Genomic DNA, 120405 nt, shown 5'->3' with positions numbered 1-120405 from the left:
TACACATCAGGAAACGTTTTCCTTTAATTTCATGAGGCGCAATGTATAAGAACAGAGATATGTTATTACAAATGCGCTTGGCTCGCTTCAGCTTCGATTGAAACGCTCGTCGCAGCTTTCGACAACGCATAAATGTGCTGAAGAGTCTCAACAGCCTGTTCCTGAATGGAAAGTTTCATAATAGGGACACACAGAAAGATTCAATATCACACGTATCCGGATGTACCATGGCTTGGTACGGCATCTGAACACAGAAAACTGGAGAATTGTGGAACCATATCAGCTCGGTAAAGCAGCCACCATAATGAAAGGCCGATCACGCCATTAATTCTCTTTCCCCTACCATTCTGACCGCCGCCATCCTTCGGACCGATGATACAAAAGCCTGAAAGCCCCTGGCACCAGGTTCAGTAAAAAAAAATATCTGTCATTTCTGATAAGACAACTAAATGGTTCCATAGACCGATCAGATTAAATCTTTGCCACACAATCTCCCTCGTTATGATCTTGCACCTATTTGTTTACATGCACATTACCTGCTCTGTAAATGTTACAATTTATTATTGTTATTTATTACTGCGTCCGGTACTCCCGATGTGGCCTTTTGTATATTGGCGAGACCCGACGCAGACTGGGAGACCGCTTTGCTGAACACCTACGCTCTGTCCGCCAGAGAAAGCAGGATCTCCCAGTGGCCGCACATTTTAATTCCACATCCCATTCCCATTCTGACATGTCCATCCACGGCCTCCTCTACTGTAAAGATGAAGCCACACTCAGGTTGGAGGAACAACACCTTATATTCCGTCTGGGTAGCCTCCAACCTGATGGCATGAACATCGACTTCTCTAACTTCCGCTAAGGCCCCACCTCCCCCTTGTACCCCATCTTTTACTTATTTTTTATGCACACATTCTTTCTTTCACTCTCCTTTTTCTCCCTCTGAGTATATTTCTTGCCCATCCTCTGGGTCCCGACCCCCTTGTCTTTCTTCCCGGACCTCCTGTCCCATGATCCTCTCGTATCCCCTTTTGCCTATCACCTGTCCAGCTCTTGGCTCTATCCCTCCCCCTCCTGTCTTCTCCTATCATTTTGGATCTCCCCCTCCCCCTCCAACTTTCAAATCCCTTACTCACTCTTCCTTCAGTTAGTCCTGACGAAGGGTCTCGGCCTGAAACGTCGACTGCACCTCTTCCTACAGATGCTGCCTGGCCTGTTGCGTTCACCAGACACTTTGATGTGTGTTGCTTGAATTTCCAGCATCTGCAGAATTCCTGTTGTTTATTGTTATTTATTGATCTTATTTTAACCAATAACCGACAAGATTCGGCTGTTATTAACATTGGATTAAACCTGATAACGGTCACGCTTGAAATTCAGCTTATGCAAGGCACGGGAGTGAGGCCGGGGGAACTATAGCTGGAAAAGATAGATAATGGTGAAACAACTGTCAAAACACCTCTTCCTTTACCCATTTGCAGGCCTTTGAAATAGTCGTGCCGGGTGCGACACTCTGTCACATGCAAATCTCGCGATTTATCGGTCCTCGGAGTCCCCTTCTGGCCAAGTGGAGGCAAAACATGCGAGAGCAACTGCACCCTGTATTCTGGATTGGCATTCTCATCTCCGCAACACAAACATCGAATTTGCAAACTTCCGTCCAAACTGGGATTGCAAGGTGCTTCTGGAATTCTTATTAGTCACTGCGATAACCGGGACAAGAGCTTATTTCCGGTTTTCATCAATGAACCAGTTAGCAGTGAATAACTCAGATAAAGATCACTGTTGATTAGGTAATTTCGTAAGTGGTGCGGGAAAAGTGCTCGGTGGGGCATCAAGTACAAACACCGCAGAACTTCCATTAAATGTCAGAATCAGAATCCGGTTAATTTGCACCGGCATGTGCCCTGCAATCTGTTACCTTAGCAGCAGCAGTTCAATAATAGAGAGGGAAAAAAATATACACAGCAGTTCAATAATACAGAAGAAAAAGTAAAATAAAAATCAATAAGTAAATCAATTACAGTATATGGGTATTGAATAGATTAATAAAGTACAAAAACAGATATTTAAGAAGTGAGGCAGTTTCATGGGTTTAATGTCCATTGAGGAATCGGACGGCAGAGGGGGAGACGTGTCCGCAATAGTGACCCATTGAAACGGGCGGGAGCAAAGGATTCTGGGAATGCCTAGGGTGGAGCACCGCGGGAGGAGTGTGGGACTGACGTCACAGAAGGAGAGTCAGGGGCGGAGCGTGCAGCGGCTACGTATTACCCAGACATGTGTTTTTTATTTTGAGCAATGGAGAGCATGTCGGTAGGGTTAGTATTTTGCTCTGGATGTCGGATGCAGGAATCCTGGGAATCTTCCAGTCCCCCAGAAGGCCACTTCTGCGCCAGGTGCACTGAGATGCAGCTCCTGAGAGGCAATGTTAGGGATGATGACCTACAGCTTATTAGACAGAGTGACCAGGAGATAGAGAGGAGCTACAGGGAATTAGTCACCCCGAGGCTGCGGGAGTTAGATAAGTGGGTAACGGTTAGCGGAGCGAGGGAAAGAGCTCAGATAGTCGAGAGAACCCTTGTGACCATTCTCCTCACTAATCATTATCTCGTTTTTGGATGCGGTTCCGGGGAATGACTGACAGAGCACGATCACAGCGATCGGGTCTGTGTTACTGAGCGCGGTTCCGTGGTGCAGAAGGGAAAGAGGAAGATGAGGAATGCGGTAGTCATAGTGAGGGAACAGACAGGAGTTTCTGTCAGCCTGATAGAGACACCCGCATGGTGTGTTGACTCCCAGGTGCCAGGGTACGGGATGTCTCGGATCGCGTGCAGAGCATTCAGAAGGGAGGGGGTAAACTGCCAGAAGTCTTGGTACACGTTGGTACCAATGACAGAGGGAGAAAAAGGGAGGAGGTCCTGAAGAGGGAATTCAGAAGTTGGTTAGGAAGCTGAAAAGCAGGAGCTGCACGTTAGTAAACTCGAGATTGCTGCCTGTGCCTGGTGCTAACGAGCGCAAGAATAGCAGATCAGGCATATTAACGAGTAGCTGAGACTGATGTAGGGAGCAGGGCTTCGGGTTCCTGGAACACCGGGCCATCTTCTGCGGGAGGTACAACCTGTACGAAAAGGAAAAATTACAGCTGAACCCAAAGGGGTTCAACACCCGAGCCGGCACATTTAATATAGCTGGGTTGGAACTAATTTGGCAGGTGGATGGGAACCGGAGTGATCGGCCTTAGGAAGGGGAAAACAGAAATAAATCACAGATAGCGTGCAACAGAGATGATAGAAAGGAAAGACAGCAGATGAGACATAATCACAGCCAGTGGGATGAGTTACAGGGCAATGGAGGCGTGGTGCAGTTGAAACAGAAAGCAACAAATACTGGACTGAAAGTGTTGCAGTTGAATACACTCAGCATAAGAAATAAAACGGACGATACTTAAATTCAACTGCAGATTGTCAAGTACGTCGTTGTGGCCACCTCTGAAACTTGGCTGAAGGATGCCTGCCATTGGGAGATGAAAGTCCAAGGATATACGGTGTATCGGAAAGATAGGTCAGTAGGCAGAATGGGTGGTGTGGCTCTGTGTATAGGGAAGGATGACACAGGAGCAGAAGGTTTAGAATCTCTATGGGTTGAGTTAAGAAATGGCAGGGCTAAAGGAACCCGAATTGCAGTTCCATACATCCTCCAAACAGCAGCCCGGATGTGGATTACAAATTACAGCAGGAGATAGAAAAGGCGTATCAAGAGGGCAATGTCATGATAATCGTTGGGGATTTTAACATGAAAGTGGATTGGGAAAACCAGGCCATTACTGGATCTCAGGAAAGAGAAATTGAAGAATGTCTACAAGATGGCTTTTTAGAACAGCTTGTTGTTGAACCCAATACGAGGTCGGCAGTGCTGGATTGGGTGTCGTGCAATGGAGGCAATAAAAATCTTAAAGTTAAGGAACCATAAAGGAACAGTGGTCACCATATGATCGCGTTCACTTTGAAATTTGGCATGAGAGGGGAACTGGCCAAGGTTGACTGGAGAGGGGCACTAGCAGGAAGGACAGCAGAGCACCAATGGCTGGAGTTTCTGCGAAAAATGAGGGAAGTGCAAGTCAGATATATTCGAAATAAGAAGAAATTTTCGAATGGAAGAAGGACACTACCGTTGCTGACAAGTAAATTCAGAGATAAAACAAAAGCAAAAGAGAGGGCATAAAAGGAAGCCAAATCTAGTGGAAAATAGATGATTGGGAAGCTTTTAAAAACTTGCAGAAGAAAACTAAGGAGGTCATTAGGACGGAAAAGATGAAATATGAAAGGAAGCTGGCGACTTATATCAAAGAAGATACTTAAACATTTTTAACTGTTTAAAAAGGAAAGGAAAATTGAGGGTAGATAGAGGACGAATAGAAAATGACGCTGGAGATATTGTAATGAGAGACACAGAGTCGGCAGAGGACCTGAATGCGAATTTTGTATCAGTCTTCACAGTGGAAGACATATGCTGTATACTGGACATTGAAGAGTATCAGGGAGGTGAAGTATCTGCAGTGACAATTATGACTGAGAAGGTGCTCAGGAAGCTTAATCGTCTGAGGATGGATAAATCTCCTGGACCTGATGGAATGCACCCTCGGGTTCTGAAGGAAATAGCTGGAGAGATTGCGGAGGCATTAACAATGATCTTTCAAAAATCGGATAACTGGAAAATTGCAAATGTTACTCTGCTATTTACCAAGGGTAGGAGGCAGCAGAAATGAAACTATAGACCTTTTAGCCTGACATCAGTGGTTGGGAAGTTGTTAGAATCGATTGTTAGGGATCAGATTACTGAATACATGGGGGCACATGACAAGACAGACCAAAGTTAGCATGGTTTGGAATGGAATGGAAATCCTGCCCCACTAACCTAATGCAATTCCTTGAGGAAATTACATGTAGGGCAGACAAAGGAGATGCAGTAGATGTGGTGTCCTTGGATTTTTACAAGACCTTTGGCAAGGAGCCGTACATGAGGCTGCTTAGCAAGATAAGAGCTCATGGAATTACAGAGGAGTTAGTAACATGGGTGGAGCATTGGCTGGTTGACAGAAAACAGAGAGTGGGAATAAAGGGATCCTATTCTGGCTGGCTGCCGGTTACCAGTGGAGTTCCACAGGGGTCGGTGTTGGGACGGTAACTTTTTATTATGTATGTCAATGATTTGGACTACATTATTAATGGATCTGCGGCTAAATTTACCTATGATACAAAGATAGGTGGAGGTGCGTGCAGTGTTGAGGAAACAGAGAGACTGCCGAGAGACTCAAGTAGTTTAGGGGAATGGGCAAAGAAGTGGCAAATGAAATACAATGTTGGAAAATGTATGGTCAAGCACTTTGGTGGAAGAAATAAACGGTCAAACTATTATTTAGATGGGGTAAGGATTCAAAATGAGACTTGGGTGTCCTTGTGCAAGATACGCTAAAGGTTCATCTCCAGGTTGAGTCGGTAGTGAAGAAGGGGAATGAAATTTATGAGGAAATTCTGGCAGCTCTTGCGCTGTATTCCCCGGAGTTCAGGAGAATGAGGGGGATCTCAGAGAAACATTCCAAATCTTAGAAGGTCTGAACAGATTATATATGGCAAAGTTATATTTCATGGTAGGAGATTCTAGGACCAGAGGGCACGACTTCAGGATTGAAGGGCATCCATTTAGAAAAGAGATGCGGAGAAATTACTTCAGTCAGCGGGTGGTATATCTGTGGAATTTGTTGCCACGAGCGGCTGTGGAGTCCAAGTCATTGGGTGTATTTAAGGCAGAGATAGATAGGTTCTTGATTAAGCACAGCGTCAGTGGGCAGGGGAGTGACGATGACGGGAAGAATTGAATCAGCCCATGATTGAATGGCGGAGCAGACTCGATGGGTTGAATAGCCTACTACTGCTCCTATATCTTATGGTCTTATGACTTTCTACCTCACTGTTAACAATGCTACCAATTCAGTGCTTCTGCAAAACAATTGTCATTGTTGGTACAAATATAATGAATGCAGATACTCTGTCAATTCAAGCAGTTGCACCAATTGAATTATTTGCTTCATATCGATGCAAACTTTGAGTATAGCTGGTTTACCACGTGACGGACTGCAATCAATTTTATGCTCACACAAAATGCTGGAGGAATTCACCGGGTCAGGTAGCATGAATCAAAATGAATAAACAGTTGACTTTTTGGGCTGCCACCCAGTTTCGGGATGGAGTGAAACGGGGGAAGATGCCAAAATAAGAAAGTTGGGAGGAGCTGGAAAGAACACAAGCTGGAAGGTAGTAGGTGAAACCACATTCGTAGGATAGCGGGCGAAATGTGTCTGGGGTGATAATGGGAAATAAAGAACAAAGAGCTAGAGAAGAGGGAATCTCATAGGAGAGAGTTGATCATGGGAGAGAGGGAAGTAGGAGAGGACCGGAGGGAGGTGACTGGCAGGTGAGGAGAAGAGTAGGAGGCCAGAGTGGTGAAATGAAGAAGAGGGACATGGGAGAGGCTAAACACTGGAAGTTTCAGTTATCTGTGTTCATGCCATAAAATTGGAGGTTCCATAGGGAGAATACGTTTGCAGGTTACTCCTCCAACCTGAGAGTCGGTTAATGTGGCAGAAAAGGGGGCAATGGGGCGACATTTCGGACTGGGAATGGGGATTAGAATTGAAATGGTTGGCCAGTGGGAAATTCCGCTTTTTGATGTTGGAGCTAAGGTGCTCGACGAACCGTTAATTAATTTGAAGATGGCGTCCTGGCATGAAACGTCGACACTTTATTCATCTCCATAGATGCTGCCTTATCTATTGAGTTCTTCCAACTTTCTGAATGTGTTGTGATTATTGTGAATAACGGATTGCGTGCGTTCCCTACCTCGTAAGCCTGGATGCGATATCAGCTTATGGCTGTTCACTATATTACAGGAACGTACAACAACTTTTTTTATATATTTCTATTGAAAGATCTGTAACAGAGACAATTTCCAGAGTGAAACAGAGCAGCCCCGTCACAATACCGAATTGGTCTATGATGACAAAGTCTGTGGAGACTGGGAGTGGACAAGATCAACAATAAGAATCATGAAACGGAGAGGTGAGCCTGAGAGTGTTTCACAACAACATTTACTGACTTCCCGAATCGTCGTTTCTTCATCTGTGAGATTTTGCAATTTCGTGTGAAGCTCTCCATACCTCATCACGTTTGGGATTTTACTTGAATGATATAATGCTTATTTTCACCCCACTGTTGGAAGACACGTCAGTCTTGTGTAGTATTGAATATTCAGTGTGCCGGAGCGAGTATAAATGAATGAGCGTGGAGATTCATCAGCTCAGAGTTTCTTCAGCGAGATCGCGGGCAGCTGGAAGACAGGCTGAATCTCACACAGAATGCTTGAAACGCTTTACCGCGTGATAAAGATATATTACTTGATTGTTGCCGTTATCGGTGTCCCTGGTAAGAACAGACGCGAACTAACATTTGCTGTTCAATGTGCGCGGCTTTTGGACTCGTTCAGTTACCGACAGCGGTGAGATGCCGGTGTATCAGTGAGTGCGGTGCAGACATTGTGACAAAACCCTTGTGACCGGTCAGAAGTTCCCTTGCAGTTTAATCAGTAGATTCGGCTGGAAAAAAAATGAAAAAGATGTAGAGTGGAAGATCGGGGAGATGGATATATATTGTGGATCCATAGCAAGCTGTTTTGATTTATCAATACAAAGTAAACTCCGATAATCCTGCGCGCTCGGCACCTTTAAGGGCTACTTGGTGTTTTTCCCCCGCATTAATAGTTCAAGATGCTTTAATTTCAAATTTAAGGGAATTGTTAGGAAAAAAATACTGCGAGATTGAAGGGAACGCGGTAAGCGAAACCCCGGTGAGATTCACTTGTGTGTTCGATCTCAGACCATCGGGAGTTTCAAAAATTCAAATAAGCGTCGGTGTGCGTTTAGTTTACAAGGGTTTGTTTCCACGCCATATTATCCGTGAAGTGAGGGTTAGCCAACCCAGCGATGTCCGTTAGTTGCCTGACGGTGAAGACTACATGGGATACTCCTCTCCGGAACAATAAAGATCGATCCATTTAGAATAATACTTTTGTAATTTGGAGCAGGTCAGGAAGAATGTGCAAAGCAAAAAAAAAAAAAGAAAAATGGGAACTTCCAGATCCGATCTCATCACATAGTGTGAAGGAACCGCGGCCAAGGGCAGTTGCAGAATTTAAAAGCAGCGAGCCCAGCTGAGCCCGTGTGGCCGGCTGACAAAGGGGAAGTCGGGGGGGAGATGAACGCTTGCGAACAGAAGAAGTAAATCTGCCTGGAACTTTGAACATTGTAAATGGACAAGGTCCGAGGCAGCGGGGCTGGGCGACATGCGAAGAGAGCCGGAAGATAGCTGATGGGATCGCGGGAATCACAATCGCGGTGAAAGTTGCCGAGGCATTCAAACTTTACACATCGGCCGAAAAGTGCCCTTTGCGATCAGTTGACAATGCCTCCTTCCCAAATCCCGCTTCTCTTTCGGCACCGAGGGCCGTAACCTTTCTCCCTGCTTGCGCGCCTTTGAGGCGTCTGCGAAACCCGATTTACACCTTCCAAACCTCCAGTAATGAGCGCCCGCAAAGTTTGATTGTCCTCTCTTTACAGCTTATCTCGGCACAGAGACACACAGAGCGGTGAGAGAGTAATTCATTCAATCTTTCTGCTTTCCTCCCCCCCCCCCCCCAGTGAATTTACTGGCGATTGTGATCCTGTCCCGGGGAAAGTGCGGCCTCTCCACCTGCACCACTCGCTACCTGGTGGCCATGGCGACGGCCGATCTACTAACCATCGTGTTTGCTGTGATATTGTGGCGGGTCAGTTATTATTACTTCCCTCGGACTTTCCTCGACATCACCCCCGTGTGCAGTGTGATCGCTGTCCTGGGAGAGGCAGCCACAGACTGTTCTGTCTGGTTCACCGTCAGCTTCACGTTTGATCGGTTTGTCGCCATCTGTTGTCAGAAATGGAGAGCAAAGTATTGCACCGGGAAAACTGCGTCTGTGGTTCTGATAACAACCGGCGTTCTGTTCTGTTTGAATAATGTTCCCTACTTCTTCATATTGCAGCCTGTGACAGTGATTGACAATACACCCTGGGACTGCGTTCCAAAGCCGAGCTACAACACGGATCCCGGGTGGCTGGGATATGACTGTTTCACTACCGCTCTAAATCCATTACTCCCGTTCGTGTTAATACTACTGCTCAACGCTCTGACAGTCAGGCACATTTTGGTGACTAGTCGCGTCCGTAAGGGGCTGAGGGGTCAGAGCAAGGCGGAGAACCGCAGTGACCCGGAGATGAAGAGCAGGAGGAGGTCTGTGATCTTACTTCTCACCATCTCCGGAAGCTTCATCACTCTGTGGTCAGTAAAAGTTTCTGAAGTCCTTTCCGGATTGGGTAAAAATAATTACAATGATTCGGAATACATTTTCCAACACACCGGATACATGCTGATGATATTAAGTTGCTGCACAAACACTTTAATTTATGGGGTAACTCAGTTCAAGTTCAGAGAGCAGTTCATCAGCGCAGCGAAATATCCGCTCACGTCAATTATTCAAATAATTAATAAACACAATATCTAAGCTCTTCTCAGAGGGGGTTGTGGTGATTTCCATCTTAACACTGCAGAACTGACACCGGAGAACATGGCAGCGGGGAGAATAAAACTGGTTTAGAGCCGGAGAGAGGCCCAACACGGGAAAATACACATTCACACCTTCAGCCCGCGACATCCGCCTCCTATCAATTATTGAACTCACCCGACCTTTTATGTTTATTCACCCACCATATTCCGGCTCCTGTCACCGCCACACCCCTTTCGGTAATGATAAAGCGGGAGAGGATCCGGGGACAATCAAGTCCTAATCGGCAAAATTGCATCTCATTTGTTACGTTAGTCTTTTGCATCAGAATGAAATGGAAAAGAAAGTCAACAGTCTGCAAGAATTTACAGTAAACCTCGCACTTGTCCTTCATGTTAGATACACCTGTCATAGGGAAATGATTAACACCGCAGAGCTCCGCGATTTGGTTCATAATTGTGCAAATTTCCATGGAGTAAGCAAATGTTTACTCTGCCGCAAGGAGAAGAAAATGTCACCTCGCTTCCTGATTTTTCTCTTCATAAATTTCCATCCGTACAAACTGCATGTTGAATCTCCCCTGTATTCTCCGCAGTACAGTCGCATGTTTAACGTTAATTTTAGCTTTTCTCAGTTAAAACTGGTATAACGTGAGGTATGGACACAGACAAAAAAATCATTTCTCAATTGTGATGAATTTTCGGCCTATTCTAGCGGTGTTATTATTGTTCTGCAGCTCTAACTGTCTAATGTTTCAGTGTACTGATTTTGGGATGATACCAGTCGTATATATTACAACTGGGAGGATTGTTCATGTATCGCAGACTTCCATTTTCCTGTTTCAAGTCGGCATATTTCAGGTGTTTTTCACTGACTGATTCCTGTGTGTTGTAAATGTCGGAATGGCTGCACCAATCAGGTAAATTGTCTTTGCATGTTTATCCTGTGATATTATATCCGGACGGGTATCATGTATCGACCTATCTCTAATAATGGATCGGTCGTGATATAATTGTCAGACGTCGACTGAAAAACTGGATTAGGCGTATATTTATAGTAACCTGTCATGAGTTTACATCTTCAAGCGAGATCCTGGTGAATGATGCTTGCCACTAGATGGCGCCTGTGTAAGTGAACAGATTGAAGCAAATTGTTGCTGCATCCTGCAATGTGTTGGATAGTTTCAAACAGCATATTCTGCTTTACAGCCCGAGAGAGGCACAACACGGGAAAATACACTTCATCTTTAATTTGTTAGTTTTTTTTTAGTGTGCTTTTCTGTTATTTTTGTGTCAGCCACCTGGTCCTATATTGCCACAAGGAACCACTCAGTTTCTGGGAAGAGATCTCCACCTTTTATCCTGGCATCGGACGCTTCAGTGCTCCGGGTTGAGACCCGTTGCGTTTGTCAGCTGGAATCTGTCGCCCTCCGAGAGAAACTATCCCACGCACGTTTAAATTTCTGGCGTTGAAAAGGGCGGTGGTGGATAAGCTGAGTGACTACCTCTACGGGGCCAAGTCTGGGGTGAGGACGGACAACAGCCTCTAACTTATATCCTGACCTCGGCGAAATTAGATGCCACAGTTCGTTGGCGGCGTTGTCTGCCTATGATTTCAGCCTGAAGTACCGGCCGGGAAGCAGGGACATTGATGCTGATGCTTTGTCCCGTCGGGCGTATGAGGGACTGGTCGGGGACAAGGAGTGGGAGAGTGTTCCTGTCCCGGGGGTGGCAGTTACATATGTTCACATGAAATGTTTCGATTGGTGTCGTTCAGCACAGACAAGGTGGGACAAAAGGCATTTTCCTGTCTGTACTCTTCTATGTTCAGTGGTACTGACGAATTAAGTTAATACATATCTTCATCGTTGTTTATAATGAAGTTTTAAATATTCGAGCAGAAAAAATGAATTATGTTACATTCATGGAAATATATTAAAGTTCGCACATGGTGCGAAGTATTATCTCGTCAGGTGTGGGAATACAATCTCTTTGGAGTCGCAGTAGTGGAGACGCACCCGCAAAATTGGGTGAGTCTAAGACCAGAGAATGCAGGCTCGGGATAGAGGAGCGTCCTTTTAGAAAGGAGATGAGGAGTGAATTCTTTAGGTAGAGAGTCTTTTAGTATATTTAAGGTTGAGGCTGATCGATTCCCGATTGATCCGGGCATGAACGGATACAGGGAGAAGGCAGAAGAATTGGGCTGAGAGGAAAACTTCGTCATCCACGATGAAATGGCGAAGCAACCCGATGCGCCAAAGAGCCTAATTCTGAAGCAGGCGGATGTAGGTGAAACATAAACAGCAGGTTAATAAACACGATATGTTACAATAAATGCTATACTTATAGTAAGACAAATTCTAATTCCTTGACCGGGAATCGAACCCGGGTGCCAGCAGAGAGAACGCCGAATCTTAACCACTAAACCACCAGGAAAGCTGCTGAAACACTGCACACAAAGAATGACTAACGAATGAGCAAATATAAAATAACATATATACATAATAATAATAATAATCAATAAACAAGTGATAAAAATTAGTGGCAGAAAACGACAGCAGTGCAGAGACAATCAACCAACACGAGACATTCAGTCAGATAATATGAGACTGTTGGTTTAAATTTCTACTTGATTGTCGCCAGTAAAATGTTGAAGGATGGTTCCGTTTGTAGCCACCTGTCTCTGGTGCAATGTGAGAGTGCGGGGTTCATGTTGTGGACATCAGTCCCTGGTTCAGATTGAGTGTGTGGGCTTCTGTGTGTGTCACTCTCTGGTTCGGTGTGAGAGTGTGGGTTTCATACTGTATCTGTCAGTCTCTGTTACAGTGTGAGAATGTGGGTTTCTGTCTGTATCTGTCAGTCTCTGTTACACTGTGAGATTTTTGGGGTCATTCTTTATCTGTCAGTCTCTGCTCGAGCATTACGTGTGTCGTCTCGGTCCTGTACCCTTGAGCCTCTGATTCAGTGTGAGTGGGTCTATATTCCTCCTCCTTTCTCTCTGTTGCTCTAATTCAGTAAATACTCCTAAAATAGATTCTGCATTCCCTGAGATACTTTTAGAACAAGAGTCTCCTGCAGTTGGTTTATGTTAAAATTGTGAGAGAGACAGTGCACCGATGAATGATGACGGTTGTATGGAGCAGTACATCCTGTGTAATAGAGTCATATGCCAAACAGACCATTCGGCCCGTCATCATTCTGCATGCGATTCGTTCCTAAACCAAATAGAGCCAATCGAACAGCACCTGATCCGTAAATTTCTACGCTTTGGCAAAACAGTCTCTGAAATGTTGAATGAAAATAAGGAAAATAAATAATTCAGTTAATTTAATTAAGTAAGAGCATAATTAAATTGATGAATTTATCAAAATAAAACGCACAGAGGCAGTGAGTTTCATGTTCGAGCGGCATTTCTCTCAGCAGTTCTGAATTGCGTCCTTCACCGTGTTTTCCGCACTCTTTGCTGATTCTGTCACCTATTTCTCAATGTGCACAAGCTCAGGAATTAACTGAAGTGATTTCCCACTCATAAATAATATAATATTCATTTCGATTTTCTTATGACAGCTTCGGACTGCTCTGCAATATGCCATGCATTTTTCATTGATAAAATTGTGACGGCCTTCTCCTGTGCAGCACAGAAAGAGTTTGTGAGCGGGAATGCGAGGGAGGCTCAAGTTTCACATTTGGGATCATCCAGAGCTACACACCGCAGCACGCGCTTGACCGAAGAATCCTGAGAGTGTGACGTCACTGATCACGTCACTGCACAGCTGGGAGTGTTCCCCTCGTCAGGGACAGGGTGTGCGGAAGTGTTACTCCTGTGCTACAGGATGCAGGGTCCTATATTACACCCATCAGTGCAGAAGAACGAGATCAATGGGTGTGAGTGGACAGAAGATGATGAATGGACTCATATTATAATGTGAATACAATACCTGGACATGTTGGGATCGTGGGAATAGCGGAGTACAGGAACAAGCCCTTTGACTCATTACTTCTGCGCTCAACAAGATACCTAATGAGACTAAACTCTGTTGACTGTACATGATCCATCTCCATTCATTCACTGCATGCTCATGTGCGAAACCAACAACATCGTAAACAACAATATATTACCCACTGCCACACTTCAAATCAAGTCAAGTCAAGTCACTTTTTATTGTCATTTCAACCATAACTGCTGGTACAGAACATAGTAAAAATGAGACAACGTTTTCCAGGACCATGGTGGTACACGAAACAATACAAAAACTACACTGAACTACATATGAAAAAACACAAAAACTACACTAGACTATAGACTTATCCAGGACTGCACAAAACAGTGCAGAACCTACAATAAATAACAATAAATAATAAACAGGACACTTGACAGATTATCCAGGCACACACCATTATCTGTGCAAAGAAAAAAAACAAAGTTGTCCCGCGCATCTCCTCTAAGTTACTCTCCTCTCGCGTTAAATACAGACCATCACGAACTTGATATTTCTATCTTGGCCGCAACAATTCACCTTCTAGGCCTCTCATAACTCTATCACCTACTGCCAGGCCTCCCCTCAGCCTCTGTGCTCAGGAACGGGAGGTCGAGGGACCATCCAACAGTCCTCTTGTTGACGGACCAGAAGTGGAAAGAGTGATCAGTTTGAATTTCATTGGTGTTAACCTCTTTGAGGATCGATCCCGGGCCCAAATATATTGATGCAATCTCAAAGAGAGCACGACTACAGCTATATTTCATTCAGTTTGAGGGGAATTGGTATGTCATCGTTCATTTCGACAGATATACCGTGGGGAGCATTCTAACTGAAGACATCACCGTCCGCTATGAAGTGGCCACTGCACAGGATCAGAATAGACTGCTGAAAGATGTGGACTCGTAAGGCTGCACCATAGGCCCCAGACTCCCGAACACCTAAGACACCTTCAAATGATGATGCCTCAAAAAGCTGTATCCGTCAGTAAAGAGCTCACCCCCCCCCCTCGCTTGGAGGGTACAGGGGCCAGATTACACCCCTCCCTCGCCTAGAGGGTACAGTGGCCCGACGACACACACTTAACGTTTCAGGAGCAGCTTCTTCCAATCTGCAATCAGATTTTGGAATGGACATCGATCCGTTGATAAAATCTTCCTCTGTATTTTTCTCTTTCATTCTGCACTGTATATTTAATTTATTTCTGTATATACTGTAGTTATTGCGTTGGACAGCTTCACTACTCCGTTAAGAGAGTGGGGAGTGAGGGACATCGATCACTTCGAAGGCCAGAGGCCGAAGATGTTGGAGCAGAGCCGGGCACAGTTGGACTGTGGCTCCCAATTCTGGTCCCATCAAGTTAGGATAGATGTAGACGTCTCCGTCATGTAGCCGAGAATATTCCTGGGAATATTTCCACCGGTAAGGAACCTCAGACCCAGGTTAGACTGGAAAAGCTGTTATGACTCGTCCTGGAGCAGAGAAGCCGAAGAAGTGTACAAAGGCTGTTGTAAATCTAGTCAAGAATAAAAGAAGAGCTTACAAAAGGTTGAAAAAGCTAGGAAATGATAGAGAGCTAGAAGATTATAAGGCTAGCAGGAAGGAGCTCAAGAAAGAAATTAGGAGAGCCAGAAGGGGCCATGAGAGGTCCTTGACGGACAGGATTAAGGAAAACCCCAAGGCATTCCAGAAGTTTGTGAAGAGCAAGAGGATAAGGAGTGAGAGAATAGGACCAATCAAGTGTGACAGTGGAAAAGAGTGTATGGAACCGGAGGAGGGAGCAGGGGCAGTTAATGGATACTTTGCTTCAGTATTCACTACGGAAAAATGATCCTGACGATTGTAGGGATGACTTACAGCGGACTGGAAAGCTTGAGCATGTAGATATTAAGGAAGAGGATGTGCTGGAGGTTTTGGAAAGCGTTAAGTTGGATAAGTCACCAGGTCTTGTATAAAGCCTACAGAAGCAACGTTCCCCAAATCATCAACGCTAAATCGAAGATTGCATTGTTGCTGCTTCCTGCACTCGTGCTGAGCTCGTCGATTTATTCAACTTTGGCTCCAGCTTCCACTCTGCCCTCAAATTCACTTTCGACACCTCTCTTCTCTTTCTGTATCTCTATTTCCATCTCCGGAGACAGTCTATCGACTGGTATATTTAACAAACCTACAGACTCACAGCAATCCGGACAGTACCTCTTTCCACCCTGTCATTTGTAAATAATGTCACCCCTTCTTTCAGCTCCTCCGTCCCCGCTGTATCTGCTCTCAGGATGAGGCTTTTCATTCCAGAGCAACTGAGATGTCCTCCTTCTTCAAAGAAAGGGGCTTCCTCTCCTCCAACATCAACAGTGCCTCACTCGCATCTCTCCCATTTCACGCACATCTGCCCTTACACCACCGTACCACCGCCCCATCACGGATAGAGTTCCTCTTGTCCTCACTTACCGCACCACAAGCCTCATTCAGCGCATAATTGCACTTCACTTCCACCACCTCCAACGGGATCCCGCCGCCGAGCAAATCTTTCTATCCTCATACGACTACCGACCATTTCTGCTTCCTGCAGGGATAACTCCTTCGCTGACCCCCTTGTCCGTCCCCACTGATCTTCCTCCTGGCACTTGTCATTGCAATTGGAACAAGCGCAGCATCTGCCCTTACACCTCCTCCCTCAGGGCCCCAAACAGTCCTTCCAGGTGTGGCGACACTTCACCTGCGAGTCTGTTGGGGTCATCTACTGTATCGGTCGTTGAGAGCTCCTAGATATCAGTGAGACCCAACGTAGATCGGAAACCTCTCCCCCTCGTTGAGCACCTGCCACGAAAAGCGGTGGTCTCCCATTTCAATTCTACTTCCCATTCCCATTCTGACACGCCAGTCCGTGGCCTCCTCTACTGCCAAGGCGGTGACACACAGGTTCGAGCACTGACACCTTGTAATCCGTCAGAGTAGCCTCCAATATTATGGCATGAACATCGATTTCTCTAACGTCTGGTCATTGCCCACCCCCACCCCGACAAACTCTTCACCATTCCGCATTCATGTCTCCCTTTCACAACGTTTCCTCTAACCTGATCATCCCCACCCTCTGGTGCTCTCCCCTACCCACCCCACGTCCCTTTTTTTCCATGGACTTCTCTCTGCTCGATTCAGATTCCTCCTTCTCCAGACCTTTATTTCTTTCTCCAATCAACTTCCCAGCTCTTTATTTCACCCCTCCCTCTCTCCCGGTTACATCTATGAACTGCCACCTTAACTATTCCCCACCCAGCCACAGCTTTTTAATCTGACTTTTCCCCTTCCATTCCAGTACCGATGAAAGGTCTCAGCCCGAAATAAATGGCTGTTTACTCTTTTCCACAGATGCTGCCTGACCTGCTTAGCTTCTCTGGCATTTTGTGTGCGTTGCTTTGGATTTCCAGCATCTGCAGACTCTGTGGTGTTTGGTATATCCGTTTGAATTTATTGACCTGCGTCTCCACGGAGCCGACGAAAAAGCCGGCATAGCTCGGACCCATGCGAGTGCTCATGGCCACACCTTTTGTTTGCAGGAAGTGGGAGGATCTAAAGGAGAAATTATTGAGCGTGAGGACACGCTCCGCCAGACGGAGGAAAGTGATGGTGGAATGGAAGTCGTTGGGTTTGGTGTCCAGATAGAAATGGGGGAGCTTTGGGAACATCATGGTCGGGATGATGTGTATAGGGACTGGACATGGGTCAGGGCACCTGAAAACATTGAAAAGATCCAAAGCGTGTGAGCTATCATGGATGTGTATAGGAAGGGAATGAACCATGGGGGATAAAACTGAGTCAGGTTATACAGGTATGAGTTCAGTGGGGCGGAACAAGCTGTAAGAGGCATGTTTGAGGCTATTGGGTACGAGGTAGAAGCGGGAGACGCCGGGGGCAGGAACTGTGAGGGTGTTACAGTGGAAGTTGATCCCCAGAGCTAATAAGGTCAGCGATGGTATGGAGACAATGGCCTGGTGCTCCGTGGTGGGGTCTCGTTGGAGGAGTAAGTGAGAGACGCTGTCTGAGAGATGTCGCTGGGCTTCCGTAAGATAGATCGGTCTGAAAGCAAATTAATCTGTCTGAATTTTAAAGCAATAATCAAGCACCTGAAATTAGAAGTGAATTCCGGATTTTGTTACAGGTCAAGTTATAAATATTCTCATAGCAATAACTAAACTGAAATGACTGCTAACCTAACCTTTCTGCAACCTTGTTTTTGGAGGGCAACGTGAAGCAAAGTGGCAGAACATATTGAGGGATTCCGTCTGGGTAGCCTCCAACCTGATGGCATGAACATTGACTTCTCTAACTTCCGCTAATGCCCACCTCCCCCTCGTACCCCATCCGTTATTTATTTATATACACACGTTCTTTCTCTCACTCTCCTTTTTCTCCCTCTGTCCCTCTGACTATACCCCTTGCCCATCCTCTGGGTTTCCCCCCTCCCCCTTTTCTTTCTCCCTGGTCCTGCCGTTCCATGATCCTCTCATATCCCTTTTGCGAATCAACTGTCCAACTCTTGGCTCCATCCCTCCCCCTCCTGTCTTCTCCTATCATTTCGGATCTCCTCCCTCCCCCTCCCACTTTCAAATCTCTTCCTAGCTCTTCCTTCAGTTAGTCCTGACGAAGGGTCTCGGCCTGAAACGTCGACTGTACCTCTTCCTAGAGATGCTGCCTGGCCTGCTGCGTTCACCAGCAACTTTGATGTGTGTTGCTAGAATTTCCAGCATCTGCAGAATTCCTCGTGTTTACGTTGTTACTAGTTCGACGTTTTTGTAGTGAGATATCAATTCTGGATTGCACAATATGTTTCCAGACATTCCGAATTACACCAAGGGGCAATTTTAACCTTGGGGCTCGATCATAATATGTTGCTCTAGTTATTGGGACGTTTGTGTAAAGTGATTTGGAATGGCATTAAATTGTCCGTTTAAGGGGGCATAGTTCACTGTCAGCACGTCACTTTTATTTTGAGTTAATACTGGGTAGATAGACTTAAGAAAAATAACTGAATTGAATTGGCTATATTTCTGACGTCCTTCACATAAAGAGCAGCAAAAATCTTTACGTTTTTTCCGTCTAAATTTGCAATGTGTAATTATGGTAATTTATAATAAATGGTGTGTAGTACTACTTATTAGACAATCTGTACTGCTCTTGCTTATTTTAATATAACGCCAGTCAATGTTTTCCGAGAACAAGGACAGACGTCCGGATTTCCAGACGCGTCACGCTCTTTTCACGATAGCCTGATGACACATGCAGCGTGACAGAGAGTGACCAGAGTGATTGTGATCGAGTAAGAGAGAAGCATCGAGCTTTTGGAAATACTGTACAATGTGAATTTCGCGTCACAGACGAGCACACAGAAATATTTAAATATCTTGTCAAAGAAAATTCGGTTAAGAAAAAAAAATTGGGGAATGACGTTTTTGATCCGAGGTTTACAGTTTAAAATCAAAGAACAGGTTTTGAAGACTTGAGAAACTGACGGGATGTGATGTGGAATCAAAACAAGTTCCAGTAGATCATGAGACTACAGCAGCAGAATTAGCCGTTCAGGGAATCGATTCAATTATATTGTGGGTTTCGACGTTTGCTGAAACTGGAAAGTTTCAGCCAGACAGAGAAAAGAGTAATAAATCTCACGTTTACATGCTGGTATAGTAGGCAAACTGGAACATTAAATAAAGGGAAAATTCCGAACAAGATGGAAAGAGAATGATGTTGAGATGGCAGACACGGCCGAGTCACTCCAAAGGTTCGGATAATGCACACTTTCAGACTAAATCTCTTTGTTTTCAATACCGGATGTTACAGTGATATAATGTGCAAGGTAAAACGCATTTTTTCAGAAGGAAAATATCCAAGCAATCTAATCTATATTAAAAAATAGTTTTTTTTTCTCTGAAATGACGGAAAGGCGGAGCTGCTGGGAACAACAATGTTTTCCGGAAGTTCAACTTATATTTGTTGAAATGGGAAAATTATTTCACCCTTTCAACTGAGTGGTACAGACTTCTAAAATGTTTCCAAACTAAAACAGCGGGGTAGAGTAGAACAACTTTCAACTGCTCTCTGAATTTTGTCTGGGTCACTCCGTAAATAAATGTATTCGTGCAGCTGCTGAAATTCTGGATCACAGAACCCCAAAACTGTGCCTGGAAAAGCCGAATAGACATTTCCAGGTCTGTGTAGAGGCATCGCATGAGAATGAAGACCAGAGTGCTTGTCGCCCAACAGAGAAGGAAACTCGCCGACAGGCTGAAGAGCAGAATGATGGATTGTCTCCGACTCTCCATCTCCGGATCTCGCTGTTTCCCGCAATTTCCCCGTCCCTTGAGTCCCCTGCGGACTCTGCTCGCCGCCAGTATCTGTCTGACGGTCAGAGCATTGAGGGTCAAAATGAGGAAGAAAGGAAGTAGCGGATTTAACAGACGGTCCACCCAATAAAACCCTTCAAACCCTTCGGTGAAAGCAAGTGCGGGTCTACCGAAACAGACCCAGTTACCGTTCAAAAAACCTGTTGTTTCCATATACAGGAAGTAAAATGGGATGTTTTTTAAACAAAGACCGACAAATATTGCGCCAATCACCAAACCCGCGATTTTGGGGATGCAGTATTTCGTTTTAAGTTTAGCAGAACAAATGGCCACAAAGCGATCGAAAGTGAAGGCGACAGTGAACCAGACGGAGCAATCAACGGCCACGTGACACATGACGTAGTGGACAAGGCAGAACGGAGCGTTGTCCAGGACTGTGTCAAATCCGTATGCTCGACCCATCCGGTAGAACAGGACTTCGATCATCACCACCATTAGATCCGCCGCAGCCATCGCCACCAGGTAGTGCGTGATACATTTGGAGAGACCGCATTTTCCTCGGCAGAGAATGATGATTGCCACAAGGTTAACTGCAGTGAAACAAAAAAGACCAAAAAAAAGAGTAAGGAAAATCAAACGGATTTTGCGTACAAATAAAGCCATGATTTGTTCGCTTGAAATAAAATCCATCGTTTATCCTTGCTGGACATTATCAGTGGAAGTAAAGAACACCTGTGTTTATGCGGTTTGTTTGAAAACCTGACCGCAGCATAAAGCGCTTTACAGTAAGTAGCACATGCTCACATTATCTCCTCACGATCACAGATGCAGCAGCGATGAGTAGAGGCCAGGAATGAGAGAGCACAGAAACGCGCCCTTCGGCTCAATATCTCCTTGCCGACCGACATGGCCATCTGAGCCGGTCCCGTTTGATCGCGTTTGGAACACCTCTCTCTAAGGCTTTCACATTTGTCAAAATATCCAACTGTATTTTAAATATTGTTAATGACTCTGCATCGCCCATTTCCTTTGTCAGGCTCTTCAATACACAGAGCAACTTCTGTGTAGGAAAACGTGGCTCGAAATCCAACTACATTTCTGTCCTCTGATTTTAAATATACCCACTTTTGCTCACGATTACCCAACCCCACGGAGACGAATGACTGGCTCTATACATTATCGTGGTTTTATGCACCTCTATTAACCCATCGGCCAATCACCTGCCTTAAGGAATAAAATGCCACTCGGCCGAACCTCTCCCTGTAACTCAGGCCCGAGAGTCTCTGCAGCTTCTTTGTAAATACTGTCTGCTCTCCTTTCAGCGCACTCCTGCCTTTCCGATAACAGGGCGACCAAAACTGTTCACAGAACTCCAAGCGCGGCATCTCCAAGCAGAGAGGTGGTGTAATTAAAGTGCGCTCCTAAGCTTCTTTCCGAAGTCTTAGTTACTATTCGATTGCAAGGTCAGATTCTGAAACCAAGAACCTGCACCCCAGCAAAGTTCCCTTTATTTTTTTTACTGCTTCGGGGACAAACTATTGCTCTGAGCAGAACATTTTTACACGGCACTTTAAATGTGAGTTTTTTTTAAAAAATCTGTAATATGCATGTCGAACAATGACAAGACATAACACACAACACGAGTAACGTTGTTAGGCAGTCACATCTGACAGCGAGTGTGCCAAAGTAGACTGTTTTGACTGAACGGCGTTGGTGGTTTCTGTCTCTATTGTTACCATTTTTGACAGTGTTGTAGCTTGAAACAATGACAATGCAAATACGCTGAAGCTCTAAAACTTTCCAATGTAAATGCGGTATGTTCAGTATTTAGCACATTTATGGATTATATTCAGTAATACAGTTAATTTCACAGTATCTAATAATGATATTAACAAAGATTATAAAAATATATTTACCGAGTGACCCATTTCAGTTATGGCGCAGCTGCGTGCACGCGCATCTTAGGGGGAACAGAGCTGACACCAAGAAACATAGATAAGAATTTGGTGACTGAAAAAACTTGGGAATTGTCAAAGAACAGAAAATGGAACGTCCTTTAATTGAACAGTGCTGGGAGGGAAAAGTAGAAGGGGAAAAGTTGAGTTTACCTTCCAGAAAGAGGGAAGAGAATTTTTTGGTGGAAATTGGTAAATTTGCAATTGGGCGCTCAGCCGCTGGAAGTTGCGTGTGTGTTTGTGGAGCGACAGGAGTTTCCGGATCACAGCTGTGGTGGCGCATCGTTTACGGTGAAATGGAACCCTACCGCCCGATTTGAATTCCTGTCTTTAGCCGAGTCTCTTTCACCCTTCCCCAACAAACTGGCCTCGGTGACGAAGCACACGACACTACCAAGTTGTTGTAAAGCCGTATTTGTTTCACAAATGTCCTTTAGGGAAGGAGAATATTGGCCTTTATCTGGTTCTTATGTGACTGTAGAGACAAGAATCCTGTGGATTGTTACGTTAATCCTCTGATCGGGGAAATTAGAGAGGTGCTAATAACATCAGAATTGCCTGTGATGCTCACTGCCCGTGAACCGGAACAGGAAAAGGGAACAGAATTTCACAAGTTGAAATCAAAGCTATTTACTGTGAGTTTAAGCGTTAATCGACTGCTCACGAGACAGGGTTGGAAGGAATGAGATTCGCTGATGACAGGAGGTTTTGATCGACATGGATTGTGTGTGTTGTGTCTGTACAGTTAGAAGCCTCACGTCACAAATGAGAAGACTACAGGCAGTTCCAGTGACAAGTCTGCATGACCCAGGTTAACATATCAACAGGGCAGGAGACGGAGAGGTACGAGACAGCATTTTAGGGATGTTTAATAAACAGCGATTAAAACAACATCAGCAGTAGCTGAGACTACGTCCACACTACACCGGATAATTTTGAAAACGCCGCTTTCGAGTAAAAAATGACAGGCGTCCACACTACGCGTTTTTCAAAATATCTCCGTCCACATTAGACGGATATTTGGGCGAATCTCCTCCCACTGGGCATGCGCAGGACACACAGAAAACAAGTGAAGAGAAAACGGTGTACTTGGTGCGCGTTTGTCCAGTTAGAGTCGAAAAACTTAAAAGGACTTAAAACTAAAAAAAAAACAAATACTGGAGCGTATGGAGGCAACCGACAGGGAGTTCACGGACAGTATGACCCGGCTGACGACGAGCATTGAAAAACTGACTAACTCTGTTGCATTAATAAAGCACCTTGTTAAATATATAAAACGTCTGCATCGGTGTTATCTTTTATTTCCATACAATGTCACATTAGGCTGTTACACATCTATTGTCGGAGAAGTACTTGCATAAGTAGGTGAAGCACCTTCATACAAGCAAGGTCAGAAAACAGGGCAAAGTGAATATACTTATTTATTCAGTAAGCTATGGGTTACTTACGTAAGTAAGGTATTTGGTGAGTACATTTCTAACCCTTCTGGCTTCAGTCTCGTTACCGTCTGTTCTGAAATTGATAGGTGGTTGAGTTCAAGAAAACAACGAAATGCCGCGCTGCGGCGATCTGTTCCGGCGCGTCATGACAGCGTTTTTCAATAGTCAAAAAAGTTCACTTTACAAATTAACTCTCACGCCGTTCACACCGACTGCCCGTTATAACAGCCGTCCGGCAGTGCTTGCGCAGCACCAAGCAGAAGCAGAAAAAGTATTGCTGTTGTGGTGTTGTCATTACAGCGTTTTTAAATCTCCCCATTTACCCCGTACACACTACAACGGGTATTAGGCGTTTTCAGATTTATTCACTCTGGAGATCGTTGCTGAAAATCTCCGTTTTCGGGGGATGAAAATGCCGTTTCAGTATGGAGAGAAGGTCAAAACGAAGAGAAAAAGTTTCGTTTTCAAAATTATCCGGCGTAGTGTGGACGTACCCTAGAGACGCGTGAGGTCTCTGCTTCCGTATAAGTAACAGAAAGGTACTTACCTGGGATACCGACAATTATAATCACTGTGTAACAAATAGTCCTCTCATCAAGCATTGTTAATCCAGACTGTTAGTATTTACAGTTCTGTTCCGAATGTTCCCAATTTCTAAATGTTATAAAAGTTGTAAATAGCCAGTAAATAAACTTAAACGGTTATATCAAAGCCCAAATAGCAGATTTCTTTTGCGCCTACTAGGTAAAACTCTTCACCGATCACACGTTGTTCAGAGTCCACCGTGTCTGAATGTTTCCGTCCTAAATGTAGCTGAAGCACAGAATGACATTCTTTTATAAAATAATCGGTTACAAAATGATGAAAACAACTCGTACATGGACTGGTGCTAATTACTGCTAATTAGCAATTATTTCTCTACTTTAACGAACCGTAATGCCAATGGGGAAATAACACGCCTTATTTCATTGAACTGGACGCAACACCAGTCTTAAAGCCTCAAGAGACGGCCGATGCTGGGATTGCAACACCAAGTACGATGTTGTCAAACTACTCCGGCAATGACAGGACATTATCTGAGCATCGCTGGTGGCGACAGTAGTCTGTAATCCTGTTGTTGAGTCCACCTCATCAGGGCTGATTCCACTGGAACATTGCGAGTGGATTCTCTGCCTTGTTATTTCTCTGTGATGGCGCACCTTTAATGTCATTCACTTACTCTGCTCCGGTGATTTATTTCTGGAGATGATACATAAACATCGTTTTTTTTTTCTGGAGCAAACCCTCACTGTTTGCACTTTTACCGAGTCAGTAGCAAACATAGATGTTGGGAAATATGCAGAGCGAAATGCAAACCAATGACCCCAGCATTACAGACATTATCGGCTGCTGTCCCAGAGACAGAGAAAAATAGAAAGCATTGTATCAACAGCAGTTTAAATGCAAATAAGTACTAGTAACAATATTACAGACTCACCAGAGGATTTTCGAAGTTGGATTTCAGAAAGAAATTGACTCAGAGAAAAAGTGCGTATGAAGCTGCTGAACAGAGATGAACTGCGCTGTGGAACATCAATACACGCGCACAGCGAAACATCAGGATATATAAAGCGAGCTATTCCTGAAACTCGCTGTTCTCGGGTTTAGATAGAGAAACATACAGAAGTAGGGGACCTGGGTTGTTTGACATTTCATGAAACATCAGATTACAACACGAATTCTTCGTCAATTGCGGACACTGGGAAAAGAGAGTTGGTCCAAAGAGAGACGAATTCGAAAGAACGCAGCATTCTGAAACCAGCATCAATAACTGAGGTTTCGGCTGTGCAGTGGCTTAAAATTACAGCTGCGCAAATATCTGCGTGTCAGGGAAAGGGGATTAATGGTATATCAGGGGTTCTCGCACTAATTCTCGAAGATTTTTGTGTGCGCTTGAGAATAAAATGGTTAATTATGTCGAGGATCTGGATTCTTTGAAGGGTCAACATAAGTTGTCTCGACCGCAAAAAAAAAAAAACAACTGTCCATATTCGTCCGCAGATGCTGCCTGATATTAAAAGTTCCGCCAGCATCGTGCCTGTAGCTTATAGATTCATTCACAGGGGTTTCTGAGCTTACTCAAGGCCAAATCAAGTGCTGCCAACTTCAGAAGTTAATTCCAAATTGATTTTTAGAATATATTATGTTGTTTTGGCAACTTATTGCTTAACTCACTGGCTAGATTTGCACACAAAGCGCGGTATATATTTCTGCCTACAACAGACTATGAGAGGAATGGGAAGTGGTCCCATATTGATGCCACGCCACATCCAGGCTGATGGAGGTACATTTCCCCCCGCTGGAGATCATGCCGCAGTTGCATTTGGTAACAGAGTCACAGAGCAGAGAATCATAGAGCAGTACGGTACTGAAACAGGCCCTTCTGCTCATCCGGCAGTGCCGAACTTACACTCTCCCTAGTCCCATGGGCATTGAATCCGGATCATGCCGTCCATAACTCTCCCATTGCTCTTTAATGTTGAAATCGGTCCCGCATCCACCATTTCCGTTGGAAGCTCGTTCCACAGTCTCATTGCCTTGAGAAGATGTTCCACCGCATATTGCCCTGAAATATTTCACTTTTCACCCGTAACTTATGAGCTCTCGTCTACTCTAGTCAAACCTCAGTGTAAAACGCCTGTTTGTATTTGCCCTATCTCTGCCCTTCACAAATTTGTACATCTCTTTACAAAAGTTCCCGCTGACTCCAACGCTTGGGGGAACCGGAACCTATTCCTAACCTACTCGATCTTTTCCTCTAACAGCGGCCCTCAAGTCCCTGCATCATCCTCGCAATTTCTCTCTGCACTCTGTCAAAATAATTGGTATCGCTCATGCAAGTAGGCGACCAGAACACATACAATGCTCCCTATCAGGCATTACCAACATCTTATACAACCTCTACAGAGCATCGCAACTCCTGTACACATCACTCTGATGTCTGAAAGCCAATGCACCAATAGTTCTCCTTCCGACCCGATCTGCCTGTGAAGCCGCTTTCTAGGAATTATGAACCGGTCTTACAAGGTCCCCCTGTTATACCGCAGTACAGACTGCCCTGTCTTTTACAGTGTAAGTCCTGCCACGGTTTGCCCTCCCAAAGCGATACACCACATGCTTACCTGTATTCAAGACCATTAGCAACTCCTGCTGTCAACTTCTCATCCAATATTGGTATCATTCGCAAATCTGCAGATTCAATTTATCAGATTATCACTCAGATCGTTGATATATATGACAAACAACAATGGACCCAGAGCAACACCTGCTTTACACCAGTAACTACAAGCCTCCAGTTAGAGAGACCACCATCTACCAGAATCCCTGGATTCTGCCTGTAAGACAAGGGTTTCCAAATGATTTATGCCATGGAGCCCGACTATTTACCGAGGTGTCCGTTCACACCAGGAAGCGAAACCCTGCTGTAAACCAATGTTGAATCCAATTTACTACTTCATCCACAGTGCCAAATGACTGAACACACCGGACCAACCTCTCATGCCGGATATTGACAAAGCTTTTGCTGAAGTTAACCGGGCAAAAGCCTTCATCAGCTTTCCTGCTAACCTCCCTGAAAAACTTGGTAATATTACTGAGGCACGCTATAACACGCACAGACCTACATCGACGAGCAATCTCGGATCAGGCTGTGTGCTGTGTACACACTTTGATGATAAATGTACTCTGAACTGTGAACAAGTTGGGAGCTTTATTAGGAAGGCGTGCTGGCCTTCATTTGTCGGGAACCGAGCTCAAACGTGGTGTGAAAATGTTTGCAGATCTATAACGCACAGGTTAGACCACACTTGAGATGTTGTGTTTAGGAAAACGGTGGAAACGTGAAAGTGGGTGAAGAGAAGATTTACCGGGATACCACCTGGGCTACACACGCTGTGGTTTACAAACAAGAAGTGTTTGTGCATTGGATGACGCTGTCTGATCCTGTGATGGAAATGGGTTCACCAGGAGTCTTCAAAGGTAACTGCATACACAGATGACGGGCAATTTATGTGTAGATATCGATCTCAAAGTTAACGAGACGGCTCCAATAATACTGAGCACAAAGAAGGTAAGACCATAAGGCCATCAGGAGTAGGAGCAGAATCAATCCAGGTCGCCCATCGAGTCTGCTCCACCATTTTATCATGGCTGATCCAATTTTCCTTTCAGCCCCAGTGTCCCGCTTTCTCTCTCCCTAACCAGCACAATGAAAAGTCTGTCACTTTCCCTCTTAAATATACATAAAGACTTGGTCTCCGCAGGTGCCCGTGGCAAAGAACTACAGAGATTCACCACTCTCTGGCTAACGAAATTAATTCTGTTCGCCGTTCTACAAAGACGCCCCTCTACCCTGGGACAGCGTCGTCTGGTCCTAGCCTCTCTCGTCATAGAAATTATCCATCCCAATTCCATTCATAGAAATTATCCACCCCACATCATTTCATAGAAATTATCTACCCCACATCCATTCATAGATATTATTCACCCCACATCCATTCATAGAAATTATCCACCCCATATCCAATCATAGAAATTATCCACCCCACATCCATTCTTAGAAAGTATCCACCCCACATCCATTCTGTCAAGACCTTTCACCGTTCGGTATGTTCCAACGACGTCACAGCTCATGTTTCTGAATTCCGGTGAACACCGGGCCAGAGCCAACAGACCCTCTTCATATGACGAGCCATTAATGCCTGGAATCATTTTCGTAAACCAGGATTGAGCCCTCTCTAGTTTCGGCAAATCCTTTCTAAGCGAAGGAGCGCAGATCTGCTCACAACACTCAAAGTGCAGCCCTAACAGTGATATACAAAGTCTGAACCTTATATTAGATAGGGCGAGTGACCTCTTTCTAGAGCGTTCACTGGGTTATTTCTGTGGTGGCCAGCGAAACTGATTTCCCAAAGAATGGCCCTCCCTCTTTCCTCCCTTTCCCCGTTCGGAATCAGATGAATCTCGCCCTTATCGCTTTGTTAAACCTGGCTTGTACTGATACAATCAACGTAGACTTTCACTGCCCACGGGAAACTGCAGAATGACGCGCGAAGCAGCACCGGGTCAAAATGCCGAAAGGCATCCTCCCGGGGATTCACTGATATCGGACCCGAGGGAGCGGTGTGCGGTCAGTTAGATGAGTGAGAGTGGGGAGTGAGTGTGTGGATTCACAGATACCGGAGCCCGAGGGAGCGGTGTGCGGTCGGTTAGATGAGTGAGTGTGTGGATTCACAGATATCGGACCTGAGGGAGCGGTGTGCGGTCAGTTAGATGAGTGAGTGTGTGGATTCACAGATATCGGACCTGAGGGAGCGGTGTGCGGTCGGTTAAATGAGTGAGTGTGTGGATTCACAGATATCGGACCCGAGGGAGCGGTGTGCGGTCAGTTAGATGAGTGAGTGTGTGGATTCACAGATATCGGACCCGAGGGAGCGGTGTGCGGTCAGTTAGATGAGTGAGTGCTGGGGTGTGCTCTGAGTTGCTACTCATGTGGATGTTTCTGGTGGGGTTCTGTGGTCGTTGAGCAATGGGCGTCTGCTGAGCGTGAGGGGTCAGTAGGGGGCTGCGGGAGCGGCTGACGTGCAGTTATGGGCCCACAGGATCAAGATTAGGTACCCTGGTCTTGTGTTGCTGCTCAAGCCAGTGCGGGAGCGGAGATGCAGCTTCAGTGAAGGTGGGGTGGTATGAGAACGGCTTCAGGGTCTGACGGGTGAGATATGGGCAGGGTGGTGTTCGACAGAGGTCTGCGGTCAGACCATGGAGGGGATTTTCATGTAGTGCTAGAGTCGAGGGCCAGCGGGCACAACCTCAGATAATGACGTCCCTTTAGAAAAGGACGAGAAGCAATTCCTGTAGACAGAAAGTTATGGATTTGTGGAATTTATTGCCACAGATAGCCGTAAAAGGCAAGTAACTGGGTATATTTAAAGCGGCGTTGGAGGAGGTGGACAGGTAGTAAGGATGTCAAATGTGACGAGGAGAAGGCAGGCGAATGGAGTTGAGAGGAATGATATGTATGACCATGAGGCCATAAGACATAGGAGCAGAATTAGGCCGTCTGGCCCATCCAGTCTGCTTCGCCATTCAATCACGGCTGATCCTTTTTTTTAACTCCTCATGAACTCCAGTTCCTAGCCCTCTCCCCGTAACTTTGGTGCCATCTCCAATCAAAAACCTACCAATCTCTGCCTTAAATACGCCCAACGACATGGCCTCCACAACTGGATGTGGCAATAAATTCCACAAATTTGCCACCCTTTGGCCAAAGAAATCTTTTTTTGAAAAGGCGCACTTCTATCCTGACTCTGTGCTCTCTCGTTCTAGACTCTCCCACCATGGTAATCACCCTTTCCACATCTACTCCGGCTAGTCCTTTCAACGTTCAAATAGCTTCAATGAGATCCCCTTCTCATCCTTCTGAATTCCAGCTAGTAGAGCCCCAGAGCCATCAATTATCCTTGTGAACGTCCTCTAGACTCTCTCCAATGCCAGCACATATTTCTAAAGATGAGGGACTCAAAACTGTTCACAAAACTGAAGGTGAGGCGTCAGCCGTGATCGAATGGCGGAGATCGGTCAGCCGAATAGCCTAATTTTGTTCCTATATCTTGTGGTATTGAGGCCAAATTTAGTGATAAATTAATGATGAATATTGCTTTTCATGACTCACATAACGAATTGTCTGGCGTCCCTGTGACAAAATTTGGAGGCTTGGATGTTTTAAAGTGACAGTTTCAAAGGTGTTCCCCCGTTTCACATGTCGCGACGAGGATGGGATTCGAACCCACGCGTGCAGAGCACAATGGATTAGCAGTCCATCGCCTTCACCTCTCGGCCACCTCGTCTGCTCTTCCCTCTCTTGTGTTCCGAAGTTCTGAATTTTTTCACAGCATTTAAAACTTCTGCTTAAGGTTCACACACGTGTGTTCAGATTCTATGCCGATTTACCTTGCTCGTTGTGCTTACCAGAATTCATGGAGGTGGATAAAGACAGTTTAGAGAGATTTGTTCATACCACAGGAAACACGGAATTAGTTATTTTATGCACTTTAGACGCTATGGACGCGTGGCATCAGTATCGATTCCGTGCTCTGTAACTCGGAGAAACTGTGAATGTTTTGAGTTGTAAAATGAGATAAATTTATGTTGAATTAAATAAGATTTCAATAGCTTTGTTAGCATGTTGCTCGATTTCAAGTAAACAGATATTATTGGAATTTGCCATTTGGTTCGAGAATGACGACTTTCCGTGTATTGGGCAAATGCAATAACCCGATAGTTTCCACATTACAGACACGATGACACGCTCTGCGCAGCCGCAGATCCGAACAACCTGACGCTGATCCGACACAAACACATGGCTGCTCGGCTCTGGAATACCAAACCAACGGCTGAAATACCTAAAAAGAGATCGAGCTCACTCTATCAATGATGTATTGAATATGGTCGACCATTTTCTCTTATTCTAATCCCAGAATAAAACGCCGCTGCAAGAGACAGTGGGATGTGCCTTTGAGAATTCCTTTCTGTGTGATAGAAACAGAATATTGAACAGCCCAGAGCAGGAATGAATGGAGAGATATTGACAACAGTGATCGAATGTTCACCTGGAATGAAATCACTGCATGCGAGTACTTTTAGCTCGGCGAGGAAATCATTCTACACGGGGAAACTCCTTGCAGCATTCAGCATGTTCCCCATTCTCACAGAATACGGCCGTGTGGCCTAATGGATAAGGCGTCTGACTTCGGTGCTTGGTTAGAAGTCATCAGAAGATTGCAGGTTCGAGTCCTGCCGCGGTCGTTTTGACAAACTGGCGGATTCGGTTCCATTCTGTCTCTCACTCTCTGCAGCATGGTTGTCTCAATTCCGCGTGGGGATTAATGGGAGTACTACACCCTCGGGGAAAACGTAACGCCTCGTATTCGTTGTATTCAACATATAATATTATTTGTCTATTCCGTGTGTATTTCTGCAGACACTTTCATAAACAATTGGTTGGAGCTTCTCAGACGCTCAGGAGGAGCTGCTGCTGGGAAGGTGAAGTTTATTTCACATTTACCTCCGTCTCCGAGCCCGCCTTATTGGCAAGAATTCATCACTCAGCGCTGACGGTACATTCTCCTGTCTCCAACCCCCCTCCTCTTCCTGGTTCTCTCCCTGCTCTGGGATATCTTCATCACTAATTGCCAACTAGACATCAACCACCTCAACATCAGGAATCCTCACTTCTCGAACTTTACCCCCTCTGAATACACTGCACCTCCAATCTCTCAGCACCAGTCCAAACCTTACCAACAATCCCGCAGACAGGGTGCTGCTGTTGTAGAGTGGCGGACTGACCTCTACCTTGCTGAGACACGGCGGTACCTCTCAGACACATCCTCATGCCTACACCTTGAATAATCCCGACTCCGGACGATCAGAGAACTGTCTCCGACATTATCACTGACATCACCAACTCTGGAGTACCTCCATTCCCTGTGGAAAACCCGTGGTTCCATTGCCCTGAACTGCTCTCTTCTACCTCCTACTCGATTCACAAGTCTGCATGTCTGGGTAGGCTCATTGTCTCTGCCTGCTCCTGCCCCACTGATCCTGTGTTCTCATCGCTCCAGTCCATCCTATGCCCCATTCTTCAGTCCCTTCCCACCGGCATTCCCAAACCTTCCCGTGCTCTCGATCTACTCACTAACTTTCAATTCCCTGGCCCTGACCGTCTCATTTTCTCTATGGATGTCCAGTGCCCCTATTAAAAGGGCCCTAAAACTTTCCACATTTCTCAAGGAAAGAACCAGCCAGTTCCCCTCCATCATCACCATCCTCCGTCTGACAGAACCGGTCCTCACAGCAACAGTTTCTCCTTCAGTTCCTCCCACTTACTCCAGATTCAGTGTGTAGCCATGGACACTGGCATAGGTCTCGGATATGTCTCCCTTTTCGTTGGCTTAGATAAGAGAGTCCACTAAATCAGGGTTTTAATTACAAATGAATGTTCTGTCCAATCCTTATCAGTTATTCTCTTTTGTTAGACATAGGAGGGAACTTAGTTCAATTTGTGTCTCATGAGAACTCAACTCCACATAATGTTCCCAAGAGACATCTGTGAGTCGTTAATCTAAACAAGCTGCAAGCAGATTCCTCAGTAAAGGACAAAACAGAAATGTGCACACTATCCAGAACAGAGCACACATAATTTCGCACTTAAATTTTAACCTGTTATTTACAAGAGTCCAAGAATCATTTCTTATGTCACCCAATCCCCTTAAAACTTCATCACCAGAGTATGGAAGCAGATGGATCTTCCTCTCTGACTGGAAGCCTGTGACTAGTTGTTTGTCATCTATATCAGTTATCTGGATGATATGGTGGTTAACTGGATCAGCAATTTTGAAGGTGACACCAAGATTAGTGGTGTAGTGGACAGCGAGGAAGACTATCATGTCTTGCAGTGCAATCTGGACCCGCTGGAAAAGTGGGTTGAGAAATGGAAAATGGAATTTAATGCAGACAAGTGTGAAGTGTTGCACTTTGGTGGGACCTACCAGGGTTGGTCTTACACAGTGACTGGTCGGGCACTGAGAAGTGTTGTAGAAGAAATGAATCTGAGAATGCAGGTCTATATTTCACCGAAAGTGGTGACTCAGTTCGATACGGATGGAAAGAAAGATTTTGGCACATTGGCCTTCATAAACCAAATTACTGAGTACAGGAGATGGATGTTATGTTGACTTTGTACAAGACATTGGTGAGGCCTAATTTTGAGTGTTGTGTGCAGTTTTGGTCACTAACCCACAGGAAGATGTAAAGGAGGTTGAAAGAGTTCAGGAAAAATTCGCAAAGATGTTGCCAGGTCTGGAGGACCTGGGTTATAAGGAGAGATTGAACAGGACAGGACGTTATTCCTTGGAATGTAGAAGATTGAGGGGAGATTTGATGGAGGTGTACCAGAATTATGAGGGTTATAGATGGGGTAAATGCAAGCTGGCTTTTTCCACTGAGATGGGTGGGTCTACAACCAGAGGCCATGGGTTAAGGGTGAACAGTGAAACATGAAGGGAAAATATTTCACACAGACGGTCGTCCAGGTGTGGAATGAGCAGACAGCCCAACTGGTGCATGCGAGCTCATTTTCAACATTTAAGAGGTTCGTATAGGTACCTGGATGGTAGGGGTACAGGGGTAGACAGTTTAAATAGTTCAACATAAACTAGATGGGCCAAAGGGCCTGTTTCTGTGTTGTACTTTTCTATGACTCTGTGATAAGAACATGAAATAATACTAATACTTATTTAATTCATTTTAACAGCTGTGCAGACCAACCATTCATCTGGGCAGAAGATGTTTTCATGGCTTTAAGACTGTGGCACTTTAAATTGACAGTAGATGAAAGAAAATCCCAGCTGTACGTCAACAAAGGGAGGAACCCATTCATCTGCTCAGACAGTTGGAATGGATTCAGTCGGTCATCTCAACTGAAGGTACATCAGCAAGTTCACATTGGGACAAGGCCATTCACCTGTTCTGTGTGTGAAAAAGGATTCAGTCGGTCTTCCCACCTGTGGACACACCAGTCAGTTCACACCAAGCAGAGGCTGGTCATCTGCTGAATTTGTGGGGAAGGTTTCACTCGGTTATCTGACCTAATGGCTCACCAGCGAGTTCACACCAGGGAGCGGCCGTTCACCTGCTCAGACTGTGGGAAAGGATTCACTCGGTCATCTGACCTAATGGCTCACCAGCCAGTTCACACCGGGGAATGGCCGTTCACCTGCTTGGACTGTGGGAAGGGATTCACTCAGCCATCTCATCTGATGGTACATCAGAGAGTTCACACTGGGGAGAGGCCGTTCACCTGCTCAGACTGTGGGAAGGGATTTGCTCTGTCATCTGCACTGAAGGTACATCAGCGAGTTCACACCAGGGATCGGCTGTTCACCTGCTCAGACTCTGGGAAGGGATTCACTAAATCATGTAAACTGAAGGTACATCAGCGAGTTCACACTGAGGAGAGGCCGTTCACCTGCTCAGACTGTGGGAAGGGATTTACTGTGTCATCTGCACTGAAGGTACATCAGTGATTTCACACTGGGAAGAGGCCATTCACCTGAGAAAATGTTGATACTTTATAAGACACCACTTAGGCTCCATTTAGAATATTGGGGACCTAGATCTCAGAAAAGGTGTGTTGTCATTGGAGAGAGTCTGGAGGATATTCAAGAAGATGATTCTGTGAAAGAAGCGGTTGAGATATGAGGAGCGTTTGCCAGCCTTGGGCCCGTACTGCTGCACTGACCTATGTTGAATAGATGGGGGTGGTGGGGGGGAGTTAAATCTCACTGAAACCCACCAAATGTGGATAGATCTAGATAGGGTGGATGAGGAGAGGACTTTTCATATGGTGGGGGTAGCCATAACAGAGGTCACAGCCTCAAAACTGAGGAGCGACCTTTTAGAGGATTTTATTCAGTCAGAGAGCAGTGAATCTGTGGAATTCTCTGACACAGACAGCGGTGGGGGCCAAGTCTGTGGCTACATTCAAGGCAGAAGCTAATAGTTTGCTGATCAGTCAGGGCATTACAGGACATGCCGAGGAGGCAGGTGTATGGGGTTGAGTGAGAACCGGGATCAGCCATGATAGAACGGCGGAGCAGACTCGATGGGGCTGAATGGCCTAATTCTGCTCCTATGTCTTATGGTCTTATACTGCCAGTGTCTTACACAGTGAAGATTGACACAAAACACTTATAATAACATATGGCCACTATTCCTTTGCTCTGTTACTAACTCGCCAGCATCATCTTCCAGCGTTATATCAACTCTTGCCTCTCTTTTACTCTTTATAAATCTGAACAACTTTTGATGCTTGATATTATTGGCTCACTTACCTTAATTTTTCATCTTGTATCTCCTGTGTGTTTTTTTTTTTAGTTGTCTCCTGTTGGTTATGTAAAAGCTTTCCAATCCTCTAACTTCCCATTAATTTCTTGTTATATTATACGACCCCGCTTTTGGTTTTATCAAAAACAGGAGAAAATCTGTGGATGCTGGAAATCCAAGCAACACATACACAAAATGCTGGAGGAACCTAGGAGGCCAGGCAGCATATATGGGAAATAGTAAACAGTCAACGTTTCAGGATGAGACCCTTCATCACGACTGGGGAAAAGAATGATGAGACGTCAGAGAAAGAAGAGTGGGGGTGAAAAGCGTGGAGGAAGTGGCAGGTGGTAGGTGAAACCGGGAGAGGGAGAGTAGTGAAGGAAAAAAACTTGTTAGGATATAATTTCCTTAACGAATCTCGAAAGATCATTGCTACTGCCTCCACATCTCTTCAGCCACCTCTTTCAGATCTCTGGGGTGTACACCATCTGGTCAGGTGACCTATTTACCTCCAGACCATCTCTGTTTCCCAAGAACCTTCTCCCGAGTAACATGACTTTACGCATTCTGACCACTGATATGTGGGAATTCCATATTCTCGTCAGGGTCTTTGACAGATGAGAGTGAGTGCAATACTTATTCAGTTGATCTGCCATCACCTTGCATCCCACCCCATTACTCCCTCTCCAGCATCATTTTTCAGTGGTCCGATATCCACTTCCGCCTCTCTTTTACATGTTTATATGTACCTGAACAAACATTTGGTATCCTCTTTAATATTACTGGCTAGCTCACCTATGTATTCTATCTTTCCCTTCTTAATTACTTCAGTTGCATTCTGGTTTTTAAAAGCTTCTGAATCCTCTAACTTCCTAGTAGTTTTTGCTCCATGTCCTCTCTTTGTTTTTTTATGTTGTCTTTCGTTTCTCTTGTCAGCCACGGTTTTGTCACCTTACATTTAGAATACTACTTCCTCTTTGTAATGTATACAGGGGAGATTGATAAGTTCGTGGCCAAAAGTAGAATGAGTCAATTTTAGAAAACCTTGCACATTTATTTTTCAACATAGTCCCCTCCAGCATTTACACACTTAGTCCAGTGGTCGTGGAGAAAACGGATCTTGGACCTCCAGAAAGTGTCCACAGCAGGGGTGATTGATAAGTTTGTGGCCTAAGGTAGAAGGAGATGAGTTATACAGCTCTCCTTACATCCACATGCAGGTCAACTCTGAGTGATTATGCAGGAAGTTTGAAGTTAATAACTCATCTCCTTCTACCTTAGGCTATGAACTTCTAAATCACCCCTGATGAGAACTACACACAAATTGCTGGAAGAGCACGGCATGTGAGGCAGCATCTATGGATGGGAATCAACATTTCGGGACAAGACGCTTCATCGGGACTCTTGATACCCACGTATCTGGAATATCAACAAGCAAAGACAATAAAAAGTAGTGCAAAGTAAGGAAAACCTTTGACAAAATTTAGTTGAAGGCTTAAACAAGAACCTGCCAAACAGAGCTCAATAGTTAACAAATACAACAAAGGTAATAAACACTTCCATCAATCCCGACATTGACTTTTTTTTATAAAAATATCTTGGTCCCATTTCAATCAATAAAATTTACAGAGATAAATAAGAACTTTAGAAAAGACTACTTACACTCAAACCCACTTAGATTAACACTACCATGGACAGAAGGAGGAAGAGAAATAACACACATGAAAAAAAAGGCAACCACACAACAGTCAGATAACACTTCTAAGTATATATTCTCATCAAAACTGAACTGGATTCAGCACTCCATGTGTGTATCTGCAACCGTGGTAAGAAATACAGACCAGAAAACTTAAATGAGAGCCCAACTCAGAAAAATGAATCATCACAAGGGAAGAAAACATTAACCAGTGGAATGAGTATGACCCTCCATGGGAGACATCCCAACGATCTGAGCAGACGAGATGTTGACAAGGAAGCATCGAGCACCTGACAGAGTTGGAGACCTCTTCCCAGAAACAGAGGGGTTCCTTGCAGAAATACAGGACAAGGTGGTTAACGAAAGGAAAGGGGAAAAAAAATCAAAAATACTTGAGATACAAAGTAGTAAGTGCAGAAAACGCTAGAGAAACCAGAAACAATCCTGTTGCAATTTAACTCAATCTGATTACTTACAAAGGTACAATCAAGTGGCATATATCATTCACCAAAATCTTGCTTTAAAATACAAACTCATGAATGCCCTCTATCACATCATAAAGGCACCAGAAATTCAAGCCTGATCTAGTTTTACAGTCAAAATATTAACAATTATGTGATAATCAATACAAGCAGGAACAACTCCCTCGATAGATAAAACCATTCCCAACCAACAGATGTTCCTCAATCAGTGGAGCACATCACCACGGGTATTGTTTGTGTCATCAGTCAGAAAACCGAAAGACTTTCTCTGCCAGTCAGCTTCCAAATGTTGCTACTCTGTCATCCGTTGACCCACCCCGCTGCTGATTCCCTTCTCCTCATCATATGTTCTTGCCCCTACCATCGTCCAGAGCCCCAAACTCTGCCCTGTGCAGACGTGCCTCTGGTTTCTGACCCTGCTCCATCTGCAGAGAATTCAAGGGAAACCTCTTCAATTAGAGTGGGACAGAGTGATATAGTGACAGCAGGCCTGAATAGGGATCTTGACGGGATGAAAGCCTGGGCAGACAACTGGAATGTCACCTTTGAGCCTACTGAGTGCAAGGCAATGGTGATGTCTAGGAAGAGGAATCCATCTAACCCCGACCTGTATTTTGGGAACTGCAAAATCCTTGGTATTAATATTGACAGCAAGTTGGTATGGGATAAACTCCTTTCCACTATTTCATACATGGCTGGACAAAGGCTTGGAGCTCTGTGGAAAATAGCATCCAAATTAGACAAAGAGGGCAGAGCCACGGTTTACAAAGCCCAGGTACGAAGTATCATGGGTGAATGCCTCACAGAGTGTCCTCAGCCAGCTTGATTCCATCAAAGAAAGGCTCTCAGGATTATAGGTGTAGATGAAATTGCACAATGCAGAATATACAAAATGCACACCAGCCACAGCCCTGCAGACCTTCGCACCATGCTGCCTTCATCTCATGAGAGACGGCGTACCAGACGATCAAGATTGTCTATGCCTGCTCAGGCTGTTTCTATGCCTGATGCGAGAACCCACACACCGGATAGAAGCTTCCTTCACTGTGCTATCAGAATTTGGAACAGCCTTCCAGATGCTGTGGTTGGAAACATCTGCGACGATGGGGTGCAAGCCTTCAAGAGTCGAGTGCACAAACACCTATCATCTCTGGGAGGGAAGTCACATGCTTCTTAAGCTATCATGAAGGGGACCAGGACGGCAATGCTTGGTTGTTGGCAAGTAGGGTTAATACCTGACTTTCAAGAGCACTTGTGAGTTATGTTCCGTCTGGACTTAGTCCTTAAACTGCTGGGGAACAGTGCGGAAAGAGCAGGTGCTGTTTCCTCCCGGTAGGGATTAGTTTTTAGTTCCAAGTGTTCCTGCCACGTTCTGTCACCCTGCAACCTTATCCTTCAAACTCTTTAAATTATGGAGGGCAGCCTGTGTATAAATGTCTCTCTCCAGCAGATTTCATCATGACTCCAGTATTTCTACTATGTTTTAATGTTTCTTACCTGTACATATGATTTTTTTTTTGTATTCTATCGCTGAGCAGCAGTGAACCTTCTAATTGGCCTATCAGAGTTCTCTTTGGGAACTAGTTGACTTGATCAGCATTTCTGATCTGGCTATTGTTCACGATTGCACTTAATAAAAAAAAACAAAAAAATCCCTCAGAGTGGTGACTGTTTGGAACCAATCCCACAAGGGGGGAGAGAGAGTTGAACAACAGGGGAGGATTTAAAAGGGCTGTCATGGAACTGAATCACTGGCAGGGTCCAGCCGGCCTGAGTTGACTCTCTGCAGTACACTAATTGTGTTATAAATTCACTAAGTACCCAAGACAGAGTTTAAAACAGAACTGATTTATTTGTCTAAGATCCAGAATATTAAATTCCAGTCCCATTAAAGGTGATTGTGCAGCAGAAGAAACTCCTCCCATGCCCAGTGACCAGGGTGCAGACTGGGTGTGGTGAGCAGCAGCAATAATTGCAGTGTTCAGCACCGACAGTCACTCTCAAAACTGCATTCAGCAACGGTGATGGACAAATATCCAGCATGCAGCTTATTGAAACATTCTCCCCAGTGTGAACCCGGTAGGGTGTCACAAGTGTAACATGCTGTAAGGTTTCACTGCTCATGGAATGGCCTCTCTGCAATGTTTCACTGCTGAGGTAATGGTTTCTCTGTAGCAGCAATGATTAGGTTACGAATAGACATAATAGGGTTTTGGAGCGCGGGGTTATCCAATGGCAGAAATGTTGTTCTTTCTTGTGAGTCTGGAAGGGAGATTTTCGCTGTATTTTGCCGGTGAGAGATGAGAAGACGCAAATGGAGAGAGTGGGCCCTTTTTCTTTTTTTTGTTTTCTTTACTAACCCTATAGTCAAAATAAGAATTATAATTCTCAATTATTTAATCACATATTGTGTACTGCTTGTTATTTTGGGGTACTGATTTGTAACAGAGGACACATCGTGCAGCATCCACCCAAACGAGATTTCTTAAGTTTGGCCGGGCTGGGGGGCTACCACCCCCTATATTAAGCTGCTAGCCGAAGCGAAAGTTTCATAAAGTTAGATAAGTGAGTGAATCGCTTCCCACATTCACAGCAGGTGAACGGCCTCTCCCCAGTGTGAACTCAGTGATGCACATTTGGTTGATGTAGCTGACAGAATCTCTTTCCAAAGTCTGAGCAGGTTGAATGGCCTCTCCCTAGTGTGAATTGACCGGTGTGTCAGTGGGCAAGATGACCGAGTGAATCCCTTCCCACAATCTGAGAAGGTGATCGGCCTCTACCTGATGTGAACTTGCTGGTGTCTCTGCAGATGAGATGACTGAGTGAATCCCTTCCCACACACTGAGCAGGTGAATGGCCTCTCCCCAGTGTGAACTGACTGGTGTCTCTGTAGTTGAGATGACCGAGTGAATTCCTTCCCACAGACTGAGCAGGTGAACGGCCTCTCCCCAGTGTGAACTGACTGGTGTCTCAGTAGGTGAGATGACAAAGTGAATCCCTTCCCACAGTCTGAACAGGTGAACGGCCTCTCCCCCGTGTGAACTCGCTGATGTACCTTCAGTTGGGATGAGCAAGTGAATCCCTTCCCACAGTCTGAGCAGGTGAATGGTCTCACCCTAGTGTGAACTTGCTGGTGTATCTGTAGAAGAGATGACCAAGTGAATCCCTTCCCACAGACTGAGCAAGTGAATGGTTTCTCCCCAGTGTGAACTCGCTGGTATATCTGTAGATCAGATGAACGAGTGAATCGCTTCCCACACACTGCGCAGGTGAACGGCCGCTTCCCAGTGTGAACTGACCGGTGTTCTTGTAGGTTAGCTAACTGTGTGAATCCCTTCCCACACTCTGAACAGGCGAATGGCCTCTCCCCAGTGTGAACTCGCTGATGTACCTTCAGTTGGGATGAACGAGTGAATCCCTTCCCGCAGTCTGAGCAGGTGAACGGCCTCTCTCCAGTGTGAACTCGCTGATGTACCAGTAGGTCGGTTGACCGAGTGAATCCCTTCCTGCAGTCTGAGCAGGTGAATGGCCTCTCCCCAGTGTGAACTCGATAATGTACCTTCAGTTGGGATGAGCAAGTGAATCCCTTCCCACAGTCTGAGCAGGTGAACGGCCTCTCCCCAGTGTGAACTCGCTGATGTACTTTCAGTTGGGATGACTGAGTGAATCCCTTCCTGCAGTCTGAGCAGGTGAATGGCTTCTCCCCAGTGTGAACTCTCTGATGTACCTTCAGTTTAGATGAGCAAGTGAATCCCTTCCCACAGTCTGAGCAGATGAATGGCTTCTCCCCTGTGTGAACTCGCTGATCTGTCATTACATTAGATGACCGTGTGAATCCTTCCCCACAAATTCAGCAGATGACCAGCCTCTGCCCAGTGTGAATTGCCTTGTCCGGTGTGAACTTGCTGATGTACCTTCAGTTGAGATGACCGACTGAATCCATTCCCACTGTCTGAGCAGATCAATCGGTTCCCCCCTGTGTAAAATGATGGGCATGCCAGTCGGTCAGGTAATTGAGTGAATCCCTCCCCACAGTCTGAGCAGGAAGGATGATCGAGTGAATCCCTTGCTCCACTTCTTAAGTACATGGACAGAGACAGCAAAACTGGTGTGTTGTGTTCAAGATTCCCATCGACAAATTCCTTGTCATTTTTAACCTGTAAAAAGATATACAAAATCTATCAATGGGTGTCAGACAACATTTCAGATGAGATTACTTGAGTTGTCAAGGTGTGATCTGGCATCACACTGTTACAGTGAAGTTCAACCCAAGTTGGAGAGAGAAATCATCTTCTAACTGGGCACAATGCTGGTAACAGGAATGACCATCAGACTCTCTGATGCTCTTCCTCTCTCTATAAGAATGGGGCATTTCTGCCATCTCCAATCTGTGACCTGGCTCAGTTTGACTCTCTCCATTGGTATTATTCCCTGTTCCCACTGAGCTGCATGGGTTCCTGACCCCACAGTAACTGAAACACTCTCATGCAAATAGCCGGCAGTGCATTCCACGCACCCACCACTCTCTGTGTAAAAAACTTACCCCTGACATCCCCTCAGTATCTATTTCCAAGCACCTTAAAACTATGTCCTCTTGTGTTAGCCATTTCAGCCCTGGAAAAGAATCCTCTGGCTATCCACATGATCAATGCCCCTCATCATTTCATACAGCTAAAAAAGGCTCTAAACATAAACAAGAAAATTATACATTATTTTGAGGATTTGTTAGAAGTATACAAAATTATGAGGGTATACATAGAGTAAATGCAAGCAGCTTTTTCCACTGAGGTTGAGTGAGATGACAACCAGAGGTCATGGGTAAGTGGGGAAGGTGAAAATTCAACGGGGACATGTGGAAAAGTTCTTTACTGAAATGATCATCAGAGTGTGTAATGAGATGCCAGCAGAAGTGGTGAATATGACCTCAGTTTCACCATTTAGAAGAAGTTTGGATGGGAGCCTGGATGGTGGGGTATGGAGGGCGATGGTCCCAGTGCAGGAGGTTGCATTAGACAGCTTAAATGTTTTTTCAGCATTGACCAGATGGGCCAAATACCCTGTTTCTGTACTGAACTTCTCCGTGTTTCTATGACAGAGAAGCTGGCCAAACTTGTTTGGAAGGGAAAAGGTAGGAGTGACAATGGAGCAGCAATGGCTGGAGCTTCTGGGAGCAATTCGGGAGCTGAGTGATCGATACATCCCAAAGAAGTGAAAGCATTGAAAACGCAGGAGGACACAACCATGGCTGATATGAGAAGCCAAAGCCAACATAAAAGACAAAGAGAGGGCAAACAAAAGAGCAAAAACTATTGGGAAGCTTTTAGAAACCAACAGAAGATGACTGAAAACAAAGTCAGATGAGCTGAGGGTGTGGAATTATGATATTGTAGTCATTAATGAGTCTTGGTAGCATCCAAAAGTCTGAGGCATTTAGAAGAACAAATTATCCGGGGCGTCAATATCTGTTGAAGACCAAGGTTCCCTGCACCAGTTACCTTTCAACTTTTATTTTGGCAGGCACATACAAACTCTACACATTCAAAATTCCACTTCTGAAGGCCTCCCACTTACCAAGTACTCCTTTGCCAGAAAACAGCCTGTCCAGATCCTTTCTGACACCATCAAAATTGACCTTTCTCCAATTTAGAATCTCAACCCATGGTCCAGACCTCTCTTTTTCTATCAACAACACACATCAAAGTTGCTGGTGAACACAGCAGGCCAGGCAGCATCTGTAGGAAGAGGTGCAGTCGACATTTCAGGCCGAGACCCTTCGTCAGGATTAACTGAAGGAAGAGTGAGTAAGGGATTTGAAAGTTGGAGGGGGAGGGGGAGATCCAAAATGATAGGAGAAGACAGGAGGGGGAGGGATAGAGCCAAGAGCTGGACAGGTGATAGGCAAAAGGGGATATGAGACGATCATGGGACAGGAGGTCCGGGAAGAAAGACAAGGGGGGGGGGGGAAGATCCAGAGGATAGGCAAGAGGGACAGAGGGAGAAAAAGGAGAGTGAGAGAAAGAATGTGTGCATAAAAATGAGTAACAGATGGGGTACGAGGGGGAGGTGGGACCTTAGCGGAAGTTAGAGAAGTCGATGTTCATGCCTTTTTCTATATGCTCTCTTTTTCTATACTTACTTTGAATTTCATGGTATTATGATCACTAATTTCTGTCACCAGCCCTGGATCATTTCCTAACAGCGTATTGCACACTTCTACATCAGGAATTTTATGTACTGATTAAGGGCACATTTGACAAACTGTACCTCATCTACTTCTTTTACAGTATGGGAGTCCCAGTCAATATATGGAAAGTTAAAATCACTTACTGAATCAACCTTTGTTTCTTGGAATAGTCTGTGATCTCTCTACAAATTTGTTCCTCTAAATCCCTCAGACTGTTGGGTGCAACCAAATCCCAGTAATGGTTACAATATCATAATTCCCTGTCCTGAGCTCATCTGGCTTTCCTACGATGCTTCTTGCATCGTGATATACACAGCTCAGCACATTCACACCATGCTCAACCATTTGATTGCTGACTCTGTCTGAGGTCTGAACAACATCTGGCTGGTGTCAAGAAAACAAACTCTCCCTCATTATCACAAAAACAAAGCTGATTGTGGATGACAGGAGGAATGGAGACAGGCTAACCCCTATTGACATCAATGGATCTGGGGTTGAGAGGGTGAACAGCTTTAAGCTCCTCGGCATAAACATCACCGAGGATCTCACATGGTCTGTACATACCGGCTGTGTTGTGAAAAGAGCACAACAGCACCTCTTTCAACTCACACAGTTGAAGAAGTTTGGGATGGGGCCCCAAGTCCTAAGAACTTTCTACAGGGACACACAATTGAGAGCATCCTGACTGGCTGCATCACTGCCTGGTATGGGAACTGTACTTCCCTTAATCACAGGAACCTGCAGAGAGTGGTGCAGACAGCCCAGCACATCTGTAGATGTGAACTTCCCACTATTCAGGACATTAACAGAGACAGAGGTGTAAAAAGGGCCCAAAGGATATTGGGGACCAAATTCACCACAAACACAAACTGTTCCTGCTGTTATCATCCAGGAAACGGTACAACAGCAAAAGGACCAACAGGCTCCGGGACATCATCTCCCAGCAGGCCATCAGACTGATTAATTCAGGCTGATACAACTAAATTTCTATGTTCTATTGACTGTCCTATGTACAAACTATTTATTATAAATTACTATAAATTAAACATTGCACATTGTTGCGCGATAGCAACAATAGTACTCTGTGATGGCTATTTAACCTCATTCTCCTTCCTGACTCTCACCCAGTTTCCTGTGTCCTGCACCTTGGGTGTAACTCACCTCTCTTCATGTCATATCTATCACCTCCTCCAACTCCTGGATGATCCGGAATTCATCTGTTTCAAGTTCCAACTCCGTAAAGTGCAGGGTTACAAGCTGCAGCTGGATGCACATCTTGTAGGTGAGGGCATCAGGGACACTGGAGGTCTCCCCACCTTCTCACCAATGTCTCCTCTTATTAGTAATATCCAATGTGCACATAAATCTCATACTGTGCATTTTGTTTTACCCGGTAACAACATATGCACACCGAATTTTATTTAGAGAGGTATTAATTTTAACAGTTAGCAAATCACTGTCAATAAGAACTTTGATCCCCTCTGGGTTTGATCCAGTTCATCTGCACTCTCACACAGAATATGTAGCAGGCCTGTAAAGGTTAATGGAGGATTTTCTTACCAGAGCTTTTGCACATTATTTATATATGGTTTACTTGCTAAATTACACTTTAAAAAGTCAGATTTCCAACTATCACTCCCCACTTGTAAATTCTCCAGCAACTTTTGCATCGTCACAATACACACAGGTAACACCAGTTTCTGTATTGTACATAAATATTTCCCCTGAACCCTCCCCCAGCTGACTGACGGTGGTGAACTCAGTGATGGCAATGCCAATGAATATGAAGGGTAGGGCAGTAGTCTGTCTCATTGGAGTCTGGCACATTTGTGATGTGAAAGCTACTTGTTGCCCAGGACAAAGGTGTTTGATATCATTATGTACCCAGAGAGAGTGGGACAAAACATGTTCTCACAGGTAGAAAAGTCCAGAACAAGAGGGGGTAGAACAAGCAACAGACACAAAATGCTGGGGGAACTCAGCAGGCCAGGCAGCATCTATGGAAAAGAGTACTAATGCTGAGTTCCTCCAGCAATTTGTGTGTGTTGCTCGGATTTCCAGCATCTGCAGATTTTCTCTTGTTTGTGACTGGAGGCAGAATAAAGGTGATTTTCTCAACAGCTGATGTAAAAGATTTTGTTCCCTTTCTCCGAGTTCCCGATCCTTGCATTTAGACAGCTGGAGCTCAGCTCTGTCTGAGAGACCCATCGGTTCCCATTCCCTCATCAGCCGGAAGCTCCCCGGGGCCCGTGTACGGATGGTGGGGCTGAGAGAGAGGGAAGAGAGCAGGACTGTCCCGGGATTGCGGGTCACGGAGTCCGGAGTCACAGCAACTACCCGAAGTCGGTGTTGGAAACGCCGCCCGGTGAGACCCCCAACCCGGAGACCCCTTCTCACCTCAACCGATCATCCGGGGCCTTTTGTGCCCCGCGCGCTGGTGAGCTCGAGCTTGGTCGGTTTAACGGCCGGGCTACTAATCACGTGACCATCCCCTCCCCCACCGCTGTCAACGGAGGAGTCACGCGATGCGCTGTTCCCATTGGTCCGAAGTGATGTCAATCATTGCTTTCAGCCAATAGCGGAGGCAGAGCAGCCGAGAGGGCGTTACCCCCACTGACTCCGTCTCCCGAACTTCCCGTCACGGCGGGACAACCGTCAAAGTAAATGTCCGCTTTCTGATTTATTTCCATTTCCCTCCGAGGGAAGTTGGGGCGTTTGTGAAGCGTCTCCTGCGGCCGGAGTCTGATGTGTCGCTGAGAGGTAGGAGGAGACCGCTCGGCCCGTCGGTTTGATGCCGGTTCCCCGGGGAGGGAGAGGATGAAGACGGTGAGAGAGGGGGCGGACAGGATGTTTGTCCCGGTGGGGACAGGAGGGGCTCATCTGTGGAAATGTCTGAGCCCACGGTGGTGGCGATTCACCACATTGGGGGGCAAACACCGGCAGACTGTTGCCCTGCCAGCGGGGCCAATGGTCCGGGCAAAGTGACAATTATTTGTGTTTTGTTGAGACTGTACCGGGAATATGGTGTAAAATCCCGCTCCCCACACTAACACGGGTCACACAGACCAAAGAACAAACTGCCGGAGGAACTCAGTGGGTCGGGCAGCATCTGTGGAGGGAAATGGACCGTCAACATTTCGGGCCGAGACCCTCCCTCTGGACTGAGAGTGGATGGGAAATAGTCCGAGAAAAGAGGTGAGGGGTGGGGATGGGGCAAGAGCTGGGGAGTGAGAGGTGGATCCAGGTGAGGGGGAGGTGGGAAGGTGGAAATAGTGACGGGGGTGGGAGGTGAGTGGTTGGGGCAACACGGGGCTGCAGAAGATGGAAATTAATTCCATAGAGGATTAACAAAGAGGTTAGAGAGTATTTGTTATGGAGAGTGCAATGAAGATTCACCAGACTGATCCCTGGAGTGGTGGGGTCATCATATGAAGAAAGATCAAATGTGATAACCCTTTCATTTAGAGAATCGAGGACTGAGAGGTGAACACATTGAAATGCACAACATCATTACCGGCTGAACCAGGGATCCCAGTCTCTGAAAAAGGGGGTGGACTGTCCGGGACTGAGATGAGGGGAAATGTCTCCACTCCGAGGGTGGTGAATGTCTGTAAATCCCCACCACAGAGGGTGGTGAAGACTCAGTGATCGTCTTCACATAAAATAGAGGCCGGCAGATGTGTGGAGACCAAAGGGATCGAGGAAATGAGGATCGGGCAGAAACATGTGGCTGAGATGGGAGAGCAGCCACCATCTTGTTGATGGTTAGAGGGGCTGAATGGCCACCTCCTGCTGTTTCTCACTTGATGTTTCAGTGTTCCTGTCCAGTGAAGCTGGAGGAATGTGAATAGAAATTAATGTAAATACACATGGACGGATTTAAATAAAACCTGCACATTTCTGTTTTGGGTCTGAATTGTGTGTTGGAGCCTGTGACTCTGTGACCTGGGGGTGGAGGGAAAGAGACAGGGAAGATATGGAGGAAAAAGTGAAAATGTATCTGGTGTAAATATGGAATAATGTGGGAAATGCAGCAGATGGGTCGGACAGCGTGTGAGGGGCAAGGAGCAGAGTCACCGGTTCAGGTGGGAGACCCTCCACCAGTCACGTGATCCCATTTCCTGTTCACGTTTTTCCACAGATCTGCATCATCTGCCGGTCACTGCTCTACATGTACGTGTAGCTTCATCTTTCACCCGTTCAGACAAGTCAGTGAGATCCGGATCTATCACGTCCTCTCGTTGTGGGTGGACAATGATTTACTCTGCAATATTTTCAGCATGTTTCCATATAACCACATAACAATTACAGCACAGAAACAGGCCATCTCGGCCCTTCTAGTCCATGCCGGTGTAAATATGGAATGATGTGGGAAACGCGGCAGATGGGTCGGGCAGCGTGTGAGGGGCGAGGAGCAGAGCCACCGGTTCAGATGGGAGACCCTCCACCAGTCATGTGATCCCATTTCCTGTTCACGTTTTTCCTGCTCAGAATGTGGGAAGAGATTCACTGATTCATTCACCCTACTGGTACATCAGCGAGTTCACACTGGGGAGAAGCCGTTCACCTGCTCAGTCTGTGGGAAGGGATTCACTCAGTCATCCAACCTACAGAGTCATCAGCGAGTTCACACTGGGGAGAAGCCGTTCACCTGCTCAGAATGTGGTAAGCGATTCACTAGGTTATCCGGACTACTGGCACACCAGTCAGTTCACACAGAGGAGAGGCCATTCACCTGCACAGTCTGTGGGAAGAGATTCACTCGGTCATCCGACCTACAGAGTCATCAGCGAGTTCACACTGGGGAGAAGCCGTTCACCTGCTCGGAATGTGGGAAAGGATTCACTCAGTCATCCCACCTACTGGCACACCAGTCAGTTCACAATGGGGAGTGGCCATTGTTGTGAATCCCTAGGTTTCGTTTACTGTGGACTGTCATTTTAAGAGAGAGAGAGAGATTAAGAATGGAAATCAGTCTGACTTGCAGCTTGTCATGGCTCGCAGCTTGTTTAGTTTTAACCGAGGACACAGACACTCAGAGTCAGACGGAGATGAAGGAGGATAAATGGAAGGATCGGAACAAAGGAACTGGTGGCCAAGGGTCACTGTTTAGAACTTTCCTGTGCCCACAAGGGTGGGTTAATTATCGATTCAGCGAACATCGAATGTGTGGTTGTCACCTCGTTTGATCCATAGAAGTGGATCGGATTTGGGGTATCCTGTGAAGACCACTTATGTGTTAACCCTTTCCTGGGTGTGGTGTGGTAATTCACTTGAAGACAATACCCCTTGTGACAAGTCACTTTCGGTGATAATTTGTATGTGGATTTGGAACAACGATGGATAAAATCTACAGCGACTGTTCTTTCATTTTACCACCGTGGAAACTGTGGAATTCACGTTATTGCCTTCTCTCGACATTTACCCTGGATTACAAATATCTCTCTCTCTCTCCTCAACTACTCTGTGGTTGAACTGAACTTTCATAGTTCACCATCTCAAAACTCCAAGCCTTGTTTCCCCCGAGCTCAATAGTTTGGGAGTTATATTTACACAGACGTACACATACCACTGCTAACTATTGTTTATCTTGCTTAAGTTTCTATATTATAAGTAGATACTAATAAAGATAGTGGCTTTAACATCAAAACCAGACTCCAGGTGTAGTCTATTGCTGCTGGTTCATTTCTAAAGTGTTATGGTTCGTAACAAAATTAGGGCCTGCATCCTGGATAGGAACAGACTTGGGGGCGTATTGATTAATTATTGATTTCATTGGGGAAATCCCTTTTGATTTATTTGTGTCTGGAAAATCAGCAGCAATGGATGTTGATAGATTTCTGGATATGCCAACCTCTGAGGCACTAAAGGACACCAGGAGGATTGAGTTGTTGAGTATTGCTAAAAGGTTAAAACTTGCTAAGGTGAAATTGACAACCAGGAGGTCACAGATGCAGAGGATAATAGCTGAACATTATGCATCTGAGGATGTGTTTAAAGTGGAGGAGTAAGAGGTGTTTCCTGGAAGTAAACATAGTGAGCTTGAGCTCCTGTACAAGTTAGAAAAATTAAAAATGGAGGCTGTGGAAAGGCAGAGGCAGTTTGAGGCTAGAGAGGCAGAAAAACAGAGAGAAGAGGCAGAACAGGGAGGAAGCAGAAAGACAAAGGATGTTCGAGCTGAAAAAGTTAGAGAGATTGCAGCAAAGGGGTCTAGCGTTAGACTCTGGTGATAAGTTTGAGGCTAGTTGGGAATTTAAATTGGTACCTCCATTTGATGAAGCAGAGGTTGATAAGTACTTCCAGCATTTTGAGAAGGTTGCTCAGAGTTTAATGTGGCCAAAAGAGGGTTGCCTATTCTCTTACAAAGTGTAATTAAGGGGAAGGCTCAGCAAGCCTATTTTGCTTTTACAGTTGATGAAGCAGCTGATTATGACACAGTGAAACAGGCTGTGCCCAAAGCTTACGAGTTGGTCCCAGAAGCATACAGGCAAAAGTCTAGACATTTGAGGAAATCTGTGAACCAGACTTGTATGGAATTTGCTTATGAGAAGTTTGTGTGTTTTGACCGCTGGTGCACATATAAAAGTATAAATGAAGATGTAAACAACTTCAAAGAGTTGGTTTTACTTGAAGTATTCAAAAGGTGCGTCCCTGATGACAAAAGACGTATTTAGATAAAAAGGATGCTGCCACTTTGCAGGAGTCTGCTAGATTAGCAGATAAGTTTGCTTTAACTCATCAGGTTAAGTTTACCCCGAATAAGAACTTCCAAAAGAGTAGCAGGGATAACCAGGGTAAACCAGAAATTAAAGCTGGGACTCGTGACAAGAGTGAGGATGAAGGGAAGCAGTTGAAGGAGAAATATTCTGGTCTTTACTTGTTACTATTGTAAGAAAGCTGGTCATATGATGGCTAATTGTTCCATCCTGAAGGAGAAAAAGGAAAAGGAGGCAGTCCCAAGTGCCTGTAATCAGTATGTTGAAGCACCTATAAACCACAGGTTTTGTTGAGGCTCAGTTAAGGACTGAGAGGTCTGACCGAGTTAAGAAGGGAGTTGATCCTTTTATGTCAGATGGGTTTGTATTAGTAAAGGAAGGGTCAACCCTGGTACCAGTGAAAATTCTTTGAGATACTGGGGCTTCTCAGTCACTTATATTAGACAGTGTTCTAAAGTTTGGTGATGAGACTGACATTGGTGAGGTAAATCTTATTAAAGGCATTGGGGGTGGCATGGTTTCTGTGCCATTGCACAAGGTCACTTTACAGTCAGGGTTGGTTTCGGGACCTGTTAGGATCGGATTATGCTCCAGTTTACCAGTGGAAGATGTTACTTTGCTGTCAGGGAATGACCTGGCAGATGGTAAAGTTGTTCCTGCAGTGCAGTTGACAACTAAGCCAACCACTGACGACCCACAGATGGATTTTAACATTTATCGCAATAACTCAAAGTATGGCTAAAAAGCCTGCCAATGCAGACCGGTCTGCGCAGCATGATTCTGATACCCATGATAGCCAAAGTTGGGATTCAGGTTATGATGACTTAAAACAGAGATCATCTTCCTCTTTCCGTTCTGCTCCACGGAACCAGACCCAGTGCTAGAGACCGGATCGCCGTGGTCGTCCTGTGTCAGGTCATCCCCCTCAACAGCATCCAAAACAAGATAACGATTACTGAGGAGGATGGCCACAGGGGTGCTCTCTACTATCTGAGCTCTTCCCATCCCTTCCCTGACAGTCACCCACTTATCGATCTCCTGCTCATGTTCCATTATAAGCTGTAGGTCATCAAGCTGCAGCTCCAGATCCCTAACACGTTCTCTCATCAGCTGCATCTCGCACACCGGGCGCAGATATGGCCGTCTGGGAGACGGGTAGATTCCCGGGATTCCCACATCTTACACCCAGAGCAAAGTACTAACCCTGCAGACATGCTCTTGTACATGCCTATATGCTCAGTAAACATGTTCACTGCTTAATCCCCAGAGGAGAGAATGAGATGGGAAATGTCCAAATATGCTGATAACACAGAAGCAAAGGAAGGAAATTTAATGATAACATTCTGGTTTTGCATCAAGTAATTCAAAAGGCAGATTGTATTTTGGCCTTCACTGCACAGGGAGTGGAGATTATGTAATGGGCCGGTGTAGCTACCATTGTACAGGGTATTAGTGAGGCCACACCTGGAATTCTATGCACAGTTTTAATCCCCAAGCAGAAAGAAATCTTAAGAGTAGCTATGGAGCCAGCAGTGCAGTTTGACCAGTGTAATACATGGGATGCTTTACCAGCAGAGGTGAGATGATTTGGCCCTGAATTTAGAACATATTCACAAATGATAGGGTATTTGTGGAGCATCTTGATAGAGTATCTCTTCTCATCAGTCAGAGAGCGTTCAATAAGGGATGCTCATTTCAAATGGAAATGTGTGAAAATTCCTGGAAATTTATATTTTCTATTTAATTTCGCATTGTGATCAATGAGGTATCTATGTATTTGAATGTACAATCTTTGGGTTTCACTGCCCCGAAGGTGGGAAGGCCGGTTGGCTGAGTTATTCTGAGTTGCAGATAGATAATTAATTAAGGGGAGCGAGGGGAATGGACACAGGAGCTTAGATCATGCACGGTCGTCCGATCATAAGACACAGTAGGAAAAATTTTTCCTCTTCTCCGTTGTAATTGATAAGTCCCACTATTCTGAGGACGTGTTCCCCTGGTCCCCGACTGCAGGAAAAATCCTCTCCACATACTCTCTTTCTCGGCTTTTCGGTGTTCGAGAGCCTCCCTCATTTTTTTCTAAACACTACAGGATACAGGCCCAGAGACATCAAATGCTCCTCATGTGTTTAACCTGTCAGCCTTGAATCATTTTTATGAACCTCCACTGGACTCTGTCCAATTCCAGCACATTTTTCCTACACTGCTCATAATTGTCCGTGTGGTTTAACCATTGCCTTATAACATCTCAACAATATATCCTTATGGATAGACCTCTCGTAATGAATGGTAGCATCATATTTACATAACTGTAAGGTGAATGGCCAGGGTGAAGAGTAGAAGGAAAGGCTATGGGCAGTGTTTTTTTTTAACTGGAAGGAGAAATTGATATTCATGCCTTCAGGTTGGAGCTGTGCAGGTGGAGTATGATGTGTTTCTCTTCAACCCTGAGGCTGTCAAGTTGAGCAACTCCAGCCATTACTATTCTGCCATCATCCATGCTAGTGTCCCCTTTCAATCAACTTTGGTGAGCTCTTCTCGCATGCCTCCGTAGTTCCCCTCACTGCACTAATAATGATGCATCGTGTTGTACCTTTCCCCTCTCAAAGTGCAGGGTGAATTCTAACATGTTATGATCACTGGGTCCACATGGTTCCTTTACCATAAGCTCCCTAATCAAATTTGGTTCATTACACAACACCCAATCCAGAATTAACTTTTCCTAGTGGGCACAATTGCAAGCTGTTCTAAAAGGCATCTCATTGGTATTTTCCAAATTCCCTCTTTTGAGATCAAACACCAGCCTGATTTTCATAATCTCCCTCCACCCATCCCACTCGTGGACTGTTTGTTCCACTCCCATTTGGGTAGACTGCGCAGCATCCTCACCAGGACTGCCAGCCTCTGGGACAGCTACTTTCCCCAAGCAGTTAGGCTGATAAATATCTCTACCCAACTAACCCACCCTTCCACACACCAAACACCTCTATTTTATAATTTCCTGTCTGTCATCTTATGTGCAGGCACTTTATGGACATACAATCAATCCGTGCACAGTTTATAAGCTGTGGATATATGTTTTTACTGTTGTGTTTTCCTGCTGCATTGGAGCCGGAGTAATAACTATTTCGATCTCAGTTACACTTGTCTGCTGGAAATGGAATTAAACAACCTTGAATAAACATTTCAGCAGACTGCAGCGTCACATTTCTGTCTCTCAGTGTTCCTGCGGCAGAGCGCCACCTAGTGACAATGGAATCCACAAATCAGGGGCTCCTGTTATTATGGCAAATCACCACCAAGTGGCAGTGTTGTCCACAAAAGGGAGAGGTTTGCAGGGTGTAGGGGGCTGGAAGCCAACTCTGCAAGTGGATGAAGTGCCAGTCCTGCCCCAAACCACTCTCCCCACCACTAGTCAGGGTCCCAAACAGTCCTTCCACATGAGGCAACTTTTCAACATCGTGCCTGTTGGGGTCATCTGCAGTTTCCAGTTTTCCAGGTGTGGCCTCCTCGACATTAGTGAGACTCGATGTAGTCTCTGCATTCTGCACTCTGTCCTGATGAGATTCTGCAGATATTGGAGATGCAGAGTAACATACACAAAATGTTGGAGGAAGTCAGGAGGTCAGGTAGCTTCTACAGAGGGGGATAAATCAAAACAGAGATTTCCTGCCGAGACCCTTCATCGGGACTGGAACTGGGAGAAGCTGGAACAAGATGGTGTGAGGAGTGGAGAGTCCAAGCTGGTAGATGACATGTGAAGCCAGGTAAGAGTGAAGGTGAGTGGGTGGGGGAGGTGGGAGGTGGAAAATGCAAAGGAATGAAAAGAAGGAATCTGATAGGATAGAAGAACGGACCATGGGGAAAAAAGGAAGTAAAAGAGGAACCAGAGGGAGACGATCCACAGTGGAGAAGAGAGAAATGGGGAGACAGAATGGAGGAGACAGGCGTGTGGGTTTGATGAAAAGGAAGAGGTAGAAGTTAAAGATGTCGATGTTCATGCCATCGGGTTGTAAACTAACCGGATGTAATATGAGGTGTTGCTCCTTTAACCTGAGAGTGGACTCATCGAGTTAGTTAAACAATAAACCGTAAGGGAGAGTGGATTAATAATTTTCCCCTGGCATCCCTATTAAATCAATCCTCTCTCACCTTGAACCAGTGCCGTCTGGTTGTTGGTTCCACAAAAGTGGGGAAAAGGACTGCGCACGTTCCCCATTTCTGTACACTCAGGGTTTGGAACACTTGCATCATGTCAGCCTCAATCTCCTGCACTTCAAGGTGTGAAGTCCCAACCTGCCCAGCCTCTCTCCAGAACTCAGTCCCTCGAGTACCGGCACCATTCTCGTAAATCTCTCCTGCACTCATTCCAGATTGACGTCCTCTCTCCTACAGCAGAACGACCAAAACTGGATACAATAATCCAGGTGCGGATACCCTAACAATACCCTAACCCTAATGCAACCTCACTAGACTCTTCTTGAGCCATGAGATATGAGACAGAGGCTGCTCAGCCAATCGAGTCTGTTCCACCATTCCTTCGTGTCCAATTGATTCTCTCTCTCAACTCCATTCTCCTGCCTTCTCCCCATAATCCTTGAACATCCTTTTTAAATATACTCAATGACTTGGCATCTACTCCGTCCATGGCAATGAATTCCAAAGATTTACCACTCCCTGACTCAAGAAATTCCTCCTCATCTCTGCTGTCAGTGGATGCTCTATACATTGAGGCCGTGGCCTCTGGTCCCAGACCCACACAGCGTAGGGTGCATCTTCTTCATAGCCACTCTGCCGAGGCCTTTCAATATTTGATAGGTTTCAATGAGATCCCCTCTCTTTCTTCTGAACCAGTGAGTACAGGGTCAAAGATCTTAAGTTAACGCTTTCATTCCTGGAATCATTCTCGTGAACCTTCTCCGAACCCGCTCCGATATGAGCATATCTTTTTCTCAGATGGGAGGTCGGAAACTGCGTGATCTGACCAATGTGTTATAAAGCTCCAGTACCACATCCTTGCTCTTATATGCGAACATTACAGCTGTCATCCTTAATCAACTCAATCTGCAAGCAAACCTTCAGGGGCTCCTGCTCACCGACTCCCAAGTACCTATTTCTGATTTTTGTATTTTCTCCCATTTATTTTTTTCTCTCCGTCTTTATTCTTTCTACCAATTGTACATGACTGGACACTTGCATACACTGTATTTCATCTGCTACTTCGTTGTCTGTTCTCCAAACCTATCAAAGTCCTTCTGCAGACTCCAGCTTTGCTCTAAACTACCTGTCCCGTACCTATCTTTGTATCAACTGCAAAGTTCATCACCCAGGTATCAATTCCGTCATCCATATCATTCAGATTTAATGTGAAAAGATGTGGTCTCAATACTGACCCCTACGGAACACCATTAGTTAGCGACAGCAAAACAGAATTCTCCACATTATTCTGACTCTTTCTGCCTTGTCAGTCAATCTTCGACCCATACAAGCATCTTTCCTGTAATTCCATGAGCTGTGATCTTGTTCAGCAGCCTCACATGCAGCGACTTAGAGACATAGAAAACCTACAACACAGTATACAGGCCCTTCGGCCCACAAAGCTGTGCTGAACATGTCCTTGCCCTAGAATTACCTAGGCTTACCCATACTCCTCTATTTTTCTAAGCACCATGTACCTGTCCAGGAGACTCTTAAAAGACCCTATCAATTCCACCTCAACCACCGCCACTGGCAGCCCATTCCACGCATTTACTACTCTCTGCATAAATTTACCCTTGATATCTCTTCTATACCTACATCCACGCACCTTAAAACAATGCCCTCTTGTGTTAGCCATTTCAGCCCTGGGGAAAAAACCTGTCTGTCCACATGATCAATGCCTCTCCTCATCTTATACACCTCTATCAGGTCACCTCTCATCCTCTGTCACTCCAAGGAGAAAAGGCCGACTATTTACACTCAACCCCACTTAGATTAACACTACCTTGGATGGAAGGAGGAAGAGAAATAACACACATGAAAAAAAAATCACAACCTGTCAGATAAAACTTACAAGTATATATTTTCATCAAAACTGAACTGGATTCAGCACTCCATGTGTGTATCTGCAATCATGGTAAGAAATACAGACTAGAAAACTTAGATGAGAGGCAAACTGAGAAAAATGAATCATCACAATGGAAGAAAAGATTAACCAGTGGAATGAGTATGACCCTCAATGGGAGACAGCCCAATGATCTGAGCAGACGAGATGGTGACAAGGAAGCATCGAACACCTGACAGAGAGTTGGAGACCTCTTCCCTGAAACAGAGGGGTTCCTTGCAGAAATACAGGACAAGGTGGTTCACAGAAAGAAAAAAAAATCAAAAATACATATAATACAAACAAACGAGGCAATAAATGCAGCAAATGCCGAGAAACCAGACACAATCTAACACATTCCAGGATCCTCTAGCAGTTTAACTCAATCTGATTACATATGAAGGCACAATCAAGAGGCAAACATCATTCACCAAAATCTTGCTTTAAAATACAAACTCATGAATGAGCACCATAACTTCATTAAGGCACCATAAATTCAAGCCTGATCCAGTTAGGGACAGAATCTCACAATTTATAAGATAATCAATACATTATTACAGATAGGATAATCTAAAATAAACATCTGGATATAATATTACAGGTTAAACACGCAGGAACAACTCCCTCAATAGATAAAACCATTCCCACCACACACATGTTCCTCGACCAGTGGAGCACCTCACCACAGGTATTGTTTGTGTCATCAGTCAGACAAATTATTTTCTCTGTCAATCAGCTTCCAACGTTTCCACTCTGTCATTCGCTGCCACACCCCACTGCTGATTCCCTTCTCCTCATCATACGTTCTTACCCCAACCATCGTCCAGAGCCCCAAACTCGGCCCTGTGCAGACCCGCCTCTGGTTTCTGACCCTGCTCCGTTGAACATCCAACTAATGGTTTCCCATTCTGCTTTCAGTCTTTAGAGGACAGTGGTGTTTTCTAACAACCCTTTAGAAGCAGGAAAATGACCCATAATGTGGAAATGAGCCCTGAATAAGGAGGTTAACACAGCCCAGAGATGAGAGGGGTGAAGAACATCTCAGACAAAACTGCAGTCAGCTCGACTTCTTCAGTCCGCAGAAAATTCAACGGAAACCTCCTCACCCACAGAGTGGTGACTGTTTGGAACTCATCACCCTAGGGAGAGCGAGAGATGAACAACAGGGGAGGATTTAAAAGGACTGTCATGGGACAGAATCACTGGCCGGGTCCAGCCAGCCGGAGTTAACTCTCTACTGTACACTAGGTGTGTTATAAATTCACAAGGTACCGGAGACAGAGTTAAAATAGAACTGATTTATTTGTCACAGATCCAGAATATTAAACTCCAGTCCCACTAAAGGTGAATATGTAGAAGAAACTCCTCCCATGCCCAGTGACCAGGGTGCAGAACTGGGTGTGGTGAGCAACAGCAATAATTGCAGAGTTCAGCACCTACAGTCACTCTCGAAATTGCATTCAGCAACAGTGATGGACAAATATCCAGCATTCAGCTTATTGAAACTTTCTCCCCATTGTGAACCCGGTCATGTGTCAAAAGGTTAGATAACGGAGTGAATCCCTTCCCACATTCACAGCAGGTGAACGGCCTCTCCCCAGTGTGAACTCAATGATGCACATTTGTTGGAGATGGCTGAGAGAATCTCTTCCCAATGCCTGAGCAGGTGATCAGCCTCTACCCAGTGTGAACTCGCTGGTGTCTCAGTAGATTAGATGACTGAGTGAATCCCCTCCCACAGTCTGAGCAGATGAATGGCCTCTCCCCAGTGTGAACTGTCTGGTGTGCCAGTAGTTTGGATGACTCTGTGAATCCCTTCCCACATTCCGAGCAGGTGAACGGCTTCTCCCCAGTGTGAACTCGCTGATGTACCTTCAGACTGGATGAGCAAGTGAATCCCTTCCCACAGTCTGTGCAGGTGAATGGCCTCTCCCCGGTGTGAATTCGCTGGTGTCTCTGTAGGTCAGATGACCGAGTGAATCCCTTCCCACAGTCTGAGCAGGTGAACGGCCTCTCCCCCGTGTGAACTGACTGGTGTGTCAGTAGTTGAGATGCCTGAGTGAATCCCTTCCCACAGTCCAAGCAGGTGAATGGTCTCTCTCCAGTGTGAACCCTCTGATGTACCTTCAATTGGGATGACAAAGTGAATCCCTTCCCACAGTCTGAGCAGGTGAACGGCCTCTCCCCAGTGTGAAATCGCTGATGTACCTTCAGATTGGATGAGCGAACGAATCCCTTCCCGCAGTCTGAGCAGGTGAACGGCCTCTCCCCAGTGTGAACTCGTTGGTGACTCTGTAGATGGGATGACTGAGTGAATCCCTTCCCACAGTCTGGGCAGGTGAATGGCCTCTCCCCAGTGTGAAATGACCGGTGTGTCAGTAGGTGAGATGCCTGAGTGAATCCCTTCCCACAGTCTGAGCAGGTGAATGGCCTTTCTCCGGTGTGAACTCTCTGATGTACCTTCAGCTTGGATGCCTGAGAGAATCCCTTCCCACAGTCTGAGCAGGTGAATGGCCTCCCCCCAGTGTAAACTGATTGGTGTCTCAGTAGGTGAGATGCCTGAGTGAATCCCTTCCCACAGTCTGAGCAGGTGAACGGCCTCTCCCCAGTGTGAACCCTCTGATGTACCTTCAGATTGGATGAACAAGCGAATCCCTTCCTACAGACTGAGCAGGTGAACGGCTTCTCCCCAGTATGAACTCGTTGGTGACTCTGTAGGTGAGATGACCGAGTGAATCCCTTCCCACAGTCTGGGCAGGTAAATGGCCTCTCTCCAGTGTGAAATGACCAGTGTGTCTGTAGGTGAGATGACTGAGTGAATCCCTTCCCACAGTCCGAGCAGGTGAACGGCCTCTCTCCAGTGTGAACCCTCTGATGTACTTTCAGTTGGGATGACAGAGTGAATCCCTTCCCACAGTCTGAGCAGGTGAACGGCCTCTCCCCAGTGTGAACTCGCTGATGAACTTTCAGATTGGATGACTGGGTAAATCCCCTCCCACAGTCTGAGCAGGTGAACGGCCTCTCTCCAGTGTGAACACGTTGGTGACTCTGTAGATGAGATGACTGAGCGAATCCCTTCCTACAGTCTGAGCAGGTGAACGGCCTCTCCCCAGTGTGAACTCGCTGGTGAGCCATTAGGTCAGATAACCGAGTGAAACCTTCCCCACAAATTCAGCAGATGACCAGCCTCTGCTCGATGTGAACTGACCGGTGTGTCCACAGGTTGGCAGACTGACTCAATCCCTTCTCACACACAGAACAGGTGAATGGCCTTGTCCCAGTGTGAGCTTGCTGATGTACCCAAAGTTGAGATGATCGAGTGAATCCCTCCCCACAGTCTGAGCAGGAAGGATGATCGAGTGAATCCCTTGCTCCACTTCTTAAATATCTGGACAGAGACAGCAAAACTGTCGTGTTGTGTTCGAGATTCCCGTAGACAAATTCCTTGCCATTTTTAACCTGTAAAAAGATTTACAAAATCCATCAATGGGTGTAGGACAACATTTCAGATGAGATCACTTTAGTTGCCAAGGTGTGATCTGGTATCACACTGTTGCAGTGTAGTTCCTCCCAAGTTGGAGAGAGAAATCATCTTCTAACTGGGCACAGTGCTGGTATCTGGAATGACCATCAAATTCTCTGATGCTCTTCCTGTCTCTCTAAGAATGGGGCATTTCTGCCATCTCCAATCTGTGACCTGGCTCAGTTTGACTCTCTCTATTGGTATTATTCCCTGTTCCCACTGAGCTGCATGGGTTCCTGGCCCCACAGTAACTGAAACACTCTCACACAAATAGCCTTGGTTAACATGCAGCTGGGATTTTCTTGTATGTACTGTTAATTTAAAGTGCCACAGTTTTAACGCCATGTAAATATCTCCAACTCAGATGTATGGTTGGTCTGCTCAGCTGTTAGAAGGAATTAGAGTAAACATTAGTATTATTTCATGTTCTTGACACAGAGTCATAGTAAATTACAACACAGAAACAGGCCCTTTGGCCCATCTAGTTGGTGCTGAGGCTTTTCAACTCCCTACTCCCGTACCCCTAACATGCAGGTACCTATACAAACATCTTAAATGTTGAAATTCAGCTCACATGCACCATTTGTGCTCATTCCACACCCGGATGACCATCTGTGTGAAGAAGTTTCCCCTCATGTTCCCCTTAATGTCTCACCTTTCACACTTAATCCACGGCCTCTGGTTGTAGTCCCACTCAATCTCAGTGGAAGAAGCCAGCTTGCATTTACCTCACCAATAACCCTCAAAATAGTGGTATACCTCCATCAAATCTCCACTCAATCTTCTATGTTCCAAGGAATAAAGTCCTGACCTGTTCAATCTTTCCTAATAACCCAAGTCCTCCAGACCTGGCAACATCCTTGTGAATTTTCTCTAAACTCTTTCAACCTCTTTTACATCTTTCCTGTAGGTAGGTGATAAAACTGCACACAACACTCCAAATCAGGCCTCACCAATGTCTTGTACAATGTCAACAAAACATCCATCTCCTGTACTCAGTACTTTGGTTCATGAAGGCCAATATGCTAAAATCTTTCCTTCTGTCCCTATTTAACTGTGACACCACTTTCAGTGAATTATGGACATGTATTCCCAGATCCCTTTCTTCTGCAGCACTCCTCAGTGCCCTAACATTCACTGTGTAAGACCCAGGTCCTATCAAAATGCAACACCTCGCACTTGTCTCCATTAAATTCCATTTTGCATTTCTCCAGCTGGTCCAGATCAGACTGCAAGACATTATATTCTTCCTCACTGTCCACTACACCCCCAATCTTAGTGTCATCCAGAAATCTGCTGATCCAGTTAACCACACTATCATCCAGATTACTGATCTAGATGACAAACCACAACAGATCCAGCACCGATCCCTGTGGCACACCACTAGTCACAGGCCTCCAGTCAAAGAGGCAACCATCTGCTACCACACTCTGGCTTCTCCCAAAGACAGTGTCTCATCCAGTATGCTGCCTATCCTCAACCAATCTACATCTATCCAAATACTTGTATATCCATTTCCTGCAGACACATTCCAATAACTTTCCCACTACTGATGTCAGGCTCACCAACGTATAAATTCCTAGTTTATTTTTAGAGCCTTTCTTGAACAGCGGAGCATCATTGGCTGTCCTCCAATCCTCCAATCCATCACCTGTCACTAAGGACGATTTAAATATCTGTGCTTGGGCCCCGACAATTTCTGCACTTGTCTGCCGCAGGGTCCCAGGGAACAACTTGTCAGGCCCTGGGGATTTATCCACACTAATTTGCCTTAAGACAGCAAGCACCTCCACCTCTGTAATCTGTACAGGGTCCATGAAGTTGATGCTGCTTTGCCTCACTTCTATAGACTCTGTGTCCATCTCCTGTGTAAATACAGATGCAAAAAAAAATCTCTCCCATCTATTTTGTCTCCTCATGTGGATTACCATTCTGATCTTGCAGAGGATTAATTTTTTCCCTTGCAATCTTTTTGCACTTAACACACCTGCAGAATCCTTGAGGATTCTCCTTCACCATGTCTGCTGGGCAACCTCATGCTTTCTTTTATTTCTTTCATAAGTGTTCACTTGAATTTCCTGTACTTCATAGTGTCATGTGTGACGCCAAGCAGAGGTACCGGACGGATGATGCTAATGAGAGAGATAAGAAAGACAATGGAGAAACATTCAAAATGCTAATAAGAGAGAAGAGAGGAATTAACAGGAAAAAAACACAATTCAGATATTGACAGACCAGTTGCTTTGAACCTGAACTGTTTGAAGTTTGATAGACAGGTGATACCCCAGCAGGGGGATAAAAGGAACAGGTTTGCTAAGGCATGACACACCAGAAACCCTGGAAAGAGCAGTGTGCCCCCACAAGTTGGTGAGTGTTTGGAGGGCCGGTTCACGGGAACTGACCAGAGGCTCACAGGGTGTAAAGGTACGATAGGTGGGAACCTGGGGTGTGTGTCCACCCTTGCCTGGGTGCCGGGTTCACCGCGGAAGAATGATCATATCCGGAACGGAGGGGTCACAGTCGGTGACCACAGTGGGATTAGAAGACATCAAAAGGTCTGCCCGAAACCAACTGCGAGACATCAAAAGGTCTGCCTGAAACCAAATTGCATCTCTCTCTCTCTCCAACGGTACTGCGAACTGCACTAAACTGAACTGAACTCTGCTTCACTTAAGACTGATCATTTTACCTCTAGACTGCGATAGAGCTTGTTTGATTCCTATTACCCTAGTTCTGTGTATGTGTGTATTATCATTGCTAACCTGTTGCATTTATATCCTTACGATTAGTGTACTGTATTACTTATTTCTTTAATAAAACTTTATTAGTTCCTAGTAATCCAGACTCCAACGAGTGTTCCATTTCTGCTGGTTTGGCAACCCAGTTACGGGGTACGTAACAATAAGTACCCCATTTGTTCCGATCTGCCTGTACCTGGTATGCGCCTCCTTTTTATTGATCTGGGAGAGGAAAGCCAAAGGGGTGATAGAGCTGCATGGTGGATGTGGGGGTAAGGGAGGGTTAAACTAAAGTTGCAGACGGAATGGGAGCCTGAATAATAGAGCAGATTGTGGAAAGGATGGAAAGCCAGGAATGAAAACGTTGAGCATGGTGCAGTGAATATGCTGAGCCCTGTATATTTCAATACAAAGAGCAGTGTAGGAAAGGCGGATGTGTTCAGGGCATGGATCAACACCTGGAATTTAGATACTAGGATCAGGCAAAGGTGTGCTTGGTAAATTGAGGCCTTCAAACAAAATTTTGTAAGTACAAAGTGGGTATGTGCTTTTCAGAATAAAAGGTAAAGATAGAAACTGTATCTCTTGGTTTTCAAGAGATATTGAGAACCTGGTGAAGCACAAAATGGAGTTGCATAACAGGGATAGGCAGGTAGGTTTTTATGGAGTATAAGAAATGCAAGAGAACACATAAGAAATAAATCAGGATGGCTAAAAGAAAGCATGAGATTCCCCTCGCAGAAAAAATGAAGGATGATCTTCAGGGATTCTGGAGATAGATTAAGAGCAAAAGAATTGCAAGGCACAAAATTGGTCCTCTGGAAGACCGGAATGGCAATCCACGTGTGGAAGCAAAGCAGATGGGGGAGATCTTAAATATTTTTTTCCATGTCATTTACTCAAGAGATGGACACAGTATCAATGAGAGTGTGGAAAAGCGGCATTAAAATCATGGACCCCGCACATATTAAAGAAGAGGAGATGTTTGCTATCCTAAGGCAGATTAGGCTGGATAAATCTCCAGGGCATGACAAGGTGCTCCCTCGGACCCCACGGGAGGCAAGTGCAGAAATTGTCGGGGCCCTGGCAGAGATAATTAAATCATCCTTAGCGACGGGGGATTATCAGAGGATTGTAGGATAGTCAAAGTTATTTCGCTGTTCAACATAGAACATAGAAATCTACAGCATATTCCAGGCCATTCAGCCCACAATGTTGTGCCAACCATGAAATTTACTCTAGAAACTGCCTGGAATTTCCCTTAGCGCATAAAACTCTATTTTTTCTTAGCTCCATGTACCTATCTAAAAGACCCTATTGTATCTGCCTTGACCACCTCTGCTGGCAGTGCATTCCACACACCCATCACTCTCTGTGTAAAAAACTTACCCCTGCCATCCCCTCAGTACCTATTTCCAAGCAGCTTAAAACTATGCCCCTCATGTTGGCCATTTCAGCCCTGGGGAACAACCTCTGGCTATCCACACGATCAATGCCCCTCATCATCTTATCCATCTAAAAAAGGCTCCAAGCATAAACAAGGAAATTATACATTGCTTTGAGGATTTGTTAGAAGTATACAAAATTATGGGAGTATAGATGGGGTAAATGCAAGCAGCTTTTTCCACTGATGTTGGGCGGGACGACAACCAGAGGTCATGGGTAAGTGACTTCCCCATTTATACAGCACAATACAGGCCCTTCGGCCCACAATGCTGTGTCAAACATTACTTATTTTAGAAATTCCCTAGAGTTCCCCATAGCTCTGTAGTTTTCTACGCACCATGTACCTATCCAGGAGCCCCTTAAAAGACCCTATTGTATTCGGCTTCATCACAGTCCCCGGCAGCCCATTCCACGCACTCACCACTCTGTGTAAAAAAATTTACCCCTTGTGGTGATATCATGTGTCAGGACGTGACTGGACAGAGTTCTGAGCATGCGCAGAAATGAAGAATGATAGAAAAGCATGGCAGTGTAAAACGTGGTTTTGTTGCTGTTAAATAAAAGTTCAATTCTGCCAGAATATGGTTTGTTATTAGTAACCCACGGTACGTGTAAAGAACACAACACCCCTGAAATCTCCTTCGTACCTGCTTCCAAGCACCTTAAAACTGTGTCCTCTCTGCAGATTTTCACTTGTTTGTGATTGGAGGTAGAACAAAGGTGATTTTCTCAACTGGTAATGTAAAAGATTTTGTTCCTTTTCTCTGAGTTCCCAATCCTTGCATTTAGACAGCTGGAGCTCAGCTCTGTCTGAGAGATCCATCGGTTCCCATTCCCTCATCAGCCGGAAGCTCCCCAGGGCCCGTGTATGGATCGTGGGGCTGAGAGAGAGGGAAGAGAGCAGGACTGTCCCGAGATTGCAGGTCACGGTGTCCGGAGATCACAGTAACTATCCTAACTACCTCCACCAAGAGTTTCTAAAGTGGTCTTCCTGTTGTTGTGGGGGTGGCAACAAGAGTCTTCTGCAATGGCTGTTTACCCGCATTCCCCTTCCTGACTCTCACCCTGTTTCCTGTGTCCTGCACCTTGGGTGTAACTCACCTCTCTTCATGTCATATCTATCACCCCCTCCGACTCCTGGATGATCCAGAATTCATCCATTTCAGGTTCGAACTCCTTAAAGTGCAAGGTTACAAGCTGCAGCTGGATGCACATCTTGTAGGTGAGGGCATCAGGGAGGTGTAAAAAATGTGGAAAAATCTTGTGCTGTGCAATTTTTTGCCCGGTGACAACGTGTGGGCACTAAATTTTATATTTTGAGCTATTCATTTTAACAGCTAGCAATCACTGTCAATAAAAACTTTGATGTCCTCTAGGTTTGATCGAATTCATCTGCACTCTCACATAATCTATGTAGCAGGCCCGTAGCGGGTAATGAAGTATTTTCTCACTACAGCTTTTGCACATTGTGATTCTCTTGCTAAATGATGCTTGAAAAAGTCAGATTTCCAAATATCATTCCATTTCTTCCCACTTTCAAATTCTCCAGCAACTTTTGCATCACCACAATACACACAGGTAACACCAGTTTCTGTATTGTACATAAATATTTCCCCTGAACCCTCCCCCAGGTGACTGACGGTGGTGAACTCAGTGATGGCAATGCCAATGAATATGAAGGGAAGGGCAGTAGTCTGTCTCATTGGAGTCTGGCACATTTGTGATGTGAAAGCTACTTGTTGCCCAGGACAAAGGTGTTTGATATCATTATGTACCCAGAGAGAGTGGGACAAAACATGTTCTCACGGGTAGAAAGTCCAGAACAAGAGGGGGTGGAACAAGCAACAGACACAAAATGCTGGGGGAACTCAGCAGGCCAGGCAGCATCTATGGAAAAGAGTACTAATGCTGAGTTCCTCCAGCAATTTGTGTGTGTTGCTCGGATTTCCAGCATCTGCAGATTTTCTCTTGTTTGTGACTGGAGGCAGAACAAAGGTGATTTTCACAACAGCTGATGTAAAAGATTTTGTTCCCTTTCTCCGAGTTCCCGATCCTTGCATTTAGACAGCTGGAGCTCAGCTCTGTCTGAGAGACCCATCGGTTCCCATTCCCTCATCAGCCGGAAGCTCCCCGGGGCCCGTGTACGGATGGTGGGGCTGAGAGAGAGGGAAGAGAGCAGGACTGTCCCGGGATTGCGGGTCACGGAGTCCGGAGTCACAGCAACTACCCGAAGTCGGTGTTGGAAACGCCGCCCGGTGAGACCCCCAACCCGGAGACCCCTTCTCACCTCAACCGATCATCCGGGGCCTTTTGTGCCCCGCGCGCTGGTGAGCTCGAGCTTGGTCGGTTTAACGGCTGGGCTACTGATCACGTGACCAGACCCTTCCCACCGCTGTCAACAGAGGAGTCACGCGATGCGCTGTTCCCATTGGTCCGAAGCAATGTCAATCACTGCTTCCAACCAATAGCGGAGGTGGACCAGCCGAGAGGGCGTTACCCCCGCTGACACCGTCTCCCGAACTTTCCGTCACGGCGGGACAACCGTCAAAGTAAATGTCCGCTTTCTGATTTATTTCCATTTCCCTCCGAGGGAAGTTGGGGCGTTTGTGAAGCGTCTCCTGCGGCCGGAGTCTGATGTATCGCTGAGAGGTAGGAGGAGACCGCTCGGCCCGTCGGTTTGATGCCGGTTCCCCGGGGAGGGAGAGGATGAAGACGGGGAGAGAGGGGGCGGACAGGATGTTTGTCCCGGTGGGGACAGGAGGGGCTCATCTGTGGAAATGTCTGAGCCCACGGTGGTGGCGATTCACCACATTGGGGGGCAAACACCGGCAGACTGTTGCCCTGCAAGCGGGGCCAATGGTCCGGGCAAAGTGACAATTATTTGTGTTTTGTTGAGACTGTACCGGGAATATGGTGTAAAATCCCGCTCCCCACACTAACACGGGTCACACAGACCAAAGAACAAACTGCCGGAGGAACTCAGTGGGTCGGGCAGCATCTGTGGAGGGAAATGGACCGTCAACATTTCGGGCCGAGACCCTCCCTCTGGACTGAGAGTGGACGGGAAATAGTCCGAGAAAAGAGGTGAGGGGTGGGGATGGGGCAAGAGCTGGGGAGTGAGAGGTGGATCCAGGTGAGGGGGAGGTGGGAAGGTGGAAATAGTGACGGGGGTGGGAGGTGAGTGGTTGGGGCAACACGGGGCTGCAGAAGATGGGAATTAATTCCATAGAGGATTAACAAAGAGGTTAGAGAGTATTTGTTATAGAGAGTGCAATGAAGATTCACCAGACTGATCCCTGGAGTGGTGGGTCATCATATGAAGAAAGATCAAATGTGATAACCCTTTCATTTAGAGAATCGAGGACTGAGAGATGAACACATTGAAATGCACAGCATCATTACCGGCTGAACCAGGGATCCCAGTCTCTGAAAAAGGGGGTGGACTGTCCGGGACTGAGATGAGGGGAAATGTCTCCACTCCGAGAGTGGTGAATGTCTGTAAATCCCCACCACAGAGGCCGGTGAAGACTCAGTGATCATCCTCACATAAAACAGAGGCCGGCAGATGTGTGGAGACCGAAGGGATTGAGGAAATGAGGATCGTGCAGAAACATGTGGCTGAGATGGGAGAGCAGCCGTCATCTTGTTGATGGTTAGAGGGGCTGAATGGCCGCCTCCTGCTGTTTCTCACTTGATGTTTCCTGTCCAGTGAGGCTGGAGGAATGTGAATAGTAATTAGTGTTCATACACATGGAGAGATTTAAATGAAACCTGCACATTTCCTGTTTGGGTCTGAATTGAGTGATTAGATCAGACCGGACGCAGCTTTGTCATTGTGCCGACGCCAGATACAAAGCCAATGAAACGCAGTTGGCATCTGGACTGGGGGGGGGGGGGTCGGGACCGTCACGTGACGGCTCTGCCCATTTACCTGGCCGGAAACACGTCACCTGCCAATCAAGGTTTGACCCCGCCTCGCCCATCAATGCACACCTCACCATTGGCCTCGTTAATTAGCCTTGTACTTGGCCTCGGGTAATTGGCCTTTGTAATCAGTTTAACCCTGCTTGCACCGAGCCATTGGCTTCCCTGTGAATCACCTGGGCTGGACCTTCCAGACCTATAAAGCAGCCCACGTGTGCATGACCCTTTCTCTTTTGTGCGACCTCCGAGGGACCACCCTGCTGTCCGTGAGTTGTGCTTTGAATAGGGTTGGGAGTGTGGATATTGTCCCTAAGCAGAAGAGCCGCGCCTGCACAAAGTCAAGGGTGGTTGTATACTTTGTCCCCACGCGATTTAATGTGATTTATTGCTGATCCGACTACTGTAAGTTGTGCGCGTGTTGCTTCCGTTGCCATTTTCCCCTGTTTGCCTTCTGTAAATAAAATCCTTCACTACCCAGACTGTGAGCCCAGAGCCCTTGACTTTGAGACCTGCAGAATCTGTTTCCTCACTGGCGCTGCGTGGGGAAAGTGTTCTGGAACAGGGGCAAAATGGCCAGTACAGGCACCGAGCGTAGGATTCCCGGCTGGACCGACGAGAGAGGGATTTGAGGCCTGGCGGACCACGGTAAACCGGTGGACTGGCCCGAGCAGTTGGATCCACGTTGCGAGCACCTGGCCGCGGGGCTGCTCCGGCTGTGGGATGAGGGGGGCCCCAACATGAGCCTCTCTGATCAAGAGGCGAGCGCCCCGGGGAGCCTGTCTGATCAACAACGCCCCACGGGCGCCGCAGCCGAAGATCCGGGTAGGCTCTACCCTGTGGGATCGGGTGGTGACCGCTGTGAGGGTCCGATACCCCACCCTCCTGGAGTGGGATCTACACCGGCGCCCGCAATGGGGTACGGTCAGTCAGGGCACCCGGGTTGTTAGAGAGTGGGCGCTGGTCAACGGCATCTACCAGGGAGCCTGCGACCGTAATTTTTATAAAACACCCGGGTGACCGGTACCGTCGCAGGATACCTGGTCACCACCGCGCACCCCGATATAGTCAGTGATCCTGCCCCTCATGACACCAGCTAACGGGAGGACCGTGCGGGATGGTATCACCCTCCTTGAATAGATGCAGTGGGGGCAGAGGCAAGGGCTGGAGACAAGCCCTCCCCGTTTTACGCGCAGGCAGTTGTACATGGACATGGATCCCCAACCCTGACCTCTGCACCCTGTGGAAGGAGCTTTGTGGCGGTGGGGTGGTGGGCAACTGGGCGATTGCACTCATTCTCGTTATTTATCATCGCTGTGTGTGTATTATGTTGTCTGCCAAATTTTTATGAGCACGTCTGTCTTTCTTTAGTTCTGTATAGTCAGATATAGCGTTCACCTTATAAATAGAGTAAGATGTATTCCTTTCCTTTTCACTGCGGGAACGCCTGGCGAGTGGCGAGGCTGCCGAGGGGTGGACTGTGCTGACTGTCACGTGACAGCACTGCCCACGCCTGGTCAGAAGACACGCCCCCTGCCAATCAAGGATTGACCCCTCCTCGCCCATCACTGCACACCTAACCACCGGCCTTGTAATCAGCTTAACCCTGCCGGCACCGAGCCGTTAGCGTTCCTGTGAATTACCTGGGCCGGGCACTTCAGCCTTCCTGCATGAGAAGGGCTGGACGCTCTCTTTGCCATTTCCGAGGGACCACTCTGCTTCATTCCAGGCTGAGAACCGTGGAACAGCGCTGGAGGAAATTGTTGGTAAGCTGTGCATCGAATAGGGTTGGTGATTGTCCCTGATAGCATTGAGCCGTGCCTGTACAGTGAAGGGGCTCGGGCATCGTATTGACTTTTCCCTTGAATGTGTGTGTGTGTACTTTATTCCCACGTTCGTTATTAATCGTCTGCGTGTGTTTTACTGCCGACCTGACTTTATCCACGACTGCTGTAAATTGTGTGCGTGCTGTTTCTGTTGCCATTTTCCCCTGGTTGCCTTTGAGCTGCTGTGTCCCCTCATTAAAAACAAATGTAGCCTGCGAAAAGTACGGGGCAGAAACAGGAAGCATGGAGACAACCGGATCCCGAGGGGAGGTGCACCGTTCCCGGAGGCACTGCAATACCGGGTCGATGCGCGGAGTGGACGGAGCAAGCCCCTATTCCATCTCCCTGTTCCAAAAATCAATTTAATATATGGTCCCCAGATAAGGGACGTATCAGATATTAAACTGATAAGAACAGATTTTTTTTTATTTCAAAATATACTTTATTCAAAAATAAATTTATACAATAAACCATTCAATAACTTTTCATCCTTTACATACGTTTCCATTATACTCAGTAAAATACCCGTGTTTATAGCCACCCACGTGGCACTCCAGTAGTTCAGCTTAGCATCTCATTGTTGAGGGGTATACTCCCCGCCCACCGACCCCTCCCACTCCCACGGGTGGAGAAACCTATACTGTGGTCCTTCCCCACCGGGCCCTTGCGGTGGCTGCACCGAGTTTCAGTGCGTCCCTCAGCACGTACTCCTGCAGCCGAGAGTGTGCCAGTCGGCAGCATTCTCCCACGGACATCTCCATGTGCTGGTAGATGATCAAGTTTCGGGCTGACCAAAGAGCGTCTTTCACCGAGTTGATGATCTGCCAGCAGCACCGGATGTTGGTCTCCGTGTGCGTCCCCGGGAACAGCCCGTAGATCAGAGAGTCCTCTGTCACGCAGCTGCTGGGGATGAAACGTGACACTAGCCCGTCCATCCTCCTCCACACCCTCTTTGCGAACTGGCAGTGTGCAAAGAGGTGGGTCACAGACTCCTCCTCACTGCAGTCCTCCCGTGGGCAGTGGGGTGCGGAGACGACGTTCCGGGCGTACAGGAGGGCTCTGACTGGGAGGGCCCCTCTCACCGCCAGCCAGGCGAGGTCTTGGTGCCTGTTGGTGAGATCTGGCGATGAGGCATTTTGCCAGATGAACTGGACAGTCTGCTCAGGGAACCACCCCACTGTGTCCATCACGTCCTTCTCCTGCAGTGCCTGCAGGACACTTCGTGCCGACCACTGCCTGATGGCCTTGTGGTCAAAGGCGTTCTCCTGGAAGAACTTTGCTACGTGGGATAGGTATGCCGGCAACGACCAGCTGACTGGGGCGTTGCGCGGGAGTGGGGCCAGACCCATCCTTCGCAGCCAGGGCGACAAGTAGAACCTGGGCACATAGTGGTACTTGGTGCCCACATACCTGGGCTCTACACACAACCTGATGCAGCCACATACGAAGCTGGCCATCAGGGTGAGGGCGACATTGGGGACGTTCTTGCCCCCGTTGTCCAGGGACTTGTGCATGGCGGTCCGTCTCACCCGCTCCATCTTGGATCCCCAGACGAATCTGAAGACAGCCCGGGTGATTTCCGAGCTGTAGGAGCGGGGGACGGGCCAGACCTGCGCCAAGTACAGCAGCCCTGAGAGCACCTCACACCTGATGACCAGGTTCTTGCCCGTTATCGACAGGGAGCGCCCTCCCCACAGTCCCAGTTTCTGTTTCACCTTGGCAGTCCGCTCCTGCCAGTTCTTGTTGCACGCCTCAGCCCCTCCGAACCAGATCCCCAACACCTTCACGTGGTCAGACCTGATGGTGAAGGGGACGCTGGATCGGTCGGGCCAGTTGCCAAAGAGCATGGCTTCGCTCTTCGTGCGGTTGACCCTGGCCCCCGACGCTAGCTCGAACTGTTCGCAGGTGCCAATCAACCTGCGAACTGACCTCGGATCAGAGCAGAAGACGGTGACGTCGTCCATGTACAGGGAGGTTTTCACTTGGGTCCCTCCACTGCCTGGCAGCGTCACCCCTCTTATGCCCTCATCCCTCCTGATGGCTTCCACAAAGGGTTCTATGCAGCAGACAAACAAGACAGGGGAGAGGGGGCAGCCCTGCCTGACTCCAGACCTGATGGGGAAGCTGTCTGTTTCCCACCCGTTGACCTGGACTGCACTACGGATGTCTGTGTAGAGCAGTCTGATCCAATTCCGGATTCCCTCCCCAAATCCCATTTTGGAGAGCACGTCCGCCATGTACGTGTGCGATATCCTGTCGAAGGCTTTCTCCTGGTCCAAGCTGACCAGGCAGGCGTCCACCCCCCTGTCCTGCACGTAGGCGATGGTGTCCCTCAGCAGCGCGAGGCTGTCTGAGATCTTCCTGCCCGGTACAGCACAGGTTTGGTCCGGGTGGATCACCTGTCCCAGAGCAGACTTGACCCTGTTGGCGATAGCCTTGGACAGGATCTTGTAGTCCACATTCAGGAGAGAGATGGGTCTCCAATTCCTAATGTCCTCCCTTTCCCCCTTCTGCTTGTAGATGAGGGTGATGATGCCCTTCCTCATGGACTCAGACATACTGCCGGCCAGAAGCATAGCGTTGTACACTTCCAGCAGGTCTGGGCCCATCCAGTTCCACAGAGCCGAGTACAACTCGGCCGGTAAGCCGTCGCTTCCGGGAGTCTTACCCGACCCGAAGGAACGGATGGAGCCTGTCAGCTCGTCCAGGGTCAGTGGCCGATCCAGACTCTCCCGCTTGCCGTCGTCTAAGACCTGCGTGATAGACGACAGGAAGTTGCGGGAGGCTGTGGATTCTGTGGCCTTTTCCTCGTACAGACCGGCATAGAAGGACTTGCAGATCCTCAGTATGTCGGTCTGCGAGGACGCGACTGAGCCGTCCTCTTCCTTAAGGTTGTGGATCACAGAGCTCCCCCTGTGCACCTTTTGGAAGAAGAAGCGTGAGCACGTCTCGTCCTGCTCCACGGTTTGGACCCTTGATCGGAAGATGATCTTGGAGGATTCAGCGGCGAGGTGCTGGGCTTGCCGGCCCTTCACCTCTCGCAGTTCCTCCCTGACATCCACCCCCTTCGACTGCAGAAGGAGAAGTTGCTGCAACTCTGTCTGGAGTTTACGCAGTTCCCTCTGCTCCTGCCTTGCCTTCTGAATACCCTTGCGGATGAAGAACCTCTTAATGTTCTCCTTGGTGGCTTCCCACCAGTGAACCGGGGAATCAAAGAAGGCTTTCAAGGTTCTCCAACCTGTGTACTCCCTCTCTAGTTCCTCGATGTTCTCTGGGGTCAGCAGCTTTACGTTCAGCTTCCACGTCCCCCTGCCTGCCTTCTGGTCCTCCCGTAAAGATACTACACTTGATCTTAGCCAAAAGGCCGAGAAGCGATACCACAAATGTCCGGACCCTTTCGGATCTTGCTAGTCTTCCCTCTATTAAGTTGGACCGACTGTCTACAGGACACCGATTTATCCTACCTCTCTTCAACTTTTGAAGTAGGTTTGGTGTAATTTCGCTCAGTCTTTGACATAAGTTGTATTTTTCTCCCTTGTCGCGAAATCTCTTTCGGAATACAGCTGATCATGTAAAATAGCGGATATTCCGCCAACCAAATGAGAGAGGCGGCCCTGGTTTGTATGCAAACTCCTCCTCTCAGCTGTTCTGCCCGCCCTCTAGCGTCTGATGACATTGCAAGCGTGATGACGTTTACGGAAGGCGTTGCAGCGAGAGAAGCGAAGTTGCGGCCGGGTCGTTTGGCGAGCCTGGCGGGGCAGGTGATTGGGGAGGGGTCCTCCGGAAACGGGAGGAGGGTGGCTAGGAACATCGGGTGGAAGCGATGGCTGGGGATTGCGAAGAAGGAGAGGTTTGTAAATGGGGTAAGTGAGGTCGTTTGATGGGGGACGATGGGTAGTTGAGTTGGTCGGGGAGAGGGACGGGATAGAGTCGGATGAAAGGGAGGGGGTAGGGTTGCAACTCGGACAATATTTAAGTGTGAGCTGGCATGTGGCAAATAACGGCATTGCAGTCAATGGATTATTTCCACAGAAAATAATCTAACCGTCCGGCTGGACTTCATTGGTAAAGAAAGCTTGTTGACCAGAACTGGTTCCATTAAGAAATCGGAGATAATCGGGAGAATGTGGGTATACTACTTTCCTGACATCCGAAGGCCTTTCTGCCGTATCCCACCAGCCAAATACCGGAATTAATTATGAACATTCCGTATTTGCCTAAGTTTGTCCAGCTCCATCCAGCATTTAACAACATTCTCCAACCTATGGCTTGTATCACTTACTACGTCTCCAAGGAGGAAAAAAAAAAGGTGGAAATCTGGGGAAAAGAGGCATAAAATGCAGAAAAGGATTTGGTGGTAATGCAGCATTCTGTAGAGAAAGAAGCAGTTAATGATTCAGATGTGATTCTTAATCATGGCAGTGATCTTTCATCAGTTCTAAGAGCCATTAACCTGACACATTTGCTCTATTTCTCTGCAAAATGCTGACTGAAGTGGCAAGTATTCCCAGCACTTATTTTATTTCAAAAGATTGCCATTCTGTCGTTATATTATTCTCCCAGTTCCTTTCGTCCATCCCTGGGGAGCAATTTTTTTTTTGCAGGACCAGCCACAGATTAGCGTTTCAATAACCCTATGCAGTGAACCCTATTCGTTCAACACTATTGGTGTGATAGAAGAATACTAAGTTGTAGATTACAGAATGTTAAATAACCAGCACTGTAACATTCTGACTTCTTTGCCTTTCTCCCGCTGTGGTTTGGGAACTTTAAAGCTTGGCTGTTTGCAAGGCTGAAGTTTCTCAAATTTATTTTAATCATTTTCTTTTAAATGGTAGTGTAGCTGTGATTGAACAGGGAGATTGCTCTTCAGTGCCAGGGCACATCTCCTGGGCAGAATGTACTAGCCACAGGTCTTTATGATGCATGTTCTACGGGTCTGTGGTGGCCAGTGCTATCATGTTTGCTGTTGTGTTCTGAGGCAGCAGGCTGAGGGTAGCAGACACCGACAGAATCAACAACCCCAGCATCTGCAGATTATTTTGTGTGAACAGAATCAACAAACTCATTCGTAAGGCCAGTGATGTTGTGGGGATGGAACTGGACTCTCTGACGGTGGTGTCTGAAGAGAGGATGCTGTCCAAGTTGCATGCTGTCTTGGACAATGTCTCCCATCCACTACATGATGTACTGGTTGGGCACAGGAGTACATTCAGCCAGAGACTCATTCCACCGAGATGCAGTACAGAGCGTCATTCCTGCCTGTGGCCATCAAACTTTACAACTCCTCCCCTGGAGGGTCAGACACCCTGAACCAATAGGCTGGTCCTGGACTTATTTCCTCGCATAATTTACATATTACTATTTAACTATTTATGGTTTTATTATTATTTATGGTGCAACTGTAATGAAAACCAATTTCCCCCAGGATCAATAAAGGTTGACTATGATTTTGGGTTACAGAGTTACCCTGGGACCAGCCTGCTGTGAGTTGCCAAGAGTACTGCGATTGGGATGCAAAGAAACTACCTGACACCATGGAAGAAGATTGAACCTTTCTCATTGAGTAAGGAAATGATTTGTAATCTGCCCTTTGGCTAGTGCCGCATTGAGTATAGTGAAGTAATTTGGTGTTGTTTTAAAATTTTGGGCTGTTTTTGGAGCGTTCAAAGGTAGACAGGTAAAACTTTCTCCACCACATTGATGACGTCATTGATGCTGTTTCCAGCTCCCGTGTGGAGCTCGTCAGACTTAGTCTGGAGTGAGCCCTGACGAAGGGTCTCGGTCTGAAACGTCGACTGTACCTCTTCCTAGAGATGCTGCCTGGCCTGCTGCGTTCACCAGCAACTTTTATGTGTGTTGCTTAAAATTCCAGCATCTGCAGATTTCCTCATGTTGTCGTCAGATTTGTCAACTTTCCCACCAACATACACCCCCTCTCTCAAATTTGCTTGGTCCATTTTCATGATCTCACTCCCCTTTCCTGATCTGTCTCTCTCTGTCTCCAGAAACGGATTACCTTCTGGCCTCTTTAACAAACCTACTGACTCCCACAGTTACCTTGTCCACAACAGTTACTTTCTGACATTAAATGGACCTATGGAAACTCTGCTCACACTGTCACTTTCAAGGATACTATTCCCTTCTCTCAGTTTCTCTGTCTCTGCTGCATCTGATTTTATGAGGAGGTTTTTCATGCTAGGACATCCAAGAAATCTTTTTTCAATCAATAAAGGGGTTTCCTGCCCACTGCAATCAATACAGAACTCACCCGTAACTCCTCCATTTCCTGCACGTCTGCCCTCTCCCCATGTCCCCTCCACGACATAATAACGATAGGATTACCTTTTCTGCATCTGCCATTCACTGAAGCTCTGCATTCAACATATTCTCTGCAATTTCCACTATCTCCACCAGGATCTCACCACCAGGCACATCTTCCTCTCCACGTCCGTCTCCATTTATCACAGGGATCACTCTCGCTGTGACTCTCGTCTGCCAAACACCCTGCAACCACAATAAGTGTTACATCTATCCCTACACCTCTTTCATAATCACTCTTCCTCCCAGTGTAGCCTCCTCTACATCAGTGAGACCCAACTCAGTTTGGAGATCACTAACTGATGCACAAACACGAGGAATTCTGCAGATGCTGGAAATTCAAGCAACACACATCAAAGTTGCTGGTGAACGCAGCAGGCCAGGCAGCATCTCCAGGAAGAGGTACAGTCGACGTTTCAGGCCGAGACCCCTCGTCAGGACTAACTGAAGGAAGGGTCTCGGCCTGAAACGTCGACTGTACCTCTCCCTAGAGATGCTGCCTGGCCGACTAATTGATACATCTTCACTCTTTCTGCTACAAGTAGGACTAGAGGAGGAGTGCACAGGTTGGAAAACCTTGAAAACCTTTGATTCCCCAGTTCTCTGGTGGGAAGCCACCAAGGAGAACATCAAGAAGTTCTTCATACGCAAGGGTATCCAGAAAGCAAGCCAGGAGCAGAGGGAACTGGTCGAGGCGGGTTTGAGGTTGTCATTTGAAGTTAAATTGGACAGGAAAGGAATGGAAGGTTATGGGCTGAGTGCAGGTCGGTGGGACTAGGTGAGAGTAAGAGTTCAGCGTGGACTAGAAGGGCCAAGATGGCCTCTTTCCGTGCTGTAATTGTTATATGGTTATATGGAACTGCGTAAACTCCAGACAGAGTTGCAGTAACTCCTCCTTCTGCAGTCGAAGGGGGTGGATGTCGGGGAGGAACTGCGAGATGTGAAGAGCCCGAAAGCCCAGCACCTTGCCGCCGAATCCTCCAAGATCATCTACCGATCAAGGGTCCAAACCGTGGAGCAGGACGAGACGTGCTCAGGCTTCTTCTTCCAGAAGGTGCACAAGGGGAGCTCTGTGATCCTCAACCTTAAGGAAGAGGACGGCTCAGTCGTGTCCTCGTAGAAGGACATACTGAGGATCTGCAGGTCCTTCTATGCCGGTCTGTACGATGAAAAGGCCACAGAATCCACAGCCTCCCGCAACTTCCTGTCATCTATCACGCAGGTCTTAGGCGACGGCAAGCGGGAGAGTCTGGATCAGCCACTGACTCTGGTCGAGTTGACAGGCTCCATCCATTCCTTTGGGTCGGGTAAGACTCCCGGAGGCGACGGCTTACCAGCTAAGTTGTACTCGGCTCTGTGGAACTGGATGGGCCCAGACCTGCTGGAAGTGTACAACGCTATGCTTCTGGCCGGCAGTATGTCAGAGTCCATGAGGAAGGGCACGATCACCCTCATCTACAAGCAGAAGGGGGAAAGGGAGGACATCAGGAATTGGAGACCCATCTCTCCTGAATGTGGACTACAAGATCCTGTTGAAGGCCATTGCCAACAGGGTCGAGTCTGCTCTGGGACAGGTGATCCACCCGGACCAAACCTGTGCTGTACCGGGCAGGAAGATCTCAGACAGCCTCACGCTGCTGAGGGACACCATCGCCGATGTGCAGGACGGGGGTGAACGCCTGCCTGGTCAGCTTGGACCAGGAGAAAGTCTTCGACAGGATATCGCACACGTACATGGCGGATGTGCTCTCCAAAATTGGTTTTGGGGAGGGAATCCGGAATCAGATCAGACTGCTCGACACAGACATCTGTAGTGCAGTCCAGGTCAATGGGTGGGAAACCTCTCTCCCCTGTCTTGTTTGCTGCATTGAACCCTTTGCCGAAGCCATCAGGAGGGATGAGGGCATAAGAGGGGTGATGCTGCCAGGCAGTGGAGGGACCCAAGTGAAAACCTCCCTGTACATGGACGACGTCACCCTCTTCTGCTCTGATCCGAGGTCAGTTTGCAGGTTGATTGGCATCTGCGAACAGTTTGAGCTAGTGTCGGAGGCCAGGGTCAACCGCACGAAGAGCGAAGCTATGCTATTCGGCAACTGGCCGGACCGATCCAACGTCCCCTTCGCCATCAGGTCTGACCACGTGAAGGTGTTGGCGATCTGGTTTGGAGGGGCTGAGGCGTGCAACAAGAACTGGCAGGAGCGGACTGCCAAGGTGAAACAGAGACTGGGACTGTGGGGAGGGCGCTCCCTGTCGATAACGGGCAAGAACCTGGTCATCAGGTGTGAGGTGCTCTCAGGGCTGCTGTACTTGGCGCAGGTGTGGCCCGTCCCCAGCTCCTGCAGCTCGGAAATCACCCGAGCTGTCTTCAGATTCGTCTGGGGATCCAAGGTGGAGCGGGTGAGACGGACCGTTATGCACAAGTCCCTGGACAACGGGGGCAAGAACGTCCCCAATGTCGCCCTCACCCTGATGGCCAGCTTCGTGTGTGGCTGCATCAGGTTGTGTGTAGAGCCCAGGTATGTGGGCACCAAGTACCACTATGTGCCCAGGTTCTACTTGTCGCCCTGGCTGCGAAGGATGGGTCTGGCCCCACTCCCGCGCAACGCCCCCGTCAGCTGGTCGTTGCTGCCATACCTGTCCTTCATAGAAAAGTTCTTCCAGGAGAACGCCTTTGACCACAGGGTCATCAGGCAGTGGTCAGCACATAATGTCCTGCAGGCACTGCAGGAGAAGGACGAGATGGACACAGTGGGATGGACACAGTTCATCTGGCAAAATGCCTCATCGCCAGACCTCACCAACAGGCACCAAGACCTCGCCTGGCTGGCGATGAGAGGGGCCCTCCCAGTCAGATCCCTCCTGTATGCCTGGAACATCGTCTCCGCTCCCCACTGCTCACGGGAGGACTGCAATGAGGAGGAGTCTGTGACCCACCTCTACGCACACTGTCAGTTCGCAGAGAGGGTGTGGAGGATGACAGAAGGGACGGTGTCACGTTTCAACCCCAGCAGCTGCGTAACCGAGGACTCTCTGATCTACGGGCTGTTCCCGGGGACGCACACGGAGACCAACATCCGGTGCTGCTGTCAGATCATGAACTCGGTGAAGGACGCTCTTCGGTCGGCCCGAAAATTGATGATTTACCAGCACATGGAGATGTCTGTGGGAGAATGTGCTGCCGACTGGCACATTCTCAGCTGCAGGAGTACTTTATTGTTGCCAAACAATTGATACTAGAGCGTACAATCATCACAGCGATATTTGATTCTGCTCTTCGTGCTCCCTGGAGTACAAATGGATAGTAAATATTAAAAATTTAAATTATAAATCACGTGCTGAGGGATGCACTCAAACTTGGTGCAGCCACCGCAAAAGCCGGGTGGAGAAGGACCACAGTTTAAGGTTTGTCACCTGCGCGCGGGAGTGCGAGGAGTCGGGTGGCGAAGAGTATTCCTCTCCTCAGTGGTGTGGATAGATGAATCAACATCGTGCTACAGGAGTGGCTGGAAATGTGGAAAGGTATAGACTGTAATGGAACATCAGTAAAGGAATGAGAGTCAATGAATGATTTATTGTAAACATCTTTATTTTGAATAAGGACAGAGTAAACACATGATTTATTGCAAATAACTTTATTTATTCTATAAGGACTTAGGGTCAACAAATGTTTTTTTGCAAATAATTTTATTTTGTAATATTTCTGAATAAAGTATATTTTTCAAAAAAATCAGTTCTTATCAGTTTAAAATCTGATGCGTCCCTTATCTGGGACCATATATTACATTGATTTTTGGAACAGGAAGATGGAATAGGGGCTTCCTTCGTCCACTCCGTGCATCGACCCAGTATTGCAGTACCCCTCGGAATGCTGCACCTCCCCTCGGGGAGATTAAACAACAAATAAAGAGTAGAATGCAGTTATCCGTACGCATTAACCTTCTCAGGCTTTTTCCCTATTCCTTCGTTGTACTTTTACAGGTAGTGTTAATGGTAAGACTCCTGGCAGTGTGGAGCATCAGAGGTTTCTTGAGGTCCGAGTCCATAGGATGCTCAAAGCAGCCGTGCAGGTTGACTCCGTGGTTAAGAAGGTGTACGGTATATTGGCCTTCATCAATCGTGGCATTGAGTTTAGGAGCCGAGAGGTAATGTTGCAGCTATATAGACACTGGTCAGACCCCACTTGGAGTACTGGCTCAGATCTGGTCGCTTCACTACAGGAAGGATATGGAAACCATGGGGAGGGTGCAGAGGAGATTTACAAGGATATTGCCTGGATTGGGGAGCATGCCTTATGAGAATAGGTTGAGTGAACTTGGCCTTTTCTCCTTGGAGCAACAGAGGATGAGAGGTGGCCTGATAGAGGTGTATAAGATTATGAGATGCTTTGATTGTGGGGGTGTGAGCTGGGTCTGTGCGGAGGAAGCTTGACTCTGTCTGGCCCCGGGTTTGTGTGCCAGGTCTGTAAAGAGGGAGCTTCAGCCCGTGTTGATTGCTTCTGTTCCCTTCTGTTTGCGACCTTGGTGGACGTGGGTCCGATATTATACAGTATATGAGCTTCCAATCTCCTTTATTGTTTTTGACTGTGAGAGCAAGAAAGCACGCAGGAAGGTGGGGATCAGGATAGTGCGAGTATCTAGCGTGAGAGGATGCGGTGGTCAGCCGGGATGGGGAGTGAACAGATCCTGGGGACCAGACACTATCAGACTGACATCCCTCAGCCTGGAGCTGAGACGCTGCCGTACCAGTGTGAGGAGCTCACACCATTATTGCAGTTCACCGGGTGCGGTGGGCAGCAGTAACCCCAGGGTACTGTTTCTCCTCTAGTGAGACTCGAGTCCGACACCGAGACAGGAAATTACAGTGGTTTATTGATTTCATCATGACAAATGTAAATTAAACAATGTGTGAGCTGCTCGTGTGCAGGGATAAATAAGCTGCTCCCGACTCACTCAGAATCACACACAATTAACTGACCGGTGACAATGAGTGACAGATTGAATAATCAGTCCCGTTTCTCACCGTCACTCTGCAGCGGGGAACCGATGATTATAAAATCACACTTCAGGGCCGTGTCCGAGATCGCTGCAGATCCAGGGTCACTGCCGAGGTATTTGTCAATTTAACATCATTATATCAGCCAGACTGCCGAATGCACCGTCCTCAGCAAAGGGAGCAAAAGGATTCTCTCCCGGGATAATCCCGCCCCGGGACACCAGTGTCCCAGACTGAGCCCCGGCCCCCGGGCTCTTCCTGTCTAATTCCCCGGGGTCTCGTGGGGGAGTCTCAAACCCGCACATCCACTGGAAGCTGTGCCACTGGACAGGAGGCGGAAATACATCACTGTGGGAACGCTCCGAACGACAGACAGCTTCAGGCTGGAGCCAGTTCCGTTAGAACGGTTGGGAATTAAACCTGGCGTGCAGCCATTAAAGGGGAGGGCAGGGAATTGGCCAAAATGTCCCCCATCAAAAAAGGTAGTAGGGATAGTTTGGGTAATTATAGACCAGTGAGCCTTGCGTCTGTGGTGGGAAAGCTGTTGGAAAAGATTCTTAGAGATAGGATCTATAGGCATTTAGAGAATCATGGTCTGATCAGGGACATTCAGCATGGCTTTGTGAAGGGCAGATCGTGTCTAACAAGCCTGATAGAGTTATTTGAGGAGGTGACCAGGCATATAGATGAGGGTAGTGCAGTGGATGTGATCTATATGGATTTTAGTAAGACATTTGACAAGGATCCACACGGTAGGCTTATTCAGAAAGTTAGAAGGCATGGGATCCAGGGAAGTTTGGCCAGGTGGATTCAGAATTGGCTTGCCTGCAGAAGGCAGAGGGTGGTGGTAGAGGGAGGACATTCAGATTGGAGGATTGTGACTAGTGGTGTCCCACAAGGATCTGTTCTGGGACCTCTACTTTTTGTGATTTTTATTAACGACCTGGATGTGGGGGTAGAAGGGTGGGTTGGCAAGTTTGCAGACGACACAAAGGTTGGTGGTGTTGTAGATAGTGTAGAGGATTGTCAAAGATTGCAGAGAGACATTGATAGGATGCAGAAGTGGGCTGAGAAGTGGCAGATGGAGTTCAACCCGGAGAAGTGTGAGATGGTACAGTTTGGAAGGACAAACTCCAAAGCAGAGTACAAAGTAAATGGCAGGATACTTGGTAGTGTGGAGGAGCAGAGGGATCTCGGGGTGCATGTCCACAGATCCCTGAAAGTTGCCTCACAGGTGGATAGGGTAGTTAAGAAAGATTATGGGGTGTTAGCCTTCATAAGTCGAGGGATAGAGTTTAAGAATCGCTATGTAATGATGCAGCTCTATAAAACTCTGGTTAGGCCACACTTGGAGTACTGTGTCCAGTTCTGGTCACCTCACGAAAGGAAGGATGTGGAAGCATTGGAAAGGGTACAGAGGAGATTTACCAGGATGCTGCCTGGTTTAGAAAGTATGCATTATGATCAGAGATTAAGGGAGCTAGGGCTTTACTCTTTGGAGAGAAGGAGGATGAGAGGAGACATGATAGAGGTGTAGAGGATAATAGGAATAGATAGAGTGGATAGACAGCGCCTCTTCCCCAGGGCACCACTGCTCAATACAAGAGGACATGGCTTTAAAGTAAGGGGTGGGAAGTTCAAGGGGAATATTAGAGGAAGGTATTTTACTCAGAGAGTGGTTGGTACATGGAATGCACTGCCTGAGTCAGTGGTGGAGGCAGATACACTAGTGAAGTTTAAGAGACTACTAGTCAGGTATATGGAGGAATCTAAGATGGGGGGCTTACATGGGAGGCAGGGTTTGAGGGTCGGCACAACATTGTGGGCCGAAGGGCCTGTACTGTGCTGTACTATTCTATGTTCTATGTCTATGTTCTACGTAAGTATTTTTTACTTAATCTGAGATTTTTATTCTGCCATATATGAGGAACTTTTGGAATCAACAGTATTAAAAAAGGATTTAGGAAAAAAAATTGAACTTCAATAAGTCCTTATGCTTCTTATTAATCAATTTGTAACCGGAAAAGTTACTCAACTGAGGAAGCAGAGCTAAAACTGCCGGAATGGATTTCTCAGGGTTAGAGATATATAGTAATTAATCATCTGCATATAGTGATAGTTTGTGTATCTCATTCCTGCGGGTAATGCCAAATATATTAGGAGAGTCACGAATAGCAATATCTAAAGGTTCCAGGGCAATATCAAATAATAATGGACAAAGAGGGCAACCCTGCCGAGTACCAGGAAATAACTGAAAAAAGGGAGATCTTTGATTATTGGTAAATACCGAAGCCGAAGGGGGTAAGGTGTATCAGTTTAATCCAAGATATAAATATCGGACTAAAATTGAATTTCTCAAGCGAATTAAACAAATATGTCCATTCGACTCTGTCAAAAGCTTTCTCAGTGTCCAGTGAAATGACACATTCTGGAGTTCTGGATGAAGAAGTATAAACAATATTCATTGATCTCCTAATATTAAAGAAGGAATAATGATTTTTAATAAATCCAGTCTGGTCAACAGAAATAATTGGAGGCAATACTTTCTCCAGTCTAGTTGCCAGTAATTTTGAAAATATCTTGGAATCCACATTTAGCAAGGATATAGGCCTATAAAGTTTCAAAGAAAGAAAAATAAAAAGTAAAAAAGAATAAATAAAATACAGAATCAGTAAAGAAAGAAAACTTATCCGAAAATACGAAAAATACCTACCCTACAAACCCAGGGCAAAAGCCCTCAGATTATAAAAATCCAAAGCTGTAAGCTTTTGGAGAGATGTTTTGAAAACACTATCAAAAGTTTTGGATCTGGATCTACTGAAAAAACAAGCATGTAAGAACAAAGAGAATAAACAACAGTCCGTTAATTAGTCCGGAGCAGAGGAACGCTGATTGTCAAGAAAACTGAGCTTCATCCGGAGATTTAAACAGACGACGAGAGTTATCGGCAAGAACTATTTTCAAACGTGCTGGAAACAGCAACGCTGGTTAAGGCCTTTTTGATAAAATTCTGACATCTGTGGTTTAAAAGCTATCCATTCCCTCAGAACTTCAGGACTGAAATCTTCAACGAGGCAAAATTTGAAACTTTGAAATTCGATCATATCTTTCCGCTACGCAGCTCGCACCACACGATCCTTCATGTGAGCATAATGGAACAGAATAATAATGGGTCTCAGTTTAAATTCTCTGGAAGGTTTGGGGCGCAATGTATGGTGCACGCGATCGAGCAATGGAGGGGCCTCCAAAACCTCTGAACCAAACACATCCATTAAAAATTGAGAAAAGTATTTGGTAGGATCGGCCGTCTCGATATCTTTGGGAAGCCCGATTATCCGCAAGTTCTGTCATCGGGATTGATCTTCGAGATCAATAATCTTGGATTTATAACGTTCCAACATGGGATGTTGAAGCCAGATTTTTTTCCAGGGCTTCAATCTTTTGTCCTCTGCCAACGGGCAGCATCCAGTTCTGAAATTCTAGTTTGCTGTTGATCAATTTCACATCTAAACGATCTAATGTCATCTTGAATCATCTTCAAAACTTCTTCAAACACAGCAAATCTTTGATTAAGTTTTTCATCTAGAAGATTCGACATTATTTCAAAAGTTATTGGTATTTGCTTAGATGCTTTAGGATCGCCATCTTTTTTTTCCCGTTGCTGTTGGAGTCTTTCCCATTTTTAACTTCTCGTCCTCTGGTTCACATTTCCAGCGAGTTAAAATCAAAGTTCAAAGATATATTTGTGTTATAAACCTATTAGTGTCGGTATAAACAGATTAAATAAGGGTGGTTACGGGTAAAAGAAGTAAAGGGAATGGAGCGAAGCCAAAATGTACCTCACACCATGAGCGCCTCCTGGAGAGTCCATTTCAAAAAAGGTTGTTAGCTTAATCTATAAATGCTTATCGAGTTCACGAATGATATCTAATGATAAAGAGTCATTTTCAGATAATCAATGGAGTAAAACTTTTCATTTGGTTAACAACTCATCTATTTGTGCCTGTCGTTCCTTGATACGGTTCAAGGTAGCGCATCGGGCCCATGTGTCAAAGGATAAACCAGCGCATATTTTCTCCAGTATTAATCCTACTTGTGACAGATGTAATATTGAGCTGGACGCTTTAACTCATAAGTATTGGTCTTGTATAAAGCCAGATAACTTTTGCAGAGATGTTTTTAAAACACTATCAAAAGTCTTGGATCTGGATCTACAACCTAATTTGCTTACGAAATATTCTTGTTTCCGCTCGATGTATGATAGCCGTTTCGACCTTACCGGCTGGGAGAGCCACTTTATTGGAGTGGAAGGATTCTAATCCACCTACAGTCATTTACTGGCTCTCCTCCATTATGTCCTGTTTAAGTTTAGAGAAAATAAGAAGTCGGACATTTGATACATCCTTTAAATTTGAGCAAATATGGTGACCTTTTATCCAATATTTTCATTTAATTTGGTTTATTACTCTTACGATCTTTTTTTAATCGAAGTTTTAGATTTGATCAGAAAGTCTTTCTCTCTCTCTCTCTCTCTTTTTGGGTCGTATCCTCAAAATGAGATGCCCAGTCCCCCTTTTTTTGTTTTGTTATAGTGTAGTGTTTTTTTTCCCTTTTCATTTAAAACCCAATGTTTTTTCCTTTCTCTTCATAAACTGGTTAAGAGGAGAATTGTTATTTTCATTTTCTTTTATTATATATTATACTAGTTTAATATCTATGACTTTGACAATGTCTATCTTAATCTTGGTTTATATTGTTACTGATATATATACTTGAACTAATTCTCCTCTTTACTGTATTTATACTTTTAAATCAATAAAAAGGTTAATAAAGAAATTACTGATCACATTATTGTTCAGTGTCACACACTCAGTGACTGTAAACACAATCTCCCACAGTCTGGTACTTACCAGAGTTTCTGTATTTTACACTCCGGGTTCCTCAGAGCCGCAGACACCAGTTTCACTCCTGAATCTCCCAGTTTATTCCTCCCAAGTCTGAACACAAACAAACAAGTTGATCAACAAAGTGATTCAAACTGTGGGTCTGAGGGAATTTCTCTCACTCGAATATTTCAGGAAACATTAAACCCTTCGGTAAATCACTGATCGGAGTTCCCATCATTATCAATGTCCCTCACTGCCCAGCTCCAGGGTATTCACCGAATGTCGGTAATTTAGTCTGTCGATGTGACCCTGTGAACTCCACATATTCTGCCTCATTTCCCGATGAGAGAAATGTTTCTGATGTGAGAGACTCCAGAGGGGTAGGGTTAACCATATAACGATATATAACAATTACAGCACGGAAACAGGCCATCTCGGCCCTTCTAGTCCATGCCAAATGCTTACTCTCACCTAGTCCCACTGACCCGCACTCAGCCCGTAATGCTCCATTCCTTTCCTGTCCATATAGCTATCCAATTTTACTTTAAATGACAACATCGAACCTGCCTCAACCACTTCTGCTGGAAGCTCGTTCCACACAGCTACCACTCTCTGAGTAAAGAAGTTCCCCCTCATGTTACCCCTAAACTTTTGCCCTTTAACTCTCAACTCATGTCCTCTTGTTTGAATCTCCCCCACTCTCAATGGAAAAAGCCTATCCACGTCAACTCTATCTATCCCCCTCATAATTTTAAATACCTCTATCAAGTCCCCCCTCAACCTTCTACGCTTCAAAAAATAAAGACCCAACTTGTTCAACCTTTCTCTGTAACTTAGGTGATGAAACCCCGGTAACATTCTAGTAAATCTTCTCTGTACTCTCTCTATTTTATTGACATCTTTCCTATAATTCAGTGACCAGAACTGTACACAATACTCCAAATTTGGCCTTACTAATGCCTTGTACAATTTCAACATTACATCCCAACTCCTATACTCAATGCTCTGATTAATAAAGGCCAGCAAACCAAAAGCTTTCTTCACCACCCTATCCACATGAGATTCCACCTTCAGGGAACTATGCACCATTATTCCCAGATCCCTCTGTTCTACAGCATTCTTCAGTGCCCTACCATTTACCATGTATGTCCTATTTTGATTAGTCCTACCAAAATGTTGTACCTCACATTTATCAGCATTAAACTCCCTCTGCCATCTTTCAGCCCACTCTTCTAACTGGCCTAAATCTCTCTGCAAGCTTTGAAAACCTACTTCATTATCCACAACTCCACCTATCTTAGTATCATCTGCATATTTACTCATCCAATTTACCACCCCATCATCCAGATCATTAATGTATATGCCAAACAACACTGGACCCAGTACAGATCCCTGAGACACACCGCTAGTCACCGGCCTCCAATCTGACAAACATTTATCCACCACTACTCTCTGGCGTCTCCCATCCAGCCACTGCTGAATCCATTTTACTACTTCAATACTAATACCTAACGATTGAACCTTCCTAACTAACCTTCCGTGTGGAACCTTGTCAAAGGCCTTACTGAAGCCCATATAGACAACATCCACCGCTTTACCTTTGTCAACTTTCCTAGCAACCTCTTCAAAAAATTCAATAAGATTTGTCAAACATTACTTTCCATGCACAAATCCATGTTGACTGTTCCTAATCAGACCCTGTCTATCCAGATAATTATATATACCATATATAGCAATACTCCAATCCTCCGGCACCATCCCCGTTTCTAATGACATTTGAAATATTTCTGTCAGAGCCCCTGCTATTTCCACACTAACTTCCCTTAAGGTCCTAGGGAATATCCTGTCAGGACCTGGAGACTTATCCACTTTTATATTCCTTAAAAGCTCCAGTACTTGCTCTTCTTTCATTATCATAGTTTCCATAACTACCCTCTTTGTTTCCCTTACCATACACAATTCAATATCCTCTCCTTAGTGAATACTGAAGAAAAGAAATTGGTCAAAATCTCCCCCATCTCTTTTGGCTCCATACATAGCTGCCCACTCTGATTCTCTAAGGGACCAATTTTATCCCTTACTGTCCTTTTGCTATTAATATAACGGTAGAAACCCTTTGCATTTACTTTGGATTTATTTTCACCTTACTTGCCAAAACAACCTCGTATCTTCTTCTAGCTTTTCTAATTTCTTTCTCAAGATTCTTTTTACCTTCTTTATATTCCTCGAGCACCTCATTTACTCCATGCTGCCTATATTTATTGTAGATATCTTTCTTTTTCCAAACCAAGTTTCCAATATCCCTTGAAAACCATGGTTCTCTCAAACTTTTAACCTTTCCTTTCAACCTGACAGGAACATAAAGATTCTGTACCCTCAAAATTTCACCTTAAAATGACCTCCATTTCTCTATTACATCCTTCCCATAAAACAAATTGTCCCAATCCACTCCTTCTAAATCCTTTCGCATCTCCTTAAAGTTAGCCTTTCTCCTATCAAAAATCTCAACCCTCGGTCCAGACCTATCCTCCATAATTATATTGAAACTAATGGCATTGTGATCACTGGACCCGAATTGCTCCCAAACACATACCTTCGTCACCTGCCCTATCTCATTCCCTAACAGGAAATCCAGCACTGCTCCTTCTCTAGCTGGTACCTCTATGTGTTGCTGCAAAAAACTATCCTGCACACATTTTACTAACTCCAAACCATCTAGCCCTTTTACAGTCTGGGCTTCCCCGTCTACATGTGGAAAATTAAAATCTCCCACACTCTCAACCGTGTGCTTACTACAAATATCTGCTATCTCCTTACAAATTAGCTCCTTCAATTCTTGCTCCCCATTTGGTGGTCTAGAATACACCCCTATAAGTGTTACTATACCGTTCCGATTCGTCAGTTCCACCCAAATAGCCTCCCTAGACGAGCCCTCTAATCTATCCTGCCAGAGCACTGCTGTAATATTTTCTCTGACAAGCAAAGCAACACCTCCCCCTCTTGTCCCTCTGATTCTAGCACACCTGAAGCAATGAAATCCAGAAATATTTAGTTGCCAAACAAACCCCTCCTGCAACCATGTTTCACTAATAGCTACAACATCATACTTCCAGGTATCAATCCATGCTCAAGGCTCATCCACCTTTCTTACAATGCTCCTAGCATTAAAATAAATGCATTTAAGTAATTTTCCACCTCTATCTCTCTGTTTATCACTAATGGTGCAAACAACTTTACTATCTCCTTTTTCTTCCTTCTCCCCTACATCTGTTCCTACACTTTGGTTCCCCTCGCCACTTGTATCTCGTTTAAATCCACTAGAGCCTCTCTAGCAAACCTACCTGCAAGAATTGAAGGATGGAAGTAAGTCCCCCAGTGAGGAAGATTTGTGAATGGGAAAGTGTCGATGGGAGATAGTGGTGGGACTCCAGCCAAGCAAAAGGATAGGAAGATAGAACCTGCAGGAGGTAGGCGGATGAGGAAGCGAGATCCTGTGGGAGGAAGGCAGATGGGGAAGAGAGATCCAGCAGGAGGAAGGCGGATGGGGAAGAGAGATCCCGCGGGAGGAAGGTAGATGGGGAAGAGAGATCCAGCAGGAGGAAGGCGGATGGGGAAGAGAGATCCCAGAGGATGAAGGGGGATGGGGAAGAGAGATCCCACAGGATGAAGGGGGATGGGGAAGAGAGATCCCACATGAGGAAGGGGGAGGAGAAGAGAGATCCCACAGGATGAAGGGGGATGGGGAAGCGAGATCCCACAGGAGGAAGGGGGATGGGGAAGACATCCAACAGGAGGAAGGGATTGGGGAAAAGATCCCACAGGAGGAAGGGGGATAGGGATGAGTTGTCTCACAGGAGGACTCGGGGGGAAACGATAATCATACAAGATGAGGGGTTACAGAAAAAGATTGTACGGGAGGGGTGAGACTGAAAAGAGGCCCAGAAGAGATGCGCTCACGGTATCTGGTAGTGAGAAAAGTCACACACGGGGAAGGGCAGGGAGGACAATCTCACAATGGTATTTATCTCCTTCTCACTGGGAAGCGGGTGTGAATCTCTGACCCACCTGCTGCAGTCAGTGTCGGTAACAGTGAACCATAGAAACATAGAAAATAGGTGCAGGAGTAGGCCATTCGGCCCTTCGAGCCTGCACCACCATTTATTATGATCATGGCTGATCATCCAACTCAGAACACCGCCCCAGCCTTCCCTCCATACCCCCTGACCCCCGTAGCCACAAGGGCCATATCTAACTCCCTCTTAAATATAGCCAATGAACTGGCCTCAACTGTTTCCTGTGGCAGAGAATTCCACAGATTCACCACTCTCTGTGTGAAGAAGTTTTTCCTAATCTCGGTCCTAAAAGGCTTCCCCTCTATCCTCAAACTGTGACCCCTCGTTCTGGACTTCCCCAACATCGGGAACAATCTTCCTGCATCTAGCCTGTCCAATCCCTTTAGGATCTTATACGTTTCAATCAGATCCCCCCTCAATCTTCTAAATTCCAACGAGTACAAGCCCAGTTCATCCATTCTTTCTTCATATGAAAGTCCTGCCATCCCAGGAATCAATCTGGTGAACCTTCTTTGTACTCCCTCTATGGCAAGGATGTCTTTCCTCAGATTAGGGGACCAAAACTGCACACAATACTCCAGGTGCGGTCTCACCAAGGCCTTGTACAACTGAGAAGGAACATTGTCAATGGACGTGTCACAGTCAGTGAGAAACACGGCCATTCCTGTGATTTACTACCATTAAACCAATGGCCGTTGTTCACTGATCTGATGAAGTCTCCAACATCCCTTCACAAGGAACCACAGAACCCTCCTGTCCTTGGGGAATTACTGACCGATCCCCTGGTCACTTGTCACAATTCTTCACAATCTGATTCACTACAGTTTTATCCAAATCCCTTTACAGGATATCCCCGGGATGTGGATTCAGGAACTGTGCTACTGCAGTTACAAACTCTTGGATGGTGAGGTGTGGGAAATGTGTACACCACGCTCCGGGCAGAATCCTCTCTCTCCAAAAGCTCCATCAGGAACTGGGAAGGCTGCAGATTGTAGTTGATCAAATCTCCACCTGTAAACACAATCTTCTTCTCGAGCACTCCTCTGAAGGCCATCTGACCAACCCTGAGTAACACATCAGGGGACTGTCAATCTCACGACCATGGTTTTTCAGGATGTTGTAAATATAGTAGGAATATAGTTGGGTGATGGTCTTGGGAATTCGCTCTGGGTCCCTGACTCTTTGTGTGAAGAAGGGACCCAATGCCAGAGCGAGGATCCAGCAGTAGGAGGGGTTGCTGCCGCTACCGTCTGATCTTCAAAATACCTGATGAAATATTCCTTCCGTTCCTCACCTACAAATCCCAGGATTTCAGCCCAGACACTGATCTTCGCCTTTTCCAATAGATGTAACGCAGTGGGACGTGTGGTCACCAGCACTGAACACCCTGGGAGCAGCTTGCCCTGGATTAAACTGTACACAATGTCAGACACCTTGCACTTGAATTCAGGATCTGGGCACTGGTGCTTGGGTTCTGTATCTCTCCGACTGTCAGCAAAATCGATTCTGTGCTTGAATTCATCCAATCCATCGAATATAAACAGCAATCCCTCTGGGTTCTTCCAGACCTCTCTCAGGGCATTCCCAAAATACGGATATTGATGCAGAATCAGTTCTTTCAAGTTTATTCTGCAATTAATGGAGTTTAAATCCCAGAATTTGAAACTGAAGGCAAACTGGAATTGTTGGTATATTTTCCCCGTGACCCAGTCATAAACAATCTTTTGTACCATTGTTGTTTTCCCGATCCCTGGGACTCCGGCCACTGCTGCTGAACATCCCGAAGTTGATTGTGTGAAGAATCTTTTCATTTTGTCCCAAAAACTATGTGAGTAACTATTCTCAAACAGATGAGCAATCCCGATTTTCTCCAGCTGTCCGCGGAGATGTTCCTCTCTGCACTCCTCGTGGTCTCTGCCTCTTGCCAGCAGTTCATGTTCCACCAGTCTCCGATCTCGAACAGTAGAAATGACCGTGAGCTCAGCGTATCGATCAACCAGCTGGAAAACCTTCACCTTCTCCCTCATCAGGATTGTGTTCACTCTCAGTGTTTCAGTTTGTGCCCGCAGAGTCTCCTTGTGTTTCTGTTGAACATCTTAGGATGGACAGAAATAGGTGGTCAATGCCTGATCTGATGAACACCGAACACTCACGTATTTACCCCAATAATAAGAAATTGTTAATGACACTGTTTGGGTGAAATTGGGAGATCAGAGATAAGAGCGTCTGAAGATGAACGATGGCCCCGAAACATTTCTGATCCGATTCAGGTTCGCTGTTAAAGCCTCCCCTCTCCCCTCTGTTCGTAGTTTGCAGATTCCCCGGTGTTCCAGCGAGCACCAAGTGCACACGTGATTCTGGAGAGGAGAGTGTTGTGTGGAGCGGCTGGTTTCACCGCTTTCACTGCTCAGCTTCTGCTGAACTGGGCAACACCGCAGAGGGTAACAGTGGGGGTCGGGGGGCAATTTACTTGCTCTACTGACTTTTACTTTCTCATAATGGAGCGGATACTCTCGACACTTCTTTAGGTTGAAACTGTCAGTACTGAGCCACAGAAAAGGAACATTATTTCCATTTCCTTTTCCAAGCTCAGCCAGTCACGATGTAACACACCCCGCAGTAGTCTACAGTCTCTTCTTCTCCGAGGAACTGTTACATTAACTCAGGCTATACACCCTCACCACACCTCTACAGTCTCCTCTGCTCTGAGGAGCTAGTACGTGAACTCAGGCAATAAGCCCCACCACACCTCTACGGTATCCTATGCTCCGAGGAGCTGGGACATGAACTCAGGCAACTCCCGGATGTTGTGCAGAACAGCAGAAATCTGAAGAAGATGTCAGCAGTAATACGGGACTCTATAGTCAGCAGGAGAGGTAAGCGATTCTGTGGACTCAAAAAGGAGACACCGATGCTACTTTGCCTCTCAGGAGCCAGGGTCCGAAACGTTACTGGACACGTCCATAATATCCTGAAAAGGAAAGGTCACGAGTCGTGATAAATATTGGTACCAATGATATAGGAAGAGAACAGGGAAGAGGTCTGGAAAACAAAACACAGCGAGTTAGGAAGGAAGCTGAGAAGCAGGAACTCAAAGGTAGTAATCTCGGGATCACTGCCTGTGCCACCCGACAGTGGGGATAGGAATAGAATGAGGTGGCAGATAAGTGTGTGGCCGAAGAATACAGCAAGGGGCAGGGATTCCAGCAGGGTCCGATATTCTTGCAGGCGAATTTACTGGAGCTGTTGGGAGTGTTTTAAACTAATATGACAGGGCAATGGAAACCAGTATGATAGAGCTGAAGATGAGCCAGCAGGTTTAAATGTGGACACAGCCAAGTGTTAAATTGTACCACAGAGGCAAAATTCGATTTTGGTTGGTACGACGTTGTGGCCATTACTGAGTTGTGGCTGAAAGAAGATCTTGTTTGGGAGTTTAACATCAAAAGATATACTTTGTTTCGAAAGGACAGGCAGGAAGACATTGGCTATGTTTTCGAGATGGAATTACACCTTCAGAAAAAGGGGACATAAAGTCAGAGGACGTTGACTCTTTGTGGGTGGAGATAAGAAATTACAGGGGGTAACAAAGCACATTATGGGAATCATATACAGGCCTCCAAATAGTCGCCAAGATGTGGGTTTGAGTTGCAAAGGGAAAAGGCATGTAATAAGGGTAATGACACATTTGTCCTGGCGAACTTCAATATGCAAGGGGAATGGGAAAATCAAGCATACTTAAGGTGTCGGGTCGCAGGAGAGGGGATTTATTGCGATTGTGCTTGAGCCTACTTGGGGAAAGGCTCGCTTAGATTGGGTGTTGTGTAATAACCCAGATCTTGTTTAGTGGCTCGCCGAGCTGGCTTGTTCGCTTGCAGATGTTTCATTACCCAGCTAGGCAACATCACCAGTGCAACTTCGGATGAAATGCTGGTGATCTATACTGTTCGCCTTTTGTGTGTCCTGTGATTAGTCCATGAGTGAGTGAGTGTCAATATGGAAGCAAAAGTGAGTGGGAAGTTGGATGATTGGAAACCTTTTAAAATCTAACAAAAGGCAACTAAAAAAGCTATAAGAAGGGAAAAGATGAAATATGAGGTGAGACTAGACAATAATATCAAGCAGGATAACAAATGTTTTTGTTCAGTTACATAAAAAGAAAAAATGGAGTTGAGAGTTGATATTGGTCCACTGGAAAATGATATTGGTGAGCTAGTAATGGAAGACAAAGAAATAGCAGGTGAACTTTAGAAACATAGAAACATTGAAAACCTATAGCACAATACAGGCCCTTCAGCCCACAATGCTGTGCTGAACATGTACTTACATTAGAAATTACCTAAGGTTACCCATAGCCCTCTAGTTTTCTAAGCTCCATGTATCCAGAAGTCTCTTAAAACACCCCTTCATATCCGTCTCCACCACAGTTCCATGCACTCACCACTCTGCGTAAAAAAACATCTCCTCTGTACTTACAAGCACCTTAAATCTGTGTGCCCTCTCGTGCTAGCCATTTCAGCTCTGGGAAAAAGCCTCTGACTACCCACACGATCAATGCCTCTCATCATCTTATACACCCATATCAGGTCACCTCTCATCCTCCACCGCTCCAAAGAGAAAAGGCTGAGTTCACTTAACCTATTCTCATTAGGCATGCTCCCCAATCCTTGTAAATCTCCTCTGCACCCTTTCTGTAGTTTCCACATCCTTCCTGTAGTGAAGTGACCAGAGCTGAGCTCAAGTGGGGTCTGACCAGGGTCCTGTATAGCTAATGCATACTTTGCATATCTCTTCACTGTGGCCCGTGAGTGACGTGAAGCAGCAGTGACTGCCATCGCTATTAATGAGAACAAGATTTCTGGATGGTGTGTTGCCATGGTCGGGGAAATCTCGCATCCAGTCTGAAACATGTTTAAGGGTAGTGTGAGCAGAGGTCAAGGTTCACGTCGGCACCAATGACAGGGCAGGAAGGGTGAAGAGGTGCTGCAAAGTGAGTTCATGGATGTAGGTGATAGGTTAAAGTGCACAACATCCAGGGTTGTGTCTTCAGGATTGCCACCCATACCACATGCTAGTGAGGCCTGAAATAGGATATAATACAGTCTAACGTGTGGCTGATGAGATGGTGCATTGTGGAGTGCTGCAGATGTTTGGATGATTCCAAGGAAGATGGGACCTGGACAGACATGATCGTTTTGCATCCGAACTGGAGGGGGACTGATACCCTTGCGGGAAGGGTTGTTAACACTGCATCGGGATGGGGTGAGGTGTCAAACTTGAGCTGCAAGGGGATGAAGAACCAGAGTGGATAGTGGAGTGGTTGTGTGGGAAAGATGCTGTTAATCCAACATAAAAAGTCAGGAGTCTAAAGAAAGAACATGGTGAAACAAATGTTCCCAAATGTGTATTATTTCATTGCAAGGAGTATTGTAGGAAAGGCTGATGAGCTTAGAGCATGGATCAGCGTATTGAATTACAGTATTGCAAGCATTAATGTGATTTGATTGGAGGAGGTGCAGGACTGGCAGGTCAGTCTTCCAGGGTTCTGTTGCGTTAGACACAATTTGATTGAGTGGCAGGGATTAAAGAAGGACAAGTGACATCACTAGTTAGGGAAAATGTCCCTGCATTGCTCATACAGGACAAACTGGAAAGCTCATCCACTGAGGCCTTATGGGTGAAACTGAACAATAAGGAAGGGATGGGATTATATTACAGAGTGCCCAATAGTCAATAGGATTTGGGGGATCAAATTGTTTGAGAAATCACAGGCAACTTAGAAGGTTATGATGCTAGATGGTTGTAACTTTCCACTTATTGACCGGGACACCCATACTTTAAAGGGCTGTTTGGGATATCGTTGGTAAAATGTGTTCAAGGAAGTTCCCTTGATCAATATATTGAGGTCATAACTATAGACTGAAATACTGTTAGGGTACATGACGGGGCAGGTAACAGAGGTCTGTGCAGGTAAATACTTTGGATCTAGTGATCATAATACCATTAGTTTAAAGATCATTATGGAAATGGGTAGGTCTGGTTCTAAATTGGAGAAAAGGCCAATTTTAATGGTATCAGAAAGGATCTGGTGAACGTGAATTGGAACAGGTTGTTTTCGAGCAAATCTGTGCTTGGTAAGTGTGAGGCCTTCAAAACTGCTATTTTAAGAGTACAGAGATGGAATGCATAAATGACGACCAGTACAGAGTTTGAATGTTGCTGACAGAATAAAAGGCAGGGCTAACATGTTTAGGGAACCTTGGGTTTTGACAGATATTGAGACCCTGGTGAAGGAGTGCATAGCAAGTATAGGCAGGAAAGAACAAATGAGGTACTGATAAGTATAAATAATTCAAGAGTTACTAAAGGAGGGAATCAAGAGGGCTGAAGTACGGCACGAGTTTGCTCCAGCAGATAATGAAAAGGAGAGCACCAACTCCTTCATCAAATATATTCAAAACAAAAGTATACCAAAAGGCAAAATTGGTCTTCTTGAAGTTCAGAGAGGGCATTAATGCATGAAGCTGACGTAGGTGGGGGAGATTTAAAATGGATTTTTTGCATTTATGTTTACTCAGGAGACATACAGCGTCTTTACAGTGAGGCGAAACAGCAATGCGATCATGGACCCTATACAGATGACGGAGGAGGAGGTGTTTCTGTCTTGATATAGAATATAGAATAGTACAGCACAGTACAGGCCCTTCGGCCCACAATGTTGTGCCGACCCTCAAACCCTGCCTCCCATATAAGCCCCCACCTTAGATTCCTCCATATACCTGGCTAGTAGTCTCTTAAACTTCACTAGTGTATCTGCCTCCACCACTGACTCAGGCAGTGCATTCCACGCACCAGGAAGCAACAAATCTCTCTTTATATTAATCTCTGTCTAATCTTGCTGCTAACATTGTGTTTGTCACAGAGTCCAGAGTCTGGGAACAGCTAGATGGCAGGAAGCAGATGGTGATGATGGGAGGCTGGTTATTGGAGTCCAGGCCCGCGCCTCGTGGAGTTCCCCAGGGTTACACCCATTGCTACTTGTCATCTATGTCAATAATCTGGTTGAGAATGTACAGGGTATGGGGAGTGAGTTTGCAGCAAGTAATGTCAAACAATTACTTCTTTTTGCAAGATAGTAATATAAACACCCCTCTTTCCCTCTCCACACTCAGAACAGACCAAAAGCTACTTCATAAGATGCAAGTTCTTCAAATGAGCAAACACTGAGGGAATGTGAGTGAGTTTAAAGAGCTGGGATACTGACAGTACATTACCAGACCAGAAGTGATTGTAACTGGGTCTGACAGAGGCATAACTGGTATTTCTGGGCACATTCAGTCTCACCATAACTATTCCCTACCTTACTCTGTACAGATATGTAATGTCTAAAGGACCAGTGTTTGAGTAAATGAGACTCACCAAACTTGCTCCGGACTGAATCAATGGAAACCCTGAGTCAGAAGGGTTCTCTCCAGTTGGTGCTCTCAGTCCTCGGGCTGGGTCACTTGCTGCTGTTCCCTCATCTTCAGTCGTGGTTCTCTTCCAGTTGTGGGCTTTTCTTCCAATAAATCTCTCACCGCAGGTCTAACTTTAACATGAAAGATGATGAAGCACGTTAACAACACAAAGGAGAACAAAATATTTCTGCTCACTGAAATCTAAACATTGAAGACAAATCTAATGATCTCAGTGAACAAATCTGTAACTGCCCCTGACACGTCACAAAACCTGATGAGGGATAGGAAGGAGTCATCGTTCAGTCATCGCTAAGATATAAGATGCAGGAACAGAATTAGGTGATTCGATCCATCGAGTCTGCTCCAGCACTCAACCATGGCTGAGATTTATTCCAACACCATATTCCCGCCTTCCTCCTGTAACCCTGAAGCTACTTAGTAATGATGAATATATTAATCTCTGCCCTAAATATACCCAAATGGCAGCCTCCAACCACCCTCTGTGGCAACAAATTCCACAGATCAGCCATCTTTTGGCTGAAGAAATTTTTCTCATCTCAGTTTTAAAGGGAAGCGTCTTTATTCTGAGACTGTGCTGTCAGATCACAGACTCTCCGTCTAATGGAAACATCCTCTCCATGTCCACTGTATCCAGGCTTCTCAGCATTCAGTAGGTTTACTTAACCACCTCCCCTTTCACCACCCCGTCTGAACTCCACTGAGCACAGCCCCATAACCATCAAATGCTCCTCACACATAAAACAGATCATTCCTGAGATTATTCATGTGAACCTTGTCAGCAACAACTGCACTGAACACATTCCCAAGTACAACAGACAATCAGGAAATGTAAACCATCCCAGAGTGAATTTAATAGAAAGAAACTGGAATCACCAGAGTCGCTCAACAGGAAAGGAACTGCTGTGGGGAGAGAAACAAATTTAACCATTCAGGTTCACAATCTTCTGTCAGAATGGGTTCAGAATTTAGTGCAGATCTCCAGCAAGTTGAGTTTCTGTTTGATTTCCACTGTCTGACAGACAAGTGACAGCGTGGAGGAATTTCCAAACACAGTTTGAACACTGAAACCCCCCCAGGTCTATTTCTGCTGGTGCAAACACAGAACAGCCCATTTAATCACAGCCTGTCCTTGTGAGGGATGGAATACAAACTCATTCTCTCCTCAGGTTAACAGCATTGCTTCCAGAGGAACTCCAGAAACAAACATTTGATCCCAGACCAGAAATACTGGCTCAACACCTCACAAACCCGGGCAGCTTGATCCCCGGGTCCATTTTACTTGGATCTAAACAGGAGTGCAGTGCTGCCGGAGCTCACCGGGGCACCACTCCGGCACCTCGGTAAAAAAACGTCAAAATGAACAAGCGGGGAATTTAACAGCGGCCGCATATTAAATAGGGGGAATTTTACAGAGGCGGGGGTTTGGGATAGGGAGTGGTAACTGGTGGGGAAAATACCACTAATAACATTAGGATAGGATATTTGATCGTTTTTGGTGAAATCCTGGAGCTGTGACTGTTTTTTATTTAGGTATTTGTGAAATTTGTCCTCGCTCGACCCGTTGTTTTCCCAGCATGCCCTGCTGTAGCCTCCCTCCATTTCACAGATCCTCCGTCTCTCTCCAGCCGAGGGACGACTGGACACAAGTGTGAGCGTTTTTCCGCTCTTTCCAACGGGTACCATTGGATTCCAGGTAGCAGCTGTATTAAGCAAGGAATGAACATCGAAACCCAGGTTAAAAGTCCAAAATAATGAAAGAAAAATTCACTGCTCGCTTATCTTCGGCCTGATTTTGATGAAGAATTCAAGGTAATCATCCAAAATCTTCTTCTACACCTGGATAAAGTGAATTTAGTTTTTTTCACAAGGCAAATGGGGAAAAAAAATTTCTAGGCTATAAGCTAGTTTTACATCATTTCAACTGTCATTAATAGCGCATCAACCCCTTGGCCGAGCTCCACCAACTGTAGTTGATTGGAAAGAGGCTGTTTGTCTCTTTGTGTTGACAGGAAAAAGAGTAACTTAGGGAGGCAATGAACGAGACGAAACGCATTTCCAAACCTCCCAAATGGTTGCCCTCCTCCCCTATTAACATTTATCACTTCCAAATACGATATTTTTTATTCGTATAGATACGACAATAATTTATGTAAAGATTCAAGCTTCTTTAACTTTTTATACATTTAAAGACTAAACAGAATCTGTATAGGTCTAACCATGTAGTACCCGACGTGTGAGGATATTGTGAGTATCGACACTCACAGATACACTTCCTGTCCAAACATTTCTGCGAGAGAAACGGTACGAGGCAGAGTTGCCAACCTTCCACTTTTGATACTAATATTCAGAAATATTCGCGGCTTTAGCAAAACTTCATTAGACGTTTTTTTTCATACTTGATTACTTAGTTCCAATTTAGGTGGCTAAGAGTGTAAAAAACTTACTTGCTTTATTTCTGTTATTTTTATACCTGCTTAGGAACACTGCTGAGCGCTGTGGGCCCTGCTGTCTGCTCTGACTCAGTCGTATCAGTAAGGCTACATCTGTGGTGGTCCGTGGATTACTCGCTGATACAAAAGTAAATTTTTCTCACTAACAACCCTGTGGCTTCTAAGCAAACAATGTTAACTTCTTTCTTCCGTAAACAAGCTGAGGAGTGTAACAAGGATAACATACAAGTCATTGATAACAGTAAAACTAACAAAAGCTGTGTTTCGCCTGCATCTCGTTCAAATTTTCTAACCGGCTCCAAATGCAGTTCTGAAAGTAATGGTCCTTCGAAGTCAGGCTTGGATCCCTGTTCAGATGTTTGATAGGCTATAATCTTGTTAATGTCTTAACTGTCACTATATTTCTGTGTACATCGGTCACTGAAAGCAAGCATGCAAGTACAGCAGGCAGTGAAGAAAGCTAATGGCATGCTGGCCTTCATAACAAGGGGAATTGAGTATAAGAGCAAAGAGGTCCTTCTGCAGCTGTACAGGGCCCTGGTGAGACCACACCTGCAGTACTGTGTGCAGTTTTGGTCTCTAAATTTGAGGAAGGACATTCTTGCTATTGAGGGAGTGCAGCGTAGGTTCACAAGGTTAATTCCCGGGATGGCGGGACTGTAATATGTTGAAAGATTGGAGCGACTGGGCCTGTATACTCTGGAATTTAGAAGCCTGAGAGGGGATCTAATTGAAACATCTATAATTATTAAGGGATTGGACATGCTGGAGGCAGGAAACATGTTCCTGCTGATGGGTGAGTCCAGAACCAGAGGCCACAGTTTAAGAATAAGGAGCAGGCCATTTAGAACGGAGTTGAGGAAAAACTTTTTCACCCAGAGAGTGGTGGATGTATGGAATGCTCTGCCCCAAAGGCTGTGGAGGCCAAGTCTCTGGTTGCTTTCAAGAAAGAGATGGATAGAGCTCTTAAAGATAGCGGAATCAAAGGTTATGGGGTTAAGGCAGGAACTGGATACTGATTGTGGATGATCAGCCATGATCACAGTGAATGGCGGTGCTGGCTCGAAGGGCCGAATGGCCTACTCCTGCATCTATTGTCTATTGAGCTGTGGAATTCATATATTTCTTTCATCTTGGTTTAGTGCTTGACATTATAAGAAGCCCTATTCATTTATATATGCCACACCCAATTTGTGTACCTGCTCATTACATGAATGGGGGAAGGAAGTTACCCAGTGCATGAAATGAGCTGGTAAACTAACTAGGTGTGAGATCGAGGTTCTTAGCCTAAGGTGGAAGGAGTCAATTTTGAAAACCAGTCAATTTTCAATTATCTGAAACAGAAATACCACAACAGTTATTAGCTTCAAACTTTCTGCATGATCACTCACAGAGCGGAACTACACGTACATGTAACGACAGCTGTAAACTTCAGGCCTTCTAACTTAGGCCACGAACTTATCAATCACCCCTCGTCCAGCTCCAACACCTAAAAGATTGTCCCTGCACCCCTGCTCCAGCCGTCAGACAGAGCCCGGGCCCGGGACTTTCCCGATCCACCGGCCCCGATTCACACAAACCCGAGATTTGTTCCCACTCACCGCCGCCCGAACAGGAAACCGCCAACGGCAGCTGCATTCGGCACCGCGCATGCGTTTAGCAGGAGGTTCGCGGCTGCGCCACCAGTGCCCGGAGGTCCATGCAGCGCCACCAGTGGCCGGAGGTCCATGCAGCGCCACCAGTGGCCGAAGGTCCATGCAGCGCCACCAGTAGCCGGAGGCTGGAGCGACAACGGAGAGGTAAATCACAAACACGACAAAGTCTGCAGATGCTGAAAATCCAAAGCAACACAAACAAAATGCTGGCGGAACTCAGCAGGCCGGGCACCATCTATCGAAAAGAGTCAACAGTCGATGTTTCCAGTTGAACCCTCCTTCAGGACTGAAATGCAATGGGGGAAATATCTGAATAAAATCGGGGCGGGAGAGGAAATGTCTCGCTGGAAGGTGATAGGTGAAGCCAGGTAGGTGGGAAAGGTCAAGAGCTGAAGAAAATAGAATCTAATAGGAGACGAGAGTGGAGAACAGGAGAAAGGGATGGAGCAGTGGACCCAGAGACAAGTGATCAGCAGGTGAGAGGACGTGAAAAGTCAGAGAGGAAGAGAGGGAGTGGGAGGGAGGGGTGAGGGGGAGATTTGTTCAAAGGAAGGAGAAATCGATATTCATGCCATCGGGTTGGGGAGGGAGTATTCAGACGGAATACAAGGTGCTGATCCTGGACCCTGAGGTGGCTTCACCTTGGCACAAGAGGAGGCGATGGGTTGACGCGTCGGGACGGGAATGGGAATCGGAATGGGAATGAAAATGTTTGGACACCGGGAAGTCCCGCTCGGAGCGGATAGTTCAAAGGTTAATTTACTGTCAAAGCAAATATCCGTGAACAACTGAGTTTTTGTTCTCCTCCACAGAGCCACGAAACAAAGAAAGAGCATGAAAGTCGATCAGAGAGAAAAATCAAACTCCCAGCCCACCCCTACATCAAAAAGAACGGCATCCCGATCATCAACCCCCAAAACCCACCCCTCCCGCACAAAAGGGAACAATAACATCGATCCCCCCCCCAAAAAAAACAACCCGACCCCGCACAACTGCGGAGGGTCTGGTGTCACCAGTGTCGAGGCGGCCGCATCGGGAGCAGCGGACACAACGGGCGACCCCGGAAGATTCACAGGTGAAGTGTCGCCTCACCTGGAAGGATGTTTGGACAACGGAGAGAGTTCGGCCGTCCGGCCCTTTCACCGTGACACCCCGAACTCCACATCAAATCCGTCCACACGAATCTGGGTGAACTTTAATGACCAATAAATATAATTCCTCTCAGTGATCAGCTGTCTGATTGATTCCCTGACTCTGAGAGGAAGGGGTGTCTATGGTTCACATGGTCAGGGTGTTGAGTTTACCAGGAGACAGAGACTGCAGGGACGGGAGGTTTTCTGTTGACTAATACACTGTGTGTGGACCCCGCTGGCAATTCTGGTGTTGTGACCCGAATCGAGACAAACACCAGGCTGCCCACTCCACCAACAACACGGCACAGCCGGACACATAACAGGGGACTTTACATCTCACAACACTGGATTCAGTGATGAAACCCGTGATTAATGTTGTTGTCCCACCGAAATCATCAGAAACGTCCATTCAGGTGTTTCTAAATACGAGCGCTCCCCCACAGGTGACGTCACACAGGTGCACGCACGCGCCTGACGTCACACATGGGCTCCCCAGACCGAGATCTGCCCTCACGTGCGCCGTGTCTTACGTCACCCGCGCGCTGGAGAGCTCGAGCTTTGTCGGTTTAACGGCTGGGCTACTAATCACGTGACTAGACCCTCCCCACCGCTGTCAACAGAGGATTCAGGAGCTGCGCTATTCCCATTGGTGCGAAGCGATGTCAATCACTGGTTACAACCAATAGCGGAGGCGGACCAGCTGAGAGGGCGTTACCCCGCTGAATCAACCTGGCGTCGCTCTCTCCGTCAAAGCGGAACAAATCCCAAAGTAAATGTCCGCTTTCTGATTTATTTCCATTTCCCTCCGAGGGAACAAAATCTTTGACATCAGCTGTTGAGAAAATCACCTTTGTTCTGCCCCCATGTGAGATGAGGAGAGGTGAGGTACACCCCAGGTGCGGGACACGGGAAACTGGGTGAGAGTCGGGAAGGGGAATGAGGTGAAATGGCCATCGCAGAGTAATCTTGTGTCCGTCCCGCACAACAACAGGTGGACCCACTTTAGACACTGTCGGGGGGATCACTGACAGAGGAAAGTCAAAGGGGTGAGAGGGGACTAATATCCCAGTGGTGAGGCTCGCTAGTGCTAGTGTGGGGAGAGGGTGATGTGGTTCAAATAAGTTGTAGGGGGAATGGGAGCCAGAATGACAGAACAGATAGTGGGGAGGGTGAATTGACTTTATTACATACATCCTTCATATACATGAGGAGTAGAAATATTTACATTATGTCTCCATCTGAATGTGCAATGTGTAATTTATAGTCATTTATAATAAATAGTTTGTACACAGGACAGTCAATATAACATAGAAATGCAATTGTATCAGCATGAATTAATCAGTCTGACGGCCTGGTGGAAGATGATGTCCCGGAGCCTGTTGGTCCTTTTGCTGTGGTACGTTTCCTGGATGGGAGCAGCAGGAACAGTTTGTGGTTGTGGTGAATTGGGTCCCCAATATCCTTTGGGGCCTTTTTACACCCCTGTCTCTGTAAATGTCCTGAATAGTGGGAAGTTCACATCTACAGATGCGCTGGGCTGTCCGCACCACTCTCTGCAGGTTCCTGTGATTAAGGGAAGTACAGTTCCCATACCAGGCAGTGATGCAGCCAGTCAGGATGCTCCCAATTGTGTTCCTGTAGAAAGTTTTTAGGATTTTGGGCCCCATCCCGAACTTCTTCAACCGTCTGAGGTGAAAGAGCTGCTGTGCTTTTTTTTTTAAATTTCTTATGTGTTCTCCTGCATTTCTTATACTCCATAAGAACCTGCCTGCCTATCCCTGTTCTGCAGCTCCATTTTGTGCTTCCCCAGGGTCTCAATATCTCTTGAAAACCAAGGTTCCCTACAGTCTCTATCTTTACCTTTTATTCTGACAAACACACACCCGCTTTGTACTTTGAAAACTTCACTTTGAAGGCCTCCCATTTACCAAGCACACCTTTTCCATAAAGCAGCCTGTCCCAGTCCACAGTTGCCAGATCCTATTATCTTAATTCCAGGTGTTGATCCATGCCCTGAACACATCTGCCTTTCCTACACTGCTCCTTGTATTGAAATATACAAGATTGAGCATATTTACTGCACCATGCTCAACGTTTCTCATTCCTGAATTTGTCTGAGGACTGAACAACATCTGTCTCCATAACCCCTCCACTATCTGTTCTGTTATTCAGGCTCCCATTCCCCCTGCAACTTTAGTTTAACCCCCCCCTCTACCCCCACCTCCCACCATGCAGCTCCATCACCCCTTTGGCTTTCCTCCCCCAGATCAATAAAAAGGAGGTGCATACCAGGTACAGGCAGATAGGAACAAATGGGGTACTTATGAGATACAGGAAATTCAAGTGAACACTTATGAAAGAAATAAAAGAAGACATCAGGTTGCCTCAGCAGACAAGGTGAAGGAGGATGCTCATGGATTCTGCAGGTATGTTGAGTGTGAAAAGATTGCAAGGGAAAAATTAATACTCTGCAAGATCAGAATGGTAATCCATATGACGAGACAAAATAGATGTGGGAGATTTTTTGCTCAGGAGATGGACACAGAGTCTATAGAAGTGAGGCAAAGCAGCATCAACTTCATGGACCCTGTACAGATTACAGAGATGGAGGAGTTTACTGTCTGAAGGCAAATTAGCGTAGATCAATCCCCAGGGCCTGACAAGTTGTTCCCTAGGACCCTGCGGCAGACAAGTGCAGAAATTGTCGGGGCACAAGCACAGATATTTAAATCATTCTGAGTGACAGGTGAGGTACTGGAGGATTGGAGAACAGCCAATGTTGTTCCACTGTTCAAGAGAGGCTCTAAAAATAAACTAGGAAATTATACATTGTGAGCCTGACATCAGTAGTGGGAAAGTTATTGGAATGTGTGTGCCAGTAGGAAGTTCTTTGGATTTGGGGCCCCATCCCAAGCTTCTGGTGGAAGAGGTGCTGTTGTGCTCTTTTCACAACACAGCCAGTATGTACAGACCATGTGAGATCCTCGGTGATGTTTATGCCAAGAAACTTAAAGCTGTTCACCCTCTCAACCCCAGATCCATTGATGTCAATAGGGGTTAGCCTGTCTCCATTCCTCCTGTCGTCCATAATCAGCTCCTTTGTTTTTGTGACAATGAGGGAGAGTTTGTTTTCTTGACACCAGTCAGATGTTGTTCAGACCTCAGACAGAGTCAGCAATCAAATGGTTGAGCATGGTGCGATGAATGTGCTGAGCTGTGTATATCACAATGCAAGAAGCATCGTAGGAAAGCCAAATGAGCTCAGGACAGGGAATTATGATATTGCAGCCATTATTGGGACTTGTTTGCACCCGACGGTCTGAGGGATTTTGAGGGACAAATTTGTGGAGAGATCGCAGACCATGCTAAGAAACAAAGGTTGATTCAGTAAATGATTTTAACTTTCCATATATTGACAGGGACTCCCATACTGTAAAAGGACTAGCTGGGGTAGAGTTTGTCAAATGTGCCCTTAATCAGTACGTAGAATTCCCGACGTAGAAGTGTGCAATAAGCTGTTAGGAAATGATCCAGGGCTGGTGACAGAATTTAGTGATCATAATGTTATGAGATTCAAAGTAAATATGGAAAAAGAGTGGTCTGGACCATGGGTTGAGATTCTAACTTGCAGAAAGTTCAATTTTAATGGTTTCAGAAAGGATCTGACAAGTGTGGTTTGGGACAGGCTGTTTTCTGGCAAAGGAGTACTTGGTAAGTGGGAGGCCTACAGAATTGAAATTTTGATGGTGCAGAGATTGTACGTGCCTGCCAAAATAAAAGTTAAAAGGTTACTGGTGCAGGGAACCTTGGTTTTCAAGAGATACTGAGGCCCCAGGTATTTTGTTCCTCTAAATGCCTCAGACTATCGGGTGCAACCAAGACTGTTAAATGACTACAATATCATAATTCCACCCCCGAGGTCATCCATCTTTTTTTTAGTCATTTTCTGTTGGTTTCTAAAAGCTTCCCAATAGTTTTTGCTCTTTTGTTTGCCCTCTCCTTGGCTTTTATGTTGGCTTTGGCTTCTCATTTCATCCACAGTTGTGTCCTTCCGCCTTTCTACTGCTTCCACTTCTTTGGGATGTATCGATCACTCAGCTCCCGAATTGCTCCCAGAAACTCCAGCCATTGCTGCTTCATTCTCTCTCCTACCTTTTCCCTTCCAAACAAGTTTGGCCATCTTCTCTGTCATAGAAACATGGAGAAGTTCAGTACGGAGACAGGATATTTGGCTCATCTAGTCAAAGCTGAAAGAACATTTAATCTGTCTAATGAAACTAACAGCACCGGGACCATCGCCCTCCATACCCCTACCATCCAGGCTCCCATCCAAACTTCTTTTAAATGGTGAAACTGAGCTGATATTCACCAGTTGTGCATTCCATACTCTCATGGCCATTTCAGTAAAGAGCTTTTCCAAATGTTTCCGATAAATTTTATTCTTCCCCACTGACCCATGACCTCTGGTTGTTATCCCACCCAACCTCAGTGGAAAAAGCTACTCGCATTTGCTCTATCTATACCCTCAAAATTTTGTATACTTCTACCAAATCCTCAAAGCAATGTATAATTTCTTGTTTATGTTTGGAGCCTTTTTTGGTGTATAAGATGATGAGAGCATTGATCGTGTGGATAGCCAGAGGTTTATTCCCAGGGCTGAAATGGCTAACATGAGGGGGCATAGATTAAGGTGCTTGGAAATAGAAACCTAGGGGATCCCAGGGGTAAGTTTTTTACCCAGAGAGTGGTGGGTGCATGGAATGCGCTGCCGGCTATTTGTGTGAGTATTTCAGTTACCATGGGGCCAGGAACCCATGCAGCTCAGTGGGAACAGGGAATAATACCAATGGACAGAGTCAAACTGAGCAAGGTCACAGATTGGAGATGGCAGAAATGCCCCATTCTTATAGAGACAGAAAGAGCATCAGAGAGTTTGATGGTCACTCCAGATTCCAGCTCTGTGCCCTGTTACAAGATGATTTCTCTCTCCAACTTGTGTTGAACTTCACTGTAACAATATGATGCCAGAATAGACCTTGACAACTCAAGTGACCTCATCTGAAAGGTTGTCCAACACTGATTGATGGATTTTGTAAATCTTTTTTTACAGGTTAAAAATGACAAGGAATTTGTCTACTGGAATCTCGAACACAACACACCAGTTTTGCTGTCTCTGTCCAGATATTTAAGAAGTGGAGCAAGGAATTCACTCGACCATCCTTCCTGCTCAGACTGTTGGGAGGGTTTCTCTCGATCATCAGACCGACTGGCATTCCCATCATTTTACACAGGGAGGAACCCATTCATCTGATCAGACAGAGGGAATGGATTCAGCCAGTCCTCTGAACTGAAGGTACATTAGCAAGTTCACACTGGACAAGGCCATTCACCTGTTGCGTGTGTGAGAAGGGATTCAGTCGGTCTTTCCACCTGTGGACACTCCATTCAGTTCACACTGGGCGGAGGCTGGTTATCTGCTGAATTTGTGGGGAAGAATTCACTCGATCATCTGACCTAATGGCTCACCAGTCAGTTCATACTGGGGAGTGGCTATTCATCTGCTCAGACTGTGGGAAGGGATTCACTTGGTCATCCCAACTGAAGGTACATCAGCGAATTCACACTGGAGAGAGGCCGTTCACCTGCTCAGACTGTGGGAAGGGATTCACTTGCTCATCCGAACTGAAGGTACATCAGCGAGTTCACACTGGGGAGAGGCCGTTCACCTGCTCAGACTGTGGGAAGGGATTCACTCGGTCATCTCAACTGAAGGTACATCAGCGAGTTCACACTGGGGAGAGGCCATTCACCTGCTCAGACTGTGGGAAGGGATTCACTCAGTCATCCGACCTACTGTTACACAAGACAGTTCACACTAGGGAGAGGCTGTTCACCTGCCCGGACTGTGGGAAAGGATTCACTCAGTTACCCACCCTAATGGCACACCAGCGAGTTCACACTGGGGAGCGGCCCTTCACCTGCTCGGATTGTGGGAAGGGATTCACTTTGTCATCTCAGTTACTGAGTCACCAGTCAGTTCACACCGGGGAGTGGCCATTCACTTGCTCAGTGTGTGGGAAGGGATGCACTTGCTCATCCCAACTGAAGGTACATCAGCGAGTTCACACCGGGGAGAAGCCATTCACCTGCTCAGACTGTGGGAAGGGATTCACTCGGTCATCTCACCTGCAATCACACCGGTCAGTTCACACTGGGGTGTGGCCATTCATCTGCTCAGTGTGTGAGAAGGGATTCACTCAGTCATCTCAGCTGCAGAGACACCAGCGAGTTCACACTGGATAGAGGCCGATGAGCTGCTCAGACTTTGGGAAGAGATTCTCTCAGCCAAATCAACCAGATTTGCATCATTGAGTTCGCACTGAGGAGAGGCCATTCACCTGCTGTGAATGTGGGAATGGATTCATTCAGTTATCTATCCCTATGACACACTACCAGGTTCACACTGGGGAGTTGCTGTTCACCTGCTGTGAATGTGGAAGTGATTCACTCAGTCATCTTGTCAAATGTAACTATTGCTTCAGCTAGCAGCTTGATATAGGGGGTGATAGCCCCCCCCAGCCCAACGAAGCTTAAGAAATCTCATTTGGGTGGATGCTGTGCGATGTCTTCCCTGTTACAAATCAGTTCCCTGAAATAACAAACAGTACACAATATGTGATTAAACGATTGAGCTTTATAATTCTGACTTTGGCTATAGGGTTAGCAAAGAAAACAAAAAAAAAGAAAAAGAGCCCACTCTCTCCATTCGCGTCTTCTCATCTCTCCCCAGCAAAAGACCACGAAAATCTCTCTTCCAGGCTCACAAGAGAGAACATTTCTGTCATTGGATAGCCCCGCACTCCAAAACCCTGTTATCTCCAGTCATAACCTAAACATTTCTGCTACAGAGAAACCGTGATGTTACTATTGTGTCCACTCCTTTTCTGAAAGTTTATTTAAGCAATCTTGTAAATTGTCTGGCAGCCTTTTTGTTTTCTGTTTTCAATTTGTTTTGTCCGTGCTCCACCTGGTACTGTATTTCCTTGGTATTGTTTTATCTTCAATACATTTTGTCTTTGTAAAATTGAAAATTGTAAATAAAGTAATTTAAAAAAAAAGATCCCAGTGTGAGGTGCTCCACTGGTCGAGGCACATGTGTGTGGTGGGAATGGTTATATCTATTGAGGGAGTTGTTCCTGCTTGTTTATCCTGTAATATTATATTCGGATGGTTATTATGGATTGCCCTATCTGAAATAATGTATTGATTATCATATACTTTGTGAGATTTTGACTCTAAAACTGGATCAGGCTCGAATATATTTTGCCTTAATGAAGTGATGAAGGTCATTCATAAGTTTGTATTTTAAAGCAAGATTCTGGTGAATGATATTTGCCACTTGATTGTAATCAAATTGAGTTCAACTGCTGCAGGATCCTGGAATGTGTTGAATTGTGTCTGATTTCTCTTGTTATTCCCTGCATTTATTGCCTTGCTTGTTTGTATTGTACAACGTTTGCATATAGTTTTGATTTTTTTCTTATTTTTCTTAACCACCTTGTCCTGTATTTCTGCAAGGAACCCCTCTGTTTCTGGGAAGAGATCTCCAACTCTCAGCCAGGTGTTTGATGCTTCCTTGTCAACATCTGGTTGATCTTTTCTTCCACAGTGATGATTCATTTTTCTGAGTTAGCCTCTCATTTAAGTTTCTGGTCTGTATTTCTTATCACAATTGCATATATACACACAGACTGTTAAGTCCGGTTCAGTTTTCGTGAAAATATATACTCCGAAGTTTTATCTGACTGTTGTGTGATTTTTTTTTTCCAAGTGTGTTATTTCTCTTCCTCCATCTGTCCAAGGTAGTGTTAATCTAAGTGGGTTTGAGTGTAAATAGTCTTTTCTAAAGTTGTCATTTCAGTTCTTATTTATCTTTGTAAATTTTACTGATTGAAATATTTTCATTAAAAAAAGTCAATGTTGGTATTGATGAAAGTGTTTATTGCCTTTGTTGTATTTGTTAACAATTGATCTCGGTTTGGCAGGTTTTTTTTAAGCCTTGACTAAATTTTGTCAAAGGTTTTCCCTATTTCACACTACTTTCTATTGTCTTTGCTTGTTGATATTCCAAATACGTGGGTATCAAGAGTCCCGATGAAGCATCTTGGCCCGAAATGTTGATTCCCATCCATAGATGCTGCCTGACATGCTGAGCTCCTCCAGCACTTTGTGTGTAGTTCTCTAGATTTCTAGCATCTGCAGGTCCTCTTGTTTCCCAGATACTTATATGTTTCTTGAAAGAACAAGCTGGTAGTGGGGTTGTGTGGCTCTGTTGGTAAAATACTAAATAAGATCATTCGAAAGACGTGGCATAGGGTTGGAAGGTGTAGAATCTCTGTGGGTGGATTAAGGAACAGCAAATGTAAAAAAAAAAATCCCTGATGGGAATTGTATAGAGACCTCCAAACAGTAGTATGTTTTCCACAAATTACAATGGGAGATAGAAAATGCATGCCAAAAGGGCAATGTTACATGGGGGATTATCATGCAGGTGATTAGGAAAATGAGGATGGTATTGGTCTCAAGAGGAGGAATTCCTAGAATACCAACAAGATGCTTTTTTAGAGCAGCTCATCGTTGAGCCCTCTTGGGGATCAGCTATTCTGGATTGGGTGTTGTAATGAACCAGAATTAATTAGGTCACTTAAGTTCAAAGAACCCTTCAGGGCAAGTGATCTCAATATGATAAAATTCATCCTGACATTAGAGAAGGAGAGGCTTGTTACGTACCCCGTGACGGGTTAAATGAACCAGCAGCAATAGAGCAGACCTGGAGTCTGTTTTTAATGTTAAAAACCACTATTTATTAGTAACTACTTAATATAGTAACTTAAACCAGGCAAATCAAAAGTTAGCAATGTTATGTAAGGAAGTTCAGTTCAATCCTCAGGTTAATTGATGAGAGATGTTTGTGTAATGTCTGTGCCCCAATTTACCCCCGTTCACCTAGGGTGAACAGCCGTCGCCCTGCCACGAGTGCAATACTTCGGTGTAAATACGGTGTAATGCTCCCAACACAAATATCAGACAATACACCAAAGGCCAGTAAGTAATTACAGTTTTTGTTATTTCTTAGTGATGGGTTAGTAGAAACACATAACCTAAAGGCACCAAAGCAGTAAGTTTATCAGTTTGTGCACATAATGTTTTAATACGTTGGAGCTCACACCTCCGGTTCCATCCACAACGACCCTTTGAGCCCTCGGCCACCGTCCGAACCGCCGACTTCCAGTATCCGTCACCCTGGAACCGCTGTCCGCTCCTCACACGTCCGGCCTCCTCGCTCGCCTCCCGAAAAAGATGGCGAACTCCCACTCAGCTCAGACATACAAGATAGCATAACAATTCTCCAGTGATTAGTTCCACCCGTATCGGCAGGAGGAGGAGAAGATGGCGGCGTGACGCAGCGTGCAGCAGCCACTCCGGTGGTGATACCTGTAATCTGTCAAGTCGGGTGCCGTGCACAATCCTGATTTGATGGAGACAGACGTGAGAGCACGGAGGAACATCTGGAGAAACTTCTGAAATGCCTTCTTCACTACCGCTGCTACCGTGTGATCTGGAATCTCTGGAGGAGAAGGCCCGGAATCCTCGGCTTTGCTTGTTGCTCGGTGGCCGGGGTGGGGTCGAAGCGCTCGGCAGAGGATGGTGGTCAGGAGGCTGTATCGGAGGGGCAAGTCGGAGGCTCAAAGTTTTCGGACAGGCTCAGAGTTGGCTGTGGTCGGATGCTTCCAATGCATCGGCTGTTGTCAGCACATGGAGGTTTACGGCAGGGAGAATTTCTCCCTTTTGCCGCCTGCTATCAGGAGTCGATTGGAACTTTGAGACTTTTTTTTACCGTGCCCATGGTCTGCTCTTCATCAAATTATGGTATTGCTTTGCACTGCTGTAACTATATGTTATAACTATGTGGTCTTGTCAGTGTTAGTCTTTGGTTTGTCCTTTTTTTTTGTGATATCACTCTGGAGGAACATTGTATCATTTCTTAATGCATGTATTTCTAAATGACAATAAACGAGGACTGAGTGTCCTCATAATCTAAATAATCTAACTCAAGCATTTCGGCTACAGAAACCCATGACAGCATTAAGTGACATTACAGAGAAGCCATTCTGTTAGCCTGAACAGCTAACACCACAGTTAATGGTAATGAGAGCCTACATTCTCCCCCCACAGAATTCAGTCATGTCCTCATGACACTCAGATAATTTGCCAACCCTTCCTGCAAAACACAGAGCCCAACCCAAGTGCAGAAAGCAGTGACATAACTCCCCGAAACAGTGGAGATCACACCCTGTTCCCTGGGCGCTATCAAGGCCAACCTATGTGGGGGGTCCTTACTTCTCTGTGACCTGTGTACTCCCTCCTCGAACTCCTCCACCTCGGACATTACAGGAGACTCATGGAAACTATGAGGCGAACCCTCCTGCGAGCGGTCACCCAAACCCCTCTGCACCTCGGAACCCTCTATCTCTCACTCGGGCCCCACATCATCCTCTCCAACGCCCTGTGGTACCCCTGACGGCCCATCAGTAGCCACCCTTACCCCGTCTAACCCAGTGGGGGAAGGGCCAGGAGCCTCCCCCTCAATCATGGGGGCCTCAGCGAACAGCCACATGCACCAGTTGTCCGAGTCATCATCCTCCTCTGAGCGGGCCCGTCTCTCCCGGTGTGGGCTCTTCCTCCATCCCACGTGGACGCAGAGTCCCAGTACTGGTTGTAGCCGGCACCTGGGGCTCCCGTTCCATCTGTACATCTCACCCCAGGGGCGACAGATGATTCCGATGGAGAATCTTGACCGGCCCCTTCCCATCCTCGGGCTGCACTTGGAAAACGGTAAGTCGGGCAACTGACTCTCCACCAGATAGGGTGTGCCCGACCAGCGATCAGCCAACCTGTGCTTCCCAGGAAATCCCAAATTCCTTACGAGGACTCGGTCTGCCGGCAGGAGTTGGGAGAACTTCACTTTCTGGTCACACCTCTTCTTATTTCTCCGATTCTTCTTGGCAGCTGCCTCCCCAGCCAACTCATAAGCCTTTGCAGCTCCTTCTTCATATCAGACACATACTTCAAGTAAGGCTTCGGCGAAACTTCACCTGCGGCAGTCCTGAAACAGAGGTCAATGGTACTGAGAGCCCTACCTTTGTATCCCAAAGGTGAATGTCAAGAGAAGGCAATTACATTGTTTTCCTCGATGATAAACTGGATAAAAATAGCTGCAGGTTTTATCTCTGTCGTTCCCAGATCCACACACGAAGTATCTCCTACAGTGATCTTCACGGAATATCCTTTTGACACGAGTGGTTACCACAACACCACACCCGAATTCAGCTACAGGTCATCCCAAAGTGGTGACCACAGGTTACTCAACCAGAATCCACTTATGCATCATCACCAAAAGATAGCTTATCACAGGGGTAGCGTGTTCGGGGGGAACTACCACCCAGGCAAGGGTAACACACACAGGTAGATTCCACAGGGTTGCCCCAGTCACACAACGTGATAGCCACTTGTCCAGTTCCACGACGTACGAAGTAACTCCAGCAGTGATTTACCACAGGGATACCGTCTTCCAGTGGACTACCACGCCCAGGCAAGGGTAAAACAGAAGTGGTATTCACAAATGTTATTCCCCAACCAGAAAGACCCACTCCAGTGGATCAAACTATGTGACAATCACACATTCCTATTCGCTGGAATCAATAACCAAACCCACCCTTGTGGGCTGTTGGGAGAGTCCAAACAGTGACCCCTTGTCACTCGGTTCTTTGTTTCAAACCTTCCTCCCCACTTCTCTGCAACGGCTTCCACCCACTGCCACTGTGTGTCTGCTTGTGAGAGTCACTTATCAATACCCTGGATCGATGCTCAACCCAAATTTCAAACAAATCATTTGTTCCATTCCCCAAGACCTTTGGTTCCGTATGTTCCTATGACAACATCCGCAGATGGTCTCTCCTGGTCAAAATAACACTCCACTTTGTTTTGAGAGATCTCCAAGCCCTGTCTCTCCAAACCACAAACTTGAAAAAACAACCCCGTTGTTTATTTTCAAATTCCAAAACTCAATTTAACAGAATAACACCCACTTTCTCATCAAACCACTGTTCCCTCAGCAAGACCAAGGGTCCTGAAACCAATCCAGACTTCACAAAAGGACTGAATTCCCTTCCAACCAAATCAGACATTTCAGGTTTTAACTGAGCTTCAACACAACGCTCAGCATCCTGCGGATTTACAGATGCTTCAACAACCTGAACCCAGGCAACTGGAACTGCCTCCTCTTCCAGGCTTTCATCACTAGTCCCAGCTTCCACTTCTAGTTTACCCTGGTCATCCCAGCTACTCTCTTGGAAGCTCTCATCCGAGGTAAACTTCACCTTGTGGGTCAAAACAAGCTCATCTGCTAATCTAGCAGCCTCCTGCAAAGTGGCAGCATCCTTTTCATCTAAATACAGCTTTATGTCATCAGGGACGCACCTTTTGAATTCTTCGATCAAAACCAACTCTTTCAAGTTGTTAATATCCTCATTTACCCCAACAGAGGTGCACCAACGATTGAAGTACACAGACTTCTCATTGGCAAATTCCACATATGTTTGGTTGCCAGATTTCCTCAAATCTCTAAACTTTTGTCTGTAAGCGTCCGGAACCAACTCATAAGGCTTGAGCACAGCCTCTTTCACTGAGTCATAATTAGCTGCCTCTTCAAGTGTTAGGGCAGAATACGCTTGCTGGGCTTTCCCCTGAATTACACTTTGTAACACAACAGCCCAGCTGTCTTTCGGCCACCTTCGATTCTGAGCCACTTTTTCAAAATGCAAGAAGGACTCATCAACTTCTGCTTCATCAAATGGAGGTACCAACTTAACTTCTCAACGGGCACTAAACCTCTCACCAAGGTCTGGCACTGGACCTCCTTGCGGCCATCTCTCCACCTCGAACCACCTCTGTCTTTCTGCCTCTTTCCTCTGTTTGTCCGCTTCCTCAGCCTCAAACTGTTTTAGTCGTAACTCATGCTGTCTTTGCTTATCCTCAGCCTCTCTCTTTAATTTTTCTAACTGGAGCTGAAGCTCAGTCTCAGTAGGTTTACTTTCAGCAAACATTTCCAACACATCTCCGTCAAACCTTCCTTAGATAGATAATACTCCGCTGTCACATCTCTGTCAAACACTTCCTCAGATACATAATACTCCGCTGTCACATCTCCGTCAAACCTTCCTTAGATAGATAATACTCCGCTGTCACATTTCCGTCAAACACTTCCTCAGATACATAATACTCCCGTCACATCTCCGTCAAACACTTCCTTAGATACATAATACACCAGTGTCACATCTCCGTCAAACACTTCCTTAGATACACAATACTCCCCTGTCACATATCCATCAAACACTTCCTTAGATACATAATACTCCACTATTAATGTCTGTATCTGAGCCTTCCTCATTTTAGTGCTCACCTGAAGTTTTAATTTCTGATCGATTTCCAACAGCACAACCCTCTTTGCGCCATCCAATGCTTCAGGAGTTGTCTTTGTCAGAAACCCATCAACCTCCATTGCTGCTGATCTTCCACTCAGACAAATCAAAGGGGATTTCCCCAATCAGATCGATCATTAATCAATCAATTCAGCCCCCAAACAATTTGTTCATATCCCGGACGCAGGCCCCAATTATGTTACGTAAATGCAGCGGTTTAAATGAACCAGCAGCAATAGAGCACACCTGGAGTCTGGTTTTGATATTAAAAACTACTATATATTAGTAACTACTTAATATAGTAACTTAAACCAGGTAAATCAAAAGTTAGCAGTGTTATGCATATACTTGTGTGTAAATATAATTCCCAAACTCGTTAAAGCTCGGGTGACAAGAGTTAAAGTCTTACAATGGTAATGTAAGGAAGTTCAGTTCAATTGGTGTGAGAGAGAGAGAGAATGGGGTATTTGTAATCCAAGGTGAAAACCACACTAGGAGAAGAACGAGTAAACAGGTCCCATTGATCTTCCGTCGTCAGGCTCCAAATCCACTCTTGAGTTAGCCAAACGCAGCTTATCGCTAAGGGGACCATCTTCGAGGGTAAACTACCTCCCAGGCAAGGGTAGACACACCGGTAGCCTCCACAGGGTCAGCCCTTCCACACACCGTGATAGCCACTGATCAATTACCCTGATCGATCCTCAATCCTCGCTTGTGGGCACTCGAAAGTTCCATCCAGTGACTCCTCTGTCACTGGCCTCCTTTCACTGACCGGTCGCCGTAACCGGTGTCCCACTGTGTGTCTCTGGGAGAGTCATCTGACCTTGCTTAAATAAACACGCTACGAAGCAGTTTCTCTCTCTCTCTCATTTAAAGGCACAGTCCATGTCCACCATGAGTACTTCCCCACATTCACAGTAGGTGATCGGCCTCTCCCCAGTGTGGACATGCAGACGTTCCTTCAGTTGAGATGATTGAATGAATCCCTTCCCACGGACAGAGCAGGTGAACGAACATTTCCTTGTGTGTCAGTATGTGAAATGACCAATTGAATCCCTTCCCACAGACTGAGCAAGTTAATGGTCACTCCCTGGTGTGAACTGACTGGTGTCTCAGTAGATGAGGTGAGCAAGTGAATCCCTTCGCACAGACTGAGCAGGTGAACGGCCTCTCCCCGGTGTGAACTCGCTGATGTGCCTTCAGATGAGATGACTGAATGAATCCCTTCCCACAGTCTGAGCAGGTGAACGGCCTCTCCCCAGTGTGAACTCGCTGATGTACCTTCAGTTCAAATGACTCTACGAATCCCTTCCCACACACTGAGCAGGTGAATGGCCTCTCCCCAGTGTGAACTGACTGGTGTCTCAGTACAGCAGATGACTTTGTGAAACCCTCTCCACAGACTGAGCAGGTGTACGGCCTCACCCCAGTGTGAATTCGCCGATGTACCTTCAGTTGAGATGACTGAGTAAATCCCTTCCCACAGTCTGAGCAGGTGAATGGCCTCTCCCCAGAGTGAACTCGTTGATGCACCTTCAGTTGATATGACTCAGTGAATCCCTTCCCACAGTCTGAGCAGGTGAACGGCCTCTCCCCAGTGTGAACTCGCCGATGTACCATCAGTTGAGATGACTGAGTGAATTCCTTCCCACAGTCTGAGCAGGTGAACGGCCTCTCCCCAGTGTGAACTCGCTGATGTACCTTCAGATTAAATGAGCAAGTGAAACCCTTCCCACAGACTGAGCAGGTGAATGGCCTCTTTCCAGTGTGAACTCTCTGATGTACCTTCAGGTTACACGACTGAGTGAATCCCTTCCCACAGTCTGAGCAGGTGAATGGCCACTCCCCGGTGTGAACTGACTGGTGTCTCAGTAACTGAGATGACACAGTGAATCCCTTCCCACAGTCTGAGCAGGTGAACGGCCGCTCCCCGGTGTGAACTCGCTGGTGAGCCATTAGGTCAGATAACCGAGTGAATCCTTCCCCACAAATTCAGCAGATGACCAGCCTCTGTTCGAAGTGAACTGACCGGTGTGTCCACAGGTGGGAAGACTGACTGAATCCCTTCTCACACACAGAACAGGTGAATGGCCTTGTCCCAGTGTGAACTTGCTGATGTACCTTCAGTTGAGATGACCGACTGAATCCATTCCCACTGTCTGAGCAGATGAATGGGTTCTCCCCTTTGTTGACGTACAGCTGGGATTTTCTTTTATCTACTGTCAGTTTAAAGTGCCACAGTTTTAAAGCCATGAAAACATTTTCTGCCCAGATGAATGGTTGGTCTGCACAGCTGTTAAAAGGAATTAAATGAACATTAGTATTATTTAATGTTCTTGTCACAGAGTCATAGAAAAGTACAACACACAAACAGGCCCTTTGGCCCATCTAGTTTGTGTTGAACTATTTAAACTATCTACCCCTGTACCCCTACCATCCAGGTACCTATACAAACTTGTTACACGTTGAAATTGAGCTCGCATGCACCAGTTGGACTGTCTGCTCATTCCACACCTGGATGACCGTCTGTGTGAAAAATTTTCCTCTCATGTTCCCCTTAATGTTTCACCGTTCACCCTTAACCCATGGCCTCTGGTTGTAGTCCCACACCATCTCAGTGGAAAAAGCCAGCTTGCATTTACCCCATCTATAACCCTCATAATTTTGGCACACCTCCATCAAATCTCCCCTTGAGCTTCTACATTCCAAGGAATAAAGCCCTGACCTGTTCAATCTTTCCTTATAACCCAAGTCCTCCAGGCCTGGCAACATCCTTGTGAATTTTCTCTGAACTCTTTCAACCTCTTTTACATCTTTCCTGTAGGTAGGTGATAAAACTGCACACAACACTCCAAATTAGGCCTCACCAATGTCTTGTGCAGTGTGAACATAACATCCATCTCCTGTACTCAGTACTTTGGTTCATGAAGGCCAATATGCCAAAATCTTTCTTTCCGTCCCTATTTAACTGTGTCACCACTTTCAGTGAGTTATGGACATGTATTCCCAGATCCCTTTCTTCTACAGCAATCCTCAGTGCCTGACCATTCACTGTGTAAGACCCAGGTCCCACCAAAATGCAACACCTCGCACTTGTCTCCATTAAATTCCATTTTGCATTTCTCCAGCTGGTCCAGATCACACTGCAAGCCATTATACCCTTCCTCACTGTCCACTACACCCCCAATCTCAGTGTCATCCAGAAATCTGCTGATCCAGTTAACCACACTATCATCCAGATTACTGATCTAGATGACAAACAACAACAGATCCAGCACCGATCCCTGTGGCAAACCACTAGTCACAGGCCTCCGGTCAGAGAGGCAACCATCGGCTTCTCCCAAAACCAGTGTCTCATGCAATTTACTATCTTATCTTGAATGCTGAGTGACCGAACCTTCTTGACCCACTTCCCATATGAGACTTTGTCAAGTGCCTTGCTAAAGTCCATGTAGACAACATCCACTGCCTTGCCTTCATCCACTTTCCTGATAACTTCCTCGAGAGACTCTATTAGATTGGTTAGACATGACCTACCATGCACAAAGCCATGCTGCCTATCCTTAATCTATCTATCCAAATACTTATATATCTGGTTCCTGCACGTAAGTTCCAATGACTTTCCCACTACTGATGTCAACCTCACTGATGTACAACTTCCTAGTTTATTTTTAGAGCCTTTCTTGAACAGTGGAACAACATTGGCTGTCCTCCAATCCTCCAGTACCACACCAGTCACTAAGGATTATTTAAATATCTGTGCTTGGGTCCTGACAATTTCTGCACTTGTTTTCCGCAGAGTCCCATGGAACAACTTGTCAGGCCCTGGGGATTTATCCACGCTAATTTGCCTTAAGACAGCAAGCACCTCCACCTCTGTAATCTGTACAGGGTCCATGAAGTTGATGCCATTTTGCCTCACTTCTATAGACTCTGTGTCCATCTCCTGAGTAAATGTGGATGCAAAAAATAATATTTAAA

The 120405-nt window shown here is 46.1% G+C and overlaps 1 protein-coding gene, 1 long non-coding RNA gene and 4 other non-coding genes across 7 annotated transcripts; 3 read left to right on the top strand and 3 right to left on the bottom strand.

The window, feature by feature from the left end:
• Positions 1-30161: 30161 nt before the first annotated feature.
• Positions 30162-30243, bottom strand: trnas-gcu (transfer RNA serine (anticodon GCU)). Its single transcript has one exon. It is a non-coding gene; the product is annotated as a tRNA-Ser (tRNA).
• Positions 30244-31112: 869 nt separating this feature from the next.
• trnar-ucg (transfer RNA arginine (anticodon UCG)) lies at positions 31113-31201 on the top strand. The gene is given in 2 exon segments: positions 31113-31149; positions 31166-31201. It is a non-coding gene; the product is annotated as a tRNA-Arg (tRNA).
• Positions 31202-57586: 26385 nt separating this feature from the next.
• On the bottom strand, positions 57587-66488 carry LOC140208423 (uncharacterized). 2 transcript variants are annotated; one of them, XM_072277098.1, is made up of 2 exons: positions 66436-66488; positions 57587-59900 (listed from the first exon to the last, which is right to left on the bottom strand). In XM_072277098.1, exon 2 carries the CDS (start codon positions 59574-59576, stop codon positions 58119-58121), a length of 1458 nt encoding a protein of 485 aa, XP_072133199.1. In that variant the 5' UTR covers positions 59577-59900; positions 66436-66488; the 3' UTR covers positions 57587-58118. The 2 variants fall into 2 exon arrangements, with proteins under 2 accessions (XP_072133199.1, XP_072133200.1); XM_072277099.1 differs by lacking the exon at positions 66436-66488 and adding an exon at positions 64796-64862.
• Positions 66489-70160: 3672 nt separating this feature from the next.
• On the bottom strand, positions 70161-70353 carry LOC140208852 (U2 spliceosomal RNA). The gene has a single exon (XR_011888955.1). It is a non-coding gene; the product is annotated as a U2 spliceosomal RNA (small nuclear RNA).
• Positions 70354-73585: 3232 nt separating this feature from the next.
• Positions 73586-102861, top strand: LOC140208460 (uncharacterized). Its single transcript, XR_011888789.1, has 3 exons — positions 73586-73656; positions 75359-75461; positions 102563-102861. It is a non-coding gene; the product is annotated as an uncharacterized lncRNA (long non-coding RNA).
• On the top strand, positions 79913-80095 carry LOC140208754 (U2 spliceosomal RNA). The gene has a single exon (XR_011888909.1). It is a non-coding gene; the product is annotated as a U2 spliceosomal RNA (small nuclear RNA).
• Positions 102862-120405: the final 17544 nt, after the last annotated feature.

This window comes from Mobula birostris, chromosome 13 (assembly GCF_030028105.1).
Source record: "Mobula birostris isolate sMobBir1 chromosome 13, sMobBir1.hap1, whole genome shotgun sequence".
Classification (NCBI taxonomy): domain Eukaryota; kingdom Metazoa; phylum Chordata; class Chondrichthyes; order Myliobatiformes; family Myliobatidae; genus Mobula; species Mobula birostris.
The sequence above is the reverse complement of the archived record's forward strand: the minus strand, read 5'-3'. Positions and strand labels throughout refer to the sequence as shown.

Bases quoted from the DNA above. Each gene is read 5' to 3' on its own strand.
- LOC140208423 (XM_072277098.1), bottom strand. From the start codon at position 59,576: ATGGCTCACCAGCGAGTTCACACTGGGGAGAGGCCGTTCACCTGCTCA.